At 40.9% G+C, this 144,179-nt stretch overlaps 1 protein-coding gene across 6 annotated transcripts; it reads right to left on the reverse strand.

The window, feature by feature from the left end:
• Nucleotides 1-23,028: 23,028 nt before the first annotated feature.
• LOC126213357 (zinc finger protein 93-like) lies at nucleotides 23,029-113,497 on the reverse strand. 6 transcript variants are annotated; one of them, XM_049941058.1, is made up of 9 exons: nucleotides 113,384-113,497; nucleotides 111,219-111,300; nucleotides 108,280-108,342; nucleotides 98,261-98,332; nucleotides 96,275-96,367; nucleotides 79,445-79,492; nucleotides 61,905-61,942; nucleotides 24,204-25,090; nucleotides 23,029-23,870 (listed from the first exon to the last, which is right to left on the reverse strand). In XM_049941058.1, exons 1-9 carry the CDS (start codon nucleotides 113,410-113,412, stop codon nucleotides 23,845-23,847), a joined length of 1,338 nt encoding a protein of 445 aa, XP_049797015.1. In that variant the 5' UTR covers nucleotides 113,413-113,497; the 3' UTR covers nucleotides 23,029-23,844. The 6 variants fall into 6 exon arrangements, with proteins under 6 accessions (XP_049797015.1, XP_049797014.1, XP_049797016.1 ...); XM_049941057.1 differs by having other exon boundaries at nucleotides 98,240-98,332; XM_049941059.1 differs by lacking the exon at nucleotides 98,261-98,332.
• Between the last annotated feature and the right edge of the window lie 30,682 nt (nucleotides 113,498-144,179).

Below are 144,179 nucleotides of genomic sequence, written 5' to 3' on the forward strand. Positions count from 1 at the left end.
GCTGAAAGTGTTACCTGGCTGCATTCCCGGAAGTTATTTGAAAGTTGTACCGAAGCTGTAATAACACAGGAGTTGTCACCCGAGACAACTACGCAACAACTTCCAGCAAGGCATCGCCTGCTCCGTCCGAGGGTTGCCTCTTCCACTGCTGCCTACAGACTGCGTCCTCTCGTTCCCGCTGGCGCTACAGGTGGTGCGCCAAAACCCAAGCTAGTAGTACAGTACAAAAGCACTCCATCTTTTACATAACACCCAACCTACACATCGTCCCTAAACGTGTGTTAGTTTACACAAATGACAACTTGCACAAACATATTAAAATAACACAGGAGTCGTCACCCGAGACAACTACGCAACAACTTCCAGCAAGGCATCGCCTGCTCCGTCCGAGGGTTGCCTCTTCCACTGCCGCCTACAGACTGCGTCCTCTCGTTCCCGCTGGCGCTACAGGTGGTGCGCCAAAACCCAAGCTAGTAGTACAGTACAAAAGCACTCCATCTTTTACATAACACCCAACCTACACATCGTCCCTAAACGTGTGTTAGTTTACACAAATGACAACTTGCACAAACATATAAAATTACACACACAAACATTTTCATTTCATTCCTCCATGACAATATAGTATTTAATAAATTAAACATTTCACATTTTTCTTCACGCAAGTTTCAAATATACATTTGAAAAGCACTCTAATATCACATATATCATACATACCAAATAGTCTTTACATATCACAGTTATATTACGGCAATTTTAAATGCAAAAAAAGTATAAATTCAGATGAATGAATGGATAATGTTATAGCATGCCTGCAGGAGCGCCACGTGGTTCCGTCATGGGCCCTGTGTTGTACTCTGTATACACGTCAAAGCTGCCGGTAACTCCTCGTGCCTCTGCAGCTGTACACACCGACGACACTGTCTCCTATACCAGGAACAGACGGCCGCACGTGGTCCACCAGTGGGTGCAGGAAGCTTGTACAATCCTTGAAGCATGGACGGCTCGATGGTGAATAGGATTTAACAGCGCCAAAATTCAAAGATTGATACACTCAAAACGCCGGAAACCAGAGGTATAACCGGTCCAGTTTTTCGGTACCCCAGTATGACGTACATCCACTGCAAGATACTTGGGGGTCTTATTGCGCACTAAACTAACCTGACAGTGGCCCATCAGTGACGTCAACACCAGGACACTGTAGTGGTTAGGAGCCCTCTACTCACTACTCAACCAGAACTCTGTGTAGTCCACTGACTACGGTCTCCACATTTTCAGGCTCCTCATACGTCCAGCGATGGACTGTGCATCAGCCACGTGGGGAAATGAGGCTCCGACTCTGATAAAGATGCTTCATATTACGCAAAACAAAGCACTCATACGGATTTTCCACGCTCCCGCTTGCTTTGCGGCCAAATATCTGAACCAAGCCGCAGGAGAGCAGGACGTTATGCACCTGATTGAGATGCCTGCTACGAACCTGTACGAGAAGACTCGCAGGTCTGCTTTTTTTGGTATTATGGTTTTAGGGCGCCAAACAGCTAGGGTCATAAGCGCCCATTCTCTTGCTTAGTGAAGAGTAAAAATAGGTACTTAAATCATCAGTAATGGGAGCGAAACTCAAGAAGAAGGGAAACTAAAAACGGAAAGAAATCCTAAAAAAGTGCTATTGAACAGGTGTGGTTTTCCCCGTAAAGAGCTTTAAATAACCGATGTCATCTCAGTGACACCTATAAACTCACGGACGCGATCGGCTGAGCGTGCATCATCTGCTAAAAGGCAATATATATTACACGATAGCTGTATGGGGCGCGTATCAAATTAAAATAGGGGCACTGAAGACAAAGCTGTCTCGTCGTCCACGACTGAGAGCAGTGGGGACAAAACCGCGGGAGGATTGGCACTTAAAAGATGTCGATGACTAAAACGACAGTGCACAATCCGGAGTCTAGTAAAAACTACCTCCTCCCGACGACGAGGCCGGGAGTAAGAGGTCCAAGCGCTGAGAAGAAGTTTTATGTCCCGTAATTTATTATACAGAAGTGCAGACCAATATGTGTGCCATAAAAGAACAACACGGCGACGGAAAACGCTCTGTAGATCGTCAAAGGGAACCATGCGAACAGTGGGCCGCGGAAGACAGACAGCAGCCGCTATATTGGCTGCCTCGTTTCTGTGTATACCAACATCCCCTGGGATCCAGAGGAATGCCACAGAAATGCCCCCCAGGTGGAGCATGTGGAGGCAGTCCTAAATCCGGTGGACAAAGGGCGGATGCGATAAAGAGCTTGGAGGTTGAGAAGAGAGCAGAGCGAATCTCAGCATATAATATACTGCATCCACTGATGGAGACGGATTTATTGGACAGCCTTGAGAACAGCGTAAAGTTCTACAATAAAAAACCGAACACTGGTCGGGAAGGCGAAACCTAATAGGGGTGTCGTCAGTAATATTGGCACTCCCATCACCAAAGGTGGTCTTGGAGCCGTCAGTGTAAATAAATGTGGCATCCTCCATTTGTGTGCATAGAGCAGCAAGTGACCGACGACAAATTATGTATGTGCATATTATTATCTGTAACTGAGAAAATGCTTTTTGTAAACTTTTGACATTATTTTGATACTCAGAGCTTCCACTTGATCTTGTAGACTGAACGTTAAGCAGTTGCCTTTTGGATATCTGATGTGCTATCACACTGACTTCGGACCTAAAATTTTGGTCACTTGCAACTGTTTGCAGATTGCAGTCTAATCATCTGCAGTCTCTCTTTACCTGAAAAAGGAGACATCTGAGAACTACATGATCACCATAACCTTCCTCTCCACATTCACAGATTCGTGTGTTACCACGTCAGACATGGTGCAGATGTTTGGGATATGGACAGTGCCCTCGACCTCGAGCACCATACCTCGTCGTTCTGTTTGAATCTGTTCCTGGTGCTTGACAATATGCGTTAAACACTCCTTGTAGTGCTCCTAGCGTTCGAATAAGACTGCTATTCATCTAACTTCCAGGCTCATAAATGTCTTTTATCAGTAATATGCATACCTCTGATCTCATACACAAGATCATATTGCTCACACCTTCACCAAAACAGCACTGCCCTGTAACATACCACGATATCCATCAGACATATCCCGATTATCACCAACAAACCCTCTACAGGCATAGTGCGAAAGGCACAGTGAGCTGCAGAAGTATGCTCCACTGAATTCGTAGCAGTACGGTTTTGTTGCTCCCTAGTCTAAGACAATACGTCAATACGATTAAGTCCATAATGGTGTCGAAGTTAGCTCCGTGTTATAACCACACCACATGAAATGGTAATTTATAGTCAGCACAGGCAATATTATGCATAATTTTGGCCGCTTTCTGAGTAACAGAGCGGGCCGGTGTGGCCGAGCGGTTCTAGGCGCTTCAATCTGGAACCGCGCGACCGCTACGGTCGCAGGTTTGAATCCTCCCTCGGGCATGGATGTGTGTGATGTCCTTAGGTTAGTTAGGTTTAAGTAGTCCTAAGTTTTAGGGGACTGATGACCTCAGATGTTGAGTCCCATAGTGCTCAGAGCCATTTTTTTAGTAACAGATTTTTAGTGTTCTTGACAGTTTCTTTCCTCGACTTGAAGAAACCGTAAATATGTACTAGCAGTACTGCATTTTGCAGGTATTCCGTCAAGTCTCAGGGAAGGATTCCTACTAAGAGAAAGCCTTCCGTTCAGAAGTATGTATGTGGTTTTATGAACACCTATAGTCAATTTGTTGCTCTTGCACCGACGCTGCATCTGAGCAACCACATCGCTCGCCATTGAACTAAGTCTCGCCCTGGAGTCTGCAGACACATACTAGGATGTCACCTGCGTATGCGACAACGCCTTCAGCAGCATCTGCCTCAGGTGTAACAGAGTTCAATACTAAGATCCCAAACCAGTGGGCCACTTACGGAACTTTGAGGACAGTCCTTGGTAATCTTCTTAATTACCTTTCTCTGAAGCCCTGGCTTACGATTTAGCAGAGCACTATCCCGACAAATGAGAAATCAGCTACTACAGATCATTTATCCACTTTAAAGCACAAGATGAATGAAGATTTTGCTGATCAAATACGAGCTGTCTCAGGTGGCACATATGCGTTAGGGTGGGATACCACACGTAACGACGTGTTAATTGAGGTAGCTACAGCCTGAACAATTGACGTATTCATATGTGGAATAAATCTGCAGATATGTAGTGAAGTAAATGTGGCCTCACCTACTTCACTACATGAGGCAGTAAGACTGACACTTTTTTGCAAGGTTGTTGCAAGGTTCGTCTCTACTCTGTCGCAAAGCAGAAAGCTGTGCATCGTTTTTGTAAATGACACGAATTTCAAACGCTGAAATGCAAGTACTGCCTGCCCAAAAGATGAGAGACAGAATCTTCAATAGCGCAATTCTCCACATGATAATAGACAAAATGTGAGTACACATTGGGGAAATGGTCGATGAGGCCCCACCACCCATCCTCCACGTAACGTGGGTAATGTGTCCAGTCCAAGACAGAAGTGTAAATGACGTGACTAACATAACTTTAGAGGCCAATATCAGAGGAAGAGCTGCCAAAGAGTCAGTGGTCAGTAGATACAGGGACTCAAATTAGAGCATTATTTGTTTCTAATAATGATAAGAGTGCACTTAAGTCGTTGCGCTGTAGCATTAGAGGATTAAGAGAAGAAGTAATACTGCCTGCAGGAATATGTTTCGTAAAACCTGCAGACGCATGATAAGAATTATGGTTTTGTAAGGCAAGTTTGGAGAAGACGCAGAAGGGATTTCAGTGTCATTCTAGAGGAGGATTTCCTACACTGGCACCAGGTGGTGGTAGATTATGGTGCGCATATTGTTCGATTCAGTGAGGCAACTATTTCGGTGGAATTCGCGACCCTCAATAGCTAGGAATTTGTGGGATGAGGCCTCTTCCACAACCTCCAACAGAACCACATACATGGGCATTTGAAACTTACAAAACTGGTAACAATCAGCAGTGGCACAGGCCAGTGTTCACAATCCAAATGCTGCCTAGATTGGACTTTAACGTTGATACAATCGGCCTAAACAACGTTCTTTACAGGTCGTTGATTCATGTGAGAAGAGGTGTAAATAAAATAGAGACACTGGTAAGGAGATATAGAGATTACACGTGAAACAATACTTATTAGTGGTCAGGAAGTTGTAGAGGAAGAATTTCAGTGTGAAAATAAGTTAAAGTGTAAGAGCAAGCAGTTGACAGAAGGACAATTTGCACAGTAGCGACCTTACTTGAAAATCAGGCCTATGAGAAGTTAGCACATTTGCCAGTGTAAGTGTAATCTTTTGTACTCGATATTGGAGGAATGTGCTTGGTTGTTCGAGGAACAGCAGTATATGTCAGTCACTGACGTTGTACAACAAGAAATTCGAACTTAAGAGATGAGGCCAATAGCTTAGAAAAGGGACAGGTTCGGAACCGGACAGATTCCTATTTTATCTACAATCCATTGTTCAGAATGTTACACAACAACAGCTGGATGCAGGGATAGATCAATCCTCTGCGAACCCTTGCTTGGTCCCTATAGTTGTGGTACCCAAAAAGGCAATCAGCAGAGAGAAAGCCTATCACCTATGCATTAACGTAAAAGCAATAAACAAGGTAACTACCACTGATACCTACCCTCTACCCCATATCGACGAAACATTAGACAGACTGGGAAACTGTAGGTATTTTACTACCTTTTACATGTATTCTAATTACCACCAAATTCCGATTGCATCAGAATACCGAAAAATCGCATTTGTGGTTCCATAACGTTTGTATTAGTTTTAACACATGCCTTTCAGCCTTAGAAATGCGCCTGTCACTTTCCAAAGATTCGTTGACTTGTTGCTAAGATGACTGAAACGTACAACGTCTTTAGGCTAGGCGCAAATTCAGAAGCGTATAGCACGTGTGACGTGACACGACAGTACAGCGCGACACGCACGTGCCGCACTGGTCGCGCGGGTGCAGCGCATACTGCGACGCGTACACCATACTTCGCACGCGCCGACTGGCGACGCTCTGCGCTGACTGAACCAAAGCGAACGCAACCTCTTATCTTTCTCAAACGATTTTACGGAAACTATTCTCCGAAGATATATGATTTTTGCCTTACTTGTAGCGTTATATGTCAGCTTCGAGACGAAGTGCCCATCACCTCGCTAATGACCATTCTTATTGTAATGTACACATTTTAGTAAGGCATTACGCAAAACTCAAAAAGTTTGTAACGAAAATTAGGGGTCGCTATGATTTTCCGTTTGGTGCGTATTACACCATATGTTGCTGCGTATGAAATTTAGCTAACATGCTGAATTTTTGTTTAAACTTGAGAGAAGATCTCTATCTGCCTCCGATCTCGAGAAAATGGATCCCATGTAGCGCGCTCACTTCCGATCTCACGCCAGCGAGAATGAAATACTCGCAACATCTATCTTATTTCCTAAACCGCTCGAGACATCGAAACGAAAGTTTGGCGAATGATAGCACACAAGGAGGAGAGTGTTTTGCCAATTATTAAACACACGGAACTTTCTTATCTATGGCGATATATCACTACTTATACTTCTTTTTTTATTTATTTCACTCCAGTGACTGTAATTTTTAAGAGTTATCGACAGCTAGCGAAACAAGAGCTTCCTAGTATGAAAATAAACATGAAATTTCTTCTTTTATGTTACTGCAAACCGATACTATGAGGTTTTCCGTAAGCTATTGAGTTCTGTGTTTGCCAATTACTTGTTTAATGAGGCCCTCCGTTTCGGAATTCTGTCTCAATAGCTGCTGTGAGATGAGTTTGGCAAATTACACTGTGACAAAGGAAGTACAATTAAACCAGTCACCAAGAGAAATGTGGCCGTTACTCATAAATGGTGATGCTTCTTCGAATGAGAAAAGGTTAACAACTCACACAAAAACAGATTGGCAATTCTGTTGGAATTTTGGTGGAATCCCCGTAACCCATCGTATTTTTAACACTGAGCGACTGGAATGGAAACATAGCAAAGGATGTTATTCCTTCTCTTGATCTGGGCAGTATTAAAGTAATGACGAGCGTTCCTTCAAGCGGAATGATAGGCACATGCCAGATACTGTTTACTCACCTACGGCTTGCCAAACTGACAATGCGTGATCGCGAATAAAATAGTTGTTATTGAGAAAAATAAACAATTGCTCTGTCGCACAACACAATGGTCAGTGTATTGTCAGCAGCGAAGGATAATGCCCGCGACAGGAATGCACAAGCTAGCCATGTGTGCCTTGTGAGATGGAGTTCGAAAAACATTGTCATGAAAGTAGATCTGCCTTTGTCAGCAGCACATTTCAACAAATTAAATATATCTAATCATAACACTCTTTTAGGATATTCCTACTTTCGTAATAATACCGACCATTTTCTTTATTTGTGTAGCCTCTTGTTGTATAATTAGTTTATTACTGCTGATAATGTCCATGCAACAATTGATATGCTTTTTCTCATCATGGCGAACCAATTAAAACATTGTTATTTGTGACTGCTTTTCGACTGTTTCTAGTTTGCAGTGGAAATATGTTGTTCACATGCATGTAGTACAGCCGGCCGCGGTGGCCATGCGGTTCTAGGCGCTGCAGTCTGGAACCGCTGGACTGCCACGGTTGCAGGTTCGAATCCTGCCTCGGGCATGGATGTGTGTGATGTCCTTAGGTTAGTTAGGTTTAAGTAGTTCTAAGTTCTAGAGGACTGATGACCTATGATGTTAAGTCCCATAGTGCTCAGAGCCATGTAGTACAGTGTGTCGTATTACATTATTACATCCATATCAGAGTAATCACAGTGAAACTTCTATACTTCAGATTTTGGACGCCTTTTACCAGAAGCACAAAGGGATCACACCTGTGGAGATTATCCCTTTCAAAATTTTTGTAACAGATCGTACAGATACGCTAGCTTACTAGGCAGCGAGAAGATAACCTTGCTTTACTTTGCTGCCTTGATTCTTAATCACATGATTTTATAATATTCCTTGCTTCCTTATTCACTACCCTCTGTCCCTTCTTGCGATCTGAAAACATCGTGGAGGCATATGGTGCAATTCCAACGGCCAATGGCTCATCAGTTACTGAAGTACACATTTTTCTTGACAGAAGAAAAACAAAACAAAACTGTGCACATATAAATAACAGAAAAGTATAACGTGGTAACGACGAAAGCTGGAGCGTTTAAATGGCGAAAAACGAAACACTACCCAAAGGCAATAAAATTCAGTACACAGTAAGGCAAAATTTATCGAATGGGCAATATTACCACAGCTCATATGCGCCGTTCCGATGTGAGCATATGGCCGGGCTACTTTTCCGCTCCCCGCCTCAAATTTCCCACGGTGCTAGCGATGCAAGCGCGACGCGCGGCGCGAGAAACTGTGCCTCAACCACAACGCCGCGCGACCTGGCGCAGGCGCGTGTCGCGTCCCAGTCGCGTCGCGTCGCAATTTGCGCGGTCCCATTTGAACCTGTGATGTAGGCTAGGCGCAAATCGAGACGCGTATAGCGCGTGTGGCGCGACGCAGCGCAGCGCGCGTTTTTGTAACATCACAGGTTCGAATGGGGCCGCGCAAATTGCGACGCGACGCGACTGGGACGCGACACGCACCTGCGCCAGGTCGCGCGGCGTTGTGGTTGAGGCACAGTTTCTCGCGCCGCGCGTCGCGCTTGCCTCGTTAGCACCGTGGGAAATTTGAGGCGGGGAGCGGTAAAGTAGCCCAGCCATATGCTCACATCGGAACGGTGCATATCAGCAGTGGTAGTATTGCCAATACGATAAATTTTGCCTTACTGTGTACTGAATTTTATTGCCTTTGGGTAGTGTTTCGTTCTTCATTTAAACGCTCCAGCTTTCTTCGCTAGCACGTTATACTTTTCTGTTATTTATACCTGCATAGTTTTGTTTTGTTTTTCTTCTGTCAAGCAAAATGTATACTTCAGTAACTGATGAGCCATTGGCCGCTGGAATTGCACCATATGCCTCCGCGATGTTTTCAGATCGCAAGAAGGGACAGAAGGTAGTGAATAAGGAAGCAAGGAATATTATAAAATCATGTGATTAAGAATCAAGGCAGGAAAGTAAAGCAAGGTTATATTCTCGCTGCCTAGTAAGCTAGCGTATCTGTAAGATCTGTTACAAAAATTTAGAAAGGGATAATCTCCACAGGTGTGATCCCTTTGTGCTTGTGGTAAAAAGCGTCCAAGATCTGAAGTGTAGAAGTTTCACTGTGATTACTCTGATATGGATGTAATAATGTAATACGACACACTGTACTACATGCATGTGAACAACATATTTCCACTGCAAGCTAGAAACAGTCGAAAAGCAGTCACAAATAACAATGTTTTAATTGGTTCGTCTTGATGAGAAAAAGCATTTCAATTATTGCATGGATATTATCAGCATTAATAAACTAACTATACAACAACAGGCTACACAAATGAAGAAAATGGTATTATTACAAAAGTAGGAATATCCTAAAAGAGTGTTATGATTAGATATATTTAATTTGTTGAACTGTGCTGCTGACAAAGGCAGATCTACTTTCATGACAATGTTTTTCGAACTCCATCTCACAAGGCACACATGGCTAGCTTGTGCGTTCCTGTCACGCGCATTATCCTTCGCTGCTGACAATACACTGACCATTGTGTTGTGCGACAGACAATTGTTTATTTTTCTCAATTACAACTATTTTATTCGTGATCACGCATTGTCAGTTTGGCAAACCCTAGATGAGTAAACAGTATCTGGCATGTGCCTATCATTCCGCCTGAAGGAGTGCTCGTCATTATTTTAATACTGCTCAGATCAAGAGAAGGAATAAAATCCTTTGGTAAAATTCCATTCCAGTCGCTCACTGTTAAAAATACGATGGGTTACGGGGATTCCACCAAAATTCCAACAGAATTGCCAATCTGTTTTTGTGTGAGTTGTTAACCTTTTCTCATTCGAAGAAGCATCACTATTTATGAGTAAAGGCCACATTTCTCTTGGTGACTGGTTTAACTGTACTTCCTTTGTCACAATGTAATTTGCCCAACTCATCTCACAGCAGCTATTGAGACAGAATTCCGAAACGGAGGGCCTCATTATACAAGTAATTGGCAATCACAGAGCTCAATAGCTTACGAAAAACCTCATAGTATCGGTTTGCAGTAACATAAAAGAAGAAATTTCATGTTTATTTTCATACTAGGAACCTCTTGTTTCGCTAGCTGTCGATAACTCTTAAAAAATTACAGTCACTGGAGTGAAATAAATAAAAAAAGAAGTTTAAGTAGTGATACATCGCCATAGATGTACATCACAATAAGAATGGTCATTAGCGAGGTGATCAGCACTTCGTCACGAAGCTGACATATAACGCTACAAGTAAGGCAAAAATCATATATTTTCAGAGAATAGTTTCTGTAAAATCGTTTGAGAAAGATAAGAGGTTGCGCGCGCTTCGGTTCAGTCAGCGCAGAGCGTCGCCAGTCGGCGCGTGCTAAGTATGGTGTACGCGTCGCAATATGCGCTGGACCCGCGCGACCCGTGCGGCACGTGTGTGTCGCGCTGTAGTGTCGTGTCACGTCACACGTGCTATACGCTTCTCAATTTGCGCCTAGCCTTAGTGTATTTAGATAATATCATATTTTCAAGGAGTACTGAGGAACATTTGGTGAGATTAAGGTACGTTTTATCAAGTTTAACAACGTACACATTTGAATTTAAAGTTTTTTTTCTGCACAGTCAAAGGCTAAGTACCTGGGACATATTATACCAGTTCAGGTGAGGTTAAGACAGATCCACAGCTAACCAAAGCAGTTCAGACTCTTCCAGGCCCACTATCGTTAAGGAGATTCAACGTTTCTTGGCCTCACTAATTATAATCGTCTTTGGTAAAGGTTTACACAATGACATCCAAACGATTAAATAAGTTGTTAAAGTAAGGTGCAGTGTTTGAGTGGACAGAAGGATTTGAATTGGCTATGAGGAAACTTAAATATGATTTGACAGGTTCACATTATTAATATACTGATTCTGAGAAGCCTTATATCCTTTGAACAGACACCTCGAATATGCTGTTAGTGCTGTTCGTTGTCATGTATAATTGCTAGAACTTAAAGTTGGAGTCAACTATTTCGGATGTTGTCTGTACAGAAGAAAATTCGCTGTAGTACCTGATAATACTGCTCTTTTGTAGAGGTTCAGTTTAAAGGGCCCCAGTAGTCATTTGACTCGTTGGGCATTAAAACCGTCAAAATAGGATTATGACGTATGCCACAAACAAAGCTGTTCGCACCTGAACGCTGATGCACTGAGCCATATGGTCAAAATGATTCAGACTGACAATGTTTTAATAAAAGAATTGAGAGATGTACAGTGTCACTGGTACAATTCTCTTCCACATTTTGTCACAGTTGATTATATTCTATGCCATATAAATCCCCCTGAGCAACAGAGTCATAATTGCACAGAGAGTTGCAAGCATGTATACTATCTCAGTATCATGACAGTTTGCAGGCATGTCATAATGGACATAAACCCATGAATGCCAGAATAGACACACGGTATTGATGGGAAGATAGACAGACTGATGTTCAGAAGCACATACAAAACTACTTGTCTTGTGGTCAGAGGTCAGTCCCACCATGAACTTAAATTGCCTTGCAAGCACTTCTAGACGCTACAGACGTTACAAACCCGTTTCAGAATGTTACCTCAGACATTGTCAGACCGTTGTCACAGACGACATAAAGTAATAAATATATCCTATCTATCACTGATCTTTTCCTAGATATCTAATTCTAGTAAAAGTGTGCAGATATGACTTCAGGAACAGTAACAAGAGCCTTTGTCAATAGTTAAGTTTAATCATTCGGAAGTCCTGATGATATTTTGAGTGAACAAAGGACTAATTTCTTGTACACCCTGTTTTTACAAGCGGACAAATTTCTAAGAACCAAAAATAGAGAAACACGCCTTTTCACCCAAAAGCTAACAGCCACCTCCAATGTGTTCATCAAACAACAGTTCGGATTTTGTCTTACAGTGACTGGGACAGGTAGGTCGCCTATGTAACGTCTGCGTAAAATGGTCATATACATGAATCAACTAGGTATACATCCTATGAGGAAGTATATGGACGGCCTATGAGCTCCACATTTGAACATGATAAACTCCCATCTGTCGTGGATCTGGCAAAATTTGTCACCTCAAGGCTATCTGTAAGGAGATAAAGCAAAATAAATATAAGCTACCCAGAAACATGATGAACGAAGTAACAAAGGAGCTGTGCTTTCTCAGTATAAACCTGGAGAATTACTTTTGATTCATAACCCCATGATTAAGAAATGGAGGACTAAGAAATTCATGCCTCAATATGAAACCCCTTATTCCATCATACGAGTGATTTCTGTTAGTGCAGATATTCATTGTCTGACCATACAGTGGTAGTATATTCTGACTGGTTACAGCTATACCATGGTCAAGCTCTGCCACCCTCTACAGTGTCACTTAGTCCAGCTCAAAATAATTTATGAGAAGGCACATGTACTATCATGCAGAAATGCAGGAAGAAAAGGACAAGTTGCTGTCAGCATATCCTCAGTATGCCTTGGGAAATAAGCACCCTTATGCCTTGAGATCATGGTATTGTTTGTTTGAACAAGTTTCATGTGGTATTTTATTCTGTGTAGGAGTGATTTCACTATGGGAAGAAATGTAGTTTATTGATGTGGTTTTGAGTAATATTTCTTTTGTTCAGTCAGTCATTTTGACTGACTGGTGCAAACGAATTGTGCTAGACTGTAGAACCAGTCTCCAGTTGAGGCTAGATTGCCATCTTCCATTTGCAGTTTTTATGCAAAAAGTTGCAAGAATTGCTTTCTAAAACTGGAGTGTGCCTTGCTGCTTTATAAGTTACTGCATATTAACAGCAAAGTAACGAGAGCAGTGATAATGTAAATGATTAAAGTGTGACCAGAAGTAATTGCTTATTCAGTGGACAAGAGTTTAGAGAGATCAGTTATTTAGTAATAATAATGTACCAGTAAAAGAGAATGTGAGGGGCTACTATTCAACATCATCAGGAGGTTACTATGTTACTCAGTAAGGCCTTAGACGTTCCTTTAAGTGAGAAACGCACTGTGGTGATACATGAAATAACTGTTTTCCGTTATATGCACTAAAGATTTTACGTCATGTGAAGTGAACTTTTTACGAACGAATTTACACTATTGCAAACGAGGTTTAATCAGTACTACATTCTTATAAGATGAGAATTACAGTTTTGAGGTAGAAGAATGTTTTACTGAACCAGTTCATAAGCGGCGTTGAAGTGAAATAGATAATTGGAGACATTATGTAACGAAGTGTCTTTCCAGTAGCTGCTATTAATAAAATGGTTTCTTTATAGGAATACATATTTTTCTTTTGCCGAGTTTCGTACGAAAAACACATACACGAAATTTCAATTATTATCAGATGTCATGCTATTTCCACGTTACTATCAAAATTTACTTTAGAATTCATAGTTCTCTTGTCCAAAATAGGCAAGTAAACTTCTTAATTAAATACATGAAGAGACAAGAGATAAGTGCATTCATTTATAAAACAGTTTAGAACCAAATTTGCAACAATCAGAGGACCTCTACATGAAGTGTTTGGCGTTAACACTAAAGACCAATTAATGCAATGAGTAACCTACAGAGATCATGTACTTGACACACTCGCCTAAAATCGGCAAACCACAGTTATTTGAAATTACCCAAAACTCTCGTAGTATACACTAGTGGGAAGTTATAATGTATGAAACAATATTATCTGGAAGTTGTGTTAGCCCTTTTGTAAACAAATAATAACTCACACTGCAACATTTTACTAGCAGTCAGGCTAACGCATGCACATAGTGTAGCATATGTTACTGTTTGGCAGCACCTTTGTACGTCAGATGACCTATATTCTTTGTATGTAAAGGATAACACAGCAAAAATAAGCCCTAGTCTTCGTAATTTGTGGTGGAATGTGTTGTACCTCACGTGGATTGATCTGGTGAAACAAGCGATTTATGGTTACGAATTTTGCCATATGCCATTATAGGAAATGTATTACGCCTTTAAAAAGTACACTTTCCTCGATTCTCCACCTAATATACAATAGATTTCAGACGTGAAATCCTGAACATCACAGGTAAGTCCATTGTCAGAAGACACTCCTACATGTCAAGACCATAGATCCAGCATGACAAAAATATAGGGTATGAATGGTACCTCAGGAGAAAGAAAGCATAGATAAGTTGAATTATATACTACTGCTGTATCAAAAATGACTTAACTCCATTACCAAACAATGATACTTGAAAGGAACTACGAACACAGAAGGTGTCAAATGTAGTTTCTCAGCAATGGTTTGCGAAAGGTAATGTTTAATTATGCCCAATTCTATATGAAGTTAAGAGACAAACAATTTTCTAACAACAGTAGCACCTTCACTGTCATATGGATGAATAAGATTTACTTACGGTTCTGCAAACAAGGGTAGATGCATTGATTGTTGTAATTACACAGTGATGGGCTAACTGCTCTTGTCACTGCGACAGTTACTCTGAAAGCACGCCATTCATAGATGGTCATTTACATTTCACTTTAAATATTTTCATGAGTACCTCTTTTTATGCTTTGTGTTACTTTTTCTGTATTTTGTTTACTGTATTTCATGTGTGATAGAAATGATGACATGACAGTCACTCTCCCCTGAAACTAGTCAAAACCAGTAAGCTGGTTTGTTACACTATTATGTGATAGATTACCTTCCTTTAAGCTTCAACACAGTATTTCACTTGAAATACTCTGATCAGTCAGTGTGCATATTCTTATACAATAATTATTTTGTTTCTTTCTTTTATGGGTTACCCAGTGATTGTGATTTAATATCCTCCTGGGAAACCTTACTTACTACATTCACTACAGTGACGCATGTTATCTCTCCATCCACTTTTGGCATCATTAACTACATTGTGTGCTCTGGCCAAGTAATATAGTACTATATCTTAATTGTATTTGCGCTTCTACTGCATCTGCCACTATTCAAGTGTGTAGGCATCATTAAAACGAGTTGTTCCCACAAGACCTCGTGGTAGTTACCTGTATTACATATGGTTAATGTCCAAGTGGCATAATTTTGATACAACCCCACGGTTATGAATAAATACACTCCTGGAAATGGAAAAAATAACACATTGACACCGGTGTGTCAGACCCACCATACTTGCTCCGCACACTGCGAGAGGGCTGTACAAGCAATGATCACACGCACGGCACAGCGGACACACCAGGAACCGCGGTGTTGGCCGTCGAATGGCGCTAGCTGCGCAGCATTTGTGCACCGCCGCCGTCAGTGTCAGCCAGTTTGCCGTGGCATACGGAGCTCCATCGCAGTCTTTAACACTGGTAGCATGCCGCGACAGCGTGGACGTGAACCGTATGTGCAGTTGACGGACTTTGAGCGAGGGCGTATAGTGGGCATGCGGGAGGCCGGGTGGACGTACCGCCGAATTGCTCAACACGTGGGGCGTGAGGTCTCCACAGTACATCGATGTTGTCGCCAGTGGTCGGCGGAAGGTGCACGTGCCCGTCGACCTGGGACCGGACCGCAGCGACGCACGGATGCACGCCAAGACCGTAGGATCCTACACAGTGCCGTAGGGGACCGCACCGCCACTTCCCAGCAAATTAGGGACACTGTTGCTCCTGGGGTATCGGCGAGGACCATTCGCAACCGTCTCCATGAAGCTGGGCTACGGTCCCGCACACCGTTAGGCCGTCTTCCGCTCACGCCCCAACATCGTGCAGCCCGCCTCCAGTGGTGTCGCGACAGGCGTGAATGGAGGGACGAATGGAGACGTGTCGTCTTCAGCGATGAGAGTCGCTTCTGCCTTGGTGCCAATGATGGTCGTATGCGTGTTTGGCGCCGTGCAGGTGAGCGCCACAATCAGGACTGCATACGACCGAGGCACACAGGGCCAACACCCGGCATCATGGTGTGGGGAGCGATCTCCTACACTGGCCGTACACCACTGGTGATCGTCGAGGGGACACTGAATAGTGCACGGTACATCCAAACCGTCATCGAACCCATCGTTCTACCATTCCTAGACCGGCAAGGGAACTTGCTGTTCCAACAGGACAATGCACGTCCGCATGTATCCCGTGCCACCCAACGTGCTCTAGAAGGTGTAAGTCAACTACCCTGGCCAGCAAGATCTCCGGATCTGTTCCCCATTGAGCATGTTTGGGACTGGATGAAGCGTCGTCTCACGCGGTCTGCACGTCCAGCACGAACGCTGGTCCAACTGAGGCGCCAGGTGGAAATGGCATGGCAAGCCGTTCCACAGGACTACATCCAGCATCTCTACGATCGTCTCCATGGGAGAATAGCAGCCTGCATTGCTGCGAAAGGTGGATATACACTGTACTAGTGCCGACATTGTGCATGCTCTGTTGCCTGTGTCTATGTGCCTGTGGTTCTGTCAGTGTGATCATGTGATGTATCTGACCCCAGGAATGTGTCAATAAAGTTTCCCCTTCCTGGGACAATGAATTCACGGTGTTCTTATTTCAATTTCCAGGAGTGTATATGCATGGATCCATAGTTGTACCATTTTGTCGTTAGACAATCCTATGGTGCTGGCATGTGATAATGAAGATTATGCTAGCCTCTTTTAATCTGGCTATCTGCTAAAAAATGCATGTAGTGTCATTGGTTCTCATATTCAGTAAACAAAGAGGAATAGGGACAACTTCTCAATGACGTGGTTTCTTACACTACTGCTAATGCATGACGAACAGTCATCCTGTACTGCTGGAGATATCCTGTAATCAGATATCATTGCAGTTAGTTTCTTAACCTTTCCCTGTTATTCCTGTCCCTACCACCATGTTCCTGAATCTGTTCTGCTCTTCTTCTTCCGCTAAGAAGGGACTAGTCTCAGCTCATCTTGACCATGTCACTCTCATAGTACCATAGTACCAGTTCTGTTTCACTATTCCAGCCAATACAACAGAATTATCAGTGCTGCTTTGTTGCAGTGTCCGCTTTAGCTATTCTCCAGAGACTTACTACATGGTATGTGCCGTCTCTCAGTTGATCAGTTAAGCAAGGAGGCAGTGTTATTTTCTATAGGAATGATTGCATCTTGACAGCCCTCATCCTCTCCCAGCTGGCTCAGTACATGGTCGGAGCACTTGCTGCCTCTGCACTACCACACCACTGTACCAGTTCATTATCTCAGTTGGCTGCATATATTTCTACAATAACCAAAATTGGCCAATTCAAACTATAAATTATTGTACTATTATCTTTAACTTCTTAAATTCTTTTGAGTTTTCTATTCCTGTCCACTTTTTGTACTACATTTTGGGAATTATTTGTTTCCCCTATTAAAACCTTGCATCGCTTAGCAAGTGCCACCTGTCCAAAGGAGCATTTTCAAACATTAAACTACTACTTTTGTGATTTTGAAATAATTAGCCTGATGCTATGGAGGGGGAGTGAAGTGTCCATGGTAGACTGACAGACTAAGTCAGAAACACTTTATGAAATATGTTTCACTGCAGAGCTGTGGCTAGGCAAGGGATGGTTCTGTACCAATTACCACTGTATATGCCTTGTTCACGTTCATACCATCCTGGCAGTGAGAATGCTGATGGGGTGACACTTCTGAGAAGCATCGCTAGTGAGGAATAGCTTCTAGAAAACCATCCAGCAACCAATTAGACAACTGTTAATAGTCACATGGGGCCATAAAGCATTGCTGGGATCAATTTGGCTCACTCTTAGCAACCAGCTTTCAGTCTCATCAGAGGTGCCCTTCCATCCCATTCTCCAGCACTATGCTCCTCAGTCTGTTAGTGGCCTTAGAGGTAAAGTTCTGATGTAAACACAAGTCAATTGTTCCAAAGCACTCTACATTGTTGTTTTTTTAAACAATATGCTCGATTACCATGTACTCCTGGATCCACATCCTACAATTGAGTTGTACTTGACAATTCTTGTATAACAGTTTATTCTGTCATGATTAGCTTAGGTTATGATTTTATTAGGTGCAGTTACACTCTTTAATTTATGGGTATCTACTGTGTTTATGTAGACTCAGTTCTCTGGGTGGTTTTCCACACAACCACTGAATATGTTTATTTTCTGCTTACATCTCGTGTACCAGAGAAACGCTAAATGACCCATCTTTAGCTGACACATTCAATACATATTGTGTACCTTTTTTAACATGTTACTACAAATTTTACTGTTTTACTTAGAGATTCACAATTTGTATAGTCGCCACACTTAGTAGTATTTTTTCAGATTCAACTGAACATAAGGCTATTGGCCAGACACCCTGTTTTTCTTCCGTTTCATTGGAAAATAATATTTAATACGAATGTATGTGGATGTTGCCTATTATGAATAATGTATACAGCAATTGTGGATGTCCTATCACGTTAAAGATGGAATAAAATGTAATCACATCACTACAAAGTGCCATAGCTAAAGTGTAGCAAAACAGAACAGTGCCAATCCCTTAATCACAACTATCTCCAGTTCCTACACATACGATGGGACATACTAAACCACTTTCACCAATAACAAATAGATAGGAAATCAAAAATAAAAACAATCGTTCTGAAATTAAAAATGAAGCATAAATACAGATTTCCAAAAACGTCATTTATTTATACAAATTAAGAAAAATATCCACAATGGAAACATCTTTGAATATAACACAAGAAATATTTAGTACAGACGTTCTGATGTCTCCCAAGTGTTTTTCTTGTGTATAAAAATATATGGAATCGAATTGTAACATCTAATGTTTGTTTACCTATTTCACTTTTAGAGAACTTACACAGTATTAAACGCAGAACAAATAATTAAGAAGTTTGGTGCATAACACTTATCTACATTATCTCTGAATCATGTACAAAGCTTTGTGAAACAAAAAAATTTCACACAAAATATAGCTGTTGTGCACTGGTGTAAAGGCAACCAGGCACAATGAATTTGTTAGATTACACATTTTCGCATCTGACCCATTGACGTGAAGATGAACTGATGAACAAAAATGTCATGAACACTGCCCATCAGGAGACTGAATGCCACATGTTGTTACACACATGATGCAATAAGCAGATTACAGGTATATAAACACACGAGAGATTAACACGAAATTGTTCCACCAGTTAGATAGGTTGTGAGCATATGAATCCAATGCTGTAAGTGACTTTAGCAAAGGGCAAGTTACAGTGGCATTGCAGTTGGGAACTAGCGCCTCAAAAGTGGTGAAGCTGGTTGGCTGGATCTATGCTACTTTTGTGAACATCTGTGGAAAGTGTCTGAAAGATGATAAATCCATAACCTTATGAAAAGGTGTAATACATCTATACTTCATCACAAATCATGGCGGCCAGAGGCTTGCCTGCTCTGTAAAGCTGGACATGTGGCAATGTGTGGCATATCTAATGACAGAAAACAATGATGCAGCAGCCATACATGTTTTTGAACACACAATTCAATGTACATTTTTTAACATGGGGCTCCACAACACACAGTCACTGTATGTTTCCATACCGATCCAACAAAACGTTCAATTGCAACTGCAGTGGGCAAGGGATCATTAATGCTGGAATGAAGGTCAATGCAAATGTCAACTGTCAGGATGGGTGACATTTCCTGTTACACTAGATCAGTTGTCACATCCAGATATGCTATCATTTAGGTGAATGATACCAGATGTAGGGCCAATTGTGCATGCGACAGTCACTTGGGCTCCTTTGGGACATCTGATAGTAATCGAAAGCATCATGGCAGTTGCAAACTATGTGGCCTATGTTGCAACTGATAGATTCGTTCATGCCTGATGTGCTCTCCCATGGTGAAGGCATCTTTCAGCAGGGTAACTGTCCATGTCACATGTGCAGAACGACTCCACAGTGGTCTGAGTAGCATGGTAACTAACACTGATGTCTCGACTACTCCATTTAGCTGATCTGAACGTGTGGAATACAACTGGTGCAACATACATCCAGAAATGTGTAAAAGACATGTCAAATCCATATCATGTAGAATTGTCATTGTATTGTGTTCCACAGGTGGACAAACATGCTATTAAGCAGGTTGCTATATCTTTTGATACGTTTACTAATGCAGGATTAGTACTAACAGAACATAAATGTACACACTATTTACCCATCAGTGCCGTGCGTTGCCATAATGCAATGTCTGCAACACTTTTTTAAAATCGTTGATTCCACGACAACAATGAAGCGAGAGTGTTGGAAGCACTGGATTCCGTTCCACAAGACTGTATAGACAACTACAATGCAACAGTTTTAACAATACATTTAAATTCTGCGGCGTAAGCAGTGTTGGAAGTCGTTGTTTGCTGTACGACGAAGAAATATGGAGTATAAGTTCGAGTAAGTATGTTTTACACAGTAAGTTACGATATATAATTTGGGTTTTTTGTATGGTTGTGCTTTAAATACTCAAATATATATTCTTTGGAAGTTACTGCTTGCTGTGAAATAAATTACGTTCATTTAGTCCGTTTGAACGTCGGTGTTGCCATATGGCAACGCTAGGCGCTTGTACTCAGTAAAAGGACGAATATTTTGTTTTGTTTTACAAGAGGTTTCTCGCTTGCTGAGGCGCTGGAGATTCTTTATAATGACGATATTGAAGGTGATGTGCTTCTCAAGCCCCCAGATCCGAATGTAGACACAGATGAAGATTCGGGAGATGGCGGGTGAGTATGCCTATCATTGGTTTGTAATTGTTTGTATACTGATGCCGACTTTATTATTATTTACTATTTCATTTCTTATTTTTGCAGATCATTAGACAACCTGTCCTCTCGTCAGCTACGAGCTAATGCCGAAATAAGAATGCCAAATAACGAAAGGATTGGTGTTGATTATGAGCACTGTAATCCGCCAGCACCATTAATGCGTACTGCACAAGATCCAATTGTACCTGAAACAGCTACACAACGTCCAAATATACCAGAGCCATCTGTATCTGAGGTAAGATCTACCTTATTATCGGACAATATCGTGGTCTGGGTTTCTGTAAAAGATACGTGTGGGAGGCAGTGGGAGAAAGGAGCTGACTTTGAGAGTCAAATTACCTCTACATTTCCAAAACCTGAATACTCAAGCTATGGAAACATGTCGATTATTGACATATTAGAACTTTCCATTGGCCAGGAATTTATTGAGCATTTAGCGAAAGAAACAAAGCTTTATGCACTATTTCTCAATTGTCAGGACCCAAAAATTACAGCAGACGAAATATCGTGTTTCATCTCCGTTTTGTATCTCAGTGGCTACAATAAGTTACCTTCTAAAAGAAATTATTGGGACTCAAAAGATGACATGAAAAACTTGGCTGTGTCTCAGTCTATGAGAAGAGACAGATTTCTACAAATATCCAGGTTTCTGCACTGTGCAGATAACACTAAGATCCATGGAAATGACAAGGCATGGAAAATTCGTCCAGTTAAGGAGATGTTGAAGAAGTGCTGCATTGAGAATTTTGTACCTGAAGAACACCTGTCATATAACGAATTGTATGGTGAAGTACTACGGCCACCATGGATGCAAACAGTTCATTCGTGGTAAGCCAATTAGATTCGGCTATAAAATATGGAGCCTAAATACTAAAGATGGATATTTGGTGAATTATGAACCGTATCAGGGAAAAGTTCCTAAGGGAAAAGCAGTCTATGAGCAGTTGTTTGCAAGTCGGCAAGTCCCTTACCTGTTTCATTGGATGAAATTCCTGAAGTGAACAGAAAAATTTGCTACAACTTCTACATGAACAATCTATTTACAGGGGCATCTCTATTTTCATTTCTCAAGTACTGTGGATACTCTGCCATTGGTACCATAAGAGAAAACAGACTTCCTAAGGAATGTATACTGGAAAACCAAATATTATTTTCCAAGAAAGATTGGGGATATTTTGAGACAGCAATAGAGAAGAGTGATGGATTATAGTATGTGCGGTGGCTGGACAACTCAGTTGTCACAATGATCTCTTCTTTATGTGGTGCACAAGAAGTTGGCCAAGTCAAGAGATTCTCACAACTAAAAAAGCGAAATATATGAGTCCCAGACCAAAACTGGTAGCCAAATATAATACGTATATGGGAGGTACTGATCAGAGGGATCAGAATCTAGCATGCTATCGCATTGCAATAAAGAAGCAAGAAATGGTACTGGTGTCTCTTTATATGGATGTTAGATGTCGCCATACAAAACAGTTGGATTTTGTATAAATAAGCAAGAAACCAAACCATTTCTCAGCTTGATTTGAAGACAGACATAGCAACAGTGTACTTGCAAAGACACCAAGCTTTACCAAAAGGAGCCGGGAGACCATCTGCATGAAGGGCATGTTCCGACAGCTGCATATCAGATTCAATTAGGTTTGATAAGACTGACCACCTCGTCCAGCACAAAGGAGGGAAGAAGAAGAAAAGGTGTAGAAACAAGGACTGTAAACCTATTGTGAGAACAATGTGTTCAAAGTGTAATGTGGGATTGTGTATTGACTGTTTTATTCCATTTCATGTAAAATAACGCTGAGTTCAGAGTTTGATTCTTAATTGTACTGTGCTATAAAGTATCAATTGTATGATGAAGACTGAATAATAAATTTGCACAAAAATTGTATATGTAATAAGAAATTTCAATAACCTACTTATTTTAGTTGAAGTTGTAATCCATATAAAATTAGGTAGTGAAAGCACCTATTGTTGCCATATGGCAACATCAAATATCTTGCTAATATCGGTAATGACTTTCGTCAAAAAACTCTGTTGTGTAATTTATGCCTTTTACAGACATAATAACGCAATTTAAAGAAAAATCACGAAATAATTAATTCCGGCGCTAATGGGTTAATGACATATACAGCATATCTCTTGAGGAAAAATATCTGAGTAAAATAATTGCCATAATCATGGATCTCCAGTGTTGAGTTTATGAACCTCAGTGAAGGAAGTGCCATGAATATATTTTTGCTGTCACTTTCTCAAATGCAGAGTTACAAGTACTACATAATGACCATGTTTGGAATAATAAGCAGCAAGTCATCACATTTCCTTGGCCTTATACTGAATATTGCGTGGTAATTATAACTATTGACAGTGTTAATGACAAAAACACATTTGATTCATGTTTCTGGAGTATTTAGTAATACAATTTCTTAACATCTCAAGCTGCAGATAGTGATTTTTGTATTTCACATTATCTCTTACCTCAATATAGTACACATTATTGCACTTTAATGTTATTCCACAGGCATTACAATTTATTGTCCCCCTACTACATTCATTATTTTATAGGCCTTTAGGGCACCAACCAGGAATATCTATTTGCATAAACTAACAATTACTTGTAGTTACTTTCTGATGTGAAGTAATGCATGTGTCTTGAAAGTACCCAACTGAGTGAAACTTTTGTCACAGATATCACATTTGTGAGGTCCCCTTCCCATGTGGACTAATGCGTGTGTCTTGAGATCACCTGATGTAGTAAATGATTTGCCACAAATATCACATTTGTGAGGTCTTTTCTAGATGTGAAGTTTCTTTCCAGTGTGAATTGTTATATGCCTCTTGAGAGTGCCTGACCTACCGAAGGATTTCCCACAAATGACACATTTGTGAGGTTTCTTTCCAGTGTGAATTAATGTTTGTCTGTTAAGATAGCTTGACGTAGCAACAGATTACCCACAAATCTCACAGTTGTGAGGTTCCTTTCCAGTGTGAATTAATACATGCCTCTTGAGATTCCCTGACCTAGCAAAACATTTCCCACAAATCTCACATTTGTGAGGTTTCTTTCCAGTGTGAATTAATTCATGAGTCTTGAGACAACTTGATGTAGCAAAACATTTCCCACAAATCTCACATTTGTAGGGTTTCTTTCCAGTGTGAATTAATAAATGAGTCTTCAAATAACCTGATGTAGAAAAACATTTTCCACAAATCTCACATTTGTGAGATTTATTTCCGTGAATTAATACATGCATCTTGAGATAACCTGATGTAACAAAACATTTTCCACAAATCTCACATTTGTGAGGTTTCTTTCCAGTGTGAATTAATTCATGAGTCTTGAGACAATCTGATCTAACAAAACATTTTCCACAAATCTCACATTTGTGAGGTTTCTTTCCAGTGTGATTTAATGAATGCTTCTTGAGACTGGCTAACAAAGTAAAAGATTTCTCACAAATCTCACATTTGTGAGGTTTCATTCCAGTGTGAATTAATAAATGTGTCTTCAGATCGCCTGACCTTGCAAACCATTTGGCACAAATACCACATTTGTTGGTTCTGTTTGCAATATATAGATCAGCCTGGGCACTGAGATTAACAGCTGTAGATAAAATTCTATAAGCACTTGTTTTCTCTGCATCATTTGTCATGTGTCTGTTACACATGTCATTAGAGGCCTTCTTTGAAATTTTCCAAGTTTCCTCATATGAAGACTGTTCAATGTGTTCTGTAAAAGAAACTTCTGGCTCACTATCCAAGAAGATACTGCTTTGATGCTCATCACTATAGTCATATTTTTCATGGTGGCCAGCAGTTAAGACATGATAATTCTCTCTCATTCTCAAATGTGTTTTCAAACTAACCTTACTGTGAAATACCTCACCACACCACTTACAAACATACAAAGGTGGCTGCATGCCATCAATGTGCATAAACACATGCATTATGAGTCTGTATTTTGAAGGAAAGTTCTGTTGGCAGAAATCACAGCTAAATAGAAGTAATTCCTTTTCTCTCTTACTACAGTCATATTGGGTGGCAACTGAGCATTCCTTGTCAATAGTCACATTTTCTGTACCAAACTCATGTGTTGACTTCTCCTTGTCTATCACCGAATCATCCTGGACCAGCCCTTGGTGATAAATTTCTCCACATGATATGCCACAGCTCCCACCAGTAGTCTGAGTCAATCTGAAGAGTGAAGACAAGAATGTTAAATGTTGATATATATACAACAAAGAAACAATATTTGAGTGTCCATAAATGCAGTACTATAGGCCACAAGTCATAAAAATGCATAAGAAATTGCATATTTAGTAACTGTTAATGATTTAAAATTACTATATTCCTCCAGAAGGAAAGAACTGATGAGGTAAAAGTGGTTTAAAACGAAATTAACCACAGGAAATTCAATAATGATGAATCTGAGTCACTGCTGATATCATTTGAAATTTTAAGTGAGAGTTAAAATAATTCACTTTCATGTGTTACAATCTTTTCAAAATACAGTACTACAAGTTAACAGTCTACACCAATTTATTAAATGTATCAAAAAAATTCTTATGTTCAAGGCGTTTAAGATTTAATTAAGAGAGATAATTTTTAAATGTTCTTCTCCCATTATCTTTTTCTGTTTCGCAAACACTTTCACCTTTGGAAATGATAAATTTATTTCACCTAATTAACAGATTTTTTTTGTTTGATTCCCAATGACTAAAGAACTAGTGCAAGCTTCAACATTTTGTTAGGTATCTAGAACAGATGTTAATCAGGTGAATAATGATGGTTCATGAACAAGAATCAATGTCACATCAATCAAGGGAACAATCTGCATACTGATGAATGAAAGTGAATGACACACTTGCAGATGGTTTTAATCTAAGACTGTGTTTTCGGCACTGCAACTTGTATGAAGCCTTGCACAAATGGAAATACTGTCTGAAAAGATGGAAATAGTTGTAAATTTTCCAGTATATTTGCACTGAGCCTTTTTGAAAATTTTTACATCTTCCTAACATCTGCTCATCTGGCATTGCAGAACACCATTGACTGAAGGGCACACTTATAAATGGCCACTTCATCACCCATAAGACACTGCTAGCTGACACCACATATTGTGTGGCAGTGGTAACAGCTGATGCATGAGCTGAGTATCTGGGTCCCATTATTCCCCCTGCAGTTAAACCCTTTCCCACAGAACAGAACTGTGATGCCTTTCAGGTCCCCAGTATGTGCATCATGTTGGACATGAAAGAGTATGAACTACTGAAGGCATGCATACCCAGTGTTATCTTTTGCTCTGCAACTTTTGACTTTTTTGCGTTTTGTTGGGGATATAGTTTTGCGTGGCATGATATCTGGTAAATTTCGAGTGTTTTTAAACTCTTAATTAGGATCACACGATTTTTTTAACGTAACTGGTATCATGGTGTGTGTCAGATTCTAGAAGTTGACAACTGTATAACTTGATATTGTAACTTTTTTAAAACTCAATTAGTTACAACATGTATTTTCATACATATGGAAGGAAAGCAACTGAATGATAATAATTAAGAAAGAAATCAAAAAATATGCAAGTAAGGTTTCAGACAAATAGCTTTCTTTTTCTCAAAGTACTAGATATAAAACTTACAATTAAAATTTTATGCTATGCCAGTGAACCATAAACAAACCAGGATAAGGAAGAGAATTTGTGGAAAAATTCAACAATAAATAAAGTTTAATGTTAATTATTTATCAATTGTTTTAGAGACCTCCATGCAACCATTGTGTAGGTACTGGGTACTTGTGTCATATCCTTAATATTTACTGTACAACATTTTTTGTGGCAGGCACATTCATAAACTGTTCATGCAGTGATAATGGAAGTGCACATGTATTTTATCAACACACATACTACAGCCTGGACAGTAACAGTGCTGATGGCTCACACCACATTTGTTAGAAATTTTGGCACTAAAGCTGTTACCTCTACTTTATTCCTTCCTTTGTTCTCTCGATTCTCAAACCAAAGAGCTGTCATCATGAACAAATACCGTTTCTTACATTCTATACATCTACACTCCTGGAAATTGAAATAAGAACACCGTGAATTCATTGTCCCAGGAAGGGGAAACTTTATTGACACATTCCTGGGGTCAGATACATCACATGATCACACTGACAGAACCACAGGCACATAGACACAGGCAACAGAGCATGCACAATGTCGGCACTAGTACAGTGTATATCCACCTTTCGCAGCAATGCAGGCTGCTATTCTCCCATGGAGACGATCGTAGAGATGCTGGATGTAGTCCTGTGGAACGGCTTGCCATGCCATTTCCACCTGGCGCCTCAGTTGGACCAGCGTTCGTGCTGGACGTGCAGACCGCGTGAGACGACGCTTCATCCAGTCCCAAACATGCTCAATGGGGGACAGATCCGGAGATCTTGCTGGCCAGGGTAGTTGACTTACACCTTCTAGAGCACGTTGGGTGGCACGGGATACATGCGGACGTGCATTGTCCTGTTGGAACAGCAAGTTCCCTTGCCGGTCTAGGAATGGTAGAACGATGGGTTCGATGACGGTTTGGATGTACCGTGCACTATTCAGTGTCCCCTCGACGATCACCAGTGGTGTACGGCCAGTGTAGGAGATCGCTCGCCACACCATGATGCCGGGTGTTGGCCCTGTGTGCCTCGGTCGTATGCAGTCCTGATTGTGGCGCTCACCTGCACGGCGCCAAACACGCATACGACCATCATTGGCACCAAGGCAGAAGCGACTCTCATCGCTGAAGACGACACGTCTCCATTCGTCCCTCCATTCACGCCTGTCGCGACACCACTGGAGGCGGGCTGCACGATGTTGGGGCGTGAGCGGAAGACGGCCTAACGGTGTGCGGGACCGTAGCCCAGCTTCATGGAGGCGGTTGCGAATGGTCCTCACCGATACCCCAGGAGCAACAGTGTCCCTAATTTGCTGGGAAGTGGCGGTGCGGTCCCCTACGGCACTGCGTAGGATCCTACGGTCTTGGCGTGCATCCGTGCGTTGCTGCGGTCCGGTCCCAGGTCGACGGGCACGTGCACCTTCCGCCGACCACTGGCGACAACATCGATGTACTGTGGAGACCTCACGCCCCACGTGTTGAGCAATTCGGCGGTACGTCCACCCGGCCTCCCGCATGCCCACTATACGCCCTCGCTCAAAGTCCGTCAACTGCACATACGGTTCACGTCCACGCTGTCGCGGCATGCTACCAGTGTTAAAGACTGCAATAGAGCTCCGTATGCCACGGCAAACTGGCTGACACTGACGGCGGCGGTGCACAAATGCTGCGCAGCTAGCGCCATTCGACGGCCAACACCGCGGTTCCTGGTGTGTCCGCTGTGCCGTGCGTGTGATCATTGCTTGTACAGCCCTCTCGCAGTGTGCGGAGCAAGTATGGTGGGTCTGACACACCGGTGTCAATGTGTTCTTTTTTCCATTTCTAGGAGTGTGTACCGGTACCCTCTATCCAACCACCGGATTTTATACACCCCAACTGTCTGCGTCCAGTGTAATTCATGGGAAAGTGCGAATGTCTGCAAATGTTTGCCAGTTGTGTAACTGAGGTGAAACGTGGGGACCAGCCCGGTATTCACCTATTAGGATGAGGAAAACCGCCTAAAAACCCCTTCCAGGCTGGCTGGCACACCGGCCCTTCATCGTTATTCCGCTGTGTGGATTCGATCCAGGGTCGCTGTACCTACCCGAATCCAGGAAGCAGCATATTAGTGTTCTTGGCTACCCTGGTGGGTCGTTTGATACATTGCCATGAAAATATAACATCTGCTTCCATCTACTAAGGAAATATTATCAATGCATTTGATGTCAGGGTTGGAGACTGCTGTTAATGCAAGCAAGCCTATAAAAAGCTTTTATCTCAGAAACATCAATATCATGCAAAGAAGGTACGTTCTTTTGAACATTTTTATATTATCAAGATTGTTCCCACACTGTTGAATCCCATCTAAAATTCCTCAAGGGAAAAGTACACCTGATTTGTTGTTCAGTGTCTCGATTTCTACCCATCACAATACCACTGAGCAACAGGGCAGAAATCTGCAAAGCAATGTTATATTGTCTAGCACAAACATTGCTTGGGTTGTGCATTTCTCCATTTGAAATCGTTTCCCCTCCCATAGAAGTAATCATGGTGATATGACTATGTCCTCCGTTATCACCACCACCACCACCACCACCACCACTGCCACCACCAAGGCCCTGTTGTGAATTTGTATCACCAATTTTACAGTCTATTTTTTTTACACAGTCAATTGTAGCCAATGTCACAGATGATGATGACGATAACGATGATGATGATGATGATGATGACGATGATGATGATGATAATGATGATCATGATGATCATGATGATGACAACACAAACACCCAGTCACCAGGCAGAGAAAGTCCCCAACCTGGCCACGAATCGAACCCGGGACCCCATGATCCAGAAGCAGCAATGCTAGCTACTAGACCATGAGCTGCAGACAGAACTCATGGAGAATAGCACGTCCATTCAGGCAGGTTTTAATGATTAGAGAGACGTGGCACACACTGCATATTGTAAAAGACACTAACAGAAGACATGATAACTATTACACTGTAATAACAACAATAAACACAAGCTGTTGATAAAAACTTCTGCTGAGCAGCAATCATAGAATGAGTGTGGTATCTCTGCAAGACATCATAGCAACTTTATTATGAACTTATTGAGGGGAAAATTGTCTGATGTTTGGGTGCTGCAGTGTGCGCTCTATATTTTGTAGGATGCTGTAACATCGTAATGTAGGAAAAGAGGAGAAACGATCAGAGCGATGATAATGGTGGTTCTGGTACATTTATTAGGATATGATCAGAAGTTACGTGTTCAAAATGGTCTACTGACTCTGCAACATGCTGTATCCATGACATGACATGGCTAACAGTTGCCTACAGCATATCCAGTGTAATAAGATTGATTGTCATCATATGATATCTTTCTGATCAGGAATATCTGGATACATCCCCAATAAATCTTCCCAATCAATGGGAAGGGGACCTCACAAATGTGATATCTGTGACGAAAGTTTCACTCAGTTGGGTACTTTCAAGACACATGCATTACTTCACATCAGAAAGTAACTACAAGTAATTGTTAGTTTATGCAATATCCCAACATGCACATGTCGCATGAACTTAGGTCGGGGGATCTCTAAGGCCACATATTTTAAACTGCCTAGATATAATGCGGGTGATACCAAAGATTTCATGAAACCAATAGTTCACTCGACAACTGACATATCATGCCACCCCATCTCACATCAAAATAATGGTGCAGACACTTGTGGTCTTGAAATGCTTGAATCACGTTACATAACAAGGTCCTTATAAAGTTCAGATGTCTCTGTACACCTAAGAGGTGCTTGACCTGTCACCTACAAGGAACGGTGACTCAGAATGAAGAGGCTTGTGAAATCACACCACACTGTCACATAAGCTGAGTGCAGTGGATGTTTCTGCACAAGATTTGGGAGGACAACCCCATATGTAATAGTTCTGTGCACTCATGGCCCCATGCAGAGTAAAATATGCCTTGTACTTCCAAAGAATATTCCCCAGCCAAAAGTCACTCTTTTCCAGGCATGCCAAAAATAAAGACAAAGTCACAGCGTTGTGGCCTATCCTGGGGCTTCTTTAGCAGCAAATTCTGAGCCTTATAGAGATACTAGTGTGAAATGTGCCACAAAATCTTTTGAACTGTTGACTGGGGGAGGCACGGTAAGAGGCAGTGTGTGTGAGTGAGACAGAGAGAGAGAGAGAGAGAGAGAGAGAGAGAGAGAGAGAGAGAGAGAGAGAGAGAGAGAGAGAGAGATCCTGTGACAACTCTAACACTTAATGCCGAATTTGAGGCATCTGTGGCATGGTCAGCTAAAAGCAACTTGAATGACCGCTATGGGAATCTGCTGCACCACTCAATTCACCTATTTCTTCAAATTTCTTGCTTGTATTCTTCACCATATTTATTGACATGGAGCTCTTCTCGGCCATTTATGTCAATGATATTCTTGCAATGCAGTGCTGCTGTTCTGATAAAACAACTGTACCACCCATGCAAGGCGTCTCTTCTCAATAGGCATTTCATTTCATATGGAAGCCTTAAACCTTTTTAACTGTGTGTATGTCCAGAAAAGAAAAATTCCCCGATTTCCCAGTTAGAAACGCGCTTTCCAGGGTGAAAAACGTTTTAGTGGGTGGAAGTACATTTTTCCACCTTGAAAGATATCGTTACCCTAGGAGCTGTAAACCTCATCAATCCCTTGAATGGTTATGGGTTTATAAGATTGTATAGAACTCTCTGGCAGTTTAGGAATCTCAACCTAGCAAAAATCAAAGCATTTATGAAAGATCTTTGATGTGTGGCAACATGTCCACTACATATTTTCGTATGACGAAAGTATGAACACGAATTCCAACAATTACATCACAGTAGCTTCTAAAGCACTGAAAGATTGTGACGTGCTTTTGTGGGCCAAGCATAGCTTGTGTCACATGATCTCGCCGGCCGATGACAGCAGATATTCAGAGCATAGGAAATGTGATGTCAGCCAATAACAAAATGAATGTTAAGCTGTGCAAACACACAAGCGAAAGAAGTTAATTGTTTAAATTACTATGCATCAGTCAACTACAAGGAAAGTTAAGTTTTCATATATAATATTGACTTCCTAACAGTTTTTGCTGTTTTTCTGAGGGCACCAGTTTCAATTTTAGCAGCTTTATATTTCTGACAAGTACGATTATAAATTTCACTGATGTGCACCAGACACTTCGTGGGTTACGTGGCTGGATATGTGTTCTGTAGAGCACTTCGACTTCTCCCATAGTAAAGCCAGTTACATGTGAAATCACTCAAGAACTTCGCTCTTGTTTTTGAAAGGCAACTATATTTTTTGCCAGCATTATTGCATAATCTGTCATCAATGAACAAACTATAATAATTATGAAAGACTAAACACGAAACTTCGTCATTTTTTGTATTACCTTTTCAACATATAGCAAATGCAAGTGTGTCACCAAAATTTAAAATATAAGGCATAAATGGCTTGTCCTCTGGGCCCAAAATTTTTTCACACTTGCTGGTGGTCAGCGTTAAGTCTTGAATGTGAATATAATGCTCCATGATTTAAGAAAATCATCACACATTCTGACATGCATGATCATCTTACATAAAAGGAAATTTACTTCAAAAGTAATGCCTCTGAAACCAACATTCGAGATATTTCACCACGTCATGTAGAAATGTAATCAGTTGTGACTTCACTCATCAAAATGTGCCCAGGAGTGAGATATATTGAAAGTTCATTGTTAGAAAATATTGTAGAATCTTTAATAGCGCTGTCGGCAGATGCCTGTGTGTGCATTTATTCTGTTTATGTGAAACGAAAGATTTATTTTGGTGATACTCCCTCTTTTGCGTTTTATTGCTGCAGTATTATTCTGCAGTGGCGAGCTAAACTAATTTTTTTTATTAGTGTATCAGTTCTTAGCAATCAAAATTACAAAAATTTAACTGAAAAACAAAATTAAAAAATTCCTACAATTCTGAAAAATCCCTTATCCGGATCTGAACAGATCCGAGTCCTTTTTGTGTGGCTATATTAAAGACAAGGTGTACAACAGTAATCCCAAACCACTGCTGAGCTGAAAAGCGACATTCAGGTGGTCATCGACGACAATGATGTTCTGACACTTCAGTGGGTATAGCAGAATTTTGCTATTTGGCTGAGCCACATCATCGGTAATGATGGCAGGCATATCGAACATGTCATAACCTAAATCTCAATATCTGTGGTGAAGTTTACATGTTGAATAAAGTGTGTGAACGCTGTAGTTTGTAACTAATTTACGATTTTTTGATATAGTTCAATAATTATCACCTTGTATGTTTGCTAAGTTACAGACTGGGTCCTGGGCTACATATCCCTCACTGCTACCTGTGTTTTGACTAAGTAATTCAATTACATATGTTGGTGTGGCTTTCTGCCCAAGTTGAAAGTGAGGTTATCACTTCCTTTGCCATAAGGCATAGGAAGTTGAAATCACTGTTAATGTTCGTCATCCTTAACACACAGTATCACTCCTTCACTCTCTCATTCTTTCATGGAAACAATTTTTGGTCAAGAGAAAATTTAAGGGACCACTGATTGAAGCTTTCCGCTTTTGGTGAGGTTTGTTTACTGGAGAGTGTATATCATCCATGTACACACACTTTAGAACCATTTACTCTAAATGTCTGATTAAATATATCTATTTTGTGATTGATCAAAATGTTTGCAGATAATCACTTTATCGGGTAGTAGTATTAACTGCTCACAATGTTACACATTGTTTCAATGAATTAAAAATTGTAGTTTAAGAATAAAACAATGAAATGGCATTTCATCCAATTTTCCAAGTCGGCAGGTTAATGTGTAATATCATATCCTACTGATTTCTGTACTCTGTCTTCAAAAAATATATGCCTGTCTGGTACCCATGTAGGTACATTTCTTATACACCTGCTGTCAGATAGGACAAGTTACACAGCATAGAGGTCTAGTGAATCCCTTTTAGATATTGCTCAGAAGACAAACTTTCATGATCTACAGATGGCAAGTGCTGACTATCTACTTGAGGGTCCTCTGAACACAACTAATAAGACCATTACAAACTTAATTTATCACGCACTGCTCAAACGTAACATTGACACACAGGTGGTCAGTGCATTCTGGCAATCATAGTGTACATAATACAGTGATACCTTTTGAACCCCGGCAGAAAGTCAATCAGTACTTTCTTGGATCTTTGACACAGGTAAACCACATGCTGACCAAACTTTCAACATGATGTTGTTTACAGCTGGTAAGATACAAATTATGATAACTATAGAGTTATGTACAGTCCTTGCCAGGTTTGATGATACTACAATAGATTAATACGTGTTCCACAGATCCTGAATATGTCACTCTGCAATGTGGAACTTGTGAGTTTAACATTAGGTTTCTTTACACAATGTATTTTTTTTTTTACAATTACTATTTCAATTTAAAAATTTGTCTACTGAGTAGACCATGTCCTCATTCATAAATACTTTTGATTTGTTTTTAGAAGCTGGTTGGCTATCTGTCTGACTGTAATGCTACCTGATAGACGAACAAAGATTTTTCCTGGCAGCGCAGTTCATCTCTTTCTGTGCCAAAGTCAGATTTAGCCACTGCTCTTTGCTACTATCTTTGAACTGTGATTCTTGTATTGTGAACCTCCCTAGTTCCTTAAATAAGTGTCTGCAATGTGATCTTCAGTGCTTCCCGACTATTATTCTTATTACAGGCTTTTGTGCAATGAATACTTTTTCTCTAAATGATGTGACCCTAAGACTTCATGGTATATGAAAGCAGTGAATGGAAATATGCATTATAAGTTAATTTACTGATATGTTTGTCACCAAAGTTTGCAATAACCCTAATGGCGTAAGATGCTGAACTGATATGTTTCATAAGCTCATGATGTGCTTCTTCAAATTAATTTTTTATCAATGCACACACCCAGAAATTTCAAATACTCTGCTTAGCAACAGATTCCTGTTCTAAATCTATACTTATCAATGGTATTCTGCCATTTACTGCACAGAACAGTGTACACTGCGTTTTCTCAAAACCATCTGCAGACAACCAATTAATTTCCTGAAAGACATAATTCACAGTTTCCTCAGCTAATTCATATTTCTTTGGTGTGATTACTGCATCATCAGAAAAAGAACTAGCTTTGCATCTTCATGACTGTAGAGTGCCAGGTCATTAACATATATTAAGAAAATATGAGGAACAAACGTGAACACTGTGGGACACCATTCTTCATACCTCCTCAGAGGATGTAGTGTTATCAAAGCAACATTACCATTTCTGCTCATTCACATGACCGCAATGCAGCCATACCTGGATCGACACTAATAGACCAAAAGATTTACTGACTTTAAAAGAAAAGCAATACTACACACTAATAAAAAAAATGATTCAGAAATGAAAGGAGAATGGTAGTGTTCCTCCCTGCCTCAATGCTGTGTTGGGTCCATCAGCATGATCGTAGGTTCTGGAGATAAACTGATACAAAATGATTAACATTAAAGTAATGAGGAGATGCAGATACTTATGGATAATTTGGCTATATAAGCACACGTTTTTAATGCTACGTACCTTTTAATATTAAGTTACAATGGCTGGTGCGTATTAACAAAAGCTTTGTACATAACAGGCAATACTTCATACTAATGTCCTCTCGATGGACCCTGTTAGTAATTAATTACATAAAACTACATGTTCTCTGATTGAAAAGACAATTAGGACATTTACGGAGTATTTTACACAAATTTTAACACAGCAAGTCTGCCTTTCATGGAATAATAACAGTAAAAGGTGAATCGCTCAAGGCTTCACTTGTCTTGAAATAACAGAATTCTTTTTTTATATCATTAATCGATAAGTGTACTTAGAGATTTACGACCGCCGGGTGAGAGTGGCAAAGATAAAGAATAATAGATTCTGCCACTGCTATTTGATGGTTAATTTCTTTTACATTACAATTGTTTGATAGCTTCAGGCCATCAGGCGTTTACCATTGAGCGTATACTAATGTTTGTAGGGCAAATATTACTAATATTACAAGGACTGCTAACTTTAGCACACTATCTCTACTGTTAAAATCAACCTTCTACATTCTTCCACTTAAATATGATTTAAACCGTTTGTGCATGTCCTGCTCACAACAGGCTTTTAGTACTCTGTTGGAAGTGCCATCAATTCCATGTGTGCTTCTACATTGAGTGAATTAATTCTTTTCCTAATTTCAGTTTGAGAGGTGGTTTGAATTTCAATTGTATCAAATTGCATAGGTATTCCTTCTTCCATGTACAACCTTGTATTTCCCAATGAACGGCTGTATCCTAATTTCCCTACAACATTTTAAAAAAATTATAATTACAATTACTTCTGATTTTTGTTAAACTTTTCATTGAATTTGATAGGAATATAATCTTTCTGTGATTTCCACTGTCGTGTTTCCTTTCTAGCAATATCCCAAATTTTTTTCATTTTATCATCAGAGGTGCTAATCCGAGACATGGTGCACACACTTCTTGGCTTTTTAATAACTTCTCCTAATACAGTGCAACAGTTTTTTGTAATATTTGGCTCTTACTCGATAATTACTCCTGGCTGTAAAATAAATTTCGATTTTCTGTTTACAACATATTATCTGTTTAATAAGTCACAGCTTTTTAGATTGTTTCTTACAATTACGATTTGTTGTTTCCTTTGGGAAATTATTTTCACATTAAATTTGAAATTAGCATCAGCTTCCCTGTAGATTTCATCCCATTCTGTTTCTAGCTGTACAATTGTTAAATTGAATGCACTATTTTGGAGGACTATTTTGCATTACTTGTATGGAACTATGTTATATAGTATACCTAGATGTGCATCCTGATCATAAGGATCATTCTCAAAAGGGGTAAGTATTTGACTAAATTTATATTCAGTCTGTAAAGTATCTTTCTTAGTGCTGCTTTCCTGTATGCAGCAAAATCTATAACTGACATCAAATTGAAAGAACCAAGAAATACTCCAATGTAGTTCTATCGGATTTCTTCAGAATATATAATTTGCTTGTCTGACTGGCAGATGGCACAATGAAGATTCAAAGTATTTCAGAAATCGTTGGAAATATCTGACTGGGGACCTATACACAGCTAGAACTATAAAGGTTCCATTTAGTTTAAGCTCACAGGCACATGCATCTGCATGTTGCTCTAAGCAATATGTTTTTTTAGTTTATGAATTTTTCATACTGTCTTTAATTTTAACGTATGAAGTCCCCTCTACTTGCCCACTCCCATCCCTCTTGCCCCTCTGCTAACACCTTTTCTCCACTGCTTTTCTTCCCCCGCCCCTTCCCCTCAATGGTACCTCATCCAACTTCTCTGCACTAAGAGGCAGTCTCACAATCTTGTGCTTCATTTCTGGTGCTAAGCTGTGAAGTTCATATCGATTATAAATATGGCAATGACACCTAATCACCTCCAATATCGCCACCTTGGTATATCAGCATTAAATAGAGTTACTCTTCCCTTCCAGCTAATGTGGAATTTCCTCCTCCTTTCTTCTTGAATTAGAAAATTTCCCCTTTATTCTGTAAATTTAACTGGCATTGTCACCAATCAGAGCGCCCTCATTGAATTGTCTCAATAAAGGTAAACACAAGGATTCAAATACGTCACTGTTGAGTTCTTCGTGATAGTCATTGATTTTTGGGCACGTTCAGATCATTCTGCATGACAGACTGTAAGTGTGTTTCCTCTGCCATACAGTACTTTCAAACCATCATTTCTTTTTGAAGCTTGTCACATTTTGTTTATTGCACTATTTTGTTTGAGCCACATCTGATCAAAATAAATAATACGGAAACAGTTATTTCTTTTCCTGATGCTGTGAATTTATTTCAGAAGTAGCAACATTTAATACAGTATCGGATCCTCCATCAGAGACCATCTTTCATCTTTGCATTTGCTGAATATGTATGCCAAAGGTTTCAGAACTCTTCCTCTCAATAATTACCCCCTGTGAAAGGTATCTTACAATTTGAAACAGTGAAAGGTATCTTACAATTTAAAACATAACCTTCATTTTGTCTTGTAGGTTACTCGCCTTGGTCATGAAATTTCAATATAATACAATGAAGAATATCTTTCTAGAGATCCTCCAAATCCGTTTCCGTACACAGGTTTCCATCCACTGCACTTATGTAAATATTCTCAGTAAAGTTCATGGTCAAACACCAGATACTTATGTTGTTGAAGTCTGCAGAGCTGATAAGATTCAGTCTCTTTTTGCTTTGTCTTTAAGGTCATGAAGAAATTCGTTTAGCTTATGTAAAATACTCTTTGCTGGCTCTGTGTGTTTTGGAATCAAATCATCTTAAATCAGAAATAAAAACGGCAATATTAATAAATGGAAATCACTGCTCTCTTAGCAAACATATGCCACTGTCCAGTGAGCACAAGTAAAAGATGGATAGTGAGTGTCAAACTGTCTGCAAAGCCATGGCAACAGCAGCATGAATGAACCACAGCATTACCGTATGACCTTGTCTGTCTATTTCGAAGGCACCTGTCGTGGAAATGACACTGTGGCAGAAGTATGAGCTTAGAGACATGCACCAAGCAAAATGTGCCCAAGAGTGTTTGTTGGCATTCAAAAAATGGAGGGAAGATGAAAGCTGTGAAAACTGGCATAACCCTCACAACCACCACTTGTTGCTCCTTGATGTAGAAAAGCAGAAACTTTATGCAAGGAAGCAATCTTGTTTCCTTTCACAACTTACATGTGACAAGTTTTTTCCAAGTCCTGTACACATCTTAGTGAAGTGAGAGATGATGTAGGATCATGGTGCAAGGGTTTAACAAGGCAGCAACCGGATGTCATAATGGGTGGAACAGGAACTAGTATTGACATGAATCAGACCTATAGTATTGAGTATGACCTGCTACAAATAGGAACTGCAACAAATCTTACAAATGCAGGCTTGGTGCCTGCTTTCATGGGGTTACATTTGCCCCAATTGAACAGCATTGTCAGGATGATAACGCGGGCGGGCGGGCGGGCGCGCGGGCGGGCGGGCGGGCGGGCGGGCGCGGGCGGGGGCTGTGGGGGGGAGGCGGGCGCGGGCGGGCGGGGGCTGTGGGGGGGATGCGGGCGCGGGTGGTCGGACGGGCGGGGGCTGTGGGGGGGAGGCGGGCGCGCGTGTTCGGGTGGGCGGGGGCTGTGGGGGGGAAGCGGGCGCGCGCCGTCGGGCGGGCGGGGGCTGTGGGGGGGAAGCGGGCGCGCGCCATCGGGCGGGCGGGGGCTGTGGAGGTGAGGCAGGCATGCGCAGTCGGGCGGGGGCTGGGCGGGCGGGCGGTCAGGCGGGGGCTGGGCGGGCGGGCGGTCAGGCGGGGGCTGGGCGGGCGGGCGGTCAGGCGGGGGCTGGGCGGGCGGGCGGTCAGGCGGGGGCTGGGCGGGCGGGCGGTCAGGCGGGGGCTGGGCGGGCGGGCGGTCAGGCGGGGGCTGGGCGGGCGGGCGGTCAGGCGGGGGCTGGGCGGGCGGGCGGTCAGGCGGGGGCTGGGCGGGCGGGCGGTCAGGCGGGGGCTGGGCGGGCGGGCGGTCAGGCGGGGGCTGGGCGGGCGGGCGGTCAGGCGGGGGCTGGGCGGGCGGGCGGTCAGGCGGGGGCTGGGCGGGCGGGCGGTCAGGCGGGGGCTGGGCGGGCGGGCGGTCAGGCGGGGGCTGGGCGGGCGGGCGGTCAGGCGGGGGCTGGGCGGGCGGGCGGTCAGGCGGGGGCTGGGCGGGCGGGCGGTCAGGCGGGGGCTGGGCGGGCGGGCGGTCAGGCGGGGGCTGGGCGGGCGGGCGGTCAGGCGGGGGCTGGGCGGGCGGGCGGTCAGGCGGGGGCTGGGCGGGCGGGCGGTCAGGCGGGGGCTGGGCGGGCGGGCGGTCAGGCGGGGGCTGGTTGGGCGGGCGGGCGGGGGCTGGGGGGGTGGCGGCCGCGGGGGGGGCTTGCGGGCGTGGGCTGGGCGGGTAGCGGGCGGGCAGGGGCTGGGGGGGGGGAGGCGGGCGCGGGCGGGCGGGGGCTGCATATTCGTATTGTAATTCCTATGTATTTAGTTGAGCTCACAGCTTTTAGGTTTGTATTATTTATCGTGTGAACGAAATTTAGCACATTCCTTTCAGTAATCATGTGGTTGACTACATACTTTTCATTATTTAATGCCAATTGCTATTTTTCACATCATACAGATATCTTTCTCACTTCACAATTGGCTTTGATCATCTGATGACTTTACGATAACGTAAATGACCGCCTAATCTAAGAGGGCTGCTCAGATTGTCTCCTACATCGTATATGTACATCAGGGACAAGACAGGGCCTATAACACACACTTGGGAAACGTCAGATATTACTTCAATTACTTTCTATTAGTTATTACGAACTGTGACCTTTCTGGCACAAAATCACGAATCTGTGTACACTACCAGGATGATACTCCAGGGGCACACAATGTAATTGGAAGTTACTTGTGAGGAATTGAGTCAAAAGCCTTCTGAAAATAAAAAATATGGAATCAATCTAATGCCATCTGTCCATATGAGTTATTACTTTGCGAGAATAAAGAGCTTCTTGTATTTCACAAGAATTATGTTTTCCGAATATGTGTTGGCTATTTGTCAACAAATGACATCTTCCAGGTAATTCATAATGTTCAAACAGATTATGTTTTCCAGTATCCTACTGCAAAGCGATGTTACTGGAACGGGTCTGCGTTTCATCGGATTACTCCCATTTCCTTTCTTGGGTTCTGGAGTAATTTGCGCAACTTTCCTGTCTTCGCGTACCGATCTCTCTGCAGATGAAGAGTTGTATGTGACTTAAGTATCGATCTATTGCATCAGCATATTCTAAAAGGAACCTAAATGGTCTACAATTTGGACCAGAGGCATTGCCTTTCTTAAGCTGCTCCACTGCATTTAGGATACCAACGCCTGAAGTTACAGACAGTTATTCTTGATTAGAATTCAAAATGGTTCAAATGGCTCTGAGCACTATGGGACTCAACTGCTGAGGTCATTAGTCCCCTAGAACTTAGAACTAGTTGTATGTATTCACGGTGTATTTGGATAGTATTAATCCAAATATACAATTTACTACGGAGGAAGAGAGAAATGGACAACTAAATTTTTTGGATGTATCAGTAATTAAACGGGCAAATTGCAGTCTAGGGCATAAAGTGTATAAAAGAGAAACACACACACACACACACACACACACACACACACACACACACACACACACACACACACCGACCATTACCTCCATAAGGATTCGAACCATCATCCCAGGCAGAAGAGAGGCGTCATTAAAACACTGGTGGACACAACTAATAATATCTGTCAGCCAGTTTACTTGCAAGATGATCTAAATCATTTGCAAACGGTTGTTAAGAAAAATGGATACGCTGACAACGAGATGGATCAAGCACTTCATCCCAGAAGAAAAGCGTGTGACAACATTCAGCAAGAACAACTGTCAGCTGGAAGAGTTTTTCTTCCATTTATTTGCAATATTACGGACAGTATTGGGATAGTTCTGGCAAAGTTTCAAGTTATAACAATCTTTAGACCCACTAAAACGATTAGTGAGTGTAAACGTAGGCTTTCATGGCCCTTGTCACAGTCAAAAAATTCTTCTGGGGCTAAGGCCGCATTGTCAACTATAAAATTCTGACGTTTCAGCGGCTGTTGCAAGACGCCTTCCTCAGGGTGTCTGAGGAAGGTGTCTTGCAACAGTCGCCGAAACGTCGGAATTTTATAGTTGACAATGCGGCCTCAGATCCGGAAGAATTTTAGTGACCAAGTTTTGGTGTTTAAGATCGACGAAAGATGCACTACACCTCTTAGCAACTCCTGAGGTGTATACAATTCCGTGTGGCTGTGTGAAGGTTTATATTGGAACAACGATAAGAAGTGTTAATACCAGCTAAACCGAACACAAAAGGCAGTGTCGACTGGAATATACCGACAGATCAGTTGTAGCAGAACATGTTTTTAAAGATGTCGACCATGAAATAAAATTTAATGAGAAAAACGTGCTAGCCAGGACATCGATTATTATGCACATATGTATAGGGAAGCTATAGAGATTCAGGAACACCACAATGATTTCAGCACAAAAGGGGATGGCTTAAAGTTAGGCAGGATATGGCAGTCAACTTTGCACCAACGATGTGACGATCTATTACATTAAATCGAGAATAATGACGTTAGTCAGAGACAGACTTACAGTCGGCCCCACGTGACTTACGTTGGTGCCCTCTATATAAACGGGAAATCCATGGCCTGGCAGCCATCGTTGACTCACCTCCGAAGATGTTGCCCGCAGTTAGCAACGAATTACAGATAGACTATAGCCTCTCAGCCCGGAACTTTTAATTGATTGCTCTCTGTACTACCTCACAGGAATATCTACTTAAGTTTCATTACAAGGTAAACTACTTGGAACAGCAATTAACATTACACCAACTGTATTTCATCCATTCTTTGTGAACATGGTTAGGTCTCTTGAAAAATTTCAGCTGAACTTATTTCAATACCTACAAGGATTTGAGATTCAGTGCTTTTTGTTACCGCTTTGAGCTCTGTTCCTTTTATAATGCAGCTACCACAATTTACAACTACAATACTTATTGTGGTTGTATTTACCCTCCTTGGGTGTTCTACTTTCAGCCTTTGAAACTGAAGCCCTTTCTGCACTTACCTGAGACCCTCTCACCTAGAAAAGCCCAGTCTCCTCTACACATCCCCTATACTCATGGAACTGCTTCCTTTGTGTAGTTTACTCCTGCCCTATTTAGCAGAACCTGTAAATCCACCACCTTTTGGCGCAGGTCGAGGAATCTGCAACCTACACAGTTGCAGAACTGTCTGGAACTCTGATTCAGACCTTCACTCCACTCTGTACGAAATAACCACTTTCAGTTTAGCCCATGATGGTGAGCTCCACCTTCATCTCTCAGGCAAGAATGGCAGTATTTATTAGCTAGGCGCTGAAACCAGACAGAAACTATTTCAATCCAATGTCACACATGTAAGTTAAGTTTCATAAGAAATGCCACCAAATTCATAAAAAATCGTTTATTTAATATATTCGTACAAATAAAAAATTTTCAAAATATCACCCTCTTGCGTCAACACACTTCTGGAGGCGGTGTTTCCATGCCTGGAAGGCATCTTGAAATTTCTTTAGAACTGATGTAACATGGGCCTGGATGCTTTCAATCGTGTCCCAATGTTTTCCTTTCATGACTCCTTTTAACCAAGGAAACAAAAAAAGTCAGCAGGAGCCAGGGAGGCTGAGGAACCAATGGGGTCTTGGTCCTGGCAAGGAAATCTTTTACAATGAAGGCACTGTGACTGTGCGTTGTCATGGTGAACTTTCCACTTATCCTTGCTGTCGCTTCGGCAGTGCGAGACCCTCCTTTTCAGCCTTTTGAGCACTTCCAAGTAGAAAGCTGAGTTCACTGTAGTCCCGGTAGGTAGGAATTCGTGGTGGACAATGCCCCTGACGTCCAAGAAGGCAATGAGCAAGGTTTTGATCCTGGACTTGCTCATGCGTGCCTTCTTGGGATGGGGATCCGATGGGGTGTGCCACTGTGAACTCTGCCTTTTTGTCTCAGTGTTGTACTCAAAAATCCACGACTCTTTAGCAGTGATAACTGATTTTAAAAATTGAGGATCGTTTTCACACATTTCACACATTTCCAACATTTCTTGGCAGCGTGCTTGTATTCTTCGGTCAACACTTTTGGGACAAGTTTGGCACACATCTTTCTCATGTTCATATCTTTGGTTACAATGCGGAAAGAGGTTGTTTCTGACATGTTTAAAGTTTGTGCTATCAATTGAAGGCTCAGCTGTCTGTCAGAGTTCAAACAATCGCGCACAAGCCTCACATTTCCGTCGACTCACGCGGTTGATAGCCATTAACTGCGAGGTTCGTCGGTAATCTCCTCTCGGCCCTCCATAAACGACTTGTGCCATTGGAAAAGTTGCGATTTGGACAAGCAATCATTCCCAAAGGCATGCTGAAGTAATGGAACATTTTGGTGGCGGACTTCCTAAGTTTAACGTAAAACTTGATAGTGTACCGTTCCTCTACAGAATGACCCATTGTGCCAAGTTACATAAACTCAAAACGGGGTTGACAGAAATGCACGTCCTGACTCTCCGGCACTTGCAACCGAATGAGACAAAGAGCGTTTTGAAACTAACACCCCCATCCACTTAGCCCAGCAGGTTACAACACGCTGTGGTGTACCGTTGCGTTAGAAAGACATTGGTCACATTACTCATGGATCGCAATCTGTATTGTTACCACCAACATGAGTCACCACTTACAGCTAGCTATGCCATGGTTTTCACGGCATTCAGAAGCACCCATTTATAATCCGTAAAGACTCCAACCAGTATGCACACAAAATGCACATTGGATTCCTTCCCCTCCTATGCAGTCTTATCTCTAAATGGCACCATTACACACCTAACATCGGAGATTCCAAGTACCAGTAATACTACCCTCTGCGAATGCTCAGTCTTGCACACTGAGAGGCTTCCTTTGGAACATGGCACACGACTTCATCTGGCTCATGGATTCCATCAGCCATAGACAGCTCCCAAATCTGTTCATCAGACGAACAGAGCAGGCTCTTCGATCAGCAACATGGAAATCCTTCCACTGCCTCCCACACGCTTGAACGACTTCCCACTCAACCACAAGTGAGAGGTCAATCTCAGTGTGGGCAGTACCCAATATGACTGCAGCAGTGGACCAATTGGTGTACAACACTGCCTGGAGCTGTGAGCGAAGAATCACCAACTTGATTCACATTTGAACACAGCAATTACTATATCTGTCCATACCAGAGTTGGCAATCTAGATACACAGACATATGCGAAATATAGGAGTTGAAGGTAAGGAACATTGACAAAATTTAAAATAAGTCGCTTCTTATGAAAACATGTGTCAGCCCACAGTACTCTGATGTGCTACTGCTGCTACTATGAGAGCTACCACTGGATTGGGCGATCTAAGTGCTGCAAGTAACACAAAACGAATGATTCAGTGCAGACAGTGGTTCTGTGCACTACACAGTTACTAAAGCGTATAAATGTGCCTGATAAATACACAAATGTGCACAAAATACAGGGTTTGAAGCTAAATAACAACAACAATATTACAATTATAACTATAATGATAGTAGATGTCACGAAAATATACTTACATCAATTGATAAATAATTTGCTCTCTTGTGACAAACAACAAATGATAAGGATGTCAAGTCATGCATCAGAAGTCCCTGTTGTGAGCCAGTTTAAGTATTAATGCTGACGCTGATGAACAGAGAAAATGAGCAAATAAGCTTCTAACACTATGTGCTTTCCTTGCAGGAAAGGTAAAGTCGTTGTATCAGCAGGCATATGGTATCAACATAATGCTGTTCAATCAAACCTACTGTTTGAATACCAGTGGGTGTACGCATGTTAGTGTCAGTGTAATATCGAAAAGGGAGTTCTAATAAGTGGTTTTACTTGAAAACCATCAATTTAGTGATGACAAAGTAATATTCCCCCCTCCCCCCCCCAATGAACCATGGACCTTGCCGTTGGTGGGGAGGCTTGTGTGCCTCAGTGGTACAGATAGCCATACCATAGGTGCAACCACAACAGAGGGTTATCTGTTGAGAGGTCAGACAAACGTGTGGTTCCTGAAGAGGGGCAGCAGCCTTTTCAGTAATTGCAGTCTCAATCATTGACTGATCAGGCCTTGTAACATTAACCAGAATGGCATTGCTATGCTGGTACTGTGAACGGCTGAAAGCAAGGGGAAACTACAGTTGTAATTTTTCCTGAGGGCATGCAGCTTTACTGTATGGTTAAATGATGATGGCGTCCTCTTGCGTAAAATATTCCAGAGGTAAAATAGTCCCCCATTCAGATCTCTGGGCGGGGACTATTCAGGAGGACATTGTTATCAGGAGAAAAAAGACTGGCGTTCTACATATTGGAGTGTGCAATGTTGTGCACATACGTTAGGTAATTTAAAAAGGGAAATGGATAGGTTAAAGCTAGATATAGTGGGAACTAGTGAAGTTCCGTGGCACGAGGAACAAGGCTTTAGGTCAGGTGAATAAAGGGTTATAAATACAAAATCAAATACGGGTAATGCAGGAGTAGGTTTAATAACGAATAACAAATAGCATCGTGGGTAAGTTACTACAAACAGCATAGTGAACACGTTGTTGTAGCCAAAATAGACACGAAACCCACACCTTCCACAGTAGTACAAGTTTATGTGCTAACTAGCTCCGCAGATGAAGAGATTGAAGGAATGTATGATGAGATTAAAAAAAAATTATTCAGATAGTGAAGGGGGACGAAAATGAAATAGGCGTGGAGGACTGGAACTCGATAGTAGGAAAACGAAGAGAAGGAAATGTAGTAGGTGAATACGGAATGGGGAAAAGGAATGAAAGAGGAAGCCGCCTGGTAGAATTTTGTACAGAGCATAACTTAATCATAGCTAACACGTGGTTTAAGAGTCATGAAAGAAGGTTTTATACTTGGAAGAGGCCTGGAGACTCTGGAAGCTTTCCGATTGATCATGTAATGGTAAGACAGAGATTTTGGAACTAGATTTTAAATTGTAAGACATTTCCAGGGGCAGATGTAGACTCTGACCACAATCTATTGGTTATGAACTGTAGATTAAAACTAAAGAAGCTGCAAAAAGGTGGGAATTTAAGGAGATGGGACCTGTATAAACTGACTAAACCAGAGGTTGTACAGAGTTTCAGGGAGAGCATAAGGGAACAATTGACAGGAATGGGGGAAAGAAATACAGTAGAAGAAGAATGGGTAGCTTTGAGGGATGAAGTAGTGAAGGCAGCAGAGGATCAAGTAGGTAAAAAGACGAGGGCTAGTAGAACTCCTTGGATGACAGAAGAAATATTGAATTTAATTGATGAAAGGAGAAATTATAAAAATGCAGTAAATGAAGCAGGCAAAAAGGAATACAAACGTCTCAAAAATGAGATCGACAGGAAGTGCAAAATGGCTAAGCAGGGATGGCTAGATGACAAATTTAAGGAAGTAGAGGCTTATCTCACTAGGGGTAAGATAGATACTGCCTACAGGAAAATTAAAGAGACCTTTGGAGAGAAGAGAACCACTTGTATGAATATTAAGAGCTCAGATGGAAACCCAGTTCTAAGCAAAGAAGGGAAAGCAGAAAGGTGGAAGGAATATACAGAGGGTCTATATAAGGGCAATGTACTTGACAATATTATGGAAATGGAAGTGGATGCAGATGAAGATGAAATGGGAGATATGGTACTGTGTTGAGAGTTTGATTGAGCACTGACAGATTTAAGTCGGAACAAGGCCCCAGGAGTAGACAAAATTCCATTAGAACTACTGATAGCCTTGGGAGAGCCAGCCCTGACAAAACTATACCATCTGGTGAGCAAGATGTATGAGACAGGCGAAGTACCCTCAAAACACTTGAAGAATATTATAGTTCCAATCTCAAAGAAAGCAAGTGTTGATGACGTGTGAAAATTACCAAACCGTCAGTTTAATAAGTCACAGCTGCAAAATACGAACACGTATTCCTTACAGACCAACGGAAAAACTGGTGGATGCCGACCTCAAGGAAAATGAATTTGGATTCCATTAATATGTTGGAACACGTGACGCAATACTGACCCTACGACTTATCTCTGAAGACAGATTAAGGAAAGGCATTTGTAGACTTAGAGAAAGCTTTTGACAATGTTGACTGGAATACTTTCTTTCAAATTCTGAAGGTGGCAGGGGTCAAATACAGGGAGCAAAAGGCCATTTACAATTTGTACAGAAACCAGATTGCAGTTTTAAGAGTCGAGGGGCGTGAAAGGGAAGCAGTGGTTGGGAAGGGAGTGAGACAGCAAGCAGTAAAGGAAACTAAAGAAAAATTTGAAATAGGAATTAAAATCTATGGTGAAGAAATAAAAACTTTGAGGTTTGCCGATGCGACGAGACTGTAATTTTGTCAGAGACGGCAAAGAACCTGGAAGAGCAGTTGAACGGAACACACGGTGTCTTAAAAGGAGGCTATAAGACGAACAACAAAAGCAAAACGAGGATAATGGAATGTAGTCTAATTAAATCAGGCAATTCTGAGGGTTGAAATTAAAATTTAAAACAGTCTTGATCGCAATCTTGTTAAAATATTTTTTTATTGCGGTATTTGTATGGAGTGTAGCTATGTATGGTTGTGAAACGTGGACGATAAATAGTTAGGACAAGAAAAGAATAGAAGCTTTCGAATAGTGGTGCTACAGGAGAAGGTCGAAGATAACATAGGTAGAATGCTACAGGAGAAGGTTGAAGATTAAATGGGTAGATCATGTAACTAATGAGGAGGTACTGAATAGAATTGGGGAGAAGAGGAATTTGTGGCACAACTTGACTAAAAGAAGGATCGGTTGGTAGGACATATTCTGAAGCATCAAGGGATCACCAATTTAGTACTGGAGGGCAGCATGGAGGGTAAAAATCGTAGAGGGAGACCAAGAGATGAGTACACTAAGCAGATTCAGAAGGATGTAGGTTGCAGTAGTTACTTGGAAATGATGAAGCTTGCACAGGATAGAGTAGCATGGAGAGCAGCATCAAACCACTCTCTGGGCTGAAGACAACAACAACAACAACAACAACAAATATATTCTCCTTGGATTAATGACATTGAGCATGCAGTGTGTCAACGCAGATTTCAGCCTTGTTCCACAGACAAGTTTGCTCTCCCCTGATGTTACAAAGTGATCATAAAATCTCTGTAGGGGATTCGGTCGGTACAGTTAAAATATTTAACAGAGGGAGCACAGAGCTACAAGAGCTGATTTTTAACATTTAATGAAATGCACTACATAATGAGCTAGAGTGTTGGCAAAGATGGCAGTCACATATTCTCCAATTCTACGACACACTGTGCAGTAATCTACTGTCGATAGCTTGCCAAACTCTCCACTCATTAGAAACTACCATAGCTCGACTCCATGATGCATTCTGTGCATTGAGGTAAGTGTCAATGTATGATTCAACATTTCCAGATGTGGGCACTGAATTACGATCGTTTTTAAGTTTGTTTATATGCCCAGCTGTAACTAATACTTTATAAAACCCCTCCATTTCAATGTAAATAAACAGTTACCACCATGACGAAGTGGACAAAACAGTCTCACCCCAAGGGTCTTTAAATGACTGGTCCTGCAATGATGAAGGTATAAACCAGAAGAACGAGACGAATAGATCATTACTTCCTGATATTAGAAGTGCTTTGGTTATTGGGGCTTCATGCTGCGGAAAATAATCAAATTTTTACACTGTTGACGTATCCTGCGGGAGTCCACTTAGAGCATGTATATATTTTTCAAAAATACTGTTTCAGTTAAAATATCAGCTACTGCAGGAGATTTTGCACGGAATTGAGGGACTAACAGGCAGTGATATTCCACCACCTGAAAAAGTAAAACAAAACAGCACATTCTTATTTGGTAACATCTCTGTGGGAAATCAGGATATGTGCAGATATTTCTGCCTTGCTCGCCGCATGCAAGTCAATATATTTTATTTCAGTGAGACATACTTAAGCATCCAAAAGCTGTTTGATTGGAATGCACCAACCTTGTAACTTTCGAACAGGCAATCTGAATTAAAGCATATTTTCGAAGCACATGTAGGAACAGAGATGTTACTCATTGAATTCGTTATATGTAAGGATTGCTGGAATAACTCTCAGCATAGCTCGCTGGTTACAGATAAAACTAGTAAATTGAATGAGAGTCAATACAAACAGAACTTTAACTAGATTCTTCAAAAAGGCAATGCACCAAAACGTGCATGTGTCAGTATATTTTACACTATGTACAAATTTGCAGATGTGTTGCACATTCATTAAGAGGACGCAAAGCACGTGCGTTTGACCAAAAAATGGGGACAATCAACACTAAATTAATGGAACTGAAGGTCTTGTTAAGAGAGGTGCTATGAATTTGAGGTGTTCAATGTTCATATACAGAAATATGAACTGTATGTCAACGAGAAAATTAAAGGAGTCAGTATAAAACTAATGTATGTGTGAAATATCGATGTGATAGCTAAGGCACTTCATGCCCGTCACCACCAATTGTCTCAAAGTAAACCTAAGTTGTAAACTGTCTCAAAAATGGCGTAGTTCAAAAATGGTTCAAATGGTTCTGAGCCGTATGGGACTCAACATCTGAGGTCATCAGTCCCCTAAAACATAGAACTACTTAAACCCAACCTACCTAAGGACATCAGAAACATTCATGCCCGAGGCAGGATTCGAACCTGCGACTGTAGTGGTCGCACGGTTCCAGACTGAAGCACCTAGAACCTCTCGGCCACAACGGCCAGCAATGGCTTAGTTTACACCAACATGTTGATGAGAAAGTGTAATGTTAAAAACTGGAAATTTGACCGAAGTTACTTTGGTGAAACTAAGGTCAACTGCAACAAGACCATTATCTCTCAGTAATATTTAAGCCAGTAACTGACAGGCTGAAAGAGCTGTCATGTACTATGGATAGAAGCAGAAACAGGAGGAGGAGGAGGCACGCTGAGTTAAGACAGAACATATGGGGTCATCAGGGAGAAACCATATTTCTCAGGAAAGCACAGAATATGTTTCACCACGAAGGGAGTAAGAATTGTTAACAAGGAATTTGGAAGATTGCCTTGGCTGTTACAGTTAATAATTTTGAAAATGGCGAATGTTAAAAATATACCCTGAAACTATAAAAACATGTGGTGCAATATTAAGCATGACCAACGCATGTAAAACCCCGAAAGGATGAATGGATGTATCATAGAGCGACAAATACAGGACTGTAACTACAGCAGCAGTAGCAGCTCCACATAGTGTAGGTAAAAGTCGAAGTTCAGCAAGAAAGACTAAACAATCTGCCTCTGAAGTATATAAATTATGGTAACTAAATGAAATCATAGCTCGATTACGACTGTTTACAGCTTCAGTTAGGCAAGAGAATGCAGATTACATGAACAAAATGTTATCGATCTTACCTGAGCTTAGAAAAATATGCATCGTCGAGTACTTGTGGAGAGTTGTTCATGAGCTTTACAGACCTGCATGCAGAATATATCTGATAATACGAGGAATGGATTATGCATGGCAGGCTCATCTCTTAGATACACAGGACTACTTACAATCAAATAATGGTTTCAACTACATTCTCAGTCACAGGCACACACGGTCACAGGCACAGAGGTTTCTGAATAATTGATGCACACAGGACTAAATCGACTGCCCAACAGACTTGAGGCATATGATGGAAGTGAATTTTACGATAGGCATTTCAAAGCAGAATTGGAATGATGTGGGATAAATCACTATTCAACATTCTCTCATTTGGAAACTAATATTGCCAAATGGTTGAACTGGATAGTTAGAAACCGAATGTGGAAGCAATTTAATCTTCAACGTACGTGCAAATGTCTGAACATACAGCCACAAATCATTGCAAGTATAATCGCATTATTCACCACAGAATTAAGAACAAACCAATTGATGTTACAAACGAATTATGGGAACGCTTCGAACCCAATATGTTCCTCATACGGATGTTGAGGGAACAGAGCATTGATGAAATGGCTTAGTTTCTCATCAAAGCACTACAGCTGGGTGAACACTCGCATTTTGCTATGTAATACGAAAAGCAAAGCTCAAACCATGCAGTAGTGTGATATGAGTGCTAGGAAACGTATCAACAAAGTTGAAGGTGGTATTCTCGAGAAGCTGCGATCGGAATTTTGTATCTCTGGATACAATTTCTGCAGAGTTGGAACAAAATTGAAATAGCACCTAGCTTATGGTGATAAGGGCTTCGATGCTTTGGACAATGTACGCAAAGAGCACACGATCGCCTACACTACAAACAAAGATCACCATATTGCACACCAAATACTCATTGATAAGGCTGCGCAGGTATATCAAGGGACGGATATTCATGTAGGACAACCTATGTCTGCATATGTGGTTGATAACGCAATGTTTGCTCGAACTTAAATTGGGTACTGGACTAACCTTCAAGCAAATACTGAATGCAGCTCACTGCATACTAAACAAGAAGAAAAACCTATGTGATGTTTAAAAAATTCGTGACAGCGGCATAACGAGCCTAGAGGCAGAAAGAAGGAAGGAAAGGATGTGTTAAAAGGCATAGGTTGCTACCAATACCAAAGAGATCTGGTAGACCAATTCTGTTTATGATACCTCCATTTGCTGGGCTGTCAGCCACTGGTTTCATTAGCTAGGAGACCTGATATATTTCAAGCAGTACAGAACATCCAAAAATGCGAAAAGTAATTACAAGCAGCTAAAAGGCATAATATGACCATGGAGGCCATCGCTATGGGTAAAGGTTTATATTTACAATACAGGAAATAACTTGGGTTGTACATTTAAGAAACAGCCCACAGCAGTGGTACTGGAAAGAAGGATTAAAAACATAGATCCGCTTAAACTCGTCAGAAAATTTAAAATCGCGATATTTTACAGCATGTTTATGTAGGATACATGGCCTGAGACAGTGTGGAAACCCAAGAAACGTGGAACTATCAATTTAGATGTTGTTCAGGGTATGTAGCGCTTTGTGATTTAAGGCCACATGAAAGATTGTGTTGTCATTTTACCAATAGGAACCAGCTGTTGTACAATGTTCGACACTACCATAACTTCAGTTCATACCTCTGAGGATATTTCTGCATGGTATTTTTCCAGAAAATTGCATAAAAACAAGCAGTATGCAAGTCTCCACATCATTTGAGGCTGCAATGTAATTACGTACACTCTAATGCTAATTGCTCTAAATTGAAAGCAAACTACTTTCCTCCAATAGATGAGCAGGGAGTAGTGATGTACAGAATCAACTGGTCTGGAAACACACAAAAGCATAGCTAACGTCACTGAATTAATAATAAATTGCGTCTAGAGAATGGGGAAGTTGTGGCAATACCTCCTGGCTCTTGCGACATTGTCAATTCATATGTACACTTGAAACGTTTAGTTGAAGGATTTGAGGTACATGTAAACGTTAATATGTTTAAATCAGAGATAAAAATGAAACTCATTGTGGACTTCAGTCACAAATATTCAATAGGATGGCTACTACATTTCTCAAAGGGTCAAGTGATAGTGTATAATACTGATAAAATTTTTGAGTTATCAACTGGTGGCCATACTGTCAGTAAGTACAATTCGCGTAGAGCATAATATTTCAACGAATTTTGTACCTTGATGACAGGTTAATCCATACTATTTATCCATTTTTTCCTACAATGGGTCCTGCTTATAAAAGTGAAGAAAATGAAGTCCACAATAAACATGGGCTGCTACATGAAGCCAAGGTGGCGAAGGGTTCACAACCATCATTAATGTGGCAGGTACCGTGAAGTTAGGCTGCCGAAGCAAAAGCCAAAAGTGAACCCCGGGAGGTAACAGAAGAATGGCATTTCCCATACTGGCAGGCAAGGGAGTCTTCAAATATGAGGGAATAGGATGAGTGGCCACACATGAGAGAGATACAACATGCCTATCCACTGAGGAGGACATCATGCCAGTATATCTAGTAGTTCAGCATCTTCTGCACAGACACTCAACTGGGCTAGTGAAAAAGCCACCAGTCGCGAAACATATTCCGTGGTGGTGGAGTATGTTAAGACACCATATGATGGACAGAGGTGCAGAGGAATAAACTAAACACCCACACTCTAGTTATGAATGGACATGGGATAAAGAAAACGGAGCAGGGTGGTCTCATCAACTCTCCTGGAAGTACCACTTAGGAGATGTAAGACACTGAGGAACTAGGTACTATGTAGAGCCTAGTAAGAATACATGGGAGGACCAAGGAAGTTTTGTATCAGACATGAGCCCCAGGAATTTTCTAGTTTCGGTGAATGGAAGAACAAAATGCGCAAGATGTAGGATGGTGTAAGAAACTCATTTCACCGAGAAATATTCATACAAAAGGTTTTGGCAGTGGAAAGTGAAAGCCACTGCACAAGCTTCATGAGAAAAGACGATAGGAACGACGCTGAAGACGCTGCTCAAGGAGACAAGTTGATGTAGAACTGCAACAGATCGTAAAATCCTTGACAAAAAGGGAGGTGAGATGGCTGGTGGGAGAATCCATAATATGGTTAATGGGGATAGCAAAGACAGTGATACTCAGATAAATGTGGCCAACAAAGCCAAACCATATAAACAGATGTATAAGGATGATGGTTCAAAATGTGGAGAGCACATCTCCACAAGCGAATCACATTCCTGCACACCTCAGTCCACCAGGGACCAGGACATGCTACAGTAAACTTGAAGTGCATGGAATTGAACAGTCTGCAACGGAAGGATAACGTTCGGAAGATGCTTTACTTGGTCATCACAGCTATGTGAAGGTCGTGAGGGAGGAGTAAATTAACCTTAGAAACCTGCCAACTGGGTTTGCACTCAGGTGGGGTAGAAGTCGGAAAATGGATAGCACACAGAAAGTGATCACTTGAGTATGTGTCAGAGGGAGTGGGCCATTCAAGATGACGGGTGAGCTGGACAGTGCAGAACGAGAGGACCAAATGGTAATAAATGTGAATGGAATCTGAAAGAAACATGGGTGCTCCAGTGCTAAGAGGGATGATTCAGAAGGTCAGCTAAGAGGTAACCTCTTGGACCGGTTCTCCGGGAGCCTCAAAGCAGATGGTGGGAACTGAAGTCACCAAGTAGCAAAAATGAGTGAAGGAGCTGACCAATGAGCTGGAGTAAGTCTGACTTGGTAACAGCAAATAACAGAGGTGTGTAGATGTTACAAAGAGAAAAGGTGAAATGAAGGAGGAAAAAGCAGACTGCAACAGCTACCCAACGAGTGTTCAGTGAGATGGATGACCAGCATGGCTCCATGAGGTGGAATAAAGTCCTTGGGGGAAAGGTCACAGAGTCCCAGAACGAAATATGAGAGGTCAAAGGGGTTGTGAGGACAATTTTTTTCTTGGAAGCAGAAAACAAGCGAACACTGCAATTCCAAGAGCAGCTGTAATTCCTCCTTGTTGGGTCTAGTACCACAAATGTTCCATTGGAGAAGAGTCATAATGGGGATTGGTGAGGAGGGAACAAATGACAGTCACCTTGCGGTTGCTGAGTACCAGCCTTCAAAAATTCACTGCTACAGGGGCAGAGGCTGGAGAATCCTGTTCATGAGATCTACAAACATTTTGTCATTCTCCTTGGGTCAGCCTGTGAATTCCATGGCAGAAAATCGGTAGGCAGAGGGCACCAGCAAAGTGGAGGTCAGCTGGGTGAGGGTATGTGTGCCAAGAGCACTGAAGGGGATCTCTAAGTCAGGGAAGGAGAAAACTGTTCGTTTTTGTTTGATTTCTTAGAATTTTCTAGTTGGCAGATGAAGACTACGTTTTTAGCTGTAGAAAGTATTTGCGGGAGTACTGCTTTTGTCCTTCCAGCCTGATAGTTGTGTAGCAGGTGATTTCGTCATCAGGGGCAAGGATTTGATGGCTTGTTGTGCAGCTGCAGGAGGAGAAGGAGATGCTACTGTGACCTGAGTGATTTCACTACTGCAATACTGAACTTGAAGTTGCAAGTCTGGGTGGGCATATTCTCCATTATTCATGGCATAGCAAAAATGATACTGTAAATGCCAGATGGTAAAATACAAGGATCTTGACTAGCAAACAACTATGAGTGACAAGGTGGAGTTTGATGTCCTTCACTCAGATCTCCTGGATGGCTCACTCATTAAGACACATGGGACATTCATGGGATTACAACTGATACAGCAGTGAGGAGGCAAACAGCTGCCCTCATGAGCATCTCTGCCAAGAGCAACACATTTGGCCATGTTTTGACAGGATATGTGTTTTATTATAATGTTGAACTCATTTTGTTTGTAATATATGGTTGGACCATGATGACTTCATAGTCTGCCTTAATCTTTGAGGCAAACACTACTTGAGCAAATGGTAGAAAAAGAGTGCATGTGGGCTTTAAGTTTGCATCAATCTTTTTCATTACTCAATGGGCCACAGTGATGCCATGATTAGAGGGAAGTGTGGATTTCTCTCTCAGTGAGGCCATCTAACATCATAAGGTAAAGAACACCATGTGAAGAATTCAGTGAACGATGGTCCTCAACACAAACAGGATAACTCTGGAAGAGTGATGCTGTAAGCAGTTGTAGGGCCTGAAAATCACAATACGTCTTCAGAAGCAAAGTCGTATTACATAAATGACAAAAGAATTTCACAGGGCCTGCAACTGCAACAACACCTTTCAGAATAATGCAAGCATTAACCGTAGCAAAGGACTGACCACCTCCGGTACGTGATACCATGAGGAACTGATGGACAGCTGGTATGGCCTTGAAATCATTACCCTCATTTAGTAGACACACTCTAAGACATTGATTGAGCCACTGCAAAAAATCCCCATGATTGCCAACATCTCCAATGGCATGCTCCTTCCAATTGGGTGTCCCCTCAGAGGGGGATTCACACACCGTAAATGACTGTTCGCACCTCCCCAACTCCTGACAGAGGGACCAACTGGCATTTGGGAAAGTAACAGTGTAGTAGCCACCAGAAAGATCGCGGGAGGCGCACATTGGCACGGCGCGTCACGGGCGGTAGTTGCCGCAAGTAGAGTCCCATCCACCAGAGGGCACGCGAGAATTCGGACGCGACCTCTGCCGGCGTAACAAGAACAACAACAACAACTCCAGCAGCACGGGCCATGCACAGTCAGTCAACATCGGGCATGCCTAGGACACAGTCCCGGTCTACGCTAAGTGAAGTGTGACGTAAACGTGAACAGTGTTACTACACAATTGGCGACGAGTAGGGTCGTTCTTTCGCGTGTTGCGTCGTTGTTCCGGTTTCGCAGTTTCTCCACGGCATGGAGGATTTGGTGCGAGTTTTGGTTGCGCAGCAGACCGAACTCATGGCCACCATGAAACAAGTGCTTCCGGCGTTGCTCTCCACGCCGTCTGCTCCGGTGCAGTTCCCTCCTCCCTTTCCCCCGTATGACGAGACGGCGGAGGATTGGGACGCATATGAACATCGCCTTCGGCAGCATTTCCAGGCGTTTCATGTTGCCGATGCGGAGGTATGTCGTGCTCTCTTCTTGTCTTGGATATCTCCCTCGCTGTATCAAGTTTTGCGGCAGCTAGCGCCGTTGCAGGAACCCTCGTCCTCGTCTTTTGACGCATTGTGTTTGTTGCTGTCTTCATATTATCGCCGCCGCACGCATGTTGTGGCGGCTAGGGTCGAGTTCTATCAATGCAAGAAACAGCCCCATCAGTCTTACCGGGCGTGGGCCGCTACCCTGCACGGTCTTAGTCGCAAGTGTCATTTTGTCACGGAGCAGTCGCGAGAGTCGTACGCCCACGTTATGGTACGCGACGTCATTGTTCGTTCGGCCCCTGATAGGGAGGTCCGGCAACGGGCCCTGCAGTTAGAAGACCCTTCCCTCGAGGAAGTTCTGTCCATTGCTCAATCATATGAAGTCTCTCACGCGGCAGGTCAACAGCTGGAAGCGTGGTGCGACGTCGCGGAGGTTCAGGGCGGTGCGGCCGCGTCCACTGTGTCCGGGGTGGACGACGTGCGAGCGGTACAATCCGGCCGTTACGGCCGCTCCCGCACGGCGCGTAAACAGAATTCCGGCCGCCGGCCCCTGTTGCCGTCCTGTGCGTCGTGCTATATACATCACGATCGGTCAGAGTGCCCCCAGCGTTGGGCCGTTTGTCGCAAATGTAATAAAAAAGGTCACATTGCTAAAGTTTGCCGCTCAGCCTCAAAAGCATCGAAGGAAGCAAGTACAGCGGACATGGACGTTGACATTCAGGCAGTTTCATCGGGCCAGGCTCCCGACGCATCGGCCCACAAACTCTTTATCGAGGTGTCGGTTCGGTCGCGCCGGTTACAACTGCAAGTACATACGGGCGCGGCAGTTTCGTTGTTGAATGCACAAACTTATTCCGACCTTGGATCGCCCCCGTTGGCGCCAGTTTACCGGCGTCTACGCGGTTGTGGTAAACAGTTCATTCCCCTACTGGGTCAATTCACTGCCGACGTGACTTACAAATCAGTCACTCGGCCTATTACTTTTATTGTTGTCAGTGATGCGAGGTCCGCTAACCTTTTTGGCCTGGATGCCTTTCAAGCTTTCGGTTTTTCTATCGCTGACACCATACAGTTGGTCTCCGAAGACGTTCCCTATCACTCATTGGAATCTTTGATCTCAGACTTTCCAGATATATTTGAGGAGGGCCTGGGGCGTGTTTCCGATTTTGAAGCTCACTTAACGTTGAAGGCGTCGGCTCGCTCGCGTTTTCTACGCGCGAGACAGATCCCCTTGGCTCTCCGCCCTCAGGTAAAGGAAGAGCTAGACCGGCTGACAGCCCTAGGGGTCGTTCTTCCCGTTTCTTCCAGTGAGTGGGCTTCGCCCCTCGTTATTGTCAAGAAGCCCTCGGGAAACTTACGTCTTTGTGGCGATTTCAAGGCCACCATTAATTCCCAATTGGTGGTGGACACCTATCCTTTGCCTCGTGCTGATGAATTGTTCTCCGCCGTGGCGGGAGGCCAATATTTTTCGAAAATTGATCTGTCGGAGGCTTATCATCAGATACCACTTGATGAGGACTTCAAACGACTGGCGGATGTCAACACCCCGTTTGGCCTTTACCAATACCAGCGGTTGGCTTTTGGAATATCCAGTGCCCCGGCGATATTCCAGCGTTATCTTGAGCATGTCACGTCGACAATCCCTCATTGTATTAATTACCTGGATGACATCATTGTCACAGGCCGCAGCACGAAGGAACACTTGCACAACCTTCGCACCCTCTTTCTCAAATTCAGGTCTGTGGGCTTCCATTGCAACCTGCGTAAGTCAAACTTCTTCCAACCGTCCATTGACTATGTGGGCTACACCATCTCTCGGCATGGCGTACAGCCGCTAGGAAGTTTGGTCCAAGGTATCGTCAACCTTCCTCGGCCCACTTCGTTGAAAGAGTTACAAGCTTTTTTAGGCAAGATAGCTATTACCACCGGTTCATTCCCAGGGCTTCCACTATAGCCCACCCCCTGTACTGCCTTCTGCACAAGGGTGTTCCTTTTGATTGGTCGCCTGCATGCGAGCGAGCGTTCTCCTCGTTGAAGGGCCTCCTCACTTCCGCCCCTTGTTTGGCTACTTTTGATCCCCGTAAGCCGTTGGTCCTGGCTACAGATGCTTCGCAGTATGGGGTGGGGGTGGTCCTGGCCCATCGCAACGCAGACGGTTCCGAGCAACCACTGGCGTTTGCGTCTAAAACGCTTAGTTCCGCGCAGGCCCATTACTCCCAGGTGGAAAAAGAGGCTTTGGCCATTGTCTACGCTGTTACCAAGTTTAACCCTTTCTTGTATGGCACGAAGTTTCAGTTAATCACTGACTTTAAGCCGTTAATATCGTTATTTGGCCCCGCCTCTCAGATTCCGGATAGGGCGGCCCACAGACTACAGCGCTGGGCCTTGTTCCTCTCTAAGTACCATTATGACATTCATTTTCGCCCTACAGGACAGCATGCCAACGCCGATGCTCTTTCCCGTCTTCCGGTGGGCCCGGATCCTACGTTCGATCGAGAGGAGATTATGTGCTTTCATTTGGATGTGGCATCCCGCCAAGCAGTTGATGGCTTTCTGATCACTAGTTCTTGAGTCGCCAGGGAAACGGCGGCTGACCCAGTTCTCCGGCAAGTAGTTCGCCTCATTCAGCAGGGGTGGTCCTCCCGCCCTCCGGGCCGGGCCTCAGACCCTCTTCGTAATTATTTTCTGCTACGAGACCGCCTCTCGGTCTTGGAAGGAGTTCTACTTCTGGCTACTGATGATACAGCTCCTCGCGTGGTTGTTCCTGCAGGTTTACGAAGGGAGGTCCTCACGTTATTACATGTGGGGCACTGGGGTGTTTCCCGTACTAAAACCTTGGCTCGCAGACATGTGTACTGGCCCGGTATTGACAGAGAAATTGAGCACTTGGTGGCCGCCTGTTCCCAGTGTGTGAGCCAACAAGCATCTCCCAGGGCAGCGTTCTCTTCATGGCCGCCGGCAACCCAAGCATGGGAACGTGTTCACATCGATTTTGCGGGCCCGTTTCTCAATGGCTTTTGGCTCATTGTCATTGATGCTTATTCCCGATTCCCATATGTGGTTCGCTGCTCCTCAACCACTTCAGAAGTTGCAATCCAGGCACTAGCAAAAATCTTTTCTGTGGAAGGTCTGCCAATCACCCTGGTCTCAGACAATGGACCGCAGTTTATTTCGCAGACCTTCCAGGATTTTTGTAGGCGCTTCGGTATTCGGCACGTTTGCTCTCCCCCCTTCCATCCACAATCGAATGGGGAAACCGAGCGCATGGTGCGCACATTTAAGACGCAGATGAAAAAGTATGTGCATGAATTTCCTGCAGAGGAAGCCTTGACGTTTTTCTTGACGGCATACCGGACCACACCAATGGGCGACCGCAGCCCTGCAGAGCTCCTCCATGGGCGTCAACCTAGGACTCTGCTGCACCTCCTCTGGCCTGGTCCTCGCCAGTCTTCACAAAACGGAGTACCTGGCTTTCCGCTGGGTATGTCGGTCTGGGCCCATGGGTTTGGTCGCAATCCACGTTGGATACCGGCGGTGGTCCTGCGCCGAAAGGGCCGCCGGCTCTATACCTTGCAGGCGGGGGATCGGGTGGTACGTCGTCACCAAAATCAGCTACGTCCACGTTCGGGCACCCACCCTCCGACCTCTCAGACACCGGCTTCCCCATTGCCGGCACCTGTATTGGTTTCACAGGAGACGTTCCCTCCTCTCCCCGCTGTGACTCTGCCACACTGCAATGGTTCTCAGCCTTGGCAGCCTCCAGTAGCTCCAGCACCGGCATCACCATCATTCGAGATGCCCCAGCGAGAGCTGGCCCCCCTAGCAGGCTCGGTTTCTCAGAGGGCTTGTTCACCTGTGGTCGTCCCTTCCCCTTCGTCCCCGCCACTGGGTCTTGCCCCTCCCGAGGTGGAACGGGATCCGGAGTTAGACAGCTTGTCACCCGTTCTCTCCCGAGCTCCGGTTGTGGGACGACGGGGGCCTCTTCGTGTGGGTCACTTCCAGCCGTATTCGAAGGTTCCAGCTCGAGGGTTGGCAGATCCCCTCGACTCCGGCCATCCAATGGATGTGGAGGTCATCGCTCCTGCCCGAAGCTCCACCTTCCGACGCAGTGGATCACAGTGGCTTCACCCCCCCGAAGGAGGAGGAGTGTAGGAGCCACCAGAAAGATCGCGGGAGGCGCACATTCACACGGCGCGTCACGGGCGGTAGTTGCCGCAAGTAGAGTCCCGTCCACCAGAGGGCACGCGAGAATTCGGACGCGACCTCTGCTGGCGTAACAACAAAACAACAACAACAACTCCAGCAGCACGGGCCGTGCCCAGTCAGTCAACATCGGGCATGCCTAGGACACAGTCCCGGTCTACGCTAAGTGAAGTGCGACGTAAACGTGAACAGTGTTACTACAAACAGTCACCACTCTCTGGGCCTGGCCTGTATCAGAGGGTATGTGTGAACCCTACTGTTGACCCAGAGCTAGGAATTATACATTACCTTGTCACCTGTAATGTGTCTAATGAATGAGCCAGCGTTCAGGATCACACCAGGATGATGGAGGAACAAAGAGAATGAGGATTTACCAGTTAAGTCTTCGCAACCTTACTGAAACTGGCACCAGCTACTCACAATTCTTCTTGATCATGGCCCGTAAACTGTCACCACTACAAGCTTGTGTGTTTCCTGAGCACCACTGTGGCACAGCATTGAAAGAGTTCTCCAACACTATATTCATTGATCTGAAAGGCTGGGAATCAGCTCCAATTTTTTGATTTATAGCCACTCACCCTTCCTTGTTCTACTGCAGTATGACATTAGCTTGTGGCTATCAAAATGAATTTGTTGAATGTCAGTGATTTTCAAGTGATGTTCTGGATTAAGCACAATACAGCTGAACTTTTGTCTTCCTGTACAGATATTAGACATGTGCTCTATTCATCTAGGAACAGTCACATAATGGTTGTTGCACAGAACAGCATTACTGACAATACTGCCTTGTAATGTTGGTGCTTATTGGTAATTCTGAATAATTAAAGTAGTGCATTTTATTTCTGAAGTACTCTCACAATAAATAATAATTAATATTTCTCAAAATGTTCTGCAGTGAATTATGAAAACTTACCTTGCACTATCAGATGCATATCTTGTTGAGGCTTCCACCTGAAACATTTCAAGAAATGACCAGTGATTTACAACTGATGGGACAGTAAATAAATAGATTTATATTAACACCCACCAACATGTGATTGGTCCACCAAATGCTGTAAGTGAAGCTTGAAAATATCATTAAAGAGGACATGATAAACTGTTGCAGTTAATGAAACAGAACATTAGTCAGAATTCACTTTCCATTTTCTCAATTTGTCTTCAGTACTGTAAATAACTACACAAGCTAGTAATTTGGTTGTAGCCATACTTCCTACTAGATACTTCACATTTTTAACCTGTCATGCACTTCCACATTGTGTAAAATTTTCGTTCACCTTTTTTTATTTTGAAAACTGCCATTCACTGACAGAAGAATCGATTATCATAAATGAAACATTTGGGCCTTTGTGCTCTGGGCAGCCCAGATGAACTTGCAGAGGTGAGGAGCGACTTCTAAACCCATCCTTAAGTTCACAACTAGAACTACATACAGACCTGGACCATTAAATATACAAACATTAATAAATATTGGCAAACTCAAAATACTTTGAGACACTATAAATGTATAACAAAATTGGTATTACAAAACAGCACATTCACAGATGAAGAAAATACCACATTCAGAGAACTGTAGATTTTTACAGAGAACACAGGGAAGAAATTCGCGAAACTATCCCAGAACTAGGCTCTGCATTCACAAACGTCAAATCTATGTTGCAATCAGTACCAAATTTTTCCATTACCTCCAGAAAGACTCACTCCCTGCAATAATCAGATATTTAGATGAGAGGTACACAATAATTGATGCACATTCATCAATAAATCAAGTTAACAAGAACAATGCAGAAAGCAAAACAGTCCTGAGAACTATGTTGAGAAGCATCTGTTGAAGTTCCAGAGGAAAACGTAAGAATTTTATTAAATTTTTATCCTCAGATTGGTACAGAATGGAGATGAGAACACTTTCTGCCTAAACTGCTATTAATTAAATGTATTCACAACTGGAATTTTGGCTTATGCCATTCTCAGGTGACAGCTTACTATGAACTATGTCGAAGTTATTACATGTCATGCCTAGTCATTGGGGAGTGGATATAAAGATGTGCAGTATGATATGACCGACAGAAATTAGTACAATAAGTACTAACATTGTCTGGACATATAGATTATGACTGTGGAATTTGCAAACACAGTTAACTCAAGGAAAGTACTACCTCAAAAGGAATTATAAAGGTTTCAGACATCACACTGACTTACCACTTGAGAATCGTACAGCTGCCAAATTAATTTTGAATAAATATGTACCATAACAGTCCATGGAGAAAATGTTTTCATTCATAAATGTCTGCCTGACTGTGGATGTAAGAAAAAAGGACAAATGGTAAGAAAAAGACAGTTAGCTAAATTGTTGGCAGATAACCATCCGCCCCACCCCACATATATATCACTATATCACTAAAAAGATATGCAATCAACACTAATATGATTTGAGAATATCACATAGCTTATGTGCCAATAACAAAGCATAATTCCAAGAACTTGATAAATTTCATAGTCAGATTGAAACTGACCATTACCACTGATTAATAATAGTGTTTCCTGGCCGAGATTAACTGATAATCATGTTCACAGAAGATTCAAAGAAATTCCATGAAAAGGTTAAGGAGAAAACAACAGCAGAAATTCTAAAATACAAGATATATCAGGGATGGCTTAGGACAGGAAGGTCCTGTGATGGGCAGATTGATGAAGGACTAAAGTGGCAAAATACTATTGGAATACATTTGTAAAATTTTAGAAGGCTTATGACTATAAAGCACGACTGCTTTTATTCAAAATTCTTAAAAAATCTGACATGCAGAATACAACATGAGTCCTTTTAAAAGAACTTCAGCCTCATTTGATATAAGAACAGACTTTAGCCAAGGCAATGGACTAACTCCATTCTTCTTTCAGACCATACTAGGAAAATGAACATTGAACAGATGGAGCACTTGTCAGAACATAATACCAGAAGTTGAATACTACTTGGATAGAAAATTGATGTCAAAATTGTCTGCTATACTTCTGTAGATGATTTAGCAATACTGATGGTGTAGAGAAGGTACAAAACAGAGAGAAAGAAAAACAGTACGAAAAGCATGACTACTCATCTCCTCTGATAAGAAGCAGTAATGGGGAACAGCAATACTGCAAAATCCCACTCAAATACTGAGTATGAGAGTATCAGGGGAAGACAAATTTAAGGATCTATGATAAGTCATATAGCCAAATGGTGGAGAAAATGGAGCCACAAGAGGAAGACTATGAAAGATGGACTTTCCATTATAGTAAACAAAAGATGTTCATAGTAAAAATTCATTCTCCAAAACTGCAGAACCTCTGATTCGCAAGGCAGTCATTTGGCCAGAATACACATCTGCATCATAAACACTGATTTCAGATTTAACAAATGATAGTGAAAATTACGAAAAAAGAAAAGATATTAGGAAACAGAACACCAGTACAAACATTTAAATTCAGAAACAATAGACAAGTATACATAAATATGTAGGAAAATAACTGAGGCCCAAATTTGGCAAAGAAGGGTAATGAGTCTTAGCATACTGAAAAGAAAAACTGTGCAGCAGCACTGAATCTTTTTTATTAAAAAACTCATTGGCTTACAGAAGTGCACAAAGACCTACAAGACACTTGTATAAATAAGCAAGAAATTGAAAACCAAACCAAATACAGAAACAGAATTGAGTTGATAAATTCTCCACAACATAATAGTTCCAAAAGACAAGATAGAAACTAGACATCAGGTGAGTTGAGAGAAATACGTGTACAGATGAAGGAGTAGCATAAAGAAATGTAAAACCTTAGCTGGCCTGTAACTGAGCAGAACAAAAAAATTTGTTTCTCATTTGTAATACCTTCACAGTACAGCATAGTGGTGGTGCTGTATGTACTGCAAATGAACTACAGCAAGGAGGTCAAAAAGTCTCTGCAAATATGCAGATAACAGTATTTGGAGTGTTTTGTTAGGTTACAGCAGTGCTCAGAAGTATTTTTCAGTTGTGTTGTTATGCTGTCAGTACTGCTTGCATGCAGTCACAGAAGAGCAATGCATTCAAGTGTCACTCCATCAAGCGCTTCATGCTGCTGTGGTTACATATCCAGTAAATGGGCAAAATCATACAACAATGTAAGTATATATTCTTTTAGCTCAAAAGTATGTAACTTGCCTTGATGGCATGGTATTCATTAACCACTATAACTCAGGTATTCACTCAGTGATTGTTTACTTGTAGAGAACTAGAAGTATAACAAAATGGAACACTTGCTTGATGTGAAACAAACTGTTTGGCATGTCTTCAAGACTGGGAGGTAACAGAATATGGCATATTGCAACAACTAACAAGTGTGCAAAGTCAATGGCATGAACAGCAAGTAACAGTAACCAATAAGCTAAGGTCCGATCATCCTTGATGAAGAGCGAGGATGAAAGACATTGATTGATTTATTTATTTTATTTCATTAACAGTACAGAGTAACCCACCACCTTGAAATTTAAGGTGGGTCAGATGCTTATGAATCTAACAGCAAAGACTTCTCATTGTTACAATCTTATTGGTATACAGTTGCGATGCTTTTTTAAAAAATAATATATAAAGTTTTCTCTTAGGTTACAGCAAATGCAATGCTTAACAATTGTTAAAATGGTTCAAATGGCTCCGAGCACTATGGAACTTAACATCTGAGGTCATCAGTCCCCTAGAACTACTTAAACCTAAACAACTTAAGGATATTCAACAAATTCACGTCCAAGGCAGGATTTGAACCTGCGACTGTAGGAGTCATGAGGTTCCAGACTGAAGCATCTAGATCTACTCTTAAAGTGGTTCCATATAATTTGTTACTACCTAGATCATGAGAATATAATTTATATAATGAACATGTCAAAGAAAAATAAATGAAAAGAATATGTAATAGAATGACTGCAGCGAAAGAAAATGCTGTATTTGGAAGTGTAATATAGTCAAAGTAGCACGTTGGCTGATAATGGCTTATTTCAACGTATTTCAGATGAGAAGGTCTTGGTACAACCTCGAGCTATTCTCATCTGAAATGGTTTGTGCTAAGGACGGAATGATTTGTAGGCAATCAGCTGTAGCTCCAAGAGAAACACCTCAACAAATCAGGGATGATCTGAAGCAACATAATGGACTGAGCCCACGCACGTCTCCCATAAAAAGTCACTTAGTAACAGGCGATTTACATGATAAATGAAATAAACCAGCTCATAAATTCAAAAACTAGGGACAGGATAGACTTTCCAAGGAAACCCTGAACTTGGAATGCCAAAGACGGATTTAAGGTTTTATGGAGTGACAAAAATAAATTTAACATTCTTTTCTGATGGTGTGGAGTATACAGGGTGAGTCACTAACTATTGCCACCAAGAGTAACTCTGAAAGTATGATAGGAGTTGAGAGATTTGTGGGACAAAAGTTGCATGGTACAACAGGGGCCACAGTATGAAATTGGTTGATTGTTGCTTCAGAGATATAAAGGTCAACTTTGCTTTTTAAATGGGATGTTACAGTTTGATACTTATTTTCTGATGGCAGCTATGGAGATGAATCCAATGATGTTTAACACTAATGTCTTTGAAGGTCAATGAAGGTCAAAAAGGTGGCTTGAACATCCATTTACAGAAGGTGTTCGAAGTGATGACCATTAGTATCAATGCAGTGCTGCGATCTTCTTACCATGGATGGAGTGGTATTTCTTATCACATCAGCACTTATGGAAAAACATGCTCTGACAATTGTCTCTTATATCTCATGCAAATAGATATGCAGACTTGTAATAAATAGATTACAATTTCATATCCTTCAATTACGCAATGGCAGTTTTTTGTATTACACACTTATGTTTATGTAATTGTAAGTAATGCTTTCTATAAAACATTTTTGAGTGCTACTGTAATAGGACTGTATTAAGACCCATGGTGAGATGAAATAACGAGATAGTAAAGAACAGTGGCAGAGTACAAATACTATTTTGTTCTGCAGATCACTATATGCAATCTGATGACCATCTGGACAGCAGCAAAAATCCTTAAGTACATTGATGTGAGCTCATCAGATCAAATCAAAATGTATTCGAAGAAAACAACTACCATATTTTACAGACTGTAAGGTGCACCTTAATTTTCAAGCAATTTTTAAGGAAGTACATTTTTACCATTTTTTTATTAGATTGCAAAGTCAGCCTAAAAATTTCTTAGTTTATAAAACCAAAATGACCTTGTAAGATCACTGACATTCATTATCTCAACTTTCCTCAGCATCATTGTCCTCTATATATAAGATGGTCTTCATTACCATTATGAGCATTATTTATGTCGACCTACTAAAAGATTTAACAATGATATTTTCTCTCACCCTACATTGCAACTGCTCTACTGACTGACACACTTGTTTGTTTGTAGATCATTTTAGAACTCCCTTTGTTTGAATTCATGTTGGGCTTAATCCATCATCCATTTGTTCCAATCCTCTTCCATTTACAATTTAAATACACTGAAATACCATGGAAACTGGTATACGCTTGTGTATTCAAAGATAGAGGTATGTCAACAAGCAGGATATGACACTGCAGTCTGCAATGCCTATATAAAACAAGAAGTGTCTAGTACAGCTGTTTTATCAGTTACTGCTTCAACAATGGCAGGTAATTAAGATTTAATTGAGTCTGAATGTGACATTATAGCCAGTGCATGAGCGATAGGACAGCATTTCTGAGATAAGAATGAAGTGGGGATACTCCAGTATGGCGATTTCATGAGTGTACAGTGAATATCAGGAATCCATTAAAATACAAAATTTTTGACATTGCTGTGGCCAGAGAAAGATACTGCAAGAATGGGACCACCAAGAAATGAAGAGAATCATTCAACATGATGGATGTGCAATCCTTGCACAAATTGCTGCAGGTTTGAATACTGGGCCATCAAAAAGTATCAGCATGCAAACCATTCAACAAAACATTACTGATATGGGCTTTTGGAGCCGAAGGCCCACTCGTGCACCCTTGAGTACTGCACGACACAAAGCATTACACCTCAATTTGGCCTGTCAACACCAGCATTGGACTGTTGAGACTGGAAACATGTTGCCTGGTCAGATGATTCATTTCAAATTGTTTTGAGCAGATGGATGTGTAAAGGTATGGAGATAGCCTCGTGAATCTATGGACCCTTCTTGTCAGTAGGGAACCGTTCAAGGTGGTGGAGGCTCTGTAATGGTGTAGGGCATGTGCTGGATTGATATGGGACACCTGATACATTTGGATATGACTGACAGATCACACGTACATAAGTATCCTATCTGATCACCTGCAGCCATTCATGTCCATTGTGCAATCTGACAGACTTGGGCAATACCAGTAGAATTGCTACAGAGTGGCCCCACTAACACTCTTCTGAGAAACACTTCTGCTGGCCACCAAATTCCCCTGGCATTAACATTACTGAGCAAAACTGGGATGTCATGCTCTTCAGAAAAGATCCCCAGTCCCTCATACCCTCTCTGATTTATGGTCAGGCCTGCAAGATTCTTGGTGTCAATTCTTCCCCTGCAGTGCTTCAAACATTAGCTGAGTACATGCCATGTTGTGTTGCAGGACTTCTGCATGCTCACTGGGGCTCTACATTACACAGGTGTACCAGCTTATTTGGCTTTTCAGTGTAGTGTATTTGTCAAGACTTCAAGAAGTTGCAATTGTGATGTAAGTCCTCCTGCAATAACAGCAAGCTCTGTATTTAATTGTCTCCATTTCTCTTTCACAGAATTTTACAAATGACTACTGAAGTGATCTAGCACAAGAAGAGAACTCATCTTCAACGAAGTGACTTTCCTTTGCTTCTGTTAATCCACGATTTCATACCAGCTTCATCCATCCAACCCTTGTCACAAACATGAACAACACCTGCCAGTATTCCACAAGGTTTTGACGTTTTTTAGCACTTGAAAATGATCACTGGATTAAATTTAGTGCCATCAACACAACACGAAAGAACAACAGTGTAGTGCATTTTTTCATGTTCACCTGTTTTAATAGTTACCGTTTTAGCACTTTTCATGGCAACAATTTTGTTTCTTGGCACAAGTCTTTATGCACTATTTAACTTAGTTCCACACTGGTTTTCTATGTCGTATAATAATGTGATGGAAAGGTAATACTCTCTTCATACTGTTGTGGAATTTTATGAGATGTTTTGGTCTTGGTTCACATGCTATGTCCATGATACTTTATAAACCTGTAGCACCAAACATTTTCACCCTTAGTATCTGTTAAGTTCCACTGTAGCACTAGCTTACAAGCATGTATTTGAGACATTTTGTAGTAATTCAAATACCATTTGGATGGTGTGCATGAATCCATTTCAGTACAGCATCTTCTAGTTTCCGCCATTTTGTATTCAGTCCCGTATTTGCACATTTGGCCTTCCTCATGTTTTTTTGTTCTTCTTTACTAGCCTGCCAATAGCAATTTTTTTCTGTTGCTGGAGGACTGGAATGCTGCTCAGCTGCTGTGTTTCCACATTGTTCTGCATATGCTTTTACTTTCTATTTATAGCCTGCATCATATGAGTACCTTTTATTTTTTCCACTGTGAAGCTAGCTACTAAAGAAAATATTCTTCTGTTACCAATAACACAAATCACTTTCAATTCAAGTTTGCTGGCACTGTAGACTGCAATGACACATCACAGACTAGACAGTGCTCCTGGTTTGTGATTGTGGGGCATGAGGGAGACACTGTTAGCAAGCTTGTGAATCCCATTAACTCCTGTTCATTGCATTGGTGCAATTGAATCCAATGTTGCTGGATAGAAATAGATTTCCTGCAGCATTGAATATGTGGCAAATTTTAAGGCAACCAGGAATTTTGACGCCAACACTGGACTTGTTGTATTAAATTCGAGTATAACACACCTCAACTTTGAAGGCACTTTTTTGAACAAAGAAATGAGTTTTATAATCTGTAATATATGGTATCAAGTCTCTGTAAGTACCACTGGAAATTAATTTGAACAAATAATTAAGGTAACTTAAAATTTATTATGCATTCAAACTTTCAAATACTACAAGTGGGATATTAATGTGAGTATCATCAAATGTACATTACTGATTGACACTGAACATTTGTCATTTAACATTGAAACATGAACAGATATACATTTAATATTTTTCTCTGGTGAACTATGTTCCTCCCAAGCCAAGAGAAATACCATTAACCGGTTATCCATTGGGAATACTTTCCTGTGAGAGAAAGCCGACAACTGTGAGGCAGTATTTAAATTCACATTCATACAACTTTTGCAATAGTATCTTTGAGGAAGTTTAGGACATTTCCAAGGTCAATGCTATGATGGCAAGTAGAATTTGTCACACATTTAAACATACTCATCAACCCATTGACAAACAAAAGATGAATGCAGCCAAAGTAAGTGAGGAACAGCAATAAGCAAAGGATTCAACATATCAAATATTCTAACTCTGCTGACTGATCTCTCAAAAAATCAGATGCATAGCCAACTGCTAATTTGTCACTTTCTGGCTATAGAACATTATTCACAAGTATTATATAGAAAAACACTAAAACTGAATTCAACGGTATTATATCAAACTGTGCATCTGAACTTCAGGAGTTAAATATAGCACTGTATAGTTTTTCATTAATTAATTTTTATAAACACTGATTATAATAACGCTGAATTTTACTACTGGTAAGCCAAAACTGCCACAAGCACAAACCCCACATCAAACTGTAAAGTTTATCTGGAACTCAACTGTATCCAGGGTATCTAAAATTTGAATAAAACTACTCAATTAATTTGACGAGAGCTAAATAAACTCCACAATCCTATACGCCAAAAGACAGTATATTTTACACTACATCCTTACCTTTATCCTTGGTCAGTATGTGTTGGCACGTTTTTGAAAAATTAACTGTTATGCAGTGTGATCAAGATATGTTCAGTTCAATTGGTTGTAACTCAAACTTCGTATGTGCTACATAGTAGCATAAAGCACCATGTAAATAAGCAGGAAATTATGATCTAACCTGATCAGACGCATTTTGTTTGTATACAAACATTCCTTCGTGTTTACTTATTTTAACAGTTTCATGATGGCAGTTTATTATGTTTTCACCAATATTTAATGCAATATTTATCTTAGAATATTTCATAGGGTTTTAAAGTGACAAGCATGGGGAGGTGCTTAATTCAAGCCAGGCTTCACAAACGCCTCACTAGGGTAGGAACTTATCCAGAAGGTACGTTGAGGAAGGAGGATGGGGAAAATACAAACACATCATGTGAGACACTGGAACTGCTCCTCAAAATTAATTTTCCTCAATATGCTCTGGCGGATAACATAGGCCAGAATGTGACCCCTGAAAACAATGGTTCTCAGCCACTCAAAGAGAGGACTGCGACCGGCCAAGGCGTGTGTCGATTTCAGTAAAATCCAATGGGCAGTGGGAACATTCTAACTGGTCCAGTCACCTGTCCCCGATGACATCTTTTCAGCTCTCTTGAAACAAGCAGGAGAGAATCTTGTAAGAGCGCTGTGCAGGTTATTCAGGGGTTAGCCTAGCAGCGGGAGTCATTCGCAACGCCTGGAGGGCAGTGACAGTTGTCTTTATTCTAAAGCCAGGGAAAACTGGTCACACCAGGTCCAAGGATATGAGATCAATCAGTCTGGTTAATGTACGTGTTAGGGAGAGGAGGCTAACTATGGGTCATCTACATTCAAACCAACACACACATCAACCAGGTAAATCACCAGAGAAAGCTTTCTGACAATTTGTTGTGAGGGTGGAAAAAGCCCTTTGCTTTCAAGAAAGAGCCCACTCCATCTTCCTGGACATTGAGGGAACTTTTTGTAAGACAACTGTTCATTCCATGGTTAGGGCAGCAGAGATGCATGACCTAGTGACCACTATATGTAGGTGGACTAAGGCCATGCTTAGTAGAAGGAGGATAGAAGCCACCGTGATGAATGAAAAGATGGTAATTAACACCACTAGAGATTCTCCACAAGGAGGAGTTTTGTCCACTTCATTGTGGAATCTAGTGGTGAACAAACACATTGAGAAACTAGATTCCAGGCAATGATTTTGTGAAGGATACACAGATGACCTTGTCATAGTAATACTTGGCAAATTTACTGACACAGTTAGGAATATGGCACAAGGTGCACTGAACATTGTGCAAGACCAGTGCATTAAATAGAACCTAATGGTTAATCCTATGAAGACTGTTGTGGTACCAACATGAAGCATATCCAACACTGAAGTTGGAATCTAAAGCTTTTCAATGAAAGGGGATAGTGAAAAATCTAGGGGGTACCCTTAGATGAGAAACTAATATGGACCCCTCACATTAAGAGCATCTGCTCCAGGGCGAAAGGTACTCTACTGAGTACCAGAAGGACTTTTGGCAAAAAACTATGGCCTAAGACCCTGAGGTATGCACTGGATATACAGCACAGTGGTTAGACTTAGGATCTCCTATAAGGCCGTAGTGTCCTGGAAGAAGGTAGAACAGCAGGTTGCAGCTAAGAAGCTTGCTAAGGTGCTGAGCCTGGCCTGCTTCACCACAAGAGGCAGAATTAGTAGCACACCAACCACTGGGGTGGAAGCCATGCTGGACATGCCTCCACTAAACCTTTGTGAAGCAGCTGGTGCATACAGACTCAAAACTGGTAAAAACTGGATCTCATTGAGATATCCAGACCCACACACTAATATAGTGAGTGAGGCAAATATAGGAATGGCTGGGGAACTGCCGGCCGACTACATAATAACTCCCAACTGCTTCAACAAGCTTTACAATAATATAATTTGAAGTTGGGAACAGTAAGAAAAAACAGTTTGACACCATACTGGGGACATTGTCTGGTTCACTGATTGGTCGAAATCAGACCAAGGTGCTGGGGCCGTGGTATATGGAATTCAGCGAAGACTGGAGGGCATCATCTCTCTAGGACAACTGGCCTCGGTATTCCAAGCTGAAATTACTGCAATCAGGGTGTGTGTGTGTGTGTGTGTGTGTGTGTGTGTGTGTGTGTGTGGAGGAAAAAATACATAGGTGCTAGAAGGATCATAGCATCTACATCTATTCAGACAGCCAGACAGACCTTAAATCATTTGCAACTCCTGCAACAAGATCTAAAATTATTGCAGAATGTTATGGGGCTCTGGTGGAGCTAGGGGGAAGCAATTGGGTAAAACCAATGTTGGTCCTTGGCCACTCAGGGATCGGTGGCAATGAACAAGCCAACAAATTGGGGGCAGAGACTCCATTCATTGGACCAGAACCTGTCCTGACAATCACCAAGGCTATGATCAAACTAGAAGTACAGAACTGGCTTAGAAGACAGCACATAGAATACTGGTCCAAGGACGATAAGCAAAAACATGGCAAGTTAATGATGTCAAAGCCGTGTTTTAAAAGAAGCTCTGTAATCCTGGGCTTGAACAGCCAAGAGATTAAACTCACACCCAAAGGTGTAATGGAGGCATGTCCAGCACGGCTTCAATCACAACAGTTGGCGTGCTACTAATTCTGCCTGTTATTGCGAAGCAGGCCAGTCTCTGCACCTTAGCAAGCTTCTTAGCTGCAACTTGCTGTTCTACCTTCTCCCACGACACTATGGCCCCATTGGAGATTCTAAGTCTAACCACCGTACTGTATATCCAGTGCATACCTCAGGGTCTTAGGCCCTAGCTTTTTTGCCACAAGTCCTTCTGGTATTCACTAGAGTATCTTGCACCCTGGAGCAGATGCTCTTAACCCCTAATCACAGTCGTGAGTACTTCTCACGCAACTTCAGAAGGCGGGAAAAATACGTAAAAATCACCTATCTAGTGCTACTTTTTGAATTTAGTACTACATATTTATTCTTCAATTATACATAAATGGTAACTTATGAACAAAATATTGTTTCGATGCTGTGAAAAAGACCTATTCATATTGCATTCTAAATTCTCATTGAAATTTATAGTGATGGACAAATATCCAAATATCTAAGTGTAGTTCTTTACTTGAAACTTGGTTGTTGCAGGTTAATGTTGATCAAGTACCACCAGTGTTAAATTTAATAAGTATTCTTGACAGCAAATGAAACAGAAAAAAATCTGCACTACTGAAAGTGGCCACAATACGCACACCTTACACGCACTGCGGACACACCTTACAAGAGCATTCCAAACAATTTGGGACCTTGCACTTGCGACACAAGTAACTTGTCTTTCTCTTCATTTTTGGTGGACAAATGCAACATGGCTTCCTTCCATCCCTAGGTAGTTTGCCCTCCTTTTCCAGCTCTTCATGGAGGTGTACTTCAGTTCTTAGAACTCTAACAATAGAAAATCTCAATTCTCGTGGGAGGCATTTATTCACTATCCTTTCGTGCAGTGAATGTTCGATCAGTTCTTTTGCTAGAGCTTTCATCGAGTTCATCCTGGTAAGCACAGTTCTTTCCTTGAATGACTGATGAACAATATATGCACTGACAACACTCATGTCAAGAATATGGAAAACCACGGCCATGGTCCAACGTTGTGTGCAGCGACTTTAACAATATTTGGCAAACTTTTCGTCTACAGTATCAACAGCACCCTTTGTGTTGTTATAGTGGGCTATTATTACAGGTTTTTTATTTTCCACGTCATCTTCTATGGAGTGATGCATTGTTGATATAAGAATTACTGCTCTTCCTTTCTTAGGTACATGCAAAATGAGCGTGATGTGTTTGGTAAATCCATACAGCGTTGTTCCAACTTCACGTCTACAGGAAGGCAAGAAAGATGCTGGCATTTCCTTTCGGTTCTTCCGCATTGTTCCTACTGTGGTCAAATCATTTTTCTGTAGCACATCTGCAAGTTCGATTGACACATACCACTTATCAGCAGTGTAGTTTCGGTTAGCATGTGCTATTGGCTTGCACAATCTGAGGACAGCCTGAGTGATAATGGCGTATTTCTTCTCGTCTGAGGAAAGTCCTGCTCCATCAGTACCTTTTCCACAGTAGAGATAGGTGTTGAAGGTGTAGTTAGTCCTGGAGTCGGCTAGGCATTGAAGCTTCAGGCCATACTTCGCCGGTTTAGATGGAATATACATTTTGAATTTACAGTGTCCTTTGAAACCGATTAGCATTTCATCAACTGTAGCATTAACCCCAAAAATATAGGATCGCTGCAAATTTTCGTTGAATTTATGTACAATGTTTGTTATAGCAGCTGCTGGATCAGAAACCTTACATAACTCCATGTCATCAGGGTTGTCAAATCTCAGGCAGTTGAGAATTACAGCAAATATTGCTGATGATATAGTGATACGGAAAATAGCACGGACAGTCCCATCAATACAAAAGAGAGAACATATGTCTTAGTTAATCAATTTGAATACTGAAGTGTATATAAGAAGGTCGATGAAACTCTTCATTTCAGACATTGTACAAGGTCTGACTTCTGTTCCCTTCCTGTAGAAATTGGTCACAATGGAACTGAATAAGTTCTCTACACTTTAATTACAAGCCAAAGTTATATACGAAGTCCTTGTGGACACTAAGTACAATGCGTTCTTCTAAATTTATTTGCACTCTCAAATTTTCCTCTGCCTCTCTTTTTCTTGTCTTTTATGAAATATTAATAAATACAGTACACTAATACACTGCACATTATTTCAGTTTATTTGCAGTGTAATATAAAAATTGAAAATAAAAAGATTAAAAGATCAAACAATGGAAAATCCAGGACAGAATGGAACAATATGATGAAAAGAGCAGTTGCTGTGCACCATATTGCAGAGATGCTGAGTCACATATAGGAGAAACAAAAAGACTGTCACAAATATAGCTTTCAGCCAGTGAGGCCTTTATCAAAATTAGACAACAAACACACACATACACACTCGTACCAACATAACTCCTACACACATGACTGGAGTCTCAGCCAACTGAGACCACACTGCAAGCAGCAGCACATGTGCATCATGAAGTGAGAGGCAACTGGGTGGGGGGTAAGGAGGTGGCTGGGGTAGTGAGGGAGAGGGATAGTAGCATAGTGGTGGCAGACAGTGATGTGCTGTTGGGGAGCATACAGCACTGAGGTGGAAAGAGGGTAAGGCAGCACACTATCTGATCAAAAGTATAGAGACATCCCCAAAAACATATATTTTTCATATTAGGTGCATTGTGGTGCCATCTACTGCCACGTACTCCATATCAGCAACTTCAGTAAACATTATAAATCATCAGGGAGCACTTGTGTCGTACGTCTGTACACAAAATTTCAAAACTCCTAAACATCCCTAGTTCCACTGTTTCCAATGTGATAGTGAAGTGGAAATGTGAAGGGACACTTACAGTACAAAAGTGTACAGGCCAACATCATCTGTTGACTGACAGATACCTCCGATAGTAGAAGAGATTCGTAATGTATAATAGACAGACACCTATCCATATAATCACACAGGAAGACCAAACTGCATCAGGATCCACTGTAAGTACTGTGATAATTAGGCAAGAGGTGAGAAAACTGGGATTGCATGGTCAAGCGGCTGCTCATAAGCCACACATCACACCAGTAAATACCAAACAATGCCTCGCTTGATGTAAGGAGTGTAAACATTCAATGACTGAACAGTGGAAAAACATTTTGTGGATTAACAAATCACAGTACACAATGTGGCAATCTGATGGCAGGGTGTGGGTATGGTGAATACCCAGTGAACATCATCTGATAGCACGTGTAGTTCCAACAGTAAAATTCGGAGGCAGTGGTGATATGGCGTGGTCGTGTTTTTCACGGAGGGGCTTGAAGCCCATGTTGTTTTGCATGGTACTATCGCAGACCAGGCGTACAATGATGTTTTAAGCACCTTCTTACTTCCCACTGTTTAAGAGCAATTTGGCCAGAATGCCATGGGTATTCTGCCATCCACCAAACCTACACAATCTATTCATCCATCCCCGTGGTATTCCACCATCCACCAAACCTACACAATATACTCATCCAACCCTACACAACCCCTTCTTCTAACCCCTTAACCTCATGGCTCATACCCCTGTAATAGACATATATGTAAGACCTGTCCTATGCATCCTCCCACCACCACCTACCTCCAGTCCAGTCACAAATATCACCTATCCCATCAAAGGCAGGGCTACCTGTGAAACAAGTCAAGCAGTCTACAAGCTAAGGTGCAACCACTGTCTTGTATTCTATGTGGGCATGACAACCAGCAAGCTGTCTGTCGACATGAATGACCATCGAATAAACTGTGGCCAACAAACAAATGGGCCACCCTGTTCCTGAGCGTGCTGCCAAACAGGACATACTTTATTTCAATGACTGCTTCACAGCCTGTGCCATATGGATCCTTCCCACCAATACCAGTTTTTCTGAATTGCACAGGTGGGAACTTTCCCTGTAATATCTCCTATGTTCCCATAACATCCTGGGCTCAACCTTAGTAAGTCATTGTCCTCTCCCATCCAGTCCATTCTCTGTTCCCATTCCAGCATTACACAGCCCTCATTTCTCCATCACACCATCATTTTACTTTTCCTCTTTTCTGCATTCCCCCTCCCGATCTCTCCACTGCCCTTCATCTAACCTCCCAACGGCACATGGCTGCCCTACCCTCTTTCCACCTCAATTCTGTGTGCTCCCCAACAGGATGTCACCCTCTACCTCCGCCACCCCTAGCCCACTATTCCTCCCCTTCCCCGCACCAACCTCCTCCTCACCCACACCCAGTCACCATTCCCATCATGCACTGGTGCTGCTACTCACAGTGTGGCCTCAGTTGCCTGACACTGCAGTCATGTGTGTGTGAGTTGCATTTGCACAAGTATATATGTGTATGATTGTCATTTAATTCTGAGAAAGGCCTTACTGGACGAAAGCTATATTTGTGACAGTCTTTTTGTTGTTCCTATCTGTGACTCAGCATCTTGCTATATGATGAGTAGCAACTTTCACAATATTGTTAGAAGATTAAAAGAATCATCCACATAGGGGCTTGACCTAACAACCTTCAAACTACATGAATGTTGGTTGTCTACCATTTTTGACATGTCCGAAACAACAGACATGACACAGAATCTGCACCTCTTATAAATTATATGTAAATTAAAGGTGGAGAGGGTATAAAGGAAGGAAAGGGAATCAATCACAGCTATCGGCTGCATTGGGACATTACGGAGTGAACATGTGTACCTGGATCTCCTGCTTACTAGGCAGGTTCAATAACCACTGCAACATCCAGGACACAGTGTTATCACAACTGCATGGACTATCTTGGTTTGCCTCACAGCTGATCCACACTCTCATCTAGCACCACCTACCCACAGCTCCTGTCCATGTCCAAAAGAGCAGACACCACACTTTCATATAATTTTATAGGCCTAGCTAGGCAATGAATCCAGCTACTTCCCTGTGGATGCACTAGTATGTCCTACCTCCTGTGGGAATCTCAGATGAGTAAATACGGAGGAAATGGACAGGGGCTGAGGATAGGTGGCACTCGATGGGAGTGTGGATCGGCTGTGAGGCGAGCCAAGATAGTCTGTGCAGTTGTGGTAACACTGTGTCCCAGATGGTGCAGTGTTTATCGCACCTGCCCTGTGAGTAGGAGATCCCATGTTCGAATCACAGTCTGGTACATACTTTCACTTGTCACCACCGATTCTGCATAATGTCCCAATGTAGCTGACAGCAGTTATCCCTCCCCTTTCCTTTCATTTCCACTCCCCTTGACCTTCAATTTACATATAACCTTCAGATTACTGTTTTGTATTCTTTTCACTGTGCCAACCACTCCCTATAAACTATACTAATATAAATGGCCCATGCCTTACCCGACCTGCACCAAAATACTATTCCTTCTAAATGCTTGGACATCTGGAGTTCCCACTTCTGTCATTCTCATTTCTGGCCAAGCCCTGCATGTATCATAAATTTGTGCAAAATCAGAGATGAAGAAGTACATTTACTTCTCAGTCATGTTGTCCTATAATCTGCCAAGTAGGGGAGTTGAGACTTTCTTTCGTTTCAAAGACGTCTGAACATTTTCCAATACAAACTACAATTGCGAGTACATAAGTTCAGAACTTGGTTTTATGGTTCCAAAAAGCAAGGAGTCCTATTTCCCCTGCAGAAATCATGTACAATAAAACTACCCATTCATCTGTAATCTATTTGACATTCCCATGCCTCACAACTAACAATGGATTAGCAGTATGAATTGTGTGTTTCCTCAAGTATCCACCTGCTGTATAAAAAATGCAGCACCTAAAGCTGAATGTGTTTCTCCTTGTGAATACTACACCCTCCTCCTCTGGAATTTGAGGCTCCACTAAGTGCACACAGAATTTAGACAAGAGATATATCCCGAGAAAAGAAAGACTTAACAGACCTTAAGACATAGCAGTAGCTTACCTCCTCCATCTTAACTCCCAGAGGATCATATTCGGGATGGCTGAACATCTGTAACAAAGAAATAATGTAAGAGATTCATTACTATCGTTCAACATGCAGTACATGCACATGCTAAATTCACAACATTAGGAATCTCTCATATGAATTATTGTATAAAGTGCTTTTCTTTAAGAGGATGAGGAGAATACACTAATAGCATGCACCAAATTAAAACATGACTCAAGATCACACACTTCTCTTAAAGTATAAGCTCAGTGTTTTTATTTATTCACTCATTCATTCATTCATTCATGAGGAAAAAACTATTTAGCATGTAACATATATGAAAAAAAAAAATGTTCTCAGAATTTAATAAGAACGTGATTATTCCAGGTCCAAAGACAGCAGGAGCTGACGTGTGAATATCCTGAACCATCAGTTTAAGAAGTCGTTATTGCAAAATACTGTCATGAATGACTTACACACAAATGAAGTGACTGACAGAAGCCAACTTTGGCAACATTAATTTTGGTTTCTGGAGAAATGTAGGAACACATGAAGAAATACTGACCTCACAACTTAACTCAGCAGGTAAGAAAGGCTAGCCTCTGTTTATAGGGCATTTAGATGTAAGCTGAGCTTTTGACAATGCTGACTGGAACACACTCTTTGAAATTTTGAAGGTAGCACAGAAAAAACACAGGGAACAAAACTTATTTGGAACTTGTTCAGAAACCATTTTGGTGTTCTAAGCGTTAAAGGACATGAAATGAAGACAGTAGTTGAGAAGTAAGTGTGATCAAGTTGTAGCCTATCCCCATGTTTTTATACCTGAACATTGAGCAAGCAGTAAAAGAAACCAAGAAAAAATTTAGTACGTGAATTAAAGTTCAGGGAGAAGAAATGAAAACTACAGTTTGTCGATTTTATTTATTTATTTACACATCAGGTTCCATAGGAGCAAATCTCCAAGGTCATGGAATATGTCATTACATGAAATTACAACATACAAGTAATAACAGAGGCATACCGACAATCCTTCTTTCCACGAACAATACGAGACTGGAATAGAAGGGAGAACCAATAGAGGTACTGAAGGTATCCTCCGCCACACACCGTCAGGTGCCTTGCGGAGTATGGATGTAGATTAAGATGTTAGGAACCAAAGAACCAAAGGAAAAAAGTCAATCCATAAGTTTAAGTAAACACAATCAACAATACAATAGGAATCAGCTTACTTTTTCAAGGAACTCCTCAACAGAATAGAAGGAGTGACCCATGAGGAAACTCCAATTTTGATTTGAAAGTGCGTGGATCACTGCTAAGATTTTTGAACTTGAGTAGTAACTTCCTGAAAACGGATGCAGCAGTATACTGCACACCTTTCTCCACATGAGTGAAGGAAGTCTGATCCAAATGCAGATTTCATTTCTGCCGAGTATTAACTGAGTGAAAGTTGTTTATTCTTGTGAATAAGCTAATACTGCTAACAAGAAATGATAGTACGGCCAATGTCAAAATACCCTGACTCACGAACAGGCGTCGACAAGAGGTTTGTGAACTTAGACCACTTATTGCCCAAACTGCCTGTTTCTAAGCCAAAAATATGCTTATAGAATGGGAAGCGTTACCCCAAAATATAATACCATATGACATAAGCAAATGAAAATAAGCAAAGAACACTAATTTTCGTGTTGAACAATCACTTACTTCAGATACCTTTCGAATAGTAAAAATGGCAGCATTAAGTCTTTGAACAAGATCCTGAACGTGGGCTTTCGACAACAGTTTATTATCTATCTGAACACCTATAAATTTGAACTGTTCAGTTTGACTAATCATAAGCCCATTCTGTGAAATTAAAACATCAGGTTTTGTTGAATTGTGTGTTAAAAACGCTAAAAACTGAGTTTTATTGTGATTTAGCATTAGTTTATTTTCTACAAGCCATGAACTTATGTCATGAACTGCACTACTTGAAACCAAGCCAATGTTGAACACAACATCCTTTACTACCAAGCTAGTGTCATCAGCAAACAGAAATATTTCAGAGTTACCCATAACACTAGAGGACATATCATTTATATAAATAAGGAACAGGAGTGGCTCAACACTGGTCCCAGGGGCACCCCCCACCTGACCTGTTACCCAGTCAGACCCTATGTCACAGCCATTCTCAACATTGTGAATAATGTCCTTTTGATGTCTGTTGCTCATGCAAGAGGTGAACCAATTGTGAGCTACTCCCTGTATTCCATAATGGTCCAACTTCTGGAGCAATATTTTGTGAACAACAGAATAAAATGCCTTCGTTAAATCAAAAAATATGCCCAGCATTCAAAACCTTTTGTTTAACCTATCCAGTGACTCAAAGAGAAAGGAGAATATAGCATTTTCAATTGTTAAACAACTTCTAAAGCTGAACTGTACATTTGATAGCAAATTGTGCAATATAAAATGATCAATTATCCTTACATACACAGCCTGTTTAATAACCTTAGCAAACACTAATAGCATATAAATAGATCTAATATTGTCTACATTATACCTTTCACCCTTTTTACAAAGAGGCTTTACTACTGAGCATTTTAATCGTTCAGGAAACTGACCATTCCTAAAGGAAAAATTACAAATATGGTTAAATACAGGGCTAACATTTGCAGCACAGTACTTTAATATTCTGTTAGGCACTCCACCATGTCGATGAGAGTCCTTAGTATTCAGTGATTTAATTATTGACTCAATCTCTCCCTTGTCTGTATCACAGAGATTTTCAGACATTAATCTCAGAAAGGCATTCGCCAAGGAAGTTATGTGATTCCCCGTAGAAACTAAATTTTTATGTAATTCACCTGCAGTGCTTCCAAAATTATTGTTAAATGCTGTACATATATCTGATTTGTCAATAACAGAAATATTTTTACTATGATCTGACTTTGTATCATCGACCTTGTGCTGCTGACCACACACTTCCTTCACAACTGACAATTTTATCTGTGAATCAGCTATCCTATTTGCATACCATATACTCTGTCTTCCTAATAACATTTTTAAGCACCTTAAAATATTGTTTGTAATGGGCTACTGTAGCTTGACTGTGAATACTTCTAACATTTTGATATAATTCCTAATCCCACTAGTCAACCACCCAGGCTGCCTATGACTGCTAGTACCCTGTTCAGAACGTTTTAATGGGAAGCAACTCTCAAAGAGCATGAGAAATGTGTTAAGAACAGCATTATATTTATCATCTATGTTATCGACACCATAAACATACTGCCATTTGTTCCTTGATAAGGTTTAAAAAACTCTCTACTGCTATTGGATTAACTTTCCTACATAGTATGTAATTATATGTGACATTCGTTTGAGTACAAAAGCCTTTTAGTGTTAAAATTTGTGCATTATGGTCTGAAAGGCCATGCACACTTTTGTTAACAGAATGCCCATCTAGTAATGAAGAATGAATAAAAATATTGTCTATGGCTGTGCTACTGTTCCCCTGAAGCCTAGCTGGAAAAAAGGCAGTCTGCATAATATCATATGAATTTAGGAGATCTACCAACATCCTTTTACTTGCACCATCATATACAAAATTTATATTGAAGTCACCACACATAACTAATTTCTGGTACTTCCTGCAAAGTGAATCAAGAACCCTCTCTGGCTTGAGCAGAAATGCTCTCAAATCAGAGTTAGGGGACCTATAAACAACAACAATTAGAAGTTTAATTTCACTCAATTCAACTGCCCCTGCGCAACATTCAAATATCTGGTCAGATCAGATTCCTTTACTTGGAAATATGTTCTCTGAAGGTGAGCCCTTAGCTAGTGGGACTTCCTTTAAGTAGGTATACCTATCAGCTGACTTCAGTCTAAAAAAAGGTGCCGCTCTCACACCAAATACTACATGAATTTTTCCACAAGTGATCCCACTGCCATTGACTACACTGTCACACTGGATAACATTGTAATCCTATCAAAGACAGAAAAAGACTTGAAAGTAAAATCGAACGAAACTGACACATTCTTGAAAGGAGTCTATGGACTCAAATGGAATACTGTTTTTTTACGTATATAGCCACTCCCCCACCCTGCAAGGGACTCCTTGAAAAACAGCCAGCTAATCCGTATCCTTGTAAAGGAAGCCTCTGAATTGTCAAATTATTTAAGTGGTGCTCCAATATACCAATAATTTTAGAGTCAACATCTATAAGCAGTGCACTAACTTTATCTCTAATACCTCTTACATTTTGGTGAAATACGGTAATTCCTTTACTTGGAAATATGTCCTCTGAAGGTGAGCCCTTAGTTAGTGGGACTTCCTTTAAGTAGGTATACCTTTCAGCTGACTTCAGTCGAAAAAAAGGTACAGCTCTCACACCAACTACTACAGGAATTTTTCCACAAGTGATCCCACTGCCATCGACTACACTGTCACACTGGATAACACTGTAATCCTATCAAAGACAGAAAAAGACTTGAAAGTAAAATTAAACGGAACTGACACAGTCTTGAAAGGAGCTTATACAATGAGTATCTACAAAATCAAAAGAAGGGTAATGAAATGAAGTCAAATTAAATAATGAGATGCAGACAGAATTAGAGATATACAGTCATTAATTGCAGAAGATGAGTTTTGATGTTTGTATAGGAAACTGACTGATGATGGGCAAAATAGGAAGGCTATAAAATACAGACCTGCAATAGCATGAAAATACAGTTCCAAAAAAGTAACTTTTGTTAAGAGTGAATAAGCACTTATCTGTTAGGCAGTCTTTTCTGAAGTGTAGCCTTCTACAGATGTGAAACATGGAAGATAAGTAATAAAATGGATGATAATAGTGATCGATGATGAGAGATGAGAAGCACTTGAAATATGCTACTACAAAAGAAAGCTGAAGATTGCAATTTTAGATCAGATTACTAGTGATGACTGAATTAAATTTGGCACAACCTGACTACAAGAAGAAGTCAGTTGACAGGACTCATCAAAAGCAATGCGAAATTGTCAATTTAATAATGGCATAAGTGTAGGTGAGGGGCAAAATTTGTCAAGGGAGAAGACAACTTCACTAGAGTAATCCAATTAAAATGAATGTTAGTAGCAAATTATTGTTTACATCATGCACTACTGGTCAGCTGAAAGCTATGCTCGCCAAGAGAAGTGAATAAACAACCTTTGTCTGTCAATATGTGTTACAGCCTTTTGAGGAATTGTATCTTGTGCACCTGTTTCATTGATAGTGTTCTAAGTAACTACAAGTCTCTGCAGTTCATAAGAGATATGTAGCTCCACTTACTGGAAAGAGAGCCCACTGGCCACAATGCAATCCATTTAGTACCACCACAACAAATGTACTATCCATTCTACAAAGGTAATTACAGATATACTTAGCAGAAAACTTTCAAATTGTTAGAGTGATCATTTGTGAAATATAAAATGGCCTACATCTTGCCAACCTTAACGCTTCTGGTCTTTTATCTGTGATGAAAATTAAATTAAGAAGCCCACAAGGAAAACCAAAAATCCTGAAGACATGATGTGCTATACAGCACAGGCCATTGCTGCCATAAGGTCCCTTGAAATTCAGCATACAATGCTGTCGGTACAGCAGTCTGAGCACTTGTTAAACAACTGTATTAATGAAAATATGAACTGTGCCAGAGTTACATGTTTGCTTACATTTGGTACAGTAGGACAAATGTTCTTCTGCTAATGGTGGGGAAATGGTTTGCAGTACTGTTATCTTGTGTACATTTGGATTAAGTTAAACACGTGTTGTCCCATTAAAAACCCCTTGGAACACACTTTCTAATGCAAGTGAATAAAACATGTAATTCCATTTCTTAAAGTCTGTGTAATAATTCAGCAGCTATAAACATTAAAAAGTACTTAAGTCAGAAAATTCGCCACATTCTCTGCTATATCTCAGCTAACACCACAGCTCGCTAAATTTGCCCATTCTGGGTAGACTTGGGGTTGGCTTCTCTTTGTCATCTCACCCTGCATACAAGCAAAGTTGAAATATTATTTTTGAAGTACAATATATCCTTTATTTTGTCTGTATTCACTGTTTTTTAGTGTTATGTTGAAAATTAAAATATGCCCATGAATTACATTACATTTATTGATATTGCACATCATATTTATTCACATTATTAAAAAAGATACCATTCACAGTAGTCCCATTAAATCTAGTTACATAAAGAAAAATGTAACTTGACAAACACTTTAAATTTCTCTTCTGAGACATTATGCAGACAATTCTTAAGAACTTCACTATAGTGTGAAAAGAAGTCACTGGAGTCTAAATTAGACCATGGGAGATAAACTACCTTCAGTGCCACCACACCAGACATTTGACAAAGTACACATATCCTGCAAGGAAGTAAAACTGTTTTTCACTAAATTGTGGATTTGTATCCCTTCAGAAGTCTTATAATATCAGCATTAACAAAGTTCATTATCCCATGGCTGAAACAAGAACCCAGAGAAATGAACACAGACTTAGTAAATGGATCTGTGGCAAAAGTAGTGGTTAGTCTAATCTGAAGATGCAATCCAGAGTGTTCCAGTGTTTACTTCTCCCGTCTGAAGTACCAGGTGATCAAAAAGTCAGTATAAATTTGAAAACTTAATAAACCACAGAATAATGTAGATAGAGAGGTAAAAATTGACACACAAGCATGGAATGACATGGGGTTTTATTAGAACCAAGGAAAAAAAAAAGTATTGCTAGATGCGTGAAAGATCTCTTGCACGCGTCGTTTGGTGATGATTGTGTGCTCAGCCGCCACTTTCGTCATGCTTGGCCTCCCAGGTCCCCAGACCTCAGTCCATGCAATTATTGCCTTTGGGGTTACCTGAAGTCTCAAGTGCATCGTGATTGACTGACATCTCTAGGGATGCTGAAAGACAACATCCGATGCCAATGCCCCACCATAACTCCAGACATGCTGTTCACAACATTACTCCTAGACTACAGCTATTGTTGAGGAATAATGGTGGACATATTGACCATTTCCTGTAAAGAACATCATATTTGCTTTGTCTTATTTTGTTATGCTAATTATTGCTATTCTGATCAGATGAAGTGCCATCTGTCGGACTTTTTTTTGAACGTTTGTATTTTTTTGGTTCTAATAAAACCCTATGTCATTCCAAGCATGTGTGCCAATTTGTACCTCTCTATCTACATTATTCCTTGATTTATTCAGTTCTCAAATTTATACTGAATTTTTGATCACCCGGTATATCATTCATCATACTTCTCAAAATCTTACTGGTGGGATCAACATAAATTCTTCACCCCCTCCCCACAATAATGAAGCAATGTTCACTTTTAACTTGGAAAACAGGTAATCATTTTATCTGCCGACATCATATGTCATAATATTTTTGCTCAACACATCACTGCAAAAAGAACGGTTTGGGGAGTTCATTAATGTGGTGCATCAATTAAACTACATTTTCTGAAGTATGCGCATAGAAATAATAAAATGACCAAATATGGCTGTCTAGGCTACCCCATTGGTTGAGCACTAAGAGTTAATGTTATATTTGTGGTCTAGAAGTTATCAACTTTATACTTTCATGTATTTAACTGTAGCCTTCAGTCCCTACAGTCAGAGGTTAAATATGTTTATAGTGTGGGCACCTCTGAGTATGTTTAGTTGAATTATTGTGTAACTCATTGAAGAACATACATAGTGAGGTGATAAAAGTCATGGGACAGTGATATTCACTTGCAAAGATGGTGGTATTATCACATACACAACACATAAACTGAAGGTGCTTGGCAGAGTTGTCATTTGTTATTGGGTGATTCATGTGAAGAGGTTTCCATAGTGATTATGACCCCACAATGAGAATTAACAGATTTTGAATGCGGAATGGTAGTTGGAGCTAGATGCTTAGGACATTCCATTTTGGAAATCATTAGGGAATTACATATTCCAAGACATATGGTGTAAGGGGTGTGATGAAAACACCAAATTTCTTACATTATCTCTCACTATGCCCATTGACCTTCACTTAACAAATGAGAGCAGCAACGTTTGTGTACTGTTGGTGCTAGCAGTCAAACAACACTGCATGAAATAACCACATAAATCAATGTGAGATGTACAGCAGACATATCTGTTACGACAGAGCAGCAAAATTTGGTATTAATGGACCATGGCAGCAGACAACCAATGTGAGTGCCTTTGCCAACAGCATGACATTGCCTGCAGTGGCTCCCTGGGTTTGTGAGCAAATTGGTTGGACCCTAGGTGACTAGAAAACCGTAGCCTGGTCACCAGACCACAATTGTTCATGAGTGGTTTGATGAACATTATGGACAATCTAAGAAAATGACTCGTCCAAGGCATCGGGAGAGGCTTAAAAAGCCAAAGCTTATTCCCATGAAGGGAGGACCATTGGTGATGCCAAAGGGACAACACCACCTGACAGACAGCAATGCAGAGATCATCAGAGGGAATAGAGGTGCTCACGGGCTGAGGTAAGAAGACTGCAGCCTTGGCAGCAGCATCAGCGGCATCGTTTCCTGGCAGAACGACATGATCAGGGACCCACAGAAACATGACATTGGCTCCACGAAGAATGAGCAAATGACAGATTTACTCGAACTGCAGCACTAAGGGATGAGCGGTGTACAGTGCACAGAGACTTTGGAGGGTGCTGAGTGAGTCGGGCGGTGTACAGTGCACAGAGACTTTGGAGGGTGCTGAGTGAGTCTGAACAGAGGATACAATCGGGAAGGCTGTGTCACCGGATGTACTCCACAGCCTGATACATGGTAAAAAGCTTGGCTGTAAATACTGAGGAGTGGGCTGGAAGCAGATATCAAAAGACACGGGTGCCAATAATGAATGCACACCTGACCCTACGGTCAGTCCATGAGCCATCACTATATACAAAGATACTATCGCTAAGTTCCATGCGAAGGTCTTGACAGAGGCGACAGAGTGAGGCTAGAATAGTGTTCTTAGGAAGTGAATTAAGGCCAAGGTTAACATGGGCCGCTTCACGAACCCAAGGTGGTGAAGGGTTCACACCCATGGGGAAAACTGAAGGTAGCATGAAGTTAAGCCACTGTAGCAAGTGGCAAAAGCAGATGCTAGGAGGTAACAGGGAAGAGGGACAAGCCCCATACTAATGGTCTAAGGAACCATCAAAGAAGGAGGCATGGGGAGGGTGGCCACGCATGGCAGACAAATGGCATGCATACCTGCTGAGGAGAAAGTCACAGCAGTAGGATAGTGGTAGTTCAGTATACGGACTATCAACTGGGCTGGTGTAAAATGCATCTGTGGCCAAATGGATGTCATGATGGTGGATAGTGTTGAGATGGCGTAAAAGGGATTGGCGAGCAGATGCATAAACAAAGCACCCATAGTTGTGTTTCGAATGGACAAGGGACCAGTACAAATGCAGGAGGGTGGTTTGATCGGCACCGCAGGAAGTACCATTGAGGACACGGAGGACACTGAGGGACTGTGAACAGCGGGCTGCCAGGTAAGAGACATGGGAGGACCAACAGTGTTTCCTATCGATCATGAGACCCAGGAATTTTGTAGTGTCAACAAACAGAAGGGCAACAGGTCCAAGATGTAGAGATGGTGGGGAAAACCACTTGCACCACCAGAAATTCAAAAACAGACGGTTTCGTGATTAAGAAAGCGAAAGCCACTGTTGATGTTCCAGGAGTAAAGACAATCAAGACCTTGCTAAACACGCCACTCAGTGAGACAGGTCCATGGAGAACTGCGATAGATGATAAAATCATAGACAAAAAGGGAGCCGGAGACACCCAGTGGGAGACAGGCCACGATAGGGGTAATGACGATAGCAAAGAGGATGACGCTCAGGATGGAACCCTGAGGCACACCATTTTCCTGAATGGTATCTGACAAAGCACAACCCACACGCACCTTGAAAACTTGGTCTTGTAAAAATGCTCAAAGAAAACAGGGTAGGCATCAACGGAAGCCCCACGTGTAAAGAGTACGGAGGATAACAGTTCTCCAGCAGGTCTCGTCGGCCTTCTGTAAATCGAAGAACACTGCCACAGTCTGGGATTTCTGCAGAAAACCATTCATGACATGGGTGGACAAAGTAACAAGATGGTCAACTGCAAAATGCTGCGCTCTAAATCCACACTGTGCATTTGTGAGTAAATGGTGAGTTTGAGCCCCTACACCAGCCGGGCACGAATCATACATTACATCACTTTGCAAACGCAGCTGGTAAGAGAGATGGCGTGGTAGCTGGAAGAAAGGTTTTTGTCCTTACTGGGCCTAGGTATGAGTATGACTGTGGCTTCACGCTACCATCCAGGAAATGTGCCCTCAGCCCAGATGCAGTTGTATGTGTTAAGCACGAAGTGCTTGCCGCAAGAGAGCAGTGCTGCAACATCTGAATGTGGATAGCATCTGGCCTTGGGATGGAGGATCTAGCTCCCTCATAGTGAAGGTGGCATTGTAGCACTCACTATTTGGAGAAGAGAAGGGTACCACACGGAGCACCTCCACTTGTTTCCTATGGATAAAGGCAGGGTGATAGTGGAAAGAGCTTGAAACTTATGCAAAATGGCAGCCCAAGGTGTTGCAGATAGCAACAGGATCCACGATGACATCAGCACCCACTGTCAGGCCGGAAATGGGGAAATGGATCTTGGTTCCAGAGAGCCATCAAAGGTTTGCCCACACAACAGAGGAAGGTGTGGAACTGGTAAAAGAACTAGTGAATGAAATTCAACTAGCTCTTTCGCTATACCAAAGAACTCGACAACACTTCACACGCATGTGTTTATAATGAATGCAGATTTCCAGCATAGGTCGGTGGTTAAAAACATGGAGAGCACATCTCTATGCTTGAATTGCATCACGGCATGCCTAGGTACACCAGAAGACTGGGACACGATGTGGTGAAGACGAAGTGCGAGGAATGGAACATTCTGCAGAAGTAAGGATAACGTTTGTGAAGTAGTCCACCTGGTCATCACAACTGAGGAAATCTTGTTCTGCGAAGGTCGCCAGGGAGGAGTAAAACTGCCAGTCAGCCTTAGTAAGCCGCCATTTAGGTATGCACATGGATGGGGTAGGAGTCAGCAGACTGAGAGCACACGGGAAGTGGTCTCTCAAGTAGGCGTCAGAAAGAATGGACCACTCAAGATGAGGGGCACTCTAGGCAGTGCACAAGGATAGTTCCAAATGGGAATAGGGGTGCAAGGAGTCCGAAAGGAAAGTGGGTGCACCAGTGTTAAGGCAGAAGAGGTAGAATTGGTTAGGAATGTCAGCCAAGAGGGCTCCTCTCTGGCAGACCTTGGGAGAACCCCAGAGGGGATGATATGCATTGAAGTCACCAGAAAGTAAAAGGGGTTGCTGTGATGCTAGAAGCAGACATAAATCCTCTGTGGGACCGCAGGCCATGGATGTCCCATAGGAGGGCAGTCATGAGGAGGAAGAGAATGTCTGCGGAGGGACAGCCGGTGGAGAGTCGCTACTACAGGGCTCAGAAGCAGGAGGATCCTGCTCCAAGGGGTGTACACAAGCATCGGAGTGCTTGGGCGGTTGGTTGGTGGAGTCCAATGCCAAAAAACAAATGGTGGTGTGCACCGGCGAGACAAAGGCCAGCCGGGCTAAGTGACCACGTCAATCAGGATCTTCGAGTCGGTGAAGGGGCAGACCGTTTGTCTTTAGCGGACTTCTTTGAGCCCTTCTGCTTAAAGGAAGACTTGGGTGTTAGTTGGCTGGAGGGATGGATGAAGTCTTCCCGTGAGTACTCCTTCTGGCCTTCCTGCCTGCCAGTTGTGTTGTGGGTAGCTTCACCTCATGAGGCAAGTGTCTGATAGTTTGTTGCACAGCAGGACTGGGGTCAGTGATGCTGGGCAACTTCACAACCTCAGAGCCAAATTTGAGGTTGCATATCTGTGTAACCATGTCCTTCATGGAGGGAGGGGTAACAAGAACTGAACTATAAGTGCCTGACAGGTGAACACAGAGCTTGTGGCTAGCCAGCAAGCTACTGGGTAAGGCACTTTTTCCTTTACCTGAATCTCTTGAACAGCCTGCTCGTCGAGATACACAGAACAATCCTGGGAGGAGGCGGCATGGCCACCATTGCAGTTGATACAGCAGGGAGGAAGAGGTAGACATTCACTCTTATGTGCATCCCTGCCACAGGTTACACATATGGCTGGGTGTCGAAAAGATGTTCTAGTGTGATTGAACCAATGACACTGATAACAGCGCATCGGATTCAGAATGTATGGCTGGACTGTGATGATTTCAGCTGGCTTTAATCTTGGATGGCAGCACCACTCTATAATAGGTGAGGAAAAGAGTGTGGGTGGGCTCCAAAGAAGAATCGACCTTTTTCATGACATGATGAACGACAATGACGCCCTGATCAGAGAGGTAAGATTGTATTTCAGCCTTGGTCAGACCGTCAAGAAGCCCGGTGTAAACTACACCACAGGAGGAAATCAAAGTTCTATGTGCCGTGACACGAACAGGGTAGCCGTGGTGAAGTAAGGCAGCAAGAAGTAGTTGTGCTTCAGCATCAGAAGCCGTCTCCAAAAGCAAAGTGCCATTCCGTAAATGAGAGCAGGATTACAAAGGGCCAGCAATGGCATCAACACCTTCCTAAATAATAAACAGATTAACTGTGGTGAAGGACTGACCATCTTCAGCATGTGATACAACAAGGAACCGCTGTGCAGTGGGAAGGGTCTTCAAATCAGAACCCTAATAACGTTTTCGTTTTGTTGACGTCGATGAAGAGGATGAGTGACTCATCACAAGGAAATCACCCATGATTGCAGCATCTCCAATGGCGCGCTCCTACTGGGGGGCTCCTACACAAGGGGGCGCACCCGCCTTAGGTGATTGTTCACACCTCAGGTCATACCTCCCGAACACATGACAGAGGGACCAACGGGCAATCTGAGAAGGTTACCGCTCAGTCAGTCACCCCTCCCTGGGCCTGGCTTGTATCAGGGGGTACGTGTGAACCCTACCTGTCAACCCGGGGCTGGGAATTACGTGTTACCCAGTCACCTTTTACATGTTAGACATGTGGTCTAGCCTTCAGGAGCGCACAGGGAAGAAGAAGAAGAAGAAGAAGAAGTAGAAGAAGAAGAAGAAAAGAGAGAATCCTCAAACACCGAAGCAGAGGAACGGGAGGTGAAAGGAAACAAAGAAAGGAAACAAAGAAAGGAAAAAGGAGCCACAAAGAAAGTTGAGACTGTTTGCAGGTCAGCAACAGAATGCAGAACATTCCCTATGATACCCCAGACATGTTCCCCAAGGGAGAGGAAAAAGAATAGCAAGAGGATATACATGTAGCACAGAAGGTAAAAAGGGCTGCCAAAGGCTGGGGCTCTGTGGTAGCCAAGTATGAACCTGCCAAAGAGTGGCTAGGCCCCGGGAGGGGGAACAGTTTGAGAGACCCCACCAACAATTTTGTTTATTGAAGGTAAAGTTACTGTAATTGCCCTTATCCATAAAAGTAGAAACAATATTACTTCTTAATGAGTGAAAAATCCTATTGCAAGTGACTTAATTATATTTGTACTATTTGGAAAGTAAATGTTGAAATAGGACTAAGTCCACGTCCATTTCTGGTTTAATTTTGACTTTCATAACTTTTAGTGATCACATAATTCGTACATAATGAAGTAATTACTATTGAGAAGAAATAAGCTGTTAACTGTTTCTATGAGAACTTGCATATACTATACTGCTAGCATCACTGTACCACTTGTCTGATTATAGTAGAGTTCATTGCACTTCATTTGGGAAAAGTAATAGTAGCTTTCCTTTATCACAACTCTATACAGATTATATAAAAGTAATGTACAACATTAGTATGCCTAATTAGGCTGGTGACCATTTTTATTTCATTTAAGCAAACTTGGTTTCTTAAAAAATTTTCCAAATTTCAATCTTTAGCTTTCTGGTTTCTTCTGTAGCACTGAATTCAGGTTCAATAAGACAAACCCATTAGGTAATTCAAGGTCAGTTTTCCTTAAATCCTCCCAGAGGGTAACATTTACTGCATCATAATAACATGTTTGGTAATACACATTGTATGTTAATATAATACGCGATGCAGTATAGTGTTGTACGTTTTCAGATGTTCTGCTGTGAAATGTTCATCTGAATTTGATAATAATAATAATGGACAATACGCCATACCACTCTGCTGTGGTGGATCACGCTCTAACAACGAGGAGGCGAAAATTGAATATTTTGCTTTATGTACAAAGAAACATTCTATTAGATAAAGTTGAACTTGGCATGAATAAACCATAGTTAACGGATCTTGCACTGTAGAAGCCAAAACCTCCACAATACAAAGTCAACAAACCAGTTAACACTAAAGAGCATAATGCAATCAAGGCTTCTTCCATATCATGCTCATTTGAATCCAGCTGAGTATATATGGGCCCAGGTGAGAGGTACTGTGGCAGGAGACACCAAGAAGCTTGGGCTCATTGAGGTTGAAATGCAGAAAAAAAGAGCCATTGCAAACTTTACCCCACAGGAATGATACTGAGTTGCCAGCCATTCAAAGAAGGTAATTGAAGAGACATGGATTTATGAAGGACCAGATGGAACAGAGAGTCAGTTCAGTCAGCTCCAGTGCCAGTTTCAGTTCTGAGGGAGAAAGCGATGATTCTTCCTTTGGCATCACTTAACTTACACTGTAAATGTGAGTACGTATGAAAAATTCATTGATGTAACTGCTTCATTTAGTATTTTATTTCTTTATGGCCAAAGAATGTTTGCTTGGCAGCTGACTATAGGTCATAACCTAAGATGGGCATTGTGTTGTTGCTACCCCTTGGAAACTATGCTTCCCTGCACTCTTTCTTCACCAAATTTCCAAAAGTTGCAACTTCTTTTAAACACAATATAGTAGTTTACTGCCTCTGTATTTCTGTTTTGCACTGTTCATCTGATTATAGCTTAGACCTGTTAATAATACCATGTGTGTGACATGAGGCTAAACTATATAATTCAAAATTTATATGATAATCACTATTTCCCCAGTTCACTGTGACTAGTCTGTGTACATATTAGCACATTTAATAATTTTCCCTCTGTGTAAATCTTTTACCACAAACTCACAAATACAGAGACTCACTGACAAGGTAAGAGCCCAATGAATTTGCTTACAACACATTAATCGAAGATACTGAAATGCATAGTCTTCTTCAAACGATGTGAAACTTCTGATAGGAATATCAAAACTCTAGAAAAAGATAGATTGCTACTAATGTAAAGATAACATTTTAAGTTGCCGACAGGCAAAATTAAAAGAGATTTACATTTAAGCTTTTGGCCTCAGCCTTTATCAGAAAAAGAACTACTTTCCAATACATATAAAATTGAATTAAAAGTCAAATAGTACATTGCTCTAACACAACAGTTTAAGGCTCAAAGTTTTAGAGAAGTTCGATATACTGTGCATAAATAAAGTTTTGTATGCTAGTTACAAAATACAATAAGGATCACTGATTTGAGGATATCAAGAAGAAGCTAATTAATAAAGATTATAGTCAATAATGTGGTGCAGTTTAGTTGTAATCACTGTCATAGACACAGTACAGATATCTGACAGCCTCACAGGCATGGAATATGCCAGACTGGTGTCTACCACTGATGGTTTAGCTGAAATTATCTTCCGAGCACCCTGAACATCACAAAAATTCCAAATTGTTTCTTGGATTGAGCCCTTTTTTGACAACAATTATTTTGCTTGATGTTCAGATTCACAACTTCAGAGCCATCATATTATCGTCTTCAATTAGTGAATCTCACTAAAGTGTCTAAGGCTTCCATAGTGTCAATCCCAGAGATGTTAGCTGCAGACATTTTGCCATAATCACTGTCAACTTCTGGTGCCTCCTGTGACTTCAAAACACTTTTATAATATCAAATCATCCACTCTCCTTCGGTAACTGAATTTCTACCTATGTCAATCCATTTTAATTTCACCTGAAAAAGCACTCACTTCATTGGTAAACACAGAATTTATCATTTGTACAATTTCAGAGCGATCAACTGTAAACTACTCGTCATTTAAATTGCTTTCCATCTCTGTTTCTTCAATCATTTTCGACCATAGTTCACTCATAATACTGTTTTGGTTCTCACTTTTTTCCAGTCTGCTTATGATGACCAATTTTTTTGTGGCTTGTCAACATCACGTTTCTGTTTTGCAGCTTTAGGTGCACTTTTGCTCTGTTTGGAAATTTTTCACTGTACATACAAACATTTTACTGTGATGTAGTCTAACTGACAGTCATACAAGTAGCTGAATATTAACACAGCACAATGACTTCATTAAATAATTAAAATACCACAGCACTGATGCAAACATAAGTACTGTAAACTTAGGTTTAGTGAATGAAGGATCACTGATACTGACAAAGCCAGTAATGCAACTGGCTTATCTTGGCAAGACTACAATCACACAGTTAGGCAAACAATTGTTGCTGAAAAGGTGTCACGCCATGGCAAAATACCTTACGCATGTTGGACTATTGGGTCCGCTGGATTATAGAGTGCTGAATTATCATGATCTTACTGTAACTGATATCAACCTGCGACAGTGAAAATATGATTACATATATTGTTACAGCTCTGCTGAAATTCTACTCATAACAGTCAGCAAATTACTGACAATAACTGAAGTGGAATAATACAGTACTGCAAAACTTCTAAGGGGTATAAACGATGCTAATTTCACTGTAATGCATTCTTTGTATTCCACAGTTACCAAATGACATTTTTATTTCATATGCAATCCATCTGTAAAATGTGAATACTTACAAAAGTCTCAATTTCTTCTGCTCCTAAATTTAGTACTGAATCCTCCTTAATATGATCAGTGGACCCCGAGGCTATAAATGGATCTTCCAGATACTGACAAAAGAAAACAAAACCTCTCATTATGTATATACAACATAGCTCTAAATATTTCATTATGAAGATCTTCATACTTTTCAGTGACTCATCTCTTATTCAAAGAGTAATTTAATAAAGCTAATTTTCTAATCAGACATTTTAGTATCATACACTGTTGAGCAGACTCATCAAACCGTCTGTTTTGTAGTGTGTTGATCCATATCTGCAACACACTACAGCAACATTTCTGGATAGCAGAGATTTGACAATTTCTTGGTAGGTTTCTGCAGGTATATGGCACTAGATTTGCTAGAATTTAGCTCATGCAAATCCCTTGAATTACTGGCTGTTGGTTTGTGGGTTCAGATTGGCATGTGCTCCACAGATGCACATCAGGTGGATTTGATGGGCAAGTCATGAATGTGCATTCACTGTAATACTCTTCAAATCACTGCGGCATGATTCTGGCCTGGTGAAATTGACAATTACCCAGCTGGAAATATGTGATTGCCATTAGGAAAAACAAAGCATCAAGGGAACCATGCTCACACAATTCACAGTAATCATAACGTATTTGGTTACTACTAGAGGTTCAATGGTACCCAAGGCAAATGTTTCCTTTAGTATAATCATACCCCAACGGCCCTGCGTACACAGCACTGCGCATTCACTCTCATGGTGGGCAGTAGCTATAATGTTTGCCTTATCCGTGTATATCCAAATGATGCTGTGCTGTACTGGTCAAAGGTTAGGAGGAGTTAGATTAGGAAACGATATACTTAAAGTAGTAGATGAGTTTTGCTACTTTGGTAGCAAAATAACTGAGAATGGCAAGAAAAGCGTTTCTCAAGAAGAAATATTTGTTAACATTGAACACACACTCAAGTGTTAGAAAGTCTTTTCTGGAGGTATTTATCTGGAGCGTAGCCATGTATGGAAGTGAAAGAGGGAAGATAAACTGTTTAGACAAGAAGAGAATATGAGCTTTTGAAATGTGGTACAATAGAAGAATGAAGATCATATTAGTAGATCACAGAACTAATGAAGATGTACTGACTCGTATTGGGGAGAAAAGAAATTTAAGGGACAACTTGACTAAAAAAGGGATTGGTTGATAGGATGCATTCTGAGACATCAAGGGATTACCAATTTAGTACTGGAAGGAAGTGTAGGCAGGGGATGGAGGGGAGGAGGTGGGCTAAAAATTGTAAAGGGAGACCCAGAGATAAATACAGTAAAAAGGATTCAGGATTCAGATGGATGTAGGTTGCATCAGTTGTTCTATAATGAACAGGGTTACACAGGATAGAGTAGCTTGTAGAGCTGGGTTCAAAGCAGTCTTTTGACATACCACCACCACCACCACCACCACGGATAACATGTAACACACAAGGGTAATGAGAGTCATGGTAACTCTACAAAAATACTAAAAATTACTGATATTGTAGGTTAGAATGGCTCTCCATCTATGATTTTTTAACTATATGCAGCCATATGCTGAAGATTAGATGGGTAGATCACATAACTAATGAGGAAGTATTGAATAGGATTGAGGAGAAGAGAAGTTTGTGGCACAACTTGACCAGAACAAGGGATCGGTTGGTAGGACATGTTCTGAGGCATCAAGGGATCACCAATTTAGTATTGGAGGGCATCGTGGAGGGTAAAAATCGTAAGGGGAGACCAAGAGATGAATACACTAAGCAGATTCAGAAGGATGTAGGTTGCAGTAGGTACTGGGAGATGAAGAAGCTTGCACAGGATAGAGTAGCATGGAGAGCTGCATCAAACCAGTCTCAGGACTGAAGACCACAACAACATGCAGCCATTACATCCCATGATTGTCTTGCTGTACCTCAAGCATAAAATAACACTGATTTGAAAACTTACACTATGTTCAGAGAGACTCACATTCAATTTCAGTCCTGGATCTTCCTTTGTGTTGTAAAATGGAGCCTCAATTTTTAATGGATCTTGAAGTAACTGGAAAAGGAGAATAATTACCCATTTAAAGCTTGCACATAAAACTCTGTAACAACTGTATGACTATTAAGAGAGATGGAGAGGTTTGTCTTTAACCACACCTCACATAGAAAATTAAATTGCTAAAAAAGCAGTAATCATCCAAATAGAATAAATTTTCATTCTGCAGCAGAGTGTGCATTGATTTTAAACTCCCTGGCAGATTAACACTGTGTGCAGGACTCTTACTCAAAAGTAAGACCTTTCCCTTTCACAGGCAGGTGCACTATCAGTAGAGCACTTGCCTGTAGAAGGCAGGCAAAGGTTCTAGGTTTCTTAACTTGCATGCATTACACTTCATGATTTGGATTGCTCCCTGGACTGTTTATATATGCTTAAGACAACTTTTGCTATGGTCTAGACTTTGGCTCCTGTTAGCAGTCTACTTTGTCAAGAAGATGAAAACATGCTCTTTAATTACAGTGAACAGCTGAAAGTAGCCAACAGTGCGGAATGAAACATTTAGTTTCAAATAAATTGACTGCCTCTGTGGAAAGGATCAATAAAAGCCAAAATTTCTTTAGCAAACCAACATAAACAGCTTCACTGTTCTGCAAGGTGATTAATGTTTGACTGCCAAAATGCTGAAATAAAATAAAATGAGAAAACTAAAATCAATATGATATTTTAGACTTCCATAATTATGTGAATGCATTGTAATTCATTTCATAGCTCCTGGCCAAAGAAATTCATTTTGTTTCCATTTAATGTGAGAGCTGTAAATGAAGAAGAAACAGCAAAATCACCCTGGCAGCTTCGGTGTGCCAGAAAAACTTTTCAAGTAGCTAGAAGCAGGAAAAAGTACAGCTCCTACATGAATAAACTGAGCATGTGCATGAGCCCACTCGCAACCACTCACTCGAACCTAACAGTCACACTGATTGGAAGCTGTTTGTTATTATGTTATGTTACATAGTCTTCATCCTGAAGCTTTTGACGCATTTTGCTGTTGGCAGACACTTGCTTGTACACTGTGTTTGTGTTGTTGTTGTTGTTGATGTTGTTGTAAATGGCACATTTCCTTTGCAATGTTTTATTTTGGTTTTATCCTCTTGTTTATGTTTTATTGCTACAGTATTATTCTGCTGCAGCAGGATGCTGTAAAATCCTTTGTTAGAGCATCAGTTCTTACCAGTCTTAATTACAAAAATTTAACTGAGAACTAAAACAATGAAATATTTCCATAGTCCTAAAAAATTCCTAGGTTTCCCCAGATGAAAAAATTCCAGGATTTCTACATCTACATCTACATCCATACTCCGCAAGCCACCTGACGGTGTGTGGCGGAGGGTACCTTCAGTACCTCTATCGGTTCTCCCTTCTATTCCAGTCTCGTATTGTTCGTGGAAAGAAGGATTGTCGGTATGCCTCTGTGTGGGCTCTAATCTCTCTGATTTTATCCTCATGGTCTCTTCGCGAGATATACGTAGGTGGGAGCAATATACTGCTTGACTCTTCGGTGAAGGTATGTTCTCGAAACTTTGACAAAAGCCCGTACCGAGCTACTGAGCGTCTCTCCTGCAGAGTCTTCCACTGGAGTTTATCTATCATCTCCGTAACGCTTTCGCGATTACTAAATGATCCTGTAACGAAGCGCGCTGCTCTCCGCTGGATCTTCTCTATATCTTCTATCAACCCTATCTGGTACGGATCCCACACTGCTGAGCAGTATTCAAGCAGTGGGCGAACAAGTGTACTGTAACCTACTTCCTTTGTTTTCGGATTGCATTTCCTTAGGATTCTTCCAATGAATCTCAGTCTGCCATCTGCTTTACCGACGATCAACATTATATGATCATTCCATTTTAAATCACTCCTAATGCGTACTCTCAGATAATTTATGGTATTAACTGCTTCCAGTTGCTGACCTGCTATTTTGTAGCTAAATGATAAAGGATCTATCTTTCTGTGTATTCGCAGCACATTACACTTGTCTACATTGAGATTCAATTGCCATTCCCTGCACCATGCGTCAATTCGCTGCAGATCCTCCTGCATTTCAGTACAATTTTCCATTGTTACAACCTCTCGATACACCACAGCATCATCCGCAAAAAGCCTCAGTGAACTTCCGATGTCATCCACCAGGTCATTTATGTATATTGTGAACAGCAACGGGCCTATGACACTCCCCTGCGGCACACCTGAAATCACTCTTACTTCGGAAGACTTCTCTCCATTGAGAATAACATGCTGCGTCCTGTTATCTAGGAACTCCTCAATCCAATCACACAATTGGTCTGATAGTCCATATGCTCTTACTTTGTTCATTAAACGACAGTTTTCCCAGAGTGTATACATCCTGTATAATATAACTGGCAGAATTTCAAGCCTTGCATGGAACACTTGCTGTGTGAAAATGTTCTGATCACATCACAAGTGCCATACAGTTTGAGTCTGATGGTGTAGCTGTCAGCTTATGGGCTTCAGACCTGCCAGTTCTCTGTCAGGGTTGGTTCCTTAGCCATTACCAAGGTGAGAACAAAAGTAAAGTATGATTTTTATAGGATGGGACCTCTTTAAATCTAAAAACAGTGCTGAGCAATACAGCAGTACAACAGGTCAGCTATTTTAACTATCTGAAATGTGATATCACATACTAACATGACAAAGATACAGGTAAGAAAGTAACAAAATTTGGAAACTACATGTAAAAGCAAACAGGTACTTTAGAAAAAAGACAGAGAAAATAACATGAAGGAAGTTTTAGAAAATGATGACCATCCCCACATTACCCTGTGGAGGCGAATCATTAGTCATTTACAAATGACAAGGCAGTAAGATCCAGGCAGTGCAATGGGATTCTTTACACCCACAAATGGCTGTATGAGAGAAGACATTATGACAGAATTTAAATGTTTAACACACAAAACAAAATTGATGACAAAGAGGAAAACTGAATCAATATCTTGACACAATGAACAGTGGCAGACAATATTACAACATCAGAGATTATAGCCCAGTAGGTTGACGAAGCTGGGGAAGGCCAAGGAAGAGTGAAGGCCTAATACTCAATGCACAAAAGAAGAAGTTGTTTATAGTGCATTTAAAATTAGTTGTGACTTTTGACAATTCAGTATGGAGCGAGTGGAGGGGCACATAGTTGCTAGCATGGATGATATCAGCAGGCAAAGGTAATGTCAGGCCTGCTTGGCACATAACCTGTCAGCTGCACGTCTGGTTGATCTGTAATCTTTCTCACACATCTTATAGCTTCATTTGTCAACTTTATGATTAATTCCCAATCATTTCAAGAAAGGTCATAGTTATTATGATATTTCAGTGTAAGCTAAATTACTGCAAGAAATTCTTAAAGTTTGCAAACAAACATAGGGGTACTATGAATTTGCATTTGATTTGTGTTAGGTCATATTATGCTGCATATGAAATTTAGATAACATATTGAATTATTCTTTAAACCTCTGAGAAATTGCTATTTATCTCCAATGTCAAGTAAATGGAATGTTAGTAAAGGTCTCCATCACCAACGCACATGCCAGTAAAAAATCCAGAATGAAATATTCATAAATCCCTCATATCTCATAAATGGTCACCCCCTCAGGAGACACCACGTTAATGAAACACCATCCATGTGGGCGAGGGGGTTTGTGTGATCCAATGAAGTGGAGGGCTATACCAGCAGTAGTGTAACTACAAGCAGGGCCTCCCAAGCTGGACAGATCTCCATAGAGGATGCAGATGAAGTGTGTCTCACAATGTCCCGCCTAGTGTCCTGCTCTATTCTATCATGGCCCATCCTATACTCTCACTTCCTTTCCTTTTCCTCCCTGTGATTGTGTGGCAGCAGGCACAGCCCCCTAATGTGGACAACAAAAGATCCTTGGAAACCATGACAACATTGATGCACATAGGCCTTACTGCAAAGGGATGGACAGCATTCTTTAGTTCTGCTGAAGACAAGCTATCTAGGGGGTAATGTCCTGAAATAAAACCTTGGCAGGTGTCCAGGCCATGAGGTGGCAGCCCCACCTGGACACTCAGGTGCTGTGGGCTGGTAACCCACACCACCAAAAAACACGCATCACAGAAACTAACAGGAGAAACAGCCAGATGGATCTTAAGGATATGACCTTTGGCTGAAAAGGAAAACCCATATTGGTTTTTGGAATGTAAGGATGTTGAGAGAGGCAGGGAGGCTAAGAGAGGTTGAAAACCAGATGGAGAACTACCGACTAGATATATTGGGACTAAGTGAAATAAGGTGGAATCTGGGGAATTACAAACACAAATTGGTGGACTGCTGCTGTACGCGGGTCAGACAGGTGAGGACGTGATGTGTAGGAATGGTGTAGGGCTCTTACTGTCTAAAAGCAGCAAGAAGAGCTTACTGGAGTGGAAACCAGTCTCAGAACGGATAATAACCGCATGCTTTAAAACAAATGTGTGATATGTCACATTAATTCAATGCTAGACACCTAATAAAATAGCTAAAGGAGAATTAAAAGATGCATTTTATACAGAGCTTAATGGAGTCCTTAGACAAACAAATTCTAGGGGCCTAAAAATTTTAATGGGTGACTTGAACACAAAAGCTGGTTCAGAAAATGAAGAGCTTTAACATATCATGGGTGTGTACGGTGCTGGGATAAGGAATGTAAAGGGTGAACTGCTGATAGACACATGCACTGAACATGACCTAGTCATTGGAGGCACAGTGTTTCCACATCGTAACTGCCATAAGAAAACGTAAGCCTCTCCAGACCATGTTACCGAAAATCAAATAGACCACATAGTCATAAGCTGCAAGTTCCAATACTCTCCGTTAGATGTCAGAAACAGAAGAGGAGCGGACGTTGGAAGTGACCACCACCTAGTTTTGGCAGAATTCAGACTGAAAAAAGAGGCAAACAGAACCAAGCTCAGTCACAGGAGCAAGAAAACAGATCTAGCAAGGCTAAAAGACCAACAGATCAAAGAATCATTTGCCCTTGAACTACAAAACAGATTCCAGATCCTCTCTGAAGAAAACTTTATGGAAGAGGGAATTGAAACATGTTGGGGAAAAAAATCAAAGACAGTTATTTAGATGTGATAGAAAAAATCATAGGATGTAAGGCACATCAATGGAAGGAATGGACCTCCAATGCTACATCAGATGAGATCAGCCACTGGAAAGAACTAAAACTTAAGTTAAATCTTTGTCTGACAAGAGTGCAAAAGAGCGAAGCGCATAAAGAATACACAGAGAGATAAAAGGAAATGGAAAGATGAGCAACCAAAATTAGTAGAAGAGGCAGCAAAACAAGGAAATATTAAAGGGTTCTACAATACAACCAAATGGTTGTCAATGAAGAACTTCAGACACGAAGGACCAGTTAAGAACAAGGATGGGGTGATGCCTACCACTCAACAGGCACAGCTACAGAGATGGGAGGAGCACTTCAAGGAACTGTTAAATTTTGAGGACAACCAAGATGAACAGGTAAGAGATGTTCCAGAGTAAGTCGAAGAAGATCAAGATATAAATTTGCAGTGTCCCAAAATGGACAAAATTAGGGTTGCTTTGAAAACCATAAAGAATACAAAGGCTCCAGGTCTAGACAACATAGCATCAGAGCTCTTAAAAGCTGATATTGAACGTACTGTTAAGATGCTCTATCCCTTGATGAAGCATATTTGGTTTGAAGAGAAATCTCCAAAGGAGTGGAAAAATGGTTTGGTCATAAAGCTCCCAAGAAAGGGAAATTCGTCAGACTGTAGCAACTGGCATGGTATTACATTGTTGTCAGTGCCAGTAACATCATCACCAGAATTATTTTAAACAGAATTAAAGAGTCTCTTGAAAAGTGACTGCGTAAAGAACAGGCCAGTTTTAGGGCACAACACAGTTGTATTGATCTTATTAACACTCTTAGGATAATTTTAAAGCAAAGTGAAATATTCCAAGCAACCATGTACCTGGCATTCCTTGATTTTCAAAAGGCCTTCGATTCCATGAAACACAAAGTGCTCTGGCAGGTGTTGCAGAAGTATGGGATACCACAGAAGATCTTAAACATCATAAAAGATCTATATGATGGTTACAAACATTGCATACTCCACAAGGGAAATGTGACAGAGCCCATGAAAGTAATAACTGGAGTCCAGCAGGGTTGCATTTTATCACCAACACTTTTTCTACTTGTTCTAGACTCAGTTATGTGAAGAGTCACAGCAGGCAGGAGACGAGAAATCCAGTGGGAGATCCATGAATGTCTAGAGAATTTGGATTTTGCAGACAACATAGTTACACTAGCCTAGCTGACGGATATGCAAGCTACATTAAACTTGCTGAAAGAAGAAGCAGAGACTGCTGGCCTCAAGATAAATACAGGCAAAACAAAGGAAATGAGAGTAAATTCAGGGAACATCAGAGGTGCCACTGTTAATAGAGGAGCAGTGGGTGGAGACTGTCAACTCATTCCTGTATCTTGATTGTATAGTGATGGAATATGGTGGAGCTGGAGATGACATGAAAAACCACATTAAAAAGGCAAATACATACAATTGTATCCAATACAGAAAAACAGAAATATCACGTACAAAACAAAAATCCGTATTTTTAATACAAATGAGAAGGCTGTCCTTGTGTATGCCAGTGAAAGCAGGAAAATGGATAAGGTTAATAAATAGATGTCTCTGACACATCATGAATATCTGGTGGCCAGAAAAAATATGTAATGTGGAGCTCTGGCGAATAACAAACCGAATACCTATAGAAGACCAGATGCGAGAAAGTGGTGTTGGTTGGGGCACACCTTGAGATGGAACCATCGAGAAAAAAGCATTGGAATGGAATCCCCAGGGAACAAGGAAGAGAGGAAGACCTAAGGGCACATGGAAGAGGACAATGGAAGGGGAAGCAAAAAGAGTCGGCAAAACCTGGGCAAAATTGAGGCAAATGGCCAAATACAGAGACAGATGGCGAGTTCTCCTGGATGGGGCCATAGGGGCCAAAAGAATTAAATCAAGTCAGTCATAAATGGTCTGAGATATTAAAACAAGCTTGGGAAATGATAGCATGCAAAAAGGAGAGTATTTTACCATATGGTTAATATCTGAAATTGCCATATATACTGACATAAGTGAAGAAGCTGCACATTTACTTTTATACTGAGAACTGGCTTTCTTGTAACTACTGATATGTCTCGCCCTCAGTTGCTTGGTTTATAACACACCGTTTTAGGATTCTGTTACCATTTCAATTGCCTTACAATGTTAGTGAGATGTGTATCTGTAAACTATACTGTGTTTAGGCAAAAGAAGCAGATGTTAACACAGCAACAAGAGAAGTACCATATTTCTCAAAACTCGTCACGGTCCATGAATCCAGCTCTCCTCAACTACATTCTTGATATGCCTGATAACGTGAGACCAGTCCGATATAACATTTGCAGTGACTTCTCTTGTCAACATTTCAACATCACCGAGTATAAATTTCTTGTTGTTTTTTGGCCACATTACTTTTCACCTATGACCATATATTCCCAGCCGGATTTAAATGAGCATAATATGGAGAAAGCCTGATTAAACAATGCCCAAACATTAGCCAGTTCACTGACCTGTTAGCATGGAGTTTCTGGCTAGTACGGTACTGAAAGTTCCATGAAGTCTACCTTACACAAGATGGGTTCAACTTTATCCACTCGAATATTTCTTTGTACCCTGAGAAAAATAGCTGCTTTCCTCTGCTGTATTGCTGGGACTTTACCCATCCCAACTGAATGGTATTGTGCATTGTCCATTACTACTGTCGAATTTGGAGGAAAATTTTGCAGCAGAACACTTCACAGCTGGTGAACGAGTTCTTGGGTGATCACTTTTACTGTGAATCTCATGTTCAGACATGCTGCAATGTTATTATTAATGCAATGACAGCACGGAACACTTGTTTACAATACCTGACAGCTGTAAAACACTTCACTGCCAGAAAGTATCAATTTACAATGAGAGGAAATAAATGTAGGTGCCTCTGATGCGTGACACCACATGGTACTGTTTACCCATGGTGTGGCACCATGGGCGCTTTACCAGCCAAACAGCTAACCATTGGTGCTACCTAGGCAATGGCACACAGTGAGCCAAACATCAAAAGTTGCAACTGTTTTTAAATGCACTATACTGTAAACTGTGTATGATCCAAATAACATTGGCTTTAGGGACCAACTGAATGAGGCATTGCAGTTGTTAAGAACTCATATTCTGGAGGATGGAGTTTGCTCCATCTGTCCATCTTTCTTTAGGTTTTCCTAATGGAGGAAATGATAAATGTAGAAATGAAAAAAAAAAGAGTAAAAATATTTAATGAAGGAAAACACAGAAATGAAAAAAGAATAAAGTAAATTTAATGAAGGCAAACAGAATTGCTCCGCAATTTAAGTAAATACCTTGATAACAAGGATAATGAAACAAATTGAAGTACATGACACTGCAAGGGTTTATTAAAATGTAGAAGAGGGGACAAAGAAAAGAAGCCTACAATGGCGCTGTAATTTTAATGGTAGATAATACTTAGATGTAAAATATGAAAACTGCCACATTGTTGTAAAAGTGGGTATTATATAGCATCATGTTGATTCAGATGGTGATGTGAATGATAAGAGTGTTGAGAAGGGTCAAGATTCACTTTGGGTTTCTGGACATAATGTAGTATTTTCAAGCAAAAGCATTCATATCTTGAATCGTACTTTGTCATCATTTTCACAGTATATGATGAAGTCTCATTCTTGCGCTGCCCACTAATCAAACCTCCCATGAGAATGACAACTGATTCAGTCAGAGAAGTATCTGTGGATAGTTTACTCATCAAGGCAACTGGTCAAATACATAGGAAATCACTGTTCAGGTCCAGGGCATTGCAGCAACTATCATGCATCATTTTATTTAGACATCAACACAATGACGCGTAGTTCTTATTTTTGTTTGTATATACAAGAGTGTGCTAAAAAGTAATGCCTCCAACTTTTTAATTCTGTTTGCAGTATCGGTCGAGACACTACATGTCACATATATTACTCGACTGAGTAATGTGCACAGGTTTTTTCATTCTGCTGACCAAATTGGAACCATCTGCTGCTAGAGGGCTCTGGATTGTAGCATGTAACATGAACATGTGTAGCTTAACTAAGTTGGTGCGTGAGGAGCAGCGTACTGTGATCAAGTTTCAAATTCAAAGAGTCTGCCCATACATGCACCACCCTGTCCTTCAGCATGACAATGCCAGACCAGACATGAGGGTTGCAATGTCTGCAACAATCCGACAGCTTGGGTTCGCTGTCATCAATTATCCTCCATATACTCCTGACTTGGCCGCCTCCAATTTTCATCTGTTTCCAAATCTAAAGAATACCTTCGAGGACTTCCATTAGATAGTGACTGAAGCAGTGAAAGCAGAGGTGAGGTTGTGGCTCTGTCAACGAAGTCATTGTCAGTATCAATGAACTGGTCTCTCAGCAAGAGAAATGTATTTATTGTGTGTGTGACTACGTTGAGAAATAAATACGTCAACATGAGGAATAAAGACATAAAATATTAACAAAGCTTGTTTTATTTGAAAAGCTTTAACAGTTTCTGCATAAAAAATGTGGAGGCATTACTTTTTACCATGTCCTTGTACAAGACAATAATTCTACTAATGTAGATATTAAAACTATTGTTCCTGTACAAAGACAATACTTCAACCTATATAGAGCAATGCCTAAAAAATACTATATTTAGGCTTTTGTGCCATATTTGACAATAGTGGGCAAATTATGATATTGTGAGTCAGTCATAATTACTAGCATATCTGCACAAACCTTGACAATAATGCTCAGTTATATTGCTTACCTCTTCATTTACATTCCCCACAACTGTGAAATAACAAATCAGTGATTAATTCCATTCCGTCACAAAAATTCTAGAATTACCTCTTGATTCCCAGTCTCCTGTGGTTCTTCCTTTATTTTCACACTACAGGGGTATACCTGGACCTGTGGTGAGAGTAACACAAAGCAAAATGAGTACATTTAAAAAGTCATGATCTCCACACACTGTTAGCAACTTTCATGACTTCTATGCCACAATTAAAGTACTTTTCATGAATAATTAACACTACATAATTTAGCAACAACTATCATTTTATTGCCAGTTCTCAGTGTATGTTCTTTCGTGCGACAGTAATTCTGGTTGATGCAAAACTGATTTGTTTTATTTCAATTAGAGAGAAAATAAAATTATGTGAATGACAACATTATTTTCTAGATATTACTCACTACAGAACTACTCTAAAAATAAATTCTTACTGAGTGATGAAATACCAACAGCTTTTTCATACAGCACTGAGTTATTGAAAAACACTCTTATACAATGTAAGTAGTGTAAAAGATAAATGTCATGTGTATATTTGTTTCTGTAGTTACTCCAAATAGGAGTGGCAAAAGATCATCATCACAGAAATTGTAGGTTTTATTGCATCACAAATTATTCAACTTGCTCATGATTCACTACCTACAGCAGACACAATACCATTTAAAGAATAAAAATGTGCAAGATAATCCTCGAGTTTTCACATCAATGAAGAGAGGTTAAATATAATGAAGAGAAGTGAAATATAATCAAGGTGAAAAGGTTGAAAGCTGGACAACACACATCTCTGTACTGTTGTTCTTAAGCCAGGCTTACAATAAATGTGAAGTCTAGCTTCACTCAATGCAGACTGTCTGCTATGCTGTCAACAAACGCACATAATCTGCCAACACAATTTTTGCAAATCCGATCTATGGAGCATGTTCTTGCATTTGTATCATTACCAATTCTGCAGAAACATTCAAGATGAGGGAGGCAATGGAAGCAACAAATATTTTACAGTGCAACAAAAAGGTTGGGTCAAACTAAGTTACATTATTTACAACAAAAATTCCTTAATATTTCTGTAACATCCTTGCAATTTAACAAATGTCATTTATCATGAAGAAAGAAAAAAAACCACATCAATACTGAATGTACAACCTCTTAGTTTTGCCACAACTTTGCTCCCATCACAAATATACACACTGGAATATATCAGGATGCATGTACACTGTGTTCTAAAAATTAATTAATGTGAACTAAAGACACAAATCACAATTTTCTGCCATGAGTCTTATTGACACTTGGTTTACATATTCAGAGACAAGTGCTAATGCAAAAAAAATATTATATGAAACTAACTTCTTAAACCAGTGTTCACAGTAAATGTCTCTTCAAACTTCTTTCAAGGTAACTATGAGAATTTGACTGAGCACTGGTAGACCGATTACGTCATTAACACAGCAGAAATACAAGCCTTAAGAAATTAGCAACAGATAACTTCACTAACCACTTGCAAATATCAGAAAAATGAAAACTGAATAACTATCAGGAGTTTGAGTGTGATTAACACCTTCAGATGTATTGAAAACCTGAAAATACTGGACTACGGTAGGAAAGCAAGGGTTTTCATCAATGGCACAAATGTAGCTATGGAAAAAGATTGTTATAAAAACTTCATTGGGTTTCCCAACCCACAATTAGACTTTCACCTCCCTACTTAACCTAGGCCTTAGGCTATGCTGCAACTCTATAACCACAACAGGTATAGTATAGCACTCAATGCAAATTCATTGCTTTCCTCAAGTGATCATCATCTCCACTAGCCCTATACAGGTATAGCAAAAAGACAATCTATGACACCACTCAAGTAGTGACATAAACAAGGAAATACGGAAGCGTCCGATCCCGCCCGTCTGCTTTGACCCATGACGTCACAAATATGGCGGAAACAAAAACAAACACACACACTTTCCACAAGAAGCCTAATGACACTAAAGGGACAAGCACTGGAAATGAGGTGTTTTGGGTGGGGGGCAAACTAAATATAAACAAATTTAGACACCTTGCGTAGCTACAACGTGTAAGTGAAGACAGCCATGCATGAATACCCACCCACCTCCCCAGGGGTCGTAACCCCTGCAACCCATAGAAGATAAAGATGCTCCAGTAGCTGATTAGTGATTTTTGTCTTTTTTTTAAAAAAAATGTCACAGGATAGAACGAACAGATCAGAAAGATAAATATAATAAACTAAAACAGAAATTGGAGGAAACACATAATTAAAATAAGTAATAAGTGTTTTTAAATTAAAAAAAAAAATCTCACGAGATAGAACGAACGGATCAGAAAAGTAAATAAAATAAGATAAAACAGAACTGGAGACAGCCACACTCAAACCAAACTCTGCGCCTTCATGACGTCACATGCGACAACACCCTTACGTCACGGGGCAAAGCCGACGCGTGGGATGGGACGCTTCTGTCGACCCCATAAACAAAACAGACAACCACAGTCTACAACAGGAACATACAAATACAAGATCCCAGGTGCCATCTATGTAACCTATGATACACTTTTAAAAAATTACACTTATAGCTCATACTGATCACTAGTAAGTGCACAGTAAGTTGGTGCACCGGGTGATGGCAATGTGGTCACTTGTTGAAATATTGTGCTCATTGGAAATGACATCCAGCCAATGACTATTTTTATCATAATAGTTCAATTTTATATAAATATATTATAACTGCCAATAAGCAGTGCATTACAAATTTGTCTAAATTTACAAAAATTAAATTCAAACCCTCCCCTGCATCATTTGTGAATTTTAACACACATTATAATCTATGCATAGTGCTGTAAATGTTGAGTTTAAACTTAAAAACTCACTGGAGATTTTATTGCACTTAATTCCTCATACTTTCAGCAAAATGGCATGAATTCTGTTTATTCACACAACATACTGCACACTGAAATTAATGAAACAACAGTAAAAAAATACTAAGAAACTACTTACAATGGAACCTGGTGAACCTGATATCTCACTTGTTTCCTCTTTTATCCAAATAGTTTTTTCATGGTCCATTACTGCAGTCAGGCTGTAGGAAAGACAAGGAACCAGATAATAAAAGTCACATTCAATTTCCATTGTTAATGTGAGATACAGCTGAAAGGCAGCAGATGAACCACTAAACTATAAATAAATTAAAATTAGGTGAAGAAAAGAGTCTAATGTCAAGAACTGATTTACAATTCTCTCATAATGAAGTGTCATAACATATAACCTCAAAATGATAGAAAGTCATGTTTTGCAAAATCCATCCCACAGAAAAAAATGCTAGACTGACTGATACTGTTTGTGTCTGTCATTGGTTTAAGGTATACTCTACTACTGTGAGCATTATTTGAGTGGTGTCTTGCTTTTTCCCAGAGGAACTCTAACTAGGCGTACAGCATTATGAGCAATCAAAGCAACTAATGAATGGAAAGGATATTTTCTACAGAAAATAAGTAACTTACATCAACCACAATTTAAATTTGAAGAAAGATAAGTTGAAATAAAGCCTTCCATTTTTGGGATTTAGTTTGGGAATAACATAACGCAAATGATTATCCAAATGTGTTATAATCCTGTTCTCATCAATGTAAAATGGAATTTGCGGGTCTCAATCATGTATGTGGCACTTTCAGTACTTAATCTCTAAACTCAGACATTAGTCTGCAGTTTGTCTTCAGTTCCTCAGTATCATCTTGATGTGTACAAAATTAAAACCTAACTATAAGAAGTGTTCAGCAGCCTACAAACCATCATTTTGTCATTTGTTTAATTTGTGTTTTTGACACAGTTGCTCCTTTAAGGCTTTCCTTGTACAAGGCATTAATGAATACCCACAGTAGAGCAAATATTGCCATGCTGTTTTTTTTTTTTTTTTTTATCTATCCACTAAAGAAAATCACACATACTGTATTTTATACGAACTGTCGAAAATTTTTTTAAATGTCGTCTATTTTTAATATTGGTTAACTTTCTATTGCTAAACATATTTACTGGCTCTTCACCCTCTTAGCTGCAGACCCATGGTGAATGTTCTGTTACAGTCTGATGATGTGTAACGTTCTTTGTCAGTGAGAATTGCACTTACATAGTAGCTTTTTCCACACCAGCTAATTTCTTTCTACATCTATTTGCAACACAGCAGCATTACCCTTATACTAAACCACATTCATATACGCATGTTAACACAAACTCTTGTTGATGTATGATTTCCAGGTCTATGCAGCAGATCAAATAATAGGATACTAAAATGATTCTAAATAGCCACAACAAATTAATACATCTAACATCATCTTTTATCTGCAGATACCGGTACCCAATTCCTGAAAAGAGGTAGTAACTATGTGCACTAAAGAACTAACGAATACTGTAAAGTTACTCACGCTATTATCGGGAGAAGCATCGCATTACATCATAGCAAACGCTATTCTTATTCCTCGTCGTTCCTTCACAACAAATATTACATAACAACAGTGATACTGGTTAAGATAACGAAATAGTGAAAGTGAGCACTTCGCTGTCTTCGGTCGTCCTTCCCTCAAAAATTATAAATGACTAGCACCACAGCAATTATAAATGACTAGCACTTTCACTGGAGATCACAATATGTAGAAACTATTGAAAAAACGTCGAAAATACAAATCGTCTCTTTTGCAAAGTTACAGAGTATACATGTAGAGATTTTATCGGATGGGACAAAAAAACATGTACTTCACAGGCTACAAACGGCACATGAACTTTTCGTAATTGATGAACAGTATACGTAGAGTACTTAGCGCGCTCCAAAATACTGGTGGAAAAATTATTGATCTCTGACTATTGAGAAAAATTACAAGCTCATGGAAAACAAGCTGTTTGTTTTTAAAAACATAACCTAAAACAAGTACACACCAAATTCGCACGCAAGCCCAGACCATAAACAAATCCGGCAACGATAATTTAATCATGGGCGTTTGTATACACAACAAAGTAAATTCCAAATGTGCCGCAAAAGCCATTAAATTAATGCAATATTGAAACTATTGCCAGAGCAGCGTAACAAAAAACATGTAAAATGCTTCGTGTTATCCATGCAGTTACAAGAATAATAAAAATGTGATCGAATGAAACAACAAGTTTACTGTTACCTCTGCTTATCTATCTCCACGGTGTACATTTGTTAGTATGACACACAGTCTAACATTAACAGTCGCGACACTCACAGCTGTTAAAGTTGTTACCGTTTGACAGCTGGAGCGACACTAGCGCTCCAAGCGGCGAAAAAGATGCGTCGGCAGCATGTTATGCATCCCTTTCCTACGTGTTTGACGAAATATTTGATTTTTTTTTTTTTTTTTTTTGCCTACCAGAGTTTGTGTAATATTGGAAGACAACGATGTTTCTAAAAATGATTCTAACATAAGCGCAAGTAGGGATAAAAATCATGAACCAGGGGCAAGTTACGATACATTTGTGAAGAAACACTTGTAACTGTGGATAAAGCTGCAGCTTATCACATGGATATCAACCGAATACAAACACATAGATTCAGAACTCGCCCAAGTTCTTGTCAGCCTTCTGTCGCCTTACCGGAGCTAAACCTTCCCCCTACTATCTTCTTCTCCATGATGATCACCCCTTCCCTGACACCCTTAGTAAGGCCAATCACTTTGCATCCTACCTCTCCGATGTCTTTTCCATCCCCGATGATCCCTAGTTCGATTACTCCTTCTTCCCGGATGTCTGCGATGGAAGTGACACCTCTGTCCCTCCCCTCGCACCTGGTTTCCAGTACTTGGACAACATTGCACACAAGAAACTCAATGCCCCTATCACTACAGAGGATCTCATTGCTACACTCCGCACAAAACGCAACACCGCTCCTGGTCACGATCGTGTCACCTACCATCACCTTTGTGAAGCTCCTGTCTCTTTCCTCTCCACCCTGGCCAGGCTCTACAATGTAGTCCTGTCCACTGGTTACTACCCCGACCTGTAGAAAAACCTCCCGTATCCTGATGTTCCTTAAACCTGGTAAACCGCCGTCCGCCGTCTCCTCCTACCATCCCATCAGCCATACCTCGGTCTTCAGCAAGGTCCTGGAATCTATCCTCACTCGACACATACGCCAGCACCTCCACCAGCACCGCCTCCTTCCCATTACCCAGTGTGGCTTTCGGCCGTCCTTCTCTTCCGACGACCTTCTCCTTCACCTCACACATCTCCGTTCCGAACAGCTTAATTCCCGTCGCTCCGCAATCTTACTCTCCCTGGACCACGAACGTGCTTATGACCGCGTATGGCATTCCGGTCTCCTCTTCAAGCTCCAAACCTTTGCCCTTTCCATTAACTACGTCCGTCTGATCGGCTCCTTTCTCTCCCACCGTCCTTCCTACGTCACCATCCATAACACGGATTCCTACACCTTTTTTCCCTCCGCCGGTGTGCCCCAAGGCTCCATCCTCTCCCCCCTTCTGTACCTTTTGTATATGGCGGACATGCCGCCGCCGTCACCCCCCCCCCCCACCTTCTCCAGTTTGCCGATGACACCGCCTTCCTTGCCCTTGCCCCCACCCTGCAGTGCTCCCAACACCTTCTCCAGTCCCATCTTGACCGGTTCACCACTTGGTGCAACCAGTAGTTGCTCAAGGTCAATCCCTCCAAAACCCATTATTGTAAGCAAAACCACACCCTCCTTCCGCCTCCTTGATTTCTATCTCACCATCTAGGGCCATCATATCGCCCTCACCCCCACCCTTCAGTACCTTGGCGTCACCCTCGACCGTCGCCTCTCCTGGACCCCCCATTTCCAGACAATCCAAGCCAAGGCACGCTCCCGACTCCGTCTCCTCAAACTCCTTTCAGGCCGTACGTGGGATCTGGGCCCCTCCACCACACTCCACACCTATAAATACCTCATCTGCCCTATCCATTGTTACGCCCATCTGGCCTGGATCTCCGCCCCCCCCCATCTATCTTTTATAAATCCCTTCAAATCCTTGAACACCTTGCTCTCCGCCTCGCGTATCACATTCGTCTTCTCCCCTCCCCCACACGGATCCTGTATGATCTCATTCCGTTCCCCCACCTCCTCTTTTTCCTTGAAAGGATACGGATCCTGTACACTTTCCGTAAACTCGATCCTCCTCATCCGCTTGTCTCGCCCATCCTCTACCACCCCTGCCCGCTGCCGCGCCTATATTCCCATGTCCCACCCGGTCTCCATCTCTCCACCCTCCTTCCCCTCTCCCAAGGTGGCTACCGCCAGCTCCCCCTCACTGATGATGTCCTCCTCCCCTCCATCTACCCCTTCTATCAACTTTGATCCTCCCCCGCCCCACTTCCTGTGTCTTTTCCTTTAGGCACCCTCCCTCCCTTCTTTCTCCTTTTCCCTCCATCCCCCTTCCTCCACCCCTCTTCCCCTGGGCTTCCCCTCCCCGTTCCTCCCTTCCCCCTATCTCCCCTGCCCGTGGCATATCTGCTCTCCCCTCTCCCTCTCCCATCTCCCCCTCCTTCTCTCTTGGCAGGTCCCTGGACTCGTGCACACATAGTGAACATTCGCACGCTGGAGATCAATGCCTCGTGTTTCTGTGTGTGGTGTCGTATTGTGCTTAAGTGGTTCAGTGTTATTCATTTTGTGCACCTACATTCGCATGTGACAATTTTCATCTATGTATGTGTCGAAGTGTCTGAACAAATTTTATCTTGGACTCTACGCCCGTGAATGGCTCCATGTATTTTAAAACCTGTTTGTCTCCGTTTATATGTCCATCGTGTTTTTTCTCTAATTGTCTTCATTTGTATCTTTTGTGTTTCTCTGAGGCCAAAGAGCGGCATAGTATGCTGCTGCTGGCCTGCCTGTAAACCGGCTTAAAAATAACAATAAAGAGAAAAAAACATAGATTCACACACAAGAAGCACATACATATACCTCTACATGCAAAAGGGATTGACACCCCATTTCTCATTCCGTAGGCCTACTGTGTTTTAGTCATTGTCGCCTGTTGCCACAAATATGACCTTCTTCTTCATATTATTTTAAGTGGGACAAGCAACTGCCAAGTAGTGGGAGAAATATACTGTGAGTGTAAACCCCAAGTCATCAAAGCCAATAACATTGTCAGAAGTGCTGTCATATGTTAAATTTGCCATTAGAGACTTTTCATCCAGTGACATATGCGCTAGTTTATCAGTATTGGAGAAATGCTGTACCTTCTGCATTAAAAGGTGGAACATACTGTCACTTATCCCACATGTAATTTGTATCCCTTCCACATATCACTAATGTATGCACTGATGGATACATGAAACAACAAACAGCTTATTTTTCTCTTTCCATCTTGCAGATGGCATGTTAATTTAGCTTAACAACAAGTCAAGGACATCTTTTTTTTTTTTTTTAATATTGGGCCCCTATAGTCTTCAAAATTTGTTGCTCCTTCTTCACGTGATCCTTCCGATACAGTTCCACTATTCAATTGTCCAATGTTTACACTCCTTACATCAAGCGAGACATTGTTTACCATTTATCGGCATGATGTGTAGTTTATGAGCAGCCTCTCAACCAAGATATCCAAGTTTTCTCACCTTCTGCCTAACTGTCACAGTACTTGCAATGGATCCTGATGCAGTTTCGAAATCCTGTGTAATGGTGTGGATAGATGTCTGCCTATTATACATTACGACCCACTTCAACTGTTGGCGGTCTCTGTCATTCAACAGACGAGGTCAGTCTGTATGCTTTTGTGCTGTATGTGTCCCCTTGCATTTCCACTTCACTATCACATTGGACCTAGGGATGTTTAGGAGTGTGGAAATCTTTCATACAGAAATATGACAGGTGGCACCCAATCACCTGACCACGTTCAAAGTTCATGAGTTCCACAGAGCGCCCTATTCTGCTTTCAAACGATGTCTAATGACTACTAAGGTCGCTGATATGGAGTACCTGGCAGTAGGTGGAAGCACAATGCACCTTAAATAAAAAACGTATGTGTTTCGGGGTGTCTGGATACTTTTGATCACATAGTGTGCATCATAACAACATTATTACAGAATAAGTTTTAAAGGATGTGGGGGTTATTGTTTTGAGGCATTGTATACATGCTTTGGAATAAATATTGTAGGTGGTATATAAATCTGATCCTGTCAAGTTTATACAGCATAAATTTCATTCTCGTCTATATAATCAGTTGACTTTTGGCAAACTTTTAAGTACAATAATTATGTTGGCGACACTGGTAAAATTATACATACTGTTTGTCCACAATAAGGTGACATTTAGCGCAGTGTTGGTCGGAAACGGCCGTGCCCATGCAATATGGCTGCCTAGACAATCTTTAGCGACAGCAAAGCACAGGAAGTAACGTAGTTAACAGAATTTAACACATCCAGTGGAAGGCATTATGAACCTGCCAGGGTAGCCAAGAGTGCTAATGTGCTGCTTCCTGGACTTGGGTAGGCACGCCGGCCCCGTATCGAATCCACCCGGTGGATCGACGATGACGGCCGGTGTGCTGGCCATCCTGGATGTGGTTTTTAGGCACTTTTTCACATCCTACTAGGTGAATACTGGGCTGGTCCTCACGTCTCGCCTCAGTTACATGACTCGCAGACATCTGAAACACATTCACACTATTTCACAATTTACACTAGATGCAGACAGCTGGGGGTACACTACTTCCGTTCCGGGGGTGTGTGGGGTGGTGGCAGGAAGGGCATCCGGCCACACCTTAAATTTAACCATGCCAATTCTGTACTTAACCCTGCCAACCCTGTGCACAATGCGGGATAAAGGCAGTAGCAAAAGAAAGAAGAAAGAAAGTGGAAGGCGTTATGAGAATAACCTTCAAACACGAAATTTTTGGCGGGCCCAAAGACCTATGTCGTTCTTGTTTTCCCCAAGATAGTAGATGCTGTACTCAAATGCAATAATAACTCATCAGTAGGTTTTGGGCTATTCTGATTTCTAAGATATGGTAATCGAAATGCAAAACTGTTGGAGAGAGAATAGGAATCATAATATACATTCACATTTTGGAAGGCAAGTAAGTTGATTGGTTGAAATGATGTTGTTAGAATATTTTATTTTCCCATAGAATATAAATGAATAGAATTTATTTAATAGTATAATGTATGTATTCAACTTGCAAGTGTAGTGTTGTGTTGATAACTGTTATAAACAGCAGATCTAGTCTCATAGCTACGTGCGAATGAAAGGGTATAGAGATATGCTGTGTGCAGCTACATACTGTTGTAGTGACTGTTGGAAAGCTTCTTCAGAGTTAACTCTCATTTAAACATTTTGAGTGGTTAAGTAATGGAGTTCCTGGAACTATCTCAACAGAAGCGTCAGATTCCACCCATCTGCTTTGACATGTGATGTAAGGGTGCTGTGTGTGACGTCATTACGGCGCAGAACTTTTGGGTTGGTTGTGTTTGTATATGTTGCTTTGTTGTATTTGATGGTCCTTCTGGTGGTCTGTGTGTATGTGCTGAGTGTAATGTGTTGTATGGGTTCGTTTGAGATTTGGTTTAGGATGTAAGTATAAGAATTTCAGTGTTAGAATTGAAAATTTATAGATCTTAGCTGCGCTGCTTAAAAATAAAATGCTCTAGGACAGACTGAATAGAAGTATGCTGTCAGTCCAGTTTGTGGGCCAGTACAGTGAGAAAGATTTGTAAGTGCAAAGCAGCCAGTACTGACATTTTTGAGTTGTACCAAGAAGGTGCACACTTTGAACAAATGTTCCAATAGTAACTGAACTTCATTCTAGATAATTTAGCCCTCTGCTATTTGGCAATCATTGTCACATCACTATTTACTACCTGAGGCTAACGTAAGGTTATTTGCATAAGATCGGGTTCTGGTACTACATTCATCTGCAGAGACCCATGTTGCAACTGTAATGTGGTGTGTAATGAATTTTATAGTTTGAGAGTTGTTTTTTTGTATTGTGGGCTTCGTATTTTGCTGCTGTGTAGGTCAAGTGAAATTTGTGTCATTGTGTTTTTGAGTTTTGTGTGGTTTCACGGTATCTAGGCCCTTGTTTGATCTAGAAGGGTGAATTGTAATATTCAACACAATGTTTTAGAGTTGTATGTTTTGTCCTGGTATCAAATGCTTTGTTTGAGACATGTAGGTCAAGTGAAAACTGTAGTGTTGAGTTTTTGAGTTGTGTATGGGTTACTGATACTGTAGTCTTTTTTTGAGATATATCGGTCACTCAAAATTTACACCAATAGTTTTCGTTTCCGCAATGTTTTTGTATTAAATTTTGAGGATTTTGTGCACTTGATTTTTGGGAGAATATTTGTTTTGCATTGATATCATTATTCTTACAGTCATGTATTTAGTTTGTCCCTGCCAAAAACCCCCCATCTTCATTTGGTTGTACTTTTAGTTTCATTCTTTCCATTGCTGGAGTAAATACTTTACATATTATTTATGTTTAATCGCAGGTGTAATGGGTGACACCATGGTTACCATAATTTATTTTCGTGAAGTAGATGTTTGTACCACATTGATGACATTACTAGTTAAAACATATGGGTGGAGTCACAATTTTCAGTTATGCCAATCTACCTTCTATTATACAGGGTGGCACACAAAATGTGTTACCATTTTGTTTTTGAATATAAACTTTATTGCCAATACAATCTGAAAGGAACATATACTACAATGAAGAGCCGTCCATGGAGATTTGTTCTAACTCAGCACATGCTCAATATGTCCACCATTTCATTTCCTAGCTTCCTTCAAACGATCACTGAAGTTAGTGATTACCCTACGGCACATGTCTTCCATAATTTCACTGCAAGCTTGAAGAATAAGTCTTCTGAGCTCCATTAAATTCCACAGCTTCTTGCTACTGCCTTGCTGCCTTGCCCTTCAACACGCAGTGGTTCATGCAAGATGGAAAAAGGCCACATACTGCAAACACTGTGTTGGAGTTCTTACACAAGCATTTCGACATGCGGATCATTTCACTCAGGTTTCCAGGCCGCTTCAATGATGGACAAAATTGGCCCCCCAATAGTCCAGACCTCAATTCATGTGACTTTTTTCCTTGGGGGTTCCTACAGGAAAAAATTTTCCCAAAATGTCCACGTGATTTAATGGAGCTCGGAAGACTTATTCTTCAAGCTTGCGGTGAAATTATGGAAGACATGTGCCGTAGGGTAATCACTAACTTCAGTGTTCATTTGAAGGAAGTTAGGAAACGAAATGGTGGACATATTGAGCATGTGCTGAGTTAGAACAAATCTCCATGGATGACTCTTCATTGTAATATATGTTCCTTTCAGATTGTATTGACAATAAAGTTTATATTCAAAAACAAAATGGTAACACATTTCGTGCTCCACCCTGTAGTTAGAGCAGTAGATACCTTTGTATAGACTGATTTTGTTTTTCAGATATAGTTTGTGTGTGTTTTGATTAATTAAAAATAATGCTATGTTCCAAGGATCATTGGCCTGTTTCTATCAAAATGGTGTAGATTACAGTGGTTTTACACTCTGTACCTTCCTTGTGTTTATGGCTACATACTAACCATTTACATATACCAGCTGGCTCAATGGCTGAAAAGTAATGATAATGAACCTATTGATTTCTTCACTGCTCATGTTACAGTTTAGGAATATTTACATCTACTTCTTAACAGCACAGGCAATCATTGTAGTCTTTTATGTCACAAGGTTTTTGTTAAATATCTATCTTCCGAGTAGAAGTGGCCAGGTCAGATTTAAAAATTGTGTAAGGGTTTCCAGCAGCCAGTCAGCTTTACTTTTAGTCTTCAGTTTTTATTTACCATGACTGGTTTTTAAATTACAAGTGATTTATCATCATATGGTACATATTTATTGCATATTTGCAGGATTGTGGTGGATCATGTAGCTGTGTCAAGACGTGAGAACGAAACCTGTATGCACTGAATGTGATGAGAAGTATGTACAGTTCATGCCTGGCCACAGGTGCCCAACTGCAACAATGCTGCAAACATGCAATAAGTATGTACTGTCTGATGATGGTGATACAAAACTGGTCATGATAAATAAAGACCAAAAAATAATACGGAAGGTGGCGAATTGCAGTAATTTCTAAAAACCTTAATTCATCACTCCCACAGTGTCCCACATATGTAATGGATATACCTTAAAGTATTAAAATTGTGTTGGTACCCGTCAGAACTTATTAGTGGGAAAATAACAAAAAACTGTTGTGGCTATTGTTGAATGCTTTTGAGAGCCTTTGGCATATTTAGTGATAAACAATTATTACATTTTCTTCTAAATTTGGATCCAAATAAACTTAGTGGCTTACAAACAATTATGGAAGCACAAGGTTGTTGGTTGTATACAGCATTCCATGTGCTTAGAATGAGCAACAGCTGCACATCCAATGCAAATGGAGCAAAACATACATTTGGATTATTTTTATTGTTGTCTTTGTCAGCATCAGTGGGGGTGGTGGATAGGGAAACAGTTGGCTCTCCCCTTCCTGTATCCTACTGTACCATAGAAAGTTGTGTGATGCCTAAAAATCAGTCATTATAGTGAGCACACAGGTGTCATGAAAGAACTACAGGTGGCTGACTCCTTTCCTCTTCCACAATTGCAGATTTATTTTAGTCAAGGTTTAGTGTGGTCTTAAAAATCAGTTCAAGCTGAACTGTGATTTTCACTATCAATACAAGACAGAAATACACTACTGGAAATGGAAAAAAGAACACATTGACACCGGTGTGTCAGACCCACCATACTTGCTCCGGACACTGCGAGAGGGCTGTACAAGAAATGGTCACACGCACGGCACAGCGGACACACCAGGAACCGCGGTGTTGGCCGTCAAATGGCGCTAGCTGCGGACCATTTGTGCACCGCCGCCGTCAGTGTCAGCCAGTTTGCCGTGGCATACGGAGCTCCATCGCAGTCTTTAACACTGGTAGCATGCCACGACAGCGTGGACGTGAACCGTATGTGCAGTTGACGGACTTTGAGCGAGGGCGTATAGTGGGCATGCGGGAGGCCGGGTGGACGTACCGCCGAATTGCTCAACACGTGGGGCGTGAGGTCTCCACAGTACATCGATGTTGTTGCCAGTGGTCGGCGGAAGGTGCACGTGCCCGTCGACCTGGGACCAGACCGCAGCGACGCACGGATGCACGCCAAGACCGTAGGATCCTACGCAGTGCCGTAGGGGACCGCACCGCCACTTCCCAGCAAATTAGGGACACTGTTGCTCCTAGGGTATCGGCGAGGACCATTCGCAACCGTCTCCATGAAGCTGGGCTACGATCCCGCACACCGTTAGGCCGTCTTCCGCTCACGCCCCAACATCGTGCAGCCCACCTCCAGTGGTGTCGCGACAGGCGTGAATGGAGGGACGAATGGAGACGTGTCGTCTTCAGCGATGAGTCGCTTCTGCCTTGGTGCCAATGATGTCCGTATGCATGTTTGGCGCCGTGCAGGTGAGCGCCACAATCAGGACTGCATACGACCGAGGCACACAGGGCCAACACCCGGCATCATGGTGTGGGGAGCGATCTCCTATACTGGCCGTACACCACTGGTGATCGTCGAGGGGACACTGTATAGTGCACGGTACATGCAAACCGTCATCGAACCCATCGTTCTACCATTCCTAGACCGGCAAGGGAACTTGCTGTTCCAACAGGACAATGCACGTCCGCATGTATCCCGTGCCACCCAACGTGCTCTAGAAGGTGTAAGTCAACTACCCTGGCCAGCAAGATCTCCGGATCTGTCCCCCATTGAGCATGTTTGGGACTGGATGAAGCTTCGTCTCACGCTGTCTGCACGTCCAGCACGAACGCTGGTCCAACTGAGGTGCCAGGTGGAAATGGCATGGCAAGCCGTTCCACAGGACTACATCCAGCATCTCTACGATCGTCTCCATGGGAGAATAGCAGCCTGCATTGCTGCGAAAGGTGGATATACACTGTACTAGTGCCGACATTGTGCATGCTCTGTTGCCTGTGTCTATGTGCCTGTGGTTCTGTCAGTGTGATCATGTGATGTATCTGACCCCAGGAATGTGTTAATAAAGTTTCTCCTTCCTGGGACAATGAATTCACGGTGTTCTTATTTCAATTTCCAGGAGTGTATAACTCTTGTGTAAACTTTGCATCATTACCTAGAATTTAACAAAGTTCTGTGCTACATAATGATGTGAAAACATTCTAGAAGCTCCTATCTAACATACACCAAGTAATTGGTTATCTCAGCCAATTCAAAAGAAAATTTAAAACATACATCATGAGCAACTCCTTCCACTGATTATCTTAGTGCAAGGAAGTGACTCCTTTAGCTAGATGGCAAGCAATGTGTTGTTAATTATCCTGTGTAATTAAATATTTAGATCTCTGTTTTCTTTGAAAAACACCTGAATAACCAAGTAAATATTAAGTTTCTGATAAGAAAATTAGCAGATACCTAATATAACTACAGTAACTGCAGCTTTCTTTCTAATTCACTAATACACATTTAACTAGCATAAACAGAATTAGTATTAAGCAGTATTTATTCTTAATATAGTGTACAGCGTATGCTATGTTTGGTTGTCTTTTGTTAATGTGTACCTTTACCTGTTCCATGGCCCTGTAGGTTCACCTTGTTGGTGGGTTGTACAGAATATGATAATGAGTGGAGAAAATCACTATACTTTTGAAATTGTGATGGTTTATTTACGTCAAGCCTCATTAGTAAATGTATATGTTGTGAAGGTGCTGTTAGAATCCTTAATGCCTTGAAGATACACCTTCAAAACGATTATCAGTAAACACTAGCATCTCCAGCTGTCCATGAACAATGTGAATGGAATACCGGTTCAGATTAACTGATTATTTGCTTCACCATTTGTCAACTTGATACTTGCTCAAATGCAGGAGTTTTTACTCCTAGGTACTTCATTTGAGATTGATTAGTGTCTCATTGGTGATGGAGTGGTGTACTTTACATACAAAATTCATGTTAGTAATCAGTATGTACTTAACTCTTTTCTAATTTGACATATAGTGATGTTATTCTACTTGTGTTCATTCTTTCCATTACTGCCAGATTCAATCAAAAAATATTTAACAGTTCATTCATTATACCTTAGATTTATTTTCAGAAACAGATTCCAAATCCAGTACCACACCAGAATGACTACAGGATTGCACAGCCAAACATTCTCTACCACCACACTATATTTTCTGGGATGGTTACTAAGGATAGGCCATGGCCAATACCCAAGAACATAATTTTATATTTTACCATCTGTGCCAAATTAATATGCCTGGTAATACATTAATGTTATGGAACTGTCAACAATAGTATCATAGATCCATTTTAAGAAAATGAAATGGTTTACATTCCACTGTGAAAAGCCACTGTCGTAAAATGTTTATTGAAGTGGATGATAGTGTGGGAGTTACTGTTGTAATGAATATGATTTTTTTAGTATGATATATTAAAAACTGCAGTAAAATAAATTTGTTTATTGAAAAAAGAGTTATGTATCTTAAACAGCCATATTGTCCCATCTTATACGTGTGTTGTGCTCAACCACTACTCCCATCCCTTCCCAGAGAAAGTAATACAGAACCATTGCATAATGTAATGTGTGTGTGTTGTAAAAAGGGGGGTGGGGGTTTATACACTTTTGAGAAGAGAGTTTATTGGTCCATCTACTAATGATTATAAGTCTAAGGATAATATTTCTTGACTGAGTTGCTTACATTTCTTTAAAACTAAAGTTGTGAAAAATATGAAATTATAATATTTTGTGACTGGCTGAACATTCTTAATATAGACTTGATCCCCCTGTTTTCCCTGATAAGGATGCCTATTGCAGTTGTACTGCATGGCTTGATGACTATAGGCAGCCACTATATTGCAACGAGCCTGATTCCAGTTCTCTCTAATTAACCCCAGGGATACCCGTTCAGGGAGTAAGTCTTGGATGCGCCATAAGTTAGACAAAGGCGAATTGATAGGATAGGCCAATAAGAGAGAGGCCAGAGTAGTGTTCAATGCCTCATGAACCACAGTGTTAAACACAAAATTAGTCCAGGGCAAGTTAGTATCCCACTTACTCGGTTTAACTTGATGGTAAATTAATAAAGCTGATTTTAGGTTGCAATTCACACGTTCAGCAAAGGACCCCTGAGGGTAATACTGTGTTGTGTTTATGTGCTTGACACCATTCCTAAAACAAAAGGCCTTAAACTTATTTGACGCAAAAGCAGGGGCATTATCACTAACCAAGCTCTTAGGAGGCCCAAAGATCGAAAAGATGTTTGTAAGGTGAGAAATAGTTACGTTGGTAGTACTACTTCTACTGGGAATAAGACAAGTAAAGCGAGAAAACGCATCAAATACCACCAAAATATACATATTCCCTCTACTGGAACGTGGCAGCGGACCCACATAATCGGTATAAAGATGATCCATTGGGTAATTTTCACATTCCGAAGACAAGAGACCTTGCTGTAGCGCATTGCTAGGTTTTGCGGCCCGGCACAAATGACAACCGGCTACTAATTTCTTAGTCACGCTCAAGATGAGGCCAGGTCACATACTGCTTAATTTTCTGAATCATTTTATATGTGCCTAAGTAACCTCCCACCAAAGAGCAATGATGATACTGGAATATCGGCTGGATTAATATTTATGGCAGACAAATTCGGATGTGGCGCTCTCGACCCAGTGCCATACACAGAATATCTTTCCTCAAGCTGTAACCATTGACTACCTCACCCAACCTAATCTGCTGTTTGATGGAACCCAATTCAACATCCTGTTCCTGGTTTTCTTTGAGATTACTAAACAGTTGGGGTACTTACCCTAAAACCAAAAGCTGACCCTGAAGTGGACCCTGGTGGTACTCCTCCGAACAATCGGATGGTGGGTCAAATATCCGGCTAAGGGCATCAGCAACTACATTCTTGGAACCTTTGATATGCCTAACCTCAAATTTAAAGGCTGAAATTCTCACGGCCCAACATGTGATCCGATTGGTCTTACGTGGCCTAGCCAAGACCCAACTCAAGCCTTGATTATCAGTCTCCAGGAAAAAAGGTTTGTGCTCAATGTAAAACCAGAATTTTTCTAATGCAAATAGGACCCCCAAGGCCTCACATTTGTAGACTGAGTACTTTGCCTCAACATCATTCAAATGGCGTGAGGCATAGGTCAAAGGCTGCCGCTGACCTTTCCATTCTTGTAATAAGATGGCTGACACACCCGAATGCGACACATCCGTCTGAAATATAAAAGGTTTATCAAAATCAGGCACCCCAAGCACCAGTGGATTAGCAATGGCAGTTTTGATCTGTTCTAAGACCGCCTGCTAGGTGGAACCCCAAGTAAATTTAACTCTCTTTTTATGAAGCTGATTCAAAGGGGTAGCTAAGGCTGCAAAATTTGGAACAAACCTCCTGAAATAATTTGCCATACCAATAAACTTAGCGACTCCCTGCTTATCAGTCAGAGGTGGGAGCACGCGCAAGGCTTTAGTCTGATCTTGATTGATCCAAACCACATCGCCTGAAACAATATGACCTAAGAAGGAAATCTGGGGCCTCACAAGTGTGACCTTGGAGAGTTTAACAGTTAGACCACCCTGCTGAAGTTTAGTAAATACTTGGTGCAAATGACTCAAATACTCTTCAAACAATTTACTGTATACCACAAGGTCATCCATGTAATTACAGACAAAGCATAGTTTAAATTCACCCAGTATACTATCTAATAAACGAGTCAAAACAGCAGCTCTGGTGGCCAGGCCAAAGGGCACCCGGTTGAATTCAAATAGATTCCAATCGATGCAAAATGCTGTGACATGTTTACACTCCTCTGTCAATGGGATCTGGTAATAAGCATGATTTAAGTCAAGAACCATGAACCAAGATGAGCCTGAAAACCAAGTAAAGGGGTTGTGTAGATCAAGTGATGGGACTGATTCCAAAATCACCTTTCCATTTAAACGATGGTAATCTACCACCGCCCTGATATCACTACCCTGATCCTTTGGTACCAAGAATATCGGAGAGGCATATGGAGAAGTCGAGGGATGGATAACCCCTTGATCTAACATCTTCTGTACCTTTTCCCGCGATATTTTCATCTTAGGAGGTGAGAGATGATATGGGGACTGTCTAACCGGAATATTGTCAGTCAAACGAATATCATATTCTAATTTATTTGTTACCCCAAGTTTATCACTAAATAAGCCAGGAAACGCAACCAACAACTCAGGGACCTGTTGGCCCTGCCCTGGAGGAAGATGACAGAGATCAATATCATTAATAGGAGTGACTGACAAGGAAGGAGGTGTGGATGTTAACGCCACTCAACATTCACAAAATCCAAACTTATGATTTGGCATGAAACTTAAAAGAAAACTTACCCCCGGAATAATCCAAAACTAGTTGAGTTTTAGAAATCAAATCACAACCCAGCACCATATTTACCGGCAAGCTAGCAACGAGAGCAAAGGTCTTTGGCAACGAAATCTGTCCTAAAGTAACAATACCCTTAACCCACCCCACCAGAGGCAACACCTGACCATTGGTCACACAACATCTCCAAAGTGGGAGTTTTCTAGGTCTCAGTTTGGTAAGATTGCCAAATTCCAGAAACCAAGTCTCATTAAGCAAGGAATATGTGCTACCCGTATCTAATACAGCACACAGAGGTTCCCAATTCAAATTAAGACAAATACACTCCTGGAAATGGAAAAAAGAACACATTGACACTGGTGTGTCAGACCCACCATACTTGTTTCGGACACTGCGAGAGGGCTGTACAAGCAATGATCACACGCACGGCACAGCGGACACACCAGGAACCGCAGTGTTGGCCGTCGAATGGCGCTAGCTGCGCAGCATTTGTGCACCGCCGCCGTCAGTGTCAGCCAGTTTGCCGTGGCATACAGAGCTCCATCGCAGTCTTTAACACTGGTAGCATGCCACGACAGCGTGGACGTGAACCGTATGTGCAGTTGACGGACTTTGAACGAGGGCGTATAGTGGGCATGCGGGAGGCCGGGTGGACGTACCGCCGAACTGCTCAACACGTGGGGCATGAGGTCTCCACAGTACATCGATGTTGTCGCCAGTGGTCGGCGGAAGGTGCACGTGCCCGTCGACCTGGGACCGGACCGCAGCGACGCACGGATGCACGCCAAGACCGTAGGATCCTACGCAGTGCCGTAGGGGACCGCACCGCCACTTCCCAGCAAATTAGGGACACTGTTGCTCCTGGGGTATCGGCGAGGACCATTCGCAACCGTCTCCATGAAGCTGGGCTACGGTCCTGCGCACCGTTAGGCCGTCTTCCGCTCACGCTCAACATCGTGCAGCCCGCCTCCAGTTGTGTCGCGACAGGCGTGAATGGAGGGACGAATGGAGACGTGTCGTCTTCAGCGATGAGAGTCGCTTCTGCCTTGGTGCCAATGATGGTCGTATGCGTGTTTGGCGCCGTGCAGGTGAGCGCCACAATCAGGACTGCATACGACCGAGGCACACAGGGCCAACACCCGGCATCATGGTGTGGGGAGTGATCTCCTACACTGGCCGTACACCACTGGTGATCATCGAGGGGACACTGAATAGTGCACGGTACATCCAAACCGTCATCGAACCCATCGTTCTACCATTCCTAGACCAGCAAGGGAACTTGCTGTTCCAACAGGACAATGCACGTCCGCATGTATCCCGTGCCACCCAACGTGCTCTAGAAGGTGTAAGTCAACTACCCTGGCCAGCAAGATCTCCGGATCTGTCCCCCATTGAGCATGTTTGGGACTGGATGAAGCGTCGTCTCACGCTGTCTGCACATCCAGCACGAACGCTGGTCCAACTGAGGCGCCAGGTGGAAATGGCATGGCAAGCCGTTCCACAGGACTACATCCAGAATCTCTACGCTCGTCTCCATGGGAGAATAGCAGCCTGCATTGCTGCGAAAGGTGGATATATACTGTACTAGTGCCAACATTGTGCATGCTCTGTTGCCTGTGTCTATGTGCCTGTGGTTCTGTCAGTGTGATCATGTGATTTATCTGACCCCAGGAATGTGTCAATAAAGTTTCCCCTTCCTGGGACAATGAATTCATGGTGTTCTTATTTCAATTTCCATGAGTGTATAAGGTAGGCATGATTGGGAATCGGCAACTATGGCACACCCCTCACTCCACAATAAGTTACTACCAGAAATGTGTCGTCTGCCCTTATGTCATTTAGTATTTCTTGCCCCACGTGAAACCGGACAACTCCTAACCAAATGCATACTAGCTAGCCCCACATCGAAAACATTTCCTGTGTACACCTTGATAATTACTACTTGATCTCTCTCCACTCCAAAATTTTCCTTCACTTGTCCCGACACACTAACACTCCTAGAGTCCTCGCTTAACCTTAGTGCAGATGCAGAAGTAACAACAACAGAGAGTTCTTCCCAGGTCTTCGGGGGTGACTTGAAAATAAAATTTATTTTGTCAGCAGCTGCCATCTCTTCCAAAACTACTGCAATTAATTGTTCTTCTGATAAATCACTTAGCAAGGCCTGCAAAGCTACCCTTACCCTTTCCACATACATTGACAAATCTTCACTAGCGGTCTGCACCTTCCAAATATACTGACATTCTGGATGTTTCCTAGAGCCGTCTGTGAGTCTCTCAGCAACTATTAGTCACCTAAATTGTTGTAACGAGAACCCTTATGAAAGAGGTCTAGAAATTAATTCATTACACTTCCCCCTTGCTAATGGGTACAGTAGAGCTAGCAGGGTGGAGCACGGTATTCAAAAAGCAAAGGAATGCTGCTCAAAATAAACCAGTAACCACAGAATTTCACCAATCATTCTACACTTAATTCTCCTACATCCTTTAACAGAAGTGCAGTAGGGTTAGGTAGCTTTGCGAAAAACTCCGAGCTAAGTTCAATTCCGCTGTTTGGGTTATTTAGCTCGCTTCCTGTCCCTGCCAGAATGACTTGGACCTGCTCACTAGATTCTTTGGAGATACACTTTAACCCAGTTAACCTAATCTGCAATGCAGCCACCTTTCACTGCAACTCAACCACTTCCTTATGATCAGCCTCATTTACAGCAAGTTGTTCTAAATCAGAGACCTGGTTAAACATGTGAACCAAATGCGCGCGTAGTTTAGCTAATTGCTTACGACTTGGTTGATCAACACGAAACCAGTGTAAATGTTGTTGGAACTCATCAACCTCTACTGCCGCTGCTGCCATGGCTGTCGGAAAGGAACCAATAACATCCGGTGAAATTTGGACCGGATTGAGCAAGGTATCTTTTAAATCCCCAAGCAACTCAAGAACAGTGCCTTGTTTGTTTATATTACAAATGTGCAACTCATATGATATTTGATTTTTGCGTAATAGGCCGAATCCTGGACATTCTCTGGCCGCCATGACAACCTGAAACATGCAGCTAAACAGTCACTCAGCCAAAGCTAAATATTACTAAATTATAAAATAAGTACAACTATAATTTCATCAGTTACTCAAAGAGTAGTAGCAAGAAAGTAACCACGCTCTGCTACCAGTAATGAACCATGTATTTACTTTCAAAACATTTTCTTAAGAATTTACTTTATTTATTAGGAATTCATTAAGAACATTAACACATTTAATCACACTATGTGAGTGCGGAAGTAGTTGCCAATGGGTAACTGATGAATGAGTTAAAATTTTTTTTTTTTAATAAATGGAAATTTTATTTCTAAAAACCCTCTTTTTTTTAAACAGATTTAAAATTATAATCAGAAAGCACCCTGAAAATATCAAGTTACAACTTATTCAGAGGCAGAAATAACATTTTTTTTTCTTTTTTTTAATAGTATGAGCTTTCGGCCTGAACACCTTGCCGCTCCCTTTTAACATGGCTGTAGTCACGACTGCTCACAACAAACTCTTAAAGACTACACTGCTGCAAATCTGCAACACACCAGATTACTTTAAACTAAAAATTTTAACAACTCACACAAACACATAAACTACACACTCTGTAAGACAGATGGATATGGTACAAAACACTCACATTAAAAATTATTTGCGATCAAAAGTGCAACTTGTTTTTAAGAGAACTCTTACAGTGGAAGGGTGGCATCATTATATACGAAAATGACCATTTAAATAAAACCCATGAAATGCAGTTTTACATAAAATGTACCAACAAGCTCTACATTACACATATACCACCTTGCAAGATGATAGGCAAGATAAAAACATATTTCAGGAATTTGGCCTTTACACCTTAAGCAATAAATTCATTAACATTGATCCAACAAACATGACAGAGGCAGCTACTAATGTATTGCAGATTGACAGGGGGATTACTGAACAACCCGAACTGCAGATTGCTCTAACCCGCCCCAACTCCACAAGGGAAAACGGACAGCCCAATTCATAAATAACGATCTTCCTGCAGGTGGGCAAATGGAGAAGATTGGTGGGATGACCCCAAAACAAAGCGGCTGGTGACCTCACCAAGAAAACAAGTAGATTTTTTGACTAAAGTTCAGTCTTGATCACACCATTTATGTTTCGATGATATAGGTAACCGGTTTCGGTTATTTTTACATAACCATCATCAGACCCATGGCTCCCTTAGGATGGTAGGTGGAGCTTTCCTCAGCTGCTACGAAGTTAGCTGAGGAGAGCTCCGCCTACCATCCTAAGGGAGCCAAGGGTCTGATGATGGTTATGTAAAAATAACCGAAACCGGTTACCTATATCATCGAAACATAAATGGTGTGATCAAGACTGAACTTTAGTCAAAATATGATAATCTATTGATCACTGTATTCCAAAAATGTTTACCAAAACAAGTAAAATTTAAGAAGTAAATGAAACAACATGTCTCCAATCTCTGAAACTGCGATTTCTGGCAAAGACCTCTGGTGCAGCACCTCCAATGCTCTCCCGAACCATCCGCTGCCAGCTGCTTCAATGGACACAGGAAGGCAAACTGAATTTCCAGCTCATGGCGTCGCAGCTCGCCCCGCCCAACCCGATGTCATGCTTTGACTCCTGTTGCTCTCGTGTCGATTGCGAAGCCACTTCCCATTTCTATACGGTGCAGCCCACTGGACTCGTGTGGGGACCTCACATGTGCTGACGCTCAAGGCAGACCAGTCATCTTGTGTCTCAGTGCGTGACCGACCAACTGACCGATCTAGCCGCCAATGACCATTGCCTAAGCAACTCGAGCAGACTGGCAGCCTAATGCGCAGGCTCAGATGCAGGAACACAGCCCCGACCAGGCGACCACTAGCTGAGTTCTGTTACCGGCTGAGTGACAAGACTCTCATTTCCTGGCTTTAAAGCTTGATCCAAATGACAGCCATACTAGCACTCCAATGACAGACAGACACTCACTGCTGCACAAATGCGAACGAGAGACAGACCAGCAACTGGTGTTGTGAGACTGACCCAGCCTCACTTGGACTGACCAACTGACCAGACTCACCTGATTGACCTCCTGCTGAGCTCATAACGCCCTTTAAATGCACTTGAACAGGCAACCTTTCCCCTTTTACACCGGAGGGAGACACCAAAGCTGCGATTGCCACAGCAGCGCCACCACCAGAAACGGAGGGCGACTGCTTCACACAACATGCTGCGGCACACTCTTCAAAACAGCAATTTTTATCATGACTCAGATTGGCTACTATAGATTTATCGTGGAGCCAATATAACAGAATTTAAAAATAATTTCAAAGTAATCAATGAAATCAATATATTTTGTGATTGGCCCTGCATGGGATGTGAGCCATGTCACTTTCATCTTTTGTTGTAATATATTTGGTTACATTGATGAAAAACTTCAGTAAGAGTGCACAAGCTGAAAGCTCTATGTATAAGGGGCAGTCAAATGAAAACAAGATTTATGGAAGTAAGTAAACTTTGTATTATTTAAAAAGTAATCACCATAGTTGTGAATAAAATTATGCCACTGTGAGATAAGATGGTCAGTCCCCTCACAGAGAAATGTTTGGAGAAGTAAGTAAACTGTGTATTATATCAAAAGTAATCACCATAGTTGTGAATAAAATTATGCCACTGTGAGATAAGATGGTCAGTCCCTTCACAGAGAAAGGTTTGTGGTTGCCTACAGAATCATGATTGTACCCATGTGTGCACATCTTGGTATGAAGCAAATGGATGGCCAAGAATGTTTTTCTTCAGGGCTTCAAAAATATGGAAGTACCATGAGGAGAGATGGGGACTGTATGGAGGTTGTGTGGAGGCTTCCCAGGAAAACTGTGTGGCATAATTGAATAACTTGCCAACAAAATGCCTGCCAAGTTCCTATATAGTACGCTGTAGAAATTTCACTGGGAAACCCTTACATGTTCTCCATAAAGTCACAATCTCTCCTCATGTGACTTTCATATTTTCAGAGCCCTGAAGAAAGACATTCATGGCTGACCTTTTGCTTCAGATGATGAGGTGCATGACTGGGTACAATTATGTTTCTGGAGGCAACTGCAAACATTTTTCCACAAAGACATTCACCACCTTACCTTATAGTGGAATAAATTTGTTAGCAACTATGGCAATTACTTTTGTATTATTGAATAGTTTACTTAGTTTTTCATATCTTTCATATTAATTTGACTGCCCTTGTATGCCACTGTTACCAAGTTTGCTTTTGTAGATCTCTGTACTATGTGTACAAGTGCTCTATTACCTTTTTAGAGCATTTTATTTTTTATAATACTGCGTTCCTCGCAGAAATTTGCTGGGTTAAAGATGTGCCTAATTTTGATATGTTTTCATAATCCAGCTAGTTTATCTGCAGTGTTAAAGCAATAAACAGTAACTTCATAAAAGCTGATTTACATGTGCCATTTTGGATTTGAGAACCTTAGATTCACTTTTTTGAAATGGGAGCAGCATAAGACATGCTTCTACTGTACAGATGAGCAACTTGAAACTTAGCAAGTTGAAATAATTATGTTTGCTATAGCTCTACTCCTCCTTTTTTATATTATGCTGGTAGTAGAGGTACCACATTTACATAAAGCACCAAAATTCTTATTTAGGTGATGTTTCAGTAAACTTAATTATTCATCAGTTTATTTGAGTTCTGCTGATGCCAATGGTATAGATAATTGTTCACTGTATATGTTGTTTTAAGAGAAATAGGTGATTTACTTTATTTGGAAGCCATAAACTCAGAAACATTTCATGAGGTAACAAATGTTTATTTCCAGAATGACATAAATTATTTGAAGGCCCTCGTTTCACTCTGTCAGTAAACATTTTATTATTTGTGGAAAGTCATTAACTAAAAAGTTATCCGTAATTAAGGTCTCCACCACCCAGAAAATAATATTATTATTTGGACCTTTCAGTATGTTTATAACACCATAATCTAGTTATAATTTTCTTGCTCTAATTTTTCTGAACTGGAAAATTGCTTTGGTTAGCAGAGTAATCTGACAATTAAGAAATGAAGACAACTACTATACTGTGAAATTTACGAGGCTCAGTAAATACCCACAACAATGCGTGTTGAATGAATAAAACAATCCACCCAACTTTATTTATTTCGCAATCGTCTATCACATAGATTAACAAAATTATTACCTGCTTCCCCATAATGTCATTGCTACTAATTTTGACATTGTTCTCTTTATATAACAATAGGAGTATAGCGTCTAGTAATCATTACAGTAACTTCTGCATGGCAGAGTCATCATCAGCTGTTTTCATCTTAATGTCTCAATGTAAAAATTCATTGAGTGAACTCATCATTTTACATTTCAATGTCAAAGCCACTAATACGAGGAGATCTTACTGTTACAGTCACTCAGTGTGATTATATCATGAACTTTTTTGGAAAATCTGGCTGTAGTCATCCACACAACTTTTCTGTGTTAAAGTGTTAGTGAAGCTACAGTGACTGAGTTCTTTCAAAGGCTATTTTCTGAAGATTTTCATTTTTGTAGACATGAATGTGTTTACAGTTCAACCAGAGCAGTAGCTTACTTGGTTTATTTAAACAATAAAAATAGTTGATAGCAGAAGTTAATCTTCATAATTATGTGTTTTGTCGCTAAGAAATGTGAAGTAATCTCATGTTTAAATCAGTGTTTTCAAGTTCATCATTGAAATATTAGAGTACATCTCCAACTAGTTTCAGAGAATGAGACTTCAAAAGTTTAGCGTTACCAAAGAATACCAGCAATATAACCAAGTCAGTAATGTTACATAGTGTGTTTAGATTTTCACTAGGCAATTGTAGAGTCCGTAATGATGAAGAAAAGCTTCCTAATGAAGCACTAAACATAAAACATGGCTACTCATACAACTATGTAGATAGGAGTGCACATAAAAAAAAGCATTTTGTAAGCAACTTCTTTTCCAACTGGAAAACATGTTGCCAAAACTGCAGTACTAAATGCTATACCGTACAGTGTGCTCATTGACACTTTAAGTGTTTGTTTCTATGTTGTGAAGAGAACAAATCATATGAGGAATGAGTCAATTTTGTAAAGATTTCTAATCTTCATATACAATATATGCCTGTAAGAGTTTCTGTTAAGTCAATTATAAGCTCATCAGCAAATTCAGGAAAACTAAAATTATGAGTGGGGGCTAAATATCCATACACATTATTAATATGCACATCTAACAATGAAATTGTGGAATAGTCTATATACTAATGCAACGGGTTTGATGAGATGATGAATCCATAAAGAATAAACACATCCCAAGTACAGGCAATCTTGGCTAAATAGTATTATACTGCTGAAGACCAAATAGAATAAATAAAAAGGTACTGAAAACCATTTGCTGTCTTTATGTAACTCCCTGGACTAAAGTTATCTTTGACAAATGAATAATATTGAATTCAGTTTGCGTTAATCACCAAATTTTTAATTAGTTCAGGGAAGAGCATAATAGCTCCTGGATAACACATAATTCCCTCCTTTTGACAAAATGTTAGCACATTCTGATAACAGTATTTACTTGGGTGAGTACTCACAGTATCAGAACACTGTTGTTGTAAAAGAGAGCAGTAACACTTGCACCAGATCTGCATCCACAAAGTTATTATCCAGCATAAATATTTCATGACATGTACCTCAGACAAGAAGCTAAAAACACAAACTCTGGGTTAAGTAGGTACGATCTTGTGTAGGATGACCTTTGTCCAGGATGATAAAAGAAAACATAAAAAAAGATATTTACTTTCACAGATATTTTTGATTTCCTGTGCACCATCAAGATTAGTCAGGTATGTGTAATAAGATAAATGATCACAATACCATTACTTCAGACAAACAAAAATTTATGAGTAGATGCATGTGTACAATACCCTGCCAAAATATTTTAAGAGCAGTAACAGAAATTTTTTTTAAGTAAAGTTACAACATTCAGGTAGTGAATAAGCAGAATGGATTTTGAACTTCTCAGTACTGTATGGAATAGTCCAAAATAAAAGAACTATGGTTTTACAAATCAGAGACAACAGAATCCAAAAACTGAGTCCTACAATCTTACAAATGGCAACATTTGCACACCTGTTGCAGTAAACTGTACATTAAATCATGATGTCAGTTTCAGATATTACTATGAGTAATTGACACTTACAATGAAAAACAAATTATGTGCATTTTATGTACTCATGTAGAACTGACAAAAATTGTTCATGTAGACATTTTGAAATCCTACTTGTGAAATGCGAACAACAATAATTTAGGGTCATTGCAAATCTAGAAAATGGGAAAAAGGAAAAGGATTTTGCCAGTGCGCCAGTGGGATAGAAGGCTGTGTAGGGGCTGGAGTGGGAGCAGGGAAGGGGATAGGGAAGATTGAGATCATGGGGATGGGGTGGGTGGAAAGAATCTAGTCAGTGAAGCAGTCATTGAATTCAAACATATCATACTGGGTGATATGCTCAGCAACTGGGTGATCCAGCTGTCTCTTGGCCAGTTTGGTGGAGGCCATTCATGTGGACACACAGCTTGTTAGTGGTCATGACCATGTAGAATGCCAGAAATTTGTTGCAGATAACTTGGTAGATCACATGACTGCTTTCACGTTTCTCATTGCCTTTGATGGGATGAGAGATGCCTGGGACAGGATTGGAACATGTTGTGGTGTGGGTCAGGTCTTGCATCTATTGCAGGATAAGTCCCATGGGGCACTTGTTTTGGAGCAGGGGTGGAAAAGGGCGAGACAAAGATATCATGTAAGTTGAGTAGGCAGCAGGATAACTCTGTGTGTGGAGGGGGGGGGGGGGGGGGGGAAGAATATTTTTCATTTCAGGATGTGATGAGGGGTAGTAGAAACCCTGCCATTTTATGAAGTATCGTTAACTGTTATGAACTATCATCAATGTAATACAAGTCATCAAGTTTAAGGAAACTAAATTGTGTGGTTGCCTTAGTCTTAAGTCAGTATTTATGTCACCAAGAATGTATATCCTGTACTTAGATCATTGTGTAACAAATAAGTCAGTCTTCTCCCAGGACTGTGCAAATGCTTCAGTATTAGTGTCTGGCATACAGTGCAAAATAATAGTTATGGTTTTTAATGTGGGCTGTAACAGTGCAGCTGCTTTAATTGCATTTTCCATGTTTTTGTCACCCACACCAATGACACTGTATTGCATAAGTACTGTAAGCCCACCAACCTGATTTATGTAGTCTCTTCTATGATGCCACTTCAGTAGCGCATCAGTCTTGCAATATGCCCTCCATCACGTCATTTGTTGACTGTCACTGACTTCACAACCAACTCTTTTAATAAGCATCAAGAGGAGTGAGATTTACACTAAACGTATTACTTATCTCCTTTGCTTGTCATTGGCTTCAGTTCTTCATGTCTAGGGGCTGATTCCTGAAGCTGAAATTTTTGACATTGTAGGTTCTCACAGTTCCAATTGATGTACATAAATGTGAAGTATTGCCTGAGCAGAAATTTCTGCTGTTGTAATTCTTATTCTTGTACATTTTTCTATATCACACTGTCTTTATAATTTCCACTTCAAAACTGAAAATTACATGGTTATTGCCAAAATTAAAACACATCTGATCACATCAGAGGCATGCCACTTAGAAATAAACATAATCATCATCACACTGCCCAATTAATAATAGGAATTTTAAGTGTGCCAAATATTTCGTAATTTTCAAATGTTTCTAAAAGTAATTATAACTGTATGTTCAAAGCTAGCATATATCAATTGTAACAACAAAAATAAATTAATTTCTTTTTATACATTATAGCCATAAATATAATACATCCTGTACAAAATCATGGGAAATTCCTTTAAAAAACAGCTGAGATAATATCAACCTGTTTAAAAAGTTGTAATTATTTTTGATATTGACTACTTCTGTTCAGAAAAGTAGTGCTAGAGAAACGTGTCCTTTTACAGCCTCCTGCTCACAAAAATTGGGAAAAAATGTGTTTACAATATTTTGTGACAGATTATAAGGTTTGCCAAACAATATACAGGATGATGCCAAAAGACAGAATACAGACGTATAGAAGTAACTGATATATAATATTTATAGTATTGTACTGGTGGAAATCTGAATAAGTGTTTGGGTGGAGTCTTTTCACAAGCAATATGGCTTTTAGAATGTATGTGTTTATAACAGTTAACACCTCTGTTTTTGGAAACAAGTTGCAACAAGATTCCCTATATTTTGCTCCACAGATTATTCTCACACCCCTTTTTTGAAGAATGAGTAGCTTATCTAGATTAGCTTTGGTTGTTGCCCCCCAAATTTCAATACCGTAGTTCAAGTGAGAGGAGAAAAGAGCATGGTATGCAGTCTTTAGGACTACGGTGTCTCTACAGAACTTGCTAATAGCACTGATTGCAAATATATTTTTTGACAACTTAGTTGCTAGAGAGTCAATATGTGTGTCCCATTTCAGGTTGCTTTGGATTGTTACGCCAAGGAATTTTACACTAGACTCTTTCTTTACCAATTTGTTGCCCACGTATAATTTAATTTCATTATTCAAACTACTTTTGTTAAACTCCATCAAACATGTTTTACTGGTGCTTACATTTAAGTGGCTTTCATTAAAAAACTGAACAATTTTTTTTGTCATATTATTACACTCGACCTCTAGTTCATTATAAATATTTGCAATTTCCAGTTGGTCTTTTATGAGCATGCCATTGTGGTTAATAGTAAAGTCCATACAGGAATTGCCATTGCCGGTTCTAAAAGTGTTTATGACTGCCCAGATGCCAGTACTTACGTTGTGTGAGTTTTGAAGCTTATTTGCAACATAGTTGCTTCTGGTCTGTGTAAGTAAGTCCTTATAGTGTGCTTGACATATTTTGAAGGCTTCCTTTAGCTCAGGAATCTCTCTATTATTCAGCATTGCACTGTGGAGTAGTTTTAATTTTTCCCTCGCTTCAGTGACATTACTATTTACCCAATTATTTTTGTTTATATTTTTTGTGTGTTTCATTTTTGTGATTACAACTGGGCATGTGGTATCAAAGCAGTAATAGAAGTCAGCAGCAAAGTTATCATATGAAAAGCTATTATTTTCAAACCATTTTATTTGTGCTAGCATCCAGTTTAGTCTATTTATGTTGTCATTATACATTATTCTTTTAGTTACAAACTGTTGCTTTGTGGTGACAGTAGGGGCCTCATGGCATTCCAATTTAAGCTGTACTGCATGGTGATCTGAGATGGCTAGTTTTAAAACCGATGCACTGTGGGATAGATGGGTCATGTTTGTTATTATGTTGTCAAGACATGTTTTACTATTGCCAATTTCTCTAGTGGGTTCCTGAATGAGTGGGGTCAGGTTAACAAACAATGTAACTTTTTGGTGCTGACATCATTTGTTGATAAATCTATATTTATATCCCCTGTAACTATAATAGTTACATGACCATTTGGCCCAGAAAATGTTGTGTCTATATACACAAGCAAGTCAGAAAGATTTACAAAAAAGGTATCTGTATTTGCTGCAGGAGGCCTGTAAACACCGATAACTGTTATGTTATCTCTACCCCATTTCAGGTTTATTGCAGCAAATTCTGAGACTCCTTCCAAGCAGAAGACACTCACATCAATAACATTAAAATTACTTTCATTTACAGTGAAAATTGCTACACCTCCCCCAGTCTTGTCTTTTCTACTGAAGGCTGTGCAGAATTTCATACACAGTGGTTGACTAATGCTAATCAGAGCTTCATTGTACCAATGTTCAGTTACAACTAATATATCGGGTTTGTCAATCCGTGAAATTACATCTAGATCATTATGCTTATTTATAAGACTACCAAGATTCTGGTGTATGATTTTAAGGCTGAGTTTTACCTGCTGGACCTTAGAGGATAATTTTGGACTACATATGTAAAGGCCTAATAGAATTGTTTAAAATTGGTAAAAAAACCATACTGATTTAAAGTTATATAATGTATTGGGATATAAATCCCCCTGCTTTAAAGAACCATATATTTTGTGGAATAACACTGTCTTTGGCAGTTTTGGCTAACAATTTACCAATCTCAGTCACAACACTGATGTAGTTGGCAGATGCATGAATTCATTGCCCAACACATATAATCTCATGAAAGTTGACTAGTCCAGCACAGTGCAGACATACACCCTCTCTTAACAGATCCAAATGTTGTTCCCAAACGTTTTCAGTGACCAAAATGTCATCAATGTACACAATTAATTTTGGACTCACTTAACTTCCCAAGACGGAATCCAGAGCTCTTATGAATTCAGCTACAGATACAGTTAGCCCAAATGGCACCACACAGTATTGAAAACACCTTAACATAAAAATGCTGTATACTTTCTACAATTAATTTCAAGTGGGATCTGGTGAAATCCAGAGGTCAAGTCTGAACAACTCACATATTTTACATAAGAAAATTTGTGTTACAGCTTATCCATGTTCTCGGGGTGGTCATTCTCTATGACAAGAAATTTAATAAGATGTATAGAGTCCAAACCAATTCTCGCTCCACCATTTCTCTTACTTACCACAGTTAAAGGATTTTTGGAAGCATTCCTACTTCACTCAATTACACCCCATGTTTCCATTTTCTGAATCTCTTTCTCTACATCTTTTCTTTTTGAAAATGGTGTATTATATGCCTTGAGAAAGAAAGGTTGATGATCTATAAGCAAAAGCATGCACTGATAGCCTTCCACTTACCCTGGGTTTTCACTAAACACATTTATAAACTCCAATAATAAATTTCTAAGTTGTTTCTTTTGTTGGTCTTAAGAGTTGTAGCTTCCCTTGCTTTAGAATCTACTACACTTTCAAAATCTTGATCTTCAGTCCCACCAAAATCTATATTGTCATCAAACACCTGGCACTCACCTTGGTACACATTGTTTTGCAAATAGTTACAACTTTTCTCACAGTTTAAAATACAGAAATTAGTTTTCACATAAGTATTACTTTTAGGTTCCAAAACAAACAATTCTTTAGCATTCCATCCAAACAAGCCTCAATTTTCAGTATCCTATCCATACCAGGAATTATATTTTCTTCCAGACTAGGGGTCATTAAGCATCCATATTCAAATGTTTTGTTTTCTATACTAAACATTAAAAGTACCTGAGATCTTAGCAATTTGGTTTGATTTCCTGTAGCTCCTCTTATCTTTACACCTACAATCAGCATTTCCACAAAATTCTTACTATACTCAATCTTGTCTCTAAATTGTTCTGATATACCAAAAATCAGGCTACCTGTATCAATCGAACAGTTACCTTCCCACTTGTCAGTCTTAATCTTAATGTAAGGACACCCAAAATATGAATCATCATTTCTGTTAGTAGACACTTTATGTAAAAGATCACTTTCAGTTTTATCAATTGTTACATCCACACTGTCTTTACAGGGTTTTATCAACTTTGCTGGTATCACAGAATTACAATAGTTACTCATGTTGCCAGGTAAAGATTGAACACAATGAATTGATTCGATCACTTATTACAGAAAGAACACAAAATATATTACTGCCAATATTACACTTTCTGCTTAGATCTTCTTTTACTTCTTTCCACCAATTTGGATACAAATGTTGACTAAACACCATTAACTTATTCCAGAAGGCACATTTATCTATGTTATTATCAATTTGGTTCCAAACAAACTTGGGACCGATGACCATCACAGTCTGGTCCCTTTAAATCCCACAAACCAACCAACCAACCAAACAAACTTCAAAAAGTTTTCACCTTTATTCTCTACACTTACAGATAAGTCACCTTTACTGTTTGAATCATTACTCTGCATGACTTTAATGAAAAACTGCTTTTACTGGACTGGTATTCCATGACTGTCACTTACATAATCACATACACCACTTATCTTCCTGTATTGTCAACATTATTTGCTAATAACTCTGAAACTACATTATTCTTAAATTCCACAAATACCTGATACCTGTCAACATCACCATCATTATCATCATCATCATATTCTTCCAAAATTGCTAGATCAACAACATCATTAAAAACGCAACTCTCATCTCCATCAAAGTCCTTCACCTCACCTACATTCATTTGTAATAAACTATCAGTCTCAGACGTACCAACCTCAGTTATTTCACTGCTCTCTTTCACATATATATCAAAAATATCACCTAGTTCATATCCAATACAGTCATCACCTGATTTACGTACATCAATAACATTGCTTTCTGACCAAGCAGAAATCATTAGTACATATTTCAAAATTCTCACTACTCTCACATTCTGGTTTGTGATTAGTACCTACATCACCATAATTAAACATAGTATCCCAAAACTTTTGATCAAAACATAAATGAGAAATCTGATATTCCTTCTGTCCAACTTCAGATACCTGTGCCATATCATGAACACTATTACTGTCTAATTGCAGGTGTAAATTGGGGACCCTGTGCTTGTTGTTTCCTTGCCCCAAAACTGTGGTACTTCATTGAGGTGGACTGCTGTTTCCCAAGTAGTTACTTCTATGATGTTTCTCCTATTAAACTGCCCATAGTTATACCCATTATGCCTATCCTGATGATGTTCAAAATTTCTGTCTCTATTAACATTTTGATCCAGGTAGAAATTACCATTATCCCTGTTTCTGTAATGATTCCCATTGTGATTTCTATTATTCTGATTGTTATGGTACATCTTCTTTATACTGCCATATTCAGCCTCCCAACATATTGTAAAAATTGTTCAAGACAATTGTCAAATCCATGTACTAAATGTCACTGCAACCTCTAAGGTAATCTCCTTTTGAGTGCATCAGTCAATCTCATTTCATCAAATGGTTTGTCAAGGTGTGTTAATTTATTCAGTTGGTTCTTATAAAACTCTTTCAGAGTACCAGTACTCTCCCTACTCCTATAATTAAGACTACTCAAAAATTCGTTTTTAATTCTCCCCTGTTCAGCTTTTGACCAAATGTACTTAAAAAACTTTTTTCAAAACTTGGATGTGTTTCCCACTGGCTTAAAATTAAATTTTCTCGTTATAGAGCTTCACCTTTAAGACATCTTTTAACAAATTTAATTTTTTTTTATTGTCAGTCATGCCTGACACAAAACTATCTCTACAGTGATACAGAAAATCAACTGGATGTAACTTGTCTGATAAAAAGCTTTTGATTGGAGTGTTGGACCACACAATACCATTGTTCGAATAAAGATTTTTGTGAATGCAGTTAACCTAAACTGTTGAAATTTTTTGATCTAAAACATTTACACTAGTTTGCATATTGCTTTCAACATTGAAAAATTTTTGTCTGATCTAGTGTGTCCCATTGTTTTTGCTATGGCCTTTTCTGTTCACCTCTGTCATTAACATTCTTCAACTGAACTCATTTTCCAAACCAATAAATTTATTTTCTAAAATATCAACTTTTTCATTGACACTTCTTAATCCCTCTGACAAACCCATTT

This window comes from Schistocerca nitens, chromosome 11, assembly GCF_023898315.1.
Source record: "Schistocerca nitens isolate TAMUIC-IGC-003100 chromosome 11, iqSchNite1.1, whole genome shotgun sequence".
Classification (NCBI taxonomy): domain Eukaryota; kingdom Metazoa; phylum Arthropoda; class Insecta; order Orthoptera; family Acrididae; genus Schistocerca; species Schistocerca nitens.

Bases quoted from the DNA above. Each gene is read 5' to 3' on its own strand.
- LOC126213357 (XM_049941057.1), bottom strand. From the start codon at position 113,412: ATGTACACCGTGGAGATAGATAAGCAGAG. The intron at 96,368-98,239 runs GTAAGTTTTCAA...TTCTTTTGTCAG, and splicing joins TGAGTCTCTCTGAACATAGT to TATCTGGAAGATCCATTTAT. The intron at 25,091-61,904 runs GTAAGTTTTCAT...TTCACTCTTCAG, and splicing joins TATGCATCTGATAGTGCAAG to ATTGACTCAGACTACTGGTG.